The sequence below is a fragment of the Populus euphratica genome, unplaced genomic scaffold (genome assembly GCF_000495115.2).
Source record: "Populus euphratica unplaced genomic scaffold, PopEup_1.0 scaffold347.1, whole genome shotgun sequence".
NCBI lineage: Eukaryota > Viridiplantae > Streptophyta > Magnoliopsida > Malpighiales > Salicaceae > Populus > Populus euphratica.
The window spans coordinates 82,465-204,486 of record NW_011500236.1 but is presented as its reverse complement, the minus strand read 5'-3'; the positions used below and the strand labels follow the sequence as shown (position 1 = coordinate 204,486).

The 122,022-nt window shown below is 32.0% G+C and overlaps 8 protein-coding genes and 2 long non-coding RNA genes across 22 annotated transcripts in view; 2 read left to right on the top strand and 8 right to left on the bottom strand.

Annotated features, from left to right (window-relative positions):
• LOC105112522 (uncharacterized) overlaps positions 1-629 on the bottom strand; it is a 7,279-nt gene extending 6,650 nt beyond the window's left edge. For both annotated transcript variants that reach the window (XR_839772.1, XR_839771.1), the window contains exon 1: positions 525-629. This is a non-coding gene — a long non-coding RNA (uncharacterized LOC105112522). The remainder of the gene's footprint in view (positions 1-524) is intronic.
• A 1,465-nt stretch (positions 630-2,094) lies between these two features.
• LOC105112517 (uncharacterized) lies at positions 2,095-9,746 on the bottom strand. Of its 4 annotated transcripts, none has more exons than XM_011008246.1 (12): positions 9,525-9,746; positions 9,239-9,476; positions 8,087-8,211; positions 6,922-7,366; positions 6,709-6,824; positions 5,786-6,572; positions 5,038-5,496; positions 4,481-4,669; positions 4,175-4,402; positions 3,376-3,715; positions 2,997-3,186; positions 2,095-2,805 (listed from the first exon to the last, which is right to left on the bottom strand). In XM_011008246.1, the coding sequence occupies exons 2-12, from the start codon at positions 9,464-9,466 to the stop codon at positions 2,322-2,324; spliced, it is 3,591 nt and encodes a 1,196-aa protein (XP_011006548.1). In that variant the 5' UTR covers positions 9,467-9,476; positions 9,525-9,746; the 3' UTR covers positions 2,095-2,321. The 4 variants fall into 4 exon arrangements, with proteins under 4 accessions (XP_011006548.1, XP_011006546.1, XP_011006545.1 ...); XM_011008244.1 differs by having other exon boundaries at positions 9,239-9,491; positions 9,534-9,746; XM_011008243.1 differs by having other exon boundaries at positions 9,239-9,490; positions 9,539-9,746.
• Positions 9,747-18,166: 8,420 nt separating this feature from the next.
• Positions 18,167-19,629, bottom strand: LOC105112516 (uncharacterized). Its single transcript, XM_011008242.1, has 2 exons — positions 18,965-19,629; positions 18,167-18,845 (listed from the first exon to the last, which is right to left on the bottom strand). The coding sequence occupies exons 1-2, from the start codon at positions 19,334-19,336 to the stop codon at positions 18,204-18,206; spliced, it is 1,014 nt and encodes a 337-aa protein (XP_011006544.1). The 5' UTR covers positions 19,337-19,629; the 3' UTR covers positions 18,167-18,203.
• Positions 19,630-21,809: 2,180 nt separating this feature from the next.
• On the bottom strand, positions 21,810-28,312 carry KT2/3 (potassium transport 2/3; the record flags this gene model as incomplete). The annotated part of the gene is given in 14 exon segments (NM_001304322.1): positions 21,810-22,113; positions 22,295-22,876; positions 22,975-23,050; positions 23,466-23,654; positions 23,830-24,001; positions 24,003-24,006; positions 24,008-24,027; positions 24,029-24,147; positions 24,792-25,031; positions 25,303-25,620; positions 25,765-25,822; positions 25,914-26,072; positions 27,355-27,573; positions 28,121-28,312. Coding segments are annotated over 14 exon segments (2,494 nt in total), but the record flags the coding sequence as incomplete, so codon positions are not given.
• A 5,234-nt stretch (positions 28,313-33,546) lies between these two features.
• On the bottom strand, positions 33,547-58,465 carry EBS1 (EMS-MUTAGENIZED BRI1 SUPPRESSOR 1). Of its 2 annotated transcripts, none has more exons than XM_011008240.1 (37): positions 58,087-58,465; positions 56,189-56,638; positions 55,927-56,080; positions 55,313-55,484; positions 55,110-55,183; positions 53,859-53,955; positions 53,671-53,783; positions 53,429-53,544; positions 51,194-51,251; positions 49,925-50,077; positions 49,728-49,826; positions 49,480-49,635; positions 49,242-49,310; positions 47,966-48,051; positions 47,642-47,804; positions 47,235-47,369; positions 47,020-47,125; positions 46,835-46,929; positions 46,597-46,709; positions 46,300-46,510; positions 45,945-46,013; positions 45,622-45,767; positions 44,169-44,270; positions 43,297-43,444; positions 40,672-40,728; positions 40,467-40,597; positions 40,199-40,287; positions 39,740-40,086; positions 39,532-39,627; positions 38,564-38,628; positions 36,734-36,836; positions 36,478-36,636; positions 36,227-36,367; positions 36,047-36,090; positions 35,842-35,956; positions 34,229-34,381; positions 33,547-34,096 (listed from the first exon to the last, which is right to left on the bottom strand). In XM_011008240.1, the coding sequence occupies exons 1-37, from the start codon at positions 58,251-58,253 to the stop codon at positions 33,920-33,922; spliced, it is 4,929 nt and encodes a 1,642-aa protein (XP_011006542.1). In that variant the 5' UTR covers positions 58,254-58,465; the 3' UTR covers positions 33,547-33,919. The 2 variants fall into 2 exon arrangements, with proteins under 2 accessions (XP_011006542.1, XP_011006543.1); XM_011008241.1 differs by having other exon boundaries at positions 46,835-46,923.
• Positions 58,466-62,187: 3,722 nt separating this feature from the next.
• Positions 62,188-76,913, bottom strand: LOC105112513 (pentatricopeptide repeat-containing protein At1g10910, chloroplastic-like). Of its 2 annotated transcripts, XM_011008236.1 has the most exons (11): positions 76,543-76,913; positions 74,654-74,738; positions 72,742-73,005; positions 71,884-72,186; positions 71,126-71,230; positions 70,483-70,582; positions 69,522-69,841; positions 67,198-67,374; positions 66,985-67,113; positions 65,687-65,939; positions 62,188-62,490 (listed from the first exon to the last, which is right to left on the bottom strand). In XM_011008236.1, exons 1-10 carry the CDS (start codon positions 76,836-76,838, stop codon positions 65,709-65,711), a joined length of 2,010 nt encoding a protein of 669 aa, XP_011006538.1. In that variant the 5' UTR covers positions 76,839-76,913; the 3' UTR covers positions 62,188-62,490; positions 65,687-65,708. The 2 variants fall into 2 exon arrangements, with proteins under 2 accessions (XP_011006538.1, XP_011006539.1); XM_011008237.1 differs by lacking the exon at positions 72,742-73,005.
• Positions 76,914-80,538: 3,625 nt separating this feature from the next.
• On the top strand, positions 80,539-91,645 carry LOC105112510 (phosphatidylinositol 4-phosphate 5-kinase 7-like). Of its 5 annotated transcripts, none has more exons than XM_011008232.1 (10): positions 80,539-80,625; positions 81,179-81,236; positions 81,403-82,485; positions 83,322-83,489; positions 84,729-84,894; positions 87,527-87,637; positions 87,729-87,916; positions 89,040-89,215; positions 90,185-90,353; positions 91,092-91,645. In XM_011008232.1, exons 2-10 carry the CDS (start codon positions 81,193-81,195, stop codon positions 91,369-91,371), a joined length of 2,385 nt encoding a protein of 794 aa, XP_011006534.1. In that variant the 5' UTR covers positions 80,539-80,625; positions 81,179-81,192; the 3' UTR covers positions 91,372-91,645. The 5 variants fall into 5 exon arrangements, with proteins under 5 accessions (XP_011006534.1, XP_011006535.1, XP_011006533.1 ...); XM_011008233.1 differs by having other exon boundaries at positions 80,551-80,636; positions 89,061-89,215; XM_011008231.1 differs by having other exon boundaries at positions 80,551-80,636.
• Positions 91,646-91,967: 322 nt separating this feature from the next.
• Positions 91,968-92,781, bottom strand: LOC105112509 (uncharacterized). Its single transcript, XR_839766.1, has 2 exons — positions 92,502-92,781; positions 91,968-92,380 (listed from the first exon to the last, which is right to left on the bottom strand). It is a non-coding gene; the product is annotated as an uncharacterized LOC105112509 (long non-coding RNA).
• Positions 92,782-118,555: 25,774 nt separating this feature from the next.
• On the top strand, positions 118,556-121,321 carry LOC105112506 (transmembrane emp24 domain-containing protein p24delta3-like). 2 transcript variants are annotated; one of them, XM_011008227.1, is made up of 5 exons: positions 118,556-118,892; positions 119,788-119,994; positions 120,525-120,601; positions 120,721-120,870; positions 121,150-121,321. In XM_011008227.1, exons 1-4 carry the CDS (start codon positions 118,680-118,682, stop codon positions 120,863-120,865), a joined length of 642 nt encoding a protein of 213 aa, XP_011006529.1. In that variant the 5' UTR covers positions 118,556-118,679; the 3' UTR covers positions 120,866-120,870; positions 121,150-121,321. The 2 variants fall into 2 exon arrangements, with proteins under 2 accessions (XP_011006529.1, XP_011006528.1); XM_011008226.1 differs by lacking the exon at positions 121,150-121,321 and having other exon boundaries at positions 120,721-120,979.
• Positions 121,322-121,673: 352 nt separating this feature from the next.
• Positions 121,674-122,022, bottom strand: part of LOC105112507 (F-box protein At1g10780-like) — a 2,802-nt gene continuing 2,453 nt past the window's right edge. For both annotated transcript variants that reach the window (XM_011008228.1, XM_011008229.1), the window contains exon 5: positions 121,674-122,022. In XM_011008228.1, the coding sequence (XP_011006530.1) occupies positions 121,849-122,022 (174 nt within the window). In that variant the 3' untranslated portion in view covers positions 121,674-121,848.

Here is a 122,022-nt window from a genome sequence, read left to right as displayed (position 1 = left end):
AGTAAGGGACTTGTTGTGCAAGGGAAAGACGCATCACCCCAGTGCACCCTACCTTAAGTAAGCTGCATTATAATTTTGAAATTTAAATTTTATAATTTATATGTGAATTTGAGTTGAAATTAAATTTGTTGAATTATATATATATATATATATATAAACAGTACTCTCTTAAAATAAAAACCATATTATCAAATGCTGTGAAACTAAAACATTTTATTTCAATTGAGAAAACACAACCCTAGCTGCAACGGATTTGTTTAAGCAAAGCAATTGTAACATGAACTCCAGATTCCAACTTCCCCTTTCCTTCCAATTGTATTACGGATTGGTTTTTTGATGTCTCAAGAGGACAGTTTTCTTTTCTTTTTCTTTTGTAAAGAAGTTTGAAGCAAGCAAGCAAGCAACCATCAAGAAACTAGCTCAGTATTGAATTGAAACACGTCTAGTCCTTCAAAATTCACAGAGAGTAATTCAATAAAGAAGCACTGAAACCATATCATACATAACTGAGAAGAGGAACTTACTTCTTTCCTCGTCCTCTTTTGATAAGCCCAGATGGAGGGATTCACAGAAAGCATCAAAATTGGCCCAGACCTCGAGCAAACGCAAAGAAAGTTGATTGTTATACAATAATCGAAAAAAAAATCAATCGTTTAGTCGTGTCAAGCAACATCTAATTAGCTAAGATAAATCATGTGTTATATTCACAAACAGCCTGTTAAAGTACCATTCTCTATCAAAAAGTAAGAGCAAAGAATAAGTGAAATTACGCTGTCGATTTGTGTTTGTCGTGCAAAGGGTGCAACATAGTTCCATTCATTTCAATGATGGTTTGAATTCCAAGCACACAAAATTGTAATTGTAAAGGGAAATGCTTAAGAACTAGTGAAAATGAAGCAAACTCATCAAACAAATCCTAATGGTTTTGAAAAAAGAGTTAAAACCTATAAGATGGTAAGAAGAGAACAACTAAGAATATGGAAACATTTGTACATTAAAGTTTTGCATGAGAATACATTAAGAAGCATAGTGTAAAAGAAAAAAAACATATGTGTATTTTTCTCTTATCAAATTCCCCCACACTTATCTTTTGCACGTCCTTGGACAAAATTTTAATTTTACTTTTTCAATGTAAAAAATAGAGACGACAGTTGTGGTTGTCTTAGCAACAAAGAAGGAAGTGAGGGGCTATAGGCGTCTAAAAGTGAGTCTGGTGGAGGAGATGGTGTGTGGCCTGATCGGCCAGTAGTGGTCTCAAGGCCAGAAGAATAGGGTGGTGGTCGGCAACGATGATGGAGATGATAGGAACGAATGTTCTGAAAGGCTGGAGATTTGATGGTGGGTGTTGCACGTCAAAAAAATCCACGCGGCGTCGGCTGAAGATCTTTTTTTGTTATTATTTTTGTTTTGCTTGGTTTTTTGGAGTCGCCACCTAGTATTATAATTACTAGGAACCTATGGTCTGCGAGAGTCTGAGTAAGGGACTGGTTGTGCAAGGGAAAGACGCATCACCCCAGTGCACCCTACCTTAAGTAAGCTGCATTATAATTTTGAAATTTAAATTTTATAATTTATATGTGAATTTGAGTTGAAATTAAATTTGTTGAATTATATATATATATATATATATAAACAGTACTCTCTTAAAATAAAAACCATATTATCAAATGCTGTGAAACTAAAACATTTTATTTCAATTGAGAAAACACAATCTTGGAACAAGTACAAATAAGTCCTTCTCCTTTATAGTCTGGCTAATCTACCGCCAAGCTTTGTCTTGCCCTGGCCTTTTGCCCTCTCTCACACTGCAGGTATAAATCATGCTCGTACTTATGGAATTCCTGCTAGAGATGGACTTTCTGTCCATGACTGATGGGTTTGAGATGAGCGAAGAGTTTTCACGAACATGTAAAACTGGAAATATAAAACTCAAAATCTAATCAATTTTACAAGCTTGGGAGTTAGTGATGTGTTCTCTTGGACGAGTATGGATAATGGATATGTTGAAGGCGGTGAGCTAGAGCTGGCAAGGATTTCGTTTAATGAGATGCCGGAGAGGAACCATCTTGAAAAATAGTTGCAAATACGACAGCGTTTTCTTACAAGCAAATACATCCACATACGGTGCAGATCTTCGATATCATCTTAAATACAATTTACAGCTTCTTGTTCCATTAAATCAAAGAATTCTCAAATTACAAACCCACGTTTATTCCATCTACAGGCATCTACGACTTCAATTAATCATAAGCTTTTCACGCATTTCTCTGTACACAGTGCATGCATTTATTTATTCTCTTCTTACGGCATGCACAAATATATCACAGGTTATCGGTCAGATTTACATACCATGGCCTGTGAATGCCAGTGGATACGGTGGCTGCCACCACTAATACTTCAGCAGCTGCCACCACTCTTTTAGTCAGCATGACAGCTCCAATCTGCCTGAGTGCCATTTCTACTAATTTTCTTCCCCAGGGTCCACTGCCCCCGAGCACAATTCCTCTTAGAGCCAAATAGACAGCACGGGAAACTTTTTCAAAAATCGGATCCCCAGCCTGCAAGCTCTTCGCTAACATCCTAGACATGACTATCTTTCTTGGCTTAAGCTTCTCCTCATCAACTACCTTGTTATCAACTTGCAACAACCCACTAACTACTTCAACTATTTCTTCAATACCCACATCATCAACACGGTCCAGGACTTCCGACAGTTTATTGCTGCACTCTAACAGGACGCTTTCCATGTCTGCACTGCTGGTTACTGCTTGCTCCATCAGGAGCGTTTGACGGCAAACCAGAATGCTGCAAATTGTGGAGTTTCAGATCAATTAGTAACCCACTTGCATCAAATAAAGATGCAAAGATGACAATGACCCCCAAAAAATGGAAATATGAAAATAATAATGAAGAGAAAGCATCTTTCAAACCAGTCTCCAAAGAGCATTGAGTTATTAGAAAATTAAGAAGTGACATTCCAAAGGTGGATCACATGCCTGGTAGAAATTACAATAATTTTCTGAATTTGAGCCTGCACAGCCCTCAACCGAAACAGGTTTAGCATAAGAGTTTCAGGCAGATCTTCTTTTGTTAGACCAGAAACTCCACTCACTAACTTCAACAATCCTAGCCTCACCAACAAATCAACTCTTTCACCAGTGCATTCCGGTTCTGGTTGTTGGTTATCTGATTGAAACAGGAAACCAAATGAGGTCGTTGGGAAAATGTAGTTACTATATAGAAGATAGCTGAAGCATTTCTTTTTCAAGCAAGCAACTAAACAAGCATACATCATGACAAAACAATTCCTGTCAACCTTGTAAAGAGCTTGATATTGTGTCAAGTTTTAGAGTTTTTACGAAGTAGCTCCCATACCTGTCTCAAAAGTAACTGAAGAAGAACCAATTGCGCTTTCATTTGTTTTGACCAGAAAGCTTCCACCAGTTCTAAGGGTGGTGAGAGGTACAAAAACCCGTGATGAACTGTCGTGGCTCTTCAAAGCAGAGAGAGAATTCTTGTGTTCTTCCCACTCCTGATCTTCACTACTCTTTACAGATGAAAGCCACTGCATTGTCAGTGGTAGAGAGTTACAGGCATCCGAATCAGACCCATAATGGTTGCCAAAAGCTTTTCTAAGATAATCCAATGCAGCAGGACCTGTTAACAAAGGCTCCATCATTCTTATGCGAGCTTTACTAATCTCTTGCTTAAGAGCCTGTCGAATAGGTAGATCATTCAGATAACTCTCAAAAGCTTAGTAAGTTCAGCAAGAAAAGAAAACGATGGCCAAACAAGCACCAAGCAGCGAACAGGAAAAAATAATATAATGAATGTCAAGCAGTTGATTTTTAGCCTTTGAGCTAGTAGTGTACTTAACAAACATAAGCTATAACTTGCATTTGATGAAGTGGGATAGAGAAGCTTATTAATCAACTTAATGAACGGTTTCTGCAGGGAAGTTCTTAAGAAATCACATACAGTACAGAAATAGGCAGTGGAGAGGTGCTCATATTCTTTTATATGGACATTCCAGCAGATATTATCCACAACGTACATAATAAATAGGAAACTTTTCATTGTCTGAAAGGACCAGAAATAAGTTCCATGAAGATGAATCAGAATAGACATACGTGAGAGAAGAGCAAGACAAAAGAGAAGCCATGAATATGCACACCTGTATCTGCTGCAGCACAAAGCGCAGACCTTTGATCAATGTGGCAATATGTGAATACTTCGATTCATCTTGGGTTTGACAAGTCTCAGCCAACTCTTTTAACATTTTCTGATGCAGGGCCTTCATTTCATCCTCATGGGCTAGAGAGGAGAGTTTCTGCAAAGTAACTAATGCGAACTCTAGAATCTTCCCACAGTAACCAACATCCATGTTACCTGACCTCAGAACCTAATAATAAGTGAAGGTAACTTAGTATCACAACAGAAACAAGAACCTATATTAGTAGTAGTTGAAAAAGATACCCACCTGAGCAAGAAGATCTGGATCAATACTTTCAACAATCTCTTGTTTCCAGCTCTCAGGAGCCAGCTCCTGAATTTCATCCCTCACCTCCCCTACAAGCTGAACTACCCACTCATACTTGGGCTCATCCTGTTTCATGGATTCCAGAACACTATCCCAGAAAGCTGACTCCATTGTCTCTCTCACCTTTGCCTGAAAGTAATGAGGTAAGAAGGGAAAATTAGTTTCTAAACTCAATCTCAACTCAAAACCTGGTTGGTGGAAAACTAAGAGACAAAAGTTCTATTATCGACAGCCTACGGGTAGCATTTTCAGTGAAATCTGGACAGGGTACAAAAAACTTTAAATCTTTTTTTAAAAAACTTCCATAAAGCAGCATATTCATATCACCAGGGGCTGTATAAAAGCAACCATTATTCCCTTGGCAAGGCATACTGGAAACAAAATAATTAAATGAAAAAATAAGTAATGAAATCAATGGAGATATATTTATGGCAATTTCATTATGTTCAAATAGATTGATTATTGGTTAATGATCATAGTTGTGTTAATGCACTAACCTTGAGGCTGTTTTCATCTTTGTCAGCACGATTGAACCTATCCTTAAAACTACGGCGTTGCTCATGGAGAAACTCATTTATGATCAATTCATTCTCTGTTATTGATTTCTCAACAGCAGAACGTGACTGGCCATCGAAGTAGCTGCTGCTAGTTGCAGAGGAAGCAGGTTCTTTTGCTGATGAGGTATCTTCTCTGAATAGGGAGCGAACTACACGTCTAGGCCTCTCAATACCATCACTCACATTATTTCTATTAGCCGGGCCAGTAACAGAAGGAGAAGATGGGGGCATGCTAGGAGATAGAAAATGTATGATTGGAGACCCTACTGGACTTCCATTTTCCTTAGCTTGAAAATACCTAGATCGTGTTTCAGATAGTGCAATTTCCATATGCTGAATACCAGCATCTCCACTCAGATGTCGAACCTTTTCCCTTAATAGTTTTTGGTCTTCTGTAACCTGTATTGAAACAATTAAAAGATAATTATCTAATGAAAATACCAATACCAATTACCAATACCAGCAGAAACATTGGGCAGAATGCCTTATCAAAAGGCTTCACGAAATGAATTTAAATTCACATAATGGTTCGTTCAATTATGCAACACCCCTTTTCAATACCAAATCCAAAGGCAGTTAATGGCTTGTTTCAAGACTTGAAAACACAGTGATTAATCAAAAGAATGACAAGACTACAAAACTCCAAAAACTGTGTATCAGTTTATATTTTCATGGATGATGGTAAGACCTGTTTCTGAATGGCTTTCATATCATGAGTAAGAGCATCAGTGCTCCCTTCTGGGGTGAGCTTGCATTTTTGGATCATAGAGAGTTCAAGCTGGCATGCAGCTCTCACTAAGTCCTCCTCCAATGACTGAGCATCCTTAACCTTCCACACCACAAAGCAATTCAAGTAGGAGCACCATTCTTTATCAAAAGCTGCAAGTTGGGACCTGATAGTACAACGTTTTGGTGACATGGACTCAGAATCCTCATCAGAACTGTGCATGGGCCCATCCAGTATAATCCTTATCAACAACTCAAACTCTCGAATGAAATCTTCAGCAGACTTGGCCAGAGCAATCTCGCGCTGCCCTTGACCACTGAAAACAGCATCTGGATGTCCTAAAATCATGTAGGCACAAAGAACGATTCTCACTGGATACCTTGACAATGTAGCAGCACTTCTGGCAGACTCCCTGGTGGTACCCACTCGTTTTGCCTCTCTGCTCCTCATAGAGGACCTTGGAGTTGTCCTCCTTTTCTTAGGGGTGGCAACTCTTTTGAGAAGGTGATCAATGTTTTCCAAGCTGGAGGGATGATCCATAGTAGCAACAGCCATGGAGACTCTAAAACGGTTCTCAACACGATCAAGTAGAGCCTTCACAGTCTGAAGAGTACCAGTTGATTCAATCAGACGAGCAAGCTGTTCAAATGGCATCGACTTCACACAGTTTTCATTGATTTTCAGGGCATCATAGTCTTTTGCCAGGTCTATGGTAGTCCTCCTTGACCTCAGGAACTGCCTCCAGCACCTAAAAAAATGTAAGAAAGTATACATTGCTCAGGTAAAATTTATACTGAAGAGCAAGCCAGATGTTTTTACACAAGGCTAATGATTTGACAGCTTAACCAAATTTTTTAAAGAAATAGCAAGAACAGATTATATACCTTGCTAATTTTCTAGAAAGGAGATCAGCCTGCTTGTGCATCTTATTCCAGTTCACTCGAACAGAGCTATGCTGCCGTCCTCTCTGCCTCAAATATTCTGCTCTTTGTCTCTTTGCCTAGTTATCATAAAATTCAATGAGAAAACAAATTTACAAGTGAATATGAGGAAGATGCTATTCATTATTAATTTCTGGGTTCAGACAATATCTGTACCCTTTGCAGTCGATCTTCCAGCTTGTCCCTCATTCTCCTCCTCTCAATCTCACGTTGGTGAGAGACAGACCTGGCTACTCGCTGAACTTGCAACACCCTAGCACATGCCCTCCTCTTTTCAGCTTCCAGCAATCCCATACGCTTGTTTTCAGCGGCTGCACGTTTTTGGTTAATTGCTGCACGTACACGCTCCTTGTACTTACTTTCCCGAGCCATTCTTCGTGATAATGATTGGGATGTTCTCTCCTTAAGCGTGGCCCTTCTTTGTCTGTATGCCTTGAGCATGAGCATTCTATTTGCTTCAGCCTGCTGAACCCGTAGCTCCACTTTTGTTCCAAGCCTCTCCCTTTCTCTTTCAAAACGCATCTCCACCCCAGTTTTAGCCGCCTGCCGCAACTCATCCAACCTAGCCAGGCGCATCTGAGCTTTTTCCAGAATGCTTAACCTGTAATATCAGAATGTGCGCCCAAACATGCAGCTTTACTAATATTTCTGAATTTCAAAATAGTGTGGTTAGAAAGGAATGTATTTGCAACTTTGTTTCTAATGGACAAACCTAAAACATTGCATCAACAAAAAGGGAAACTGAATCAGAAAAAAAAAAATATCAAAAGAACATATGCAGAGCCATAAGCCAAAAAGAATAAGTCTGGGGTGCGCAGTCAGATGGCAGCATGGAGCCAATCCATTCCAAGATATGGTAGAAAATCAAGAAATGCAAAATCCGTTTTTAATGTTAAATATTTTCAGAAAAAACTGTGAGATACAGTCGAGAAAAAGAATAATCCAGGCCAAATCTTTTTTACAAAATGAAATATCATTTGATGACAAGTGACGAGCAATAAGGATACGTGAAAAACCTGTAAGAAAAATGTGGTGTATAACCCATGTTAAAACCTAAAGGGGATAAGGACGGAGAAATTCACAAGATTGTTAATAAGCAAAAGAAAAACAAATAAAAAATCATAGCTTAAAAAGCAGCATCATGATCCATCATTTAAGTATATGTATGAGGAATCAACACAGTCAGGGTAAAGCTTGAACAGTAATGATAAAGCATGGCGATGCTTAAAGGTCACATGGATAGCATTCAAACCACCAGGCTTTAATACAAAAACTATTCAATTAAACATCAAGAACCCAATCAGTAACTAATAAAGACTACCTTTTTTGCTCCGCGGCATGAAGCTTTGCTTCAAGGCGTTGGGCAAGGTCTTCTTCTTGAGATGAACATTGTGAGGGGCTTCTTGGCTTTGGTCTGGCCTTGCTTGACAACTTCTCATAGAATTCCTGTACTCAAAGGATTAAGCCAAAACAACGTTAAAAATTAAATTCCCATGAAATGTGCTGTGTGATCAAATTTCTAAAAAATAAAACTATTCAAAAAATATTCTAACAATGAATTAATTAACAAAAAAGAAAAGGAAAAACATTTCCAAAAAGAAAAAAAAACGCGTGATGTGATTATTATCCAAAATAATTTAAACATTGTTAGATAAAGCAAGTGAAAGAAAATCCCACATGCTTAAAAACAAAAATCCAACAGGAAAACAAAGCAATCCCCACCACCACCAACCCAACACCAGCAAAAAATAAATAAATATAAAAACCTCTTCAAAGTTCTTTTGATGAGAGAAAAGATATTAATCCCAATAAAAGAAAAGGAAACTATAAATTGTAACAGAAAAGTGATGAGGTTTTCACAAATCAACAAAAAAAAGACCAGAAAAAAGAAATAAAATAAAACATGGTACCTAAAACAAGAAAAGCATAACAATTCTTGGTTACCAAGAAAGAAATCATTTCATTTCATTGCAGAATAAAATAAAAATAATTCCTTGACACCAACCAACAGTCGAAGATGATTGCTTTTTTTATTATTATTATTAAAAAACCTTCTTTAGTTCAGAATTCTAGCACCCAAAAAAGAATATGCATTCAACACCGATTGCTAATATATATATATATATATATATATATATATATAACAATCGGTCCTTCTCTAATTCAGTAGTAAAAAATCTAAATTGAAAATTAAAAAAAAAAAAAAAAACGGTAACCAAGTGCTTCTTCGTGACTTGAATAAATAACCAGAAAGAAACGAAAAATTAATTCCGAAAATAAAAACAAGTAAAAAAACAGTAAAAATTACGGCAATCAATCAAAAGAGGAAAAAATAATAATTATCAATACGATTTTAAGCAAAACAAAAACTTTTAAAATTAGTTTTGGAATTTCAATTAAAAAAATTGATAATTAATCTTCGTTCTCTTTGAAAAGAAACGGAAAGACTTGAGTTATAATAATAATAAAGAACCTGTCGACGGAGATGAGCGTGTCGAAGTTTAGCTTCGATTTCTTCAACACTACTAGTTGTAGGAGTCTTCGCTTCCAATAGTCTTTTTTGAAGGTTCTTCGGTATTCTCCTCGGAGACGAGAACGATACCTTATCAGTCGCCGGAAAATAAATGGCAACTCCACCACCCACTACCCCAGTCTCCGGCGACGGCGACGACGGTGATGACGACTCCGCTCCAATATCCATAATTCACAACCAAAGCAACAGCAGCGACGACTCCGCTCCAATATCCATAATTCACAACCAAAGCAGCAGGAGGAGGAGGAGGAAGACACCAAAACGATACCGTATCTCTCTCACACAAACACTTTCTTACTTTCTTGATGAATCTCTTGTGTTTTTTATATACATGTACAAGAAAATTCAAAGGGAAAGGCTGCGTCGATTCTTTCTTGAATTTGTTTTAAAAGAACTCTGTTGGAGAGAAAGAGAGAAGAAAAAGCGTGTGTGTAAAGTGTTTATGTTGTGCTGTGTAAGATTTGCTTATCTTCGTCATCTGACTCATCTCCTCTCGGTAATTTCTGCCACGTCATCCATCACGACGGCTCTCTCTCTCTCTCTCTCTTCGGTTTTTAGTTTTACATAGATTATGTAAATACCATAATATTATGAACTATAGGTTATCCTCAGATCTTATAATTGTAATTAAATAATATTTATAATATAAAAAAACATACAAGGAAAATAAAGAGTGAGGTGAAGTGGAATTCTTATTATTTTTTAAAGAGAATGGAGAAATAAATTATTAGTGTAGGGTGTTTTTATAAAAATGATTTTTAATTAAAACAATATCTTAAATTTATTTTAAATATCAATATATTAATATCATTAAAAAAATAATAATTTAAATAACATATTTAGAGCCTGTTTGTTTATACATGACTGTATTTTAATTAAAACATAGTTTTTAATAGTTTGATAAATAAAAAAATTGATTTATTATACATGCATCCTACACAGTTAATAAAAAACGAAGAAATGTTGCTTCTCACTACTGTTTGCGTGAATTGCACTGTTCAATTAACATTACATTTAAAATGAACAGTGCAATTCACTGCACTGTTCACAGTGAATTATATGGTTTATGTGAATAGTATAATTCACTTATACTGTTTATACAGGATTTTTTAAAAAAAAAATTATTAATATTTTTTTTAGTGTTAATTTTATTAATATTTTTTAAGTGTTATTTTTTAAAAAAAGCTAGTTTAAAGTGAATTAAATTTTTTTGCACTGTGATGTGAACAATATTTTTTTCTTAAAAAATTAATATAGAATAAATTAAATTCACTCGCGCTGTAATATCAATTTTATACTTAATAATATTTTATCTAATTTTATTATATACTTAAAAAATTATAAAAACTGTAATTCTTATTGAATAAATTTTATAAGTAATATAATTATAAATAGTTTAATAAAATAAAAAAATATTTTATATAAAATATTATTTATTTTATAATATAATAGGAGTAATTAATTCGATAATAATTAAATTTAAAATCAACAATATTAATATATATTTTTAAAAATTATTTTATAACTTTACTTTCAAAAATAATTTTAACCAAAACTGCAACACCAAACACAATCTTAATAAGAAAAAACCTCTCGTAATACAATTAATAATAATATAAGTAATCGATAAGAATATATTCAATAACAATTCGATTATCGATGAACAATGCTTTTAAGAGATTCAACTCCGCAATAAAAGGATATATAGGCTCGTCGTGCTTGGTGCAATGCCATCATAATCATTGCAATCAAAATCAATCATTATAATACTATTTCTTTTCAAAAAGCAAAAGTCTTTTTAAAGATTAATATTTTTTATTAAAATTATATTTTTTTTATTTTAAACACTAAAACTATTTTTGTTCTGAGGTTAAAAGAAAGTTTTTATAAATTTATAAATTTATTTTTATAATCTTAAATTATTTTGATGAGCTAATATTAAAATTAATTTTAAAAAATAAAAAATATTATTTGGATATATTTTTAAATTAAAAATAAATATTACCATAATATTAAACACTAAATCAATATTGTCTTGATTAAACTTGTTTAGATAAAATAAATAGTTAAAAATTTAGTTATATCAAATAAATTTTATTAAATTAATATTTTTTTATTAAATTTTAAACATAGTCTATGACAGGTTTTAAAATAAAAATGATTTTTAATTAAAACAATATCTAAATTTATTTTAAATATCAATATATTAACATTATTAAAAAAATAACAATTTAAAAAACATATTTAGAGCCTATTTATTTACACAGTTATGATTGTATTTTAATTAAAATGTAGTTTTTAATAGTTTGATAAATAAAAAAATTAATTTATTGTACATGCATCCTACACAATTAATAAAAAGCAAAGAAATGCTGCTTCTCACTATTGTTTGAATTAACTGTTTAATGAATATTGCATTTAAAATGAACAGTGTAATTCATTGCATTGTTCGCAATGAATTACACTGTGTATGTGAATAGTATAATTCACTTATTTATATAGGATTTTTAAAAAAAAAAATTATTAATATTTTTTTTAGTGTTAATTTTATTAATATTTTTTAATTTTATTAATGTTTTTTAAGTCTTATTTTTAAAAAAAAACTAGTTTAAAGTGAATTAAATTTTTTGCACGAACAATATTTTTTTCTTAAAAAATTAATATAGAGTAAATTAAATTTACTCGCACTGTAATATCAATTTTATACTTGATAATATTTTATCTAATTTTATTATACGTTTAAAAAATTATGAAAACTGTAATTTTTATTGAATAAATTTTATAAGTAATGTAATTATAAATAGTTTAATAAAATAAAAAAAATATTTTATATAAAATATTATTTATTTCATGATATAATAGGAATAATTAATTTTATAATAGTTAAATTTAAAATCATCAATATTAATATATATTTTTAAAAATTATTTTATAACTTTATTTTCAAAAAAATTTTTAATCAATCACATTAAATTATTTTTTTTAATTTTAATTTTAATCACAGTTTTAACTAAATATTTATTTTTTCAAATCAACTTCAACTAAAAATAATTTTTATAAAATAATTTTTTTCAAATTATAATTAAAACCTGCAACACCAAACACATTCTTAATAAGAAAAAAACCTCTGGTAATACAATTAATAAGAATATATGTAATTGATAAGAATATATTCAATAACAATTCGATTATCCATGAACAATGCTTTTAAGAGATTCAACTCCGCAATAAAAGGATATATAGACTCGTCGTGCTTGGTGCAATGCCATCATAATCATTGCAATCAAAATCAGTCATTATAATACTATTTCTTTTCAAAAAGCAAATGTCTTTTTAAAGATTAATATTTTTTATTAAAAATATATTTTTTTATTTTAAACACTAAAACTATTTTTATTCTGAGCTTGAAAGAACGTTTTTATAAATTTTTAAATTTATTTTTATAATTTTAAATTATTTTAATGAGTTAATATTAAAATTAAATTTAAAAATAAAAAATATTATTTAGATATATTTTTAAATTAAAAATAAATATTACCATAATATTAAACACTAAATTAGTATTGACTTGATTAAACTTGTTTAGATAAAATAAATAGCTAAAAATTTAGTTATATCAATTAAATTTTATTAAAATAATATTTTTTTATTAAATTTTAAACATAATCTACGACAGGTTTTAAACCATGAATTTTTTAAATTAACAAATCACTTAAATCAGTTTAATAAGTTTTTGTGCTCTATAGATTGATTAATGGGATGGTTGAAAATCGGATGGATCGCATCACCCTTCTTATTTTCCACTTACAATTATTAAAAAAAAAGAGTCAAATATGTAACCTTTTCCTTGCCTATACTTTACTTGCTTTCAAAACCTAACTCCCCTATTTATGGCTTTCCAAGCAAGTAACCTCCTTGATTCTTGCTTGCCTTTTCAGTTCTAGATTGGATGGGAACAGAGTAAACTAGGTTTTTTTTCTTACAGGTTATGTTAATTTTTTAATATAAAAAACATATTAACAGGAGTAAAGTTGAATTAACTTAATTAGATTGCTATTTAGGATACCCAAACTCTAAGGCAAGTGCAGAAGAAAAAAAAAAAAAAAAGAAAAAACAAAAAAAAATAAAAAAAATATTTTCTTTGTTATTTTCTTATCAAAATAATAGTATTTTTATTTTTTAACATAATAAAAAATCAATAATAAAAGTTAACTTTTAAACCGGGTTTTAAAAATATAATAAACAAAAATAAACATTAGATATAACATGAAAATTAAATAAAATTAAATAAAAAAATAAAAAAAAAACTCATAATAAAATAAGTTATAATCATATTAATGAACATGAATTTAAAAATAAATAAAATTAAATAATTTGAAATTAAATTAAAAATAAAATAAATAAATAAAATAACCAGATTTTTTTTTTCAACTCAAACGGCCAGTCGGTCCTGGTTTCAAAGCAATAATAATATCCTCCAGTGTAAAATGCAGGCTGTCGCTGTCAGTCTTGATTGCTGATCAGAATGAGCAAATTGTTTGGATGCCTCAGGAAGAGCACGTCGGCCACTTATTTCTGGGTGGAAGATGCGGTGCTGGCCATGGCTGATGGCTGATGGCTGATGGCTGCTCAACAAATAAAATAAAAAATAGTGGTCTAGAACTCTTGTTCAAAATTTGTGGACGCCTTAAAATCAGTGTTGACAGAAAATAATATAAAATTTTTATTTTATAACTTAAATTATTACTGGATAACTTTTTAATAAAGCATAAGGATGTTGATAATTAAATAATTAAAATTTTAAATTTTATTATTTTTATTTATTTGATGAAAATTAAATATAATATAATATGAGTAGGTATAAATTTTAAATTCAAAAACATTTTAATTAAAAAAATATTTAATAATTTAAACTATTAAATTAAAATAATTATTTAACAATTATATCTCTACATATAATATATATATATATATATAAAGTTAGTATAAAATTAAAAAAACAAAATATAAAAAAAAATTAAGCAACAAGATGATCTCTTGTACCTCAAGCTCGTTCAAAAACTTATGATAACATAGAAGTTGAATTGTATATTATTTTCAATTAGATCTTTTTTTTTGTTCACTAAAATTATGAAATAAATTGATACAGTAGTATTTATTTGAACAATAAAAAATAATTAAAATTTATATTTTTAAAATTTTAGTTTTAGAATATAAATTCTCTTAATTCATCTTTGATTGGTGAGAAAACCAAGCATTGATGCCTGCTTGGATTTAAATTTGATATATTGCATGTGCCACGTATGCACGCAAAAGAAGAAAAAAATTAAATCAAGTTCTTAAGAGAGAGGAAATATAGGAATTTTTTTAAACCAAAAGTTTTAAATTTATATTTATTACAGTATGTTTTTTATTTCTTGTATTGGGCTATAACAATTTCAATTGAATAAAATTAAAACAACCAACAAAAAATTATAATCTTTCAAAATTTTCTAAAAAATAAAAATATTTTTTCAATGTGTTTTCAAATTAAAAAAAATACTTAATTTTGGAGTTTCTTTACATTAATTAATATCAGCTTGAATCATTGTTTTAAAATCTTACTTAAAACTGGATCAAATTTAAAAAAATTAAAAAAGATAAAGTTTTAAGTAATTTAGTTAAAACTTAGGTTGACCCTATAAAACATAATAAAAAATTAATTGCAACTCATTAATTATTGTTTTTAATAAAAATAACATTATTTCATTTTATAAAGAATTAAAAGTTGTTTTAAGATGATCTGATAACTTATTTAAAACCTGATAATTTAATCAAAACTCATGATATTAGCCTTATATTGAGTCTAGCACTTTAAAAGATGATCTATATATATATATATATATATATGGATGGTATTGTGGTAATAGTTATTTTTAAAGTATTTTTAATTTAAAATATATTAAAATAATATATTTAAAAAATATATTTTTCATATCATCATATTAAAATAATCCAAAAATTAATAATTAATAATTTAAAATAAAATAAAATAAAAATTATTTTTTTAATAAAAATATTATTTTTTTATAGTTTTTATTAAAAAAAAATTTCCTATTTAACGGGAACCCACCAAAGAAATTTGTATTATTTTTAATAAAAAATGTATAGATTTTTAGTAAATTTTTAATTAACCCACCGAAGTTTTTTTAATAAAAAAATGTATAATTTTTAATCTTTTAAACAGGTTTAAAAACTATAGCGTGAATGCGAATCAGCTGAAAAGGTGGTGGAAGGAGTAGGGAATAATAAATCTTTAGTTAAATAAAATATAGGGAAAGAATAGTCGATTTATTATTTAAAAATTTCGAAAATATTTTAATATTTTCAAAAACTCTGGGAGGCTGGGAAAGCAGAAGATGTGACGCTTGGTCGTGACGGCTACACGTCCTTTCACCGGACTTTGCCACGTCTTTCAATGGAGGCGTCTTCTCTGACACGCGAGCAAAAATAGGAGCATCCTCCCTCACGCTCGCGAGTACGTAAGCCAACCCCCAGTCCCTCAGATAAACACTCACGTGTCTATCAATCGACTCAGCACCGAACTTGTTTCAGATCTCCAAGAATAGTCTCAGCTCTCGTGATGCCCTGTTTCAGAAAATGGTCCCTCAAGCCAGACGTCCATTAAGGGAAGGCACGTGAATTTCATCCGATTTATAGTGCCTGTTTCGCATGGTGGTGTGGTATATTCTTGAATACTAGTTTTTAAATAAAATAATTTTTTTTTTAATTTTCATTTTATTAAAAAATTATTAATTTTTTTTAATAAAAAGCAAATTTAAAAGACAGTTTCCGAAGCAAAATCTATCTTAAAATCAAACAAACATCTTAAAATTATTTAATAGTTTTTATTTTTAGTTAATCACGTAGAAAATATTATTTGGTTATAGTATATTATGGATGTGATAAAAATTATTTTTAAATATTTTTTATCTAGAAATATATTAAAATAATAATTTTTATTTTTTATTTATTTTTTATTTTTAATATCAGTATATCAAAATAATTTAAAAATATCAATAACATTAATTTAAAGCTAAAAAAATAAAAAAATCTTAAACATAGTTGAACCATAACGTCAAATAGAGTCTTAGCCAAATAATTCATGTTTTTTGTACTTAATTACATATACAGAATCCATTTAGTATCATAGTAGTAATTATTTTTTAAAATATTTTTATTTAAAAATATATTAAAATAAATTTTTATTTATTTTTGATATCGACATATGAAAATGATCCGAAAACATAAAAATAATTTGAAGTAAAAAAATATAAATTTTTTATTTTTTAAAAATAAATAAATTTATAATTGAGTATCAAACCTTAATTCTATAGAAGCTAAAAAAATATGTTTTTTATTTACTGTGCAAAAGCATAAATATATTCATAAGAATTTTAATTAAGTTTAAATAATAATTTATAAGTTTAAATAAATTTGAACTTATAATAAGTAAATCATATTAATCAGTTTAAATAAATTGAGTGAGATCTAACAGGATTAATAATCATTGTTTTAAAACAATATTGTTTTAGAATAAATTCAAATAGATATATAGAGTTATAAGATTACCCAATTAATTAATTAATTACTCAGTCCTAAATATAATCGGATATTAGATAAGTGGTGAAATTAAATATTTTAAGAGTGGGAAATATGTACAGAAAAATACGGCTCCAATTTGTTTAGCTGGGCCCCATCCGCCATGAAAACGTGTGCCTAACTGGCCAGGATACGCGGAATGCAGGCACACCGAAAAAAAGTCAAGGTGGGGCCAGTGGGCAGCTGCTTTTGCTGATGGTGGGCCCGTCCCGTTTATGAGTAGTGGGGCGTTTTGTCATTAAAAGATACCTGGCACAATGTGTATCAAGCCTCCACGTGTGAGCAAAAATTTTAATACTAATAAATAATTTTAAATATTTTTTTTTTATATAATTAGGATGTCCAGACTACTTACATGTACTATAACTAATCTCTGAATTTACTAAATATATACTAGATAGGTAAAGCATCACAAGAATTATAAACATGCATACTAAAACTTGAACCCAGGATACATAAATAAAAAAACTTTACTAAAACTGTCGAGCTATAAGTCTTGATATAATAAATAATTATAGTTAATTATCTAGACGATAATTAAATAACTTTTTCTATGTATTTTTATGTTCGAGTTCTTGATTACTTATATAATGATTATTAAAGGTTTATATAATCATTAATTTTATAGTTTATAAAATTAATTATGATGTGTATAAATTGGTTGAAATACCCCTATTAATTTAAAAAACAAATAATTATAGTCACAACTATAATGCTATGAAAATCAATAATTAGAGCTAGGACCAGAATTTGGGGCGTGAAATTTCCGGCTCCGAGTTCTAGTCAAATTTGGGCCACTTGATAATAGAAGTCAAAGCTCCACCACTGGATTGAATAAGGACCGTGTCTGCTGTAGGAGGTTTTTGCTTGACAATATCATGTTTTGGGTTTCTGTTCAGAGAAGAAAGCCCATTAAACACTCAAACAGTTTTAAAAATGTTTTAATTTTTTTTATTTTAAATTAATATTTTTTAAAAATTTTCAGATTACTATAATGTCCTGTATTAAAAATAATCATAATCACACTGTGAAACACTCTTAAAAAGATTTTTTAATTAACCATAATAATTTTTTTTATTAGTGGTAATCTAGTTAAATTTGTACTGGATTCAGTTATATTAATCAGTTTTATTATATATTTAACTAAAAGCACAACTCGAGTTAATAAAGCGAAGGCTTGAAAAGAGAGAATCAAAGAAACGTGGAAGAAGGTTGCCCTAATTAATCCCTTGTACCTAAAAGTTGCTTCACCTACGTAGTTTGCTTACGTGCGCGGCTGACGAGAGCACATGCCCAAGAGCTTCTTTCTCCCTTCAACTATTTCATCAAAGAAATCATCAACCTGTCCAATTATGGTCTCCACCCCGCATCTCAGCAACCCAAAGCAACTCTTCAAGCTGTCAACCTTGTCTTGGATGTCCATGCCTGATCCACACTCCACAGCGCCGCCACTCTCCAGCTCTGCCTTGAGCTCCTCCATTGCAATTCTTGCCTGCCTGAACTCATAAAGCATGATACCAGCTGATGAAGCCGATTGCCCACCAATTTGATCCATTCCGTTTTCCACTCTTCGCTGCAGTCTTGCTATTGAATCCATGAAGGCTGAACCAAACGTCATCTGCTCCCCCTCCCGAAACGCAGCTGCTCCTTGCCAAAAGGGTGGCCAACAATACACTAACCCAGCAAGCAAGATCAATAGAAGCAACGAGTTAACATTCCTCATTGCGTGTAGAGCACCTCGAAATCCATTGAATGCATTGAACCAGCTCGACTCAATCATTAATAGACTATTACATTTTCCTTCGAACTTCAGTGACAACGCTTCTACTTTTGTTTCCATCAAACTCTTGTTCTCCTCTTCTAGCACTATAACTTCCCTTTGACAACCTACGATTGCACGAATAACCTACACCATTATGACCACAACCGTGCATAAATAAGTAAGTAATTAATTAATAAGCTAGCTTGAAACATCTTGTGTATATCGATCCTTTATGAGAGACACACACACACACGGAGACTAACCTGACGTGAAACTTGTGCATTCGAATGGAGACGATAACCATCGAGAGAGGAAGCTATATTGGCACCGGAGGAGTGATGGTTTTCCATAGCTAGAACACCTGATTTGAGTACGAGACAGGCTTCCCAGAGCCTGGAGCTTTCATCCATGTACTCGTCAAGCCACTTTTCTCCCACGGGAAGGTGAAGTTCCTGAACCAGAGTGGTTAGCTGAGAATGGAAAGATTGGAGAGAGGATAGAACTTTGGAAAGGAACTGAACAGAGATGAAGTTGTGAGATAGGAAGCTCTGATCGAGGTCATCAAGTTCTCTTGAAAGCATGCTGTAGAAGCCACTGACAGCAGGAGCAAGGTTGCATGGAGGATCCATAAACATTAATATTCAAGGATATATGGTATATGGTGGCTAGAAGAAAAGATGCTGCGGATTAACTACTTTATATTGCAAGATTTAAGACAACAAAGAATAAAAGTACTGAATTTCAGTAGCTTTTTGTGAGCAGCACAGTACAGGCTTCTTCCTACAAGGAATAGGATCATCGCTGGGTGCAATTATGTGTGTTTCCTTATGGAGTGGAGGGGATGATTAGGAATCTATTGCTATCATTGTGTAATGGGCAGAAAAGGAAAAGAGACAGAGATGAGCGGGGGAGATTCCTAGCTATACAATAATAGATATCAATCCATGGATTAACTTAATAAATTATTAATTTAGAATTTAATTTAAATCAAATTTAATTTAAAATTAATTTGAAAGTTAATACGATCAAAGTGCCTAAATAAAATTCAACATCAACTTAATTTTTTTATTAAAAAATAATATTATTTTAATTTTTTTCTTAAAATCAATATTATTTTATATAAAATATTAAAACATCATGATTTTGAGATTGATTCAGCAAACCTGCAACTTCACCCTTTTGAATCAAATCAAGCTCGAGTGGGTATAAGTTTTATACACACACACACTTGCTTAAGAATAAAAAAAAGATAAATATCATAGAATAACATTTGATCCTATTTCATAAATATTCCATTTCAAAAAAAAAAAATTCAAAACAATTAGGATTTTTTTAAAGATTTGATGCAGTTACTAATTCATGATCCCTCAATGGGCTTTTTAATTTGGGCTTTGAATTGATGCAAAAATAATTTTTTGTGCAGCACTAAAATATTCAAAGACATTTTTTATTCTTTTTAATATTAATGTTTTAATATAAGAGTAAGAGAAAATAAAATATAAAATTAGAAAATATATATTTTCTATTTTTGTATCATTTATTCTATTCCCATAAAATACCAGATAAAAATAAGGATGAAGACAATAAATAATGAAATTCATGAACCTATGTATTTACGAAATATATAATTATAAGAAATATATATATATATATACACACGCTTTATTCAATGACAGGCTAGATTATGTTTCATGGGCTCTGAGTAAGAGTTTGACTACTTTGACTGGGATTCCTTTCCTCATTCTCCCTACTTCGATTTGGTTTCTCTTTTAAGATTGTGGCTGCTCTGTCTTCTGCAGCCTTTCTACTTCAATTCTCTTGTTGCAGACTGTTGTGTTCCCATACATATATAAGATATACGAGCATCGTCTTCTTCTAGGTATAGACTATTCTAACCAGGCAGATCGGCCATGGATGGTGAGCTTAGGATAAATTTATATATGCTGAACTACAGCGTAGATTCTTTTACTTTAGGACTCAACATGCATTCTATCTTTTAAGCATTAAATTTAGCTATCAATGTTCCTCTTGGAATATAATATTTGAATGTCCCTAGACAATCTCCACGACATGAATGGACCATTCCCAAATTGGAATATAATACTTGTAGCTTTTTTGATATCTTTCATAGTAATTATTTTTTATTTATAAATATATTAAATATTTTTTTATTATTTAAAATTTATTTTGATATTGACACGTTAAAACAATTTAAAAATATCAAAAAATAATTTAAATAAAAATAAATTAAAGCATTTTTAAAGTATAAAAACGAAAAAATTCTAGATCATGGAGGTAGAAGAGACAAGCTATGCTATGGTTTTTCATCAAGTGAAAATTAACAATTAACACGTTAGAGGGCATTATGCAAGATTGATATCTTTTGTAACTGGCATGGTTGATTTTGGTATTGTTAAGGAATATTATCATAATTGTTTGTTTTTTAAAATATTTTTTATTTTAAAATATATAAAAATAATATATATTTTTTAAATTATTTTTAATATCAATACGTTAAAATAATTTAAAAATATAAAAAAATAACTTTAAACTATTTTTTTAAATTCACCAAATATGGTTTCAACCATAAAAAACAAATAGTTCTTTGTGAATCAAGGATGGTTCACATTGAAAAATGATAACTTATCAATCGAGTTTGAAAACATATTTTTAGAGATTTTTTAATACAAGTAAAAATACAATCCTTTTTATTTTTTTAAATAAAAAAAACACATGAACAACATAATTTGTTTTTCCTTTATATACAAGCACTTTTTAACAATATTTAATATTAAGATTATATTTTTATATTTAGCTAACGATGTAAATATATTTTTTACTTTAAATTTAATATAAATTTTATTAGTTAACAATATAACTTTTTTCGTGATAATTAGATTATCAAAAACATAAAATATTAAATAATTATGGTTTTGATTTATTTTTTTAATAAAAAACAGTTACAATATCTATTGTATTTCTTATTTTTTATTTAGTTTTTTAAAAAATCACTTGAGTTTTCAACAAATGATTACGTTTTCTAATTTTTGTTATCATTTTATTTTTTAAGAAGAAAAGAGGGCAAACACAACTCACAGAACATGTTGGGCTGAATCTGATATAATATTAAACCCATTAGAGACCTTGGACGAAGCATATAAACATTTGCATGTATATGCTAGTTATTGAGTGAGATCGATCTAAGAACACTAGTCTATAAAATTATGTATATATGCCTGATGAGCTTTGATTGCAACCTTAACTAGCTAGTTTCCATCCAAATGGATTAAGCAAGTAGGATCTTCAACTATGAAAAGCTTGTCCTTGTCTCTAATCACTTCAATGGAGTCAACCTCTGAACCTTCTTCGTCTGTCACCATGGCATTTCTTGCATCGAATCCAAACTTTTCACCTATTCGAGGAAGAACACGATTTTATATTAAAAAGTACTCAAAAAAACGTTGTTTTATTTTTATTTTTTTAAAAAATCATTTTAAATTTGCTCAAATCAACTCATGCAGACAAATACTCTCAAGAGGAAGAGGTTAGCAAAAGGGACTTGATCTTGGGGTGTGTAGAGTAGATCAATATACCTGCAATGCTCTTTAGCTCCTCTAGGGAATTCGGCAACTTGATCAATCTCCCAGCTTCCACAGAGCAAGTTTGTCTCCTAACCATGGGATGTCCTCTGTATATGCTCACCCTAATACAATCTGCTGATGATCCTTTGGATTTACTAGTACATAAGGTGCATTCTTGTTCCCCTTCACACCTCTTTAAAAGCACTTCATTAGCAGTCAAGACATCAGGCACCGTAATTCGGTGACCGATCTCTCTCTTTTGAAGCATTTCATTGAGGCTCGTGGAAGAGAGCTCATGAGTGTTTGCTTCAGCAACTTCCGCGCCGTTCATTACTAGCAAGTTTACCATGTCCCCATGATTCTCTGCCATGGCTACTTGGAGTGCTGTTTTTCCATGTCGATTCTTTGAATCAATATCTAATCCCTGTTTCAGGAGTTCCTTCATCACCATCAGATCGTTTTGTTTTGCAGCGGTGCATAAGAGATCACCCGCGGCGTGAGGATCAGAAACGGAAGCATAGTGAAAGAGAATCCTAAATATGGAAAGATGCTTCGATGATATGGCTTCCCACAAAGCAGTATTACCATTAACATCTGTCATTAATTGATCACGGTGTTATGTTATCTAAGTTAAATCTAGGAAGATCAAGCGATTTCTAGGACCACAAGAAGCTATGAAATTGTGCACTTACCTCTCAGGTGTATATCGCATCCATGCCTAAGGAGCACCACCACACACTCTTCATGTCCTTTTGATGCTGCGATGTGCTGTTGCACCACAAAACATGGAATAGAGAAATTAGCAAAAACCATGCATCTGTTGCATCTTCTACCTTCTTTTCTAAATTAGATTATCATTCAGTACTATCTTTCGAGAGTCGAGGACGAATCAGAAGGTGGGAAATCAGTAGGCCGTCATCTATTTCCTTTGACAAGTGCAATGTTGAAGAATGAAATGGAGATGATTCTCAGATAATGATAAAAAACAAGATCCACCAGGCCAATGGACAGGCCCAGGAATGTCATTTCTTCTTGAAGAAAGATCCAGTTAATGCTTAAGAAAATGTTTGGAAATTCCCATGCACTTTCTGATTATATAATGACATTTGAGTTCAACAAGCACGTAGATTCTGATAAAAAACAATGAAGACATGGGAATTTTCTAGGCTAAATAGGAGCATACCAATGGGGTTCTTCCTTTGGAGTCTCCAATATCAGGATCCAATTTTGCCTTGAGAAGTTCTTCGAGAAAAGCAGCATTGCCTGTGCTTGCTGTAGCTAGCAAGTTGGAAGCCATGTTTGGATCATCATCTTCTTCTCCATTCTCAACAGTTAAATCTCCAATCTTCAAATCCTTAAGCCCTTTGTAATGCTGCGGTGTAACATATTATTTAAGCATCAAGTCCCAAGCCCATCGTGTGATATCATAAGCAGAGATATAAATATGGTATAAAAGGTCTGGCAAAAGATGGAAGAAGCATCAAGCCTTTCAAAGAATCAACATCAGAGTAGAAGATCGATTAACTCCGAAACCATGACAAACAAACCTGAAGAAAGTTCTTTATAATAGCTATGTAATCGTCTTGATTGGTCTGCATTGCTTCTATAAGAGCTGTGGTTTTGATCCTCAGGAGCTGTGAGAGTGTTCTCGTTCGACATATATGGCTCTGAGGTCTGCAACAAAGCGCACCCACTTCTCCAAACATGTCCCCAGAGCGCAAAGTCCCAACAACTCGTTCTTTCTCAAGATAGGATTCGATGATCTCAACCTCTCCTGATACAATTATGTAAACATCATCTGGAGCTTCATTTTGCATGACAACATCTTCTCTTGGTGGGATGTACTCAGCTTTGATCTTCGCAACCTAGTTATTTTAGTTACATTGTTTGGAATTTTAGATCTCTAATCCTGTCCTGATCTCAAAAAACCCACCAATCTAAATATTTATATGACGAAAGTACTACAATCTTGTTAGGCACATAAGATCACATGCAGCTCTGATTAGGAAAACAAGAAATGCCATCAAGGGGTCACAGAATTAAAGATCTAGAAGCTATTGCCAAACAAGAAATGCATGGTTATAAACCTGTGACCCGTCGGTAACCTGGCCCGAGCTGAGTTTGCTTGACCCATTTAAAAAGTTGACTCAATCAAATTCAAGTAATATAACTAAATTAACTCGTGACATGATTAAGTTGGATAAACTCAAGCGATATTTAATAAAATTAACTCCAAGAGTTTTTGAATTTTTAATCAAAATAACATCGTTTTTTTTTTTTTCATTTTCTTTTCTAAACAACATTGTTTCTATTTGTTTTCTAAATAAAAATAATGTTGTTTTTTAGATAGATTCGAGTTCACTCATTGATCATGGATTGACATAGCTGGTCCACAATCCAGCCCTATTCAGACCCGGACAAGATCTGACAACTATGAAGTAATGCAGGCATGGCACTAAGTCATCTAGTGCTACATATTACGTTGGAAAAAAAGATTACAGTTCCTTACCAGGTGCAAGAGTGTTTCCCTTGAGATACCCTGGAAAAGATAGACCTTCTTCACTGTAGGCAGAAACAAATGCTGGCAAATGCTTTTGCAGATGGATTTTGGTAGTTGTTCAATCAATTGATTTTGGTTCAAGTTCTCAGCCTTGAATCTCAAGCACATATATGCCAATATCTGATCCTTTAATCTTGGAGGCAAACGGTTTCTGCTCACAAAATTTGATGCTGCTTCAATGCTGTTCCTCTGCACCAACACGTAGCCACTAATTTCATTAAGCACATCACAACAACAACAACAACAAAATCTGCATGTATTGATATTTTTCTTGAAATCTTGTTTTAGAGGTGGTGAAAAATCGAATTTTTTAGTCGAGAGACTAACTTGGTTTTGAGAAGTAGTTGAAGGATGGGTCATCATGGATTTTAGCAGAAAAATTTACTAGTAAAATGACAATTCTAGAGAACAAATTGAAGAGTAGAAAAACAAAGAATAAGTTGCGAACATGAACACTTACAAATTCCATGGTACGTCGAGTTCCTTCAACGACTAGATTTGTCATGTTACCGATCAAATAAGCAGTTAGACCAAGGTTGAAGAGCATGTAGAAGATGATGAAAATCATTTCCATGGCGTTTTGAGCATGGAGATCACCATAACCAACTGTAGTCATGGTGGTGATTGACCAATACATAGCTGAAATATATCTGATCCAAAGGCTTGTCTCTCTGAAATTTGGTATCACAGCACCTATCCATGTCTTCCCTTTGTGCGGGTATCTGTCAGCAAGCAGGTAGTAGAGGCAACCAGCACAGTGCACAAGAAATAGTGTCACCTAAAAAAAAAAACATAAATAAAACAACAGTTTTTCCCATAAGAGATTTTATATTATTTTATACATGGAAAATTATGATAATATAGCTATTAAATTCGGTTCGATAATCAACCCGATTCAAGATCCGGAATACATAACACTTACGCATAGTAACCTAGCACATCGGACCCAAAAATAGCTAAATCTGATATCCTTCTCAAGTCTGCAAAATCCCCCAATTCAAAGGGTTAGATGCAAAGATAATTTACATGGATTTTCTTCAATAGTTAAAAAAGAAGAGTCCTCCACTATACCTAGTGAAGAGTTGCTTAACTCTTCGAAGTCTCCAAAATCTGAGCAAGCCCAAGAGGGAATAAGAGAGCCCTACTTTTTCATTGCCTGTGATCAAGTAGGCCAGTAGTTCAAATGGGACAGTGGATGCCACATCCATCAAAAACCATGTTGAAAGGTACCTATCATACACGCAATGGCACCACCACCACCACTGGCTTTAGTCTCACATCTATTCCAGAATTCAACAACTTAAAAAAAAAAAATTAAATTCAGAAAAAGAAAGGGTGGAAAATTCTAGCCAGCATTCTTTGGGTGTAAAAGTTTTTAAGCCAGACATGATATCAGTGAGGACAAGTTTCGGTGAGGTGGAATGGCATAAACCTACTCAGATCAATTTAATTTTTTTATTTTATAAAAAAATAAAGATTACATCATGATGAAAAAAGATTTTTTAAAAAAAATCGTGTTATATTTATTTTTTAATATGGTATTGTAATTATAATAAATAAAGGATTATAAGTTGGAGTTTCAATTTTATCATATTTTTTAATAAATTAAAAAAAATCAAACATAAAATAGTGTTATAGCTATGCAAATTTTAACAACCTAAGCCTTGCATGATATCAATGTGCATGTCAATCGCAACCTACACACACAAATCAGGGCTTGGCCTAGCGGTGAAAGGGGTTTGTCTCCTTTCACTGTATCTGGGTTCGAGTCCTGGCGTGCACGCCTGTCATCCCCGCGGTGCCTTACATGCTTACTGGGTTTGCAGGGTATTCAGTGAGCTGTGAGAATTAGTCGTGGTGCGCGTAAACTGGCCCGGACACCCCATGTAAATCAAAAAAAAAAGAAGGAAAAATAAAAAAGTTGGGACGCTTTCCCGAGTCATTCCAGGGGTCTACTAAAAAAGCTAAAGAGGTGTCTGTGATGGTGCAAAAGCATAGAAGAGGCTGCCATTCCTTAAGAAAGGGACTAGCAGCACCTTATGGGCTATGGTGATGGTGCAAAAGCATGGAAGAGTCTGCCATTATTGACTCATCTGCATGCGATTCATTTCCCATCTACCAAAATCAAAATGGATTATGATAAAAAAGAGTCTAGAAGAGACACCAAGGAATCAATATCTCACTCGGCTTGATTTGACGGATTAATTCCATAATTTATCAAGTTAAATTAAATTAAATAGAACTGATTTATAACCTGAATTAGATTTAAAAAAAAACACAATAATATTTAATTATTATTTTTATTTTTATTGACTTGAGCAAACCTTTTCAACTTTGGCTAGTAACCTGGGAGTCAAAGAGGTGTATGATTATAGAAGAAAAGAAAAGGGCCATGTGTTAAACGTAACGTTTTTTGTAGTTTTGCCTTTGATGCATGCAGTATTCTTTCTTTAGGGTTCAAAATACGAAGGGTTAACCTGGCATGCAGCCGGGGTAATTAAGGATTAATTACCTCCGAGCAATCTTCCTTCTGTCACGAACAAGTAGTTGTGTTCTTGAGTCGATGTAAGCAACGAAGAATGTTAGAACGATGTCCACAGCAAAAAAGAGGTCGACAACGTTGTCGGCGATGTATAGTGCTCTATACGGCGAGGAGTTCAGAAATGCAACTTCAAAAGGGTATACCCACAGAGAATAAGCTACCAAGACCGCCATAATTGTCCCCCAGCACCTGCAAATATACACACGATTTCTTGAGATTAATCAAGATTTGCTGCTTTTAGGCAGCCCTAACAAGGCTGGAGGAGTGATCAAGGGATCAGAATCTAGAAAAAAAAAAGATGATTAAAGCATAAACCCAAATTGAATTAACAGAATTTCTCAAAAAAAGTTCCATACCATATCAAAAATCTTAAATAGTTAAAGAATATTATAAAATACATGATTTATACTATTCACTACCACATAATATTAAGTCTTTTATATCACAAGAAGCATATATTATAAAATAAAGCAAATGACATCATGATTCAATCCCAAACTAATTGGAGTTAGCTAAATGATTATTTTTTTGTTTATAGATGTTCATTTCATAAACCTATTTTTAATATCAATCGAGAGATGTTTTTCTAGTCCTGTCACATTGGCTGAGGTCTCCATCTCCACCATACCTTATCATTTCATTTCTATATATAGTATGATCATCATGCAAGATTAAAATAAAAAAACTACAACATCATAGGAGATATATATAAATATATAGTAATTCGTATAATTACCTGTATCTTGAGTCCACAGGAGAGATTATCCACCCCTTGGACTCTATAGGATTCTGATTAAAGCTGGAAACACCCAGAGGAGGAAGAATAATCTTTGACAAGCTCGAGAGAGAAAGAGGAGAGCCATCGTCTTCTTCTACTTCTTGGCGTGGGGTTTCAGAATCATGTTCTTGGTAGTTCTTCCAGCTCCTCCTCATGCTAGAGGTGAGGTGAAGATTGTATGGAGTGAACTTCGTTTCCTCCATTCTCTATCCACAAATGAAGCCCTCTCTAACTTCTAAATGTAAGAGATGGTGTCTAGGTAGAAAACAATAGAGAGCCTATTAATTAGAGAAGCATTGCTGGCTTGAAGCCAAGGGAGGGCAAAGGTAGACCAAAAGGAAGATGAGAGTTGCCTCATTGTTAGTGTCCAATGGTAGGTAGTTGTCATATGCATGGTATTGCTTTTTGAAAATATTCGGTAATGTTTGGAAATGTGGTGTAAATTTTATTTTTTAAATTTTAATTTTAATTTTTTATTTTAAACTATAATAATCACTGTCATAATCCTAAACAGTTCGGCAATTAAGCCTAATGGGATCACCTGCATCCGTTGATTGATTGATTGCATTTTGAGATAAGATCATGGTAGAGATTGTGGGGCGTGCAAACACTTGGCCTCGAGTGTGGGCAAGCATGATTATGGCCTTGCCCTGCAACTTAATGACTCGATGATGCACGCCAACTTCTATTTGTCTAGCAATTTGCAAGTGACATGGAGTTAATGCAAATATGTGTATCCACAGAAGATATGGCCTATCTTCTGCTGCCCATATGTGGCCACAAAGACTTCCCATTGACGTCCGTCCAGCATTAATAATTATTTTAATTATTGGAATTGGAATTTCTTCTTGTTATTTATTAGTTTTAGCCTACGTATAATATACAGGAAAATTAAACTATTTTGTGATGTAATCTTTTCATATTTATTTACATATATTTTATGATTCAATTTTTTTATTTTATTGAGGAGATGAAATTAAAAACAGTAAAAACAACATTATTTAAATAAATATTATTTTGGTAATACGAGTACAATAATTTAGCGATACATAATTTAATGTTTATTTGATAATTGTTTTTACTAGTATAAAATTTCTGCTACTTTGCAAGATCAATTTGTTATTCTTAAAATTCTATTTAAATTAAATTTTCAGGTTAATAAATTTCACAAGGCTATACACATATTTATTTGGGATGTGTGGATTTTTTTATAGTTTTGAATTGATATTAAATCTATTGATTGGGAAGGATAAAAAACCCTAAATGATTTATATATTTTTCATAATTAATAATTTTTATTGCATGAAGATAACTCTTTTGAGTTGAGGACATAGTTTTAAAACCAGGCCCAGCCCGGCGGGTTGACCCGGGACCCGGCCAACCCAGGGTTGGAACCGGGCCGAGTTGATGAAAATATAAGGTAAGTCATGACCCAGCTGACCTGGCAGGTTGACCCGGAAACCCGGACTACCCGGCAAAACCCGGTCAAAAACCCGGTGGTAACCCGTTGACTTTTGTTTTTTTTTTACTAAAACGACGTCGTTTTGAATTTTTTAAAAAATAAAAATTGACCTGGCCGACCCGGTCAAAACCCGGTAACCTGGTCAAAACCCGAAACCCGAGTCTTGAGTCGGGCCGGCCACCAGACCGGGTTTAAAAACTATGGTTGAGGATGCTGTGGTTATCATCCATGCATGCATCCAAACCCTTACTATTGGAAGTAGTTGTCTTGCTTTATGGAATCTATGGTTTAATTCTATAATTATTCTCTTATTTTTTTTTTAAAAAAAACACTAATTAATTTGTTAATTAACAAACAAAGCCGTGTGAATGTCGTGTGGAAACCAGTCAAGGAACAACTCCTTGCAGCAACCCAACAAGGACACATAAGCTATTGTGGTGCTGCCTGCTCCGATGGCCCACAGGAATGGCCCACCTCTTCGTCCTCTTCATCTGGATTCTTCTTCTTCATCAATACACATACCGTATTCCATTCCCCAATTATTCTTGCGGTCATGATTTTGTTTTAAATAAATTATAAATTATATATTTTTATAAAAGAGGTGTTTTACAGGATTTTTATAAAACTATAAATTATATATTTTTATAAAAGAGGTTTTTTACAGGATTTTTATAAAACTATAAATTATGTTGATTAATTGAATATTTTAAACTAGAATAAAATATTATTTTAACCACAATTTTTTTGGAGGCTTTGATTTGGGGGCTTCAGTTTTTCTTCTTCTTTTTCCCTTCTTTATATAAAATAAAAATTAAAATGAAAAAGAAAAAGAAGAGAGAAACTCCCATTTCTTTAATTTCTGATCACCAATGTCGAGAAGATTATTATTAATTAGTATTAAATTTAGACCGAAACATGGATGGATTTTAGATGTTTGAAGGCTTGAATATATTCTAGAATTAAATACTAAAAATTTATGTTTGAAAATCCCTTTTGATGTCTTCCTGTTGTATGAGTAGTTAAAAATAAAAAATTAATATTTTTATTTTTCTTTGCTTGTTTTTCATATTTTAAAAGAAGAGTTAAACAAAATGCTAAATTTTTTTTTTTAAAATATTATTCCTGCATATTTCTCAAAATAGCCAAAATTAACAATGTGGGGCCAACAAAAAAATAAGCAATTAAATCTAGCCATGTAGAAAAAAAAAACATAAAAATCATTAAAAAAATAAAACACTTATTTATTTTATTATAATAGAATTGGCTTTTCAAATGGCTTTTTTCCCTTGAAATATACATAATAAAAAAAGCTATATGTATACTATTTAAAATGCTATTTTAAAATAGCATCTTCCATTGAAAATGCTCTTATAGTTTCAATATAGCTTAATTCAATAGTTTTAGTTTCACTAATTTCATTTCAATCCCTTTTCAAAAAAATTTAAAACATTTCCCACATCACATAATCAAAATAAAACCAAGAAAAATTGTAATTTGGAATGTCAAGGAGTAAAAATAAGTCTTAGGACCTGTTTGTAATGGCAATAAACTCCTATAAAAATTACCCCTATATTTAGTTTAAACTTATATTTGTCATCAAGTTTTGAGAAATTACAATTTGTTTTGAATTTCAAATCAACTACCGTATAAAAATAAAAATAAAAATAAAAATTATTTCTAATATCTTACCTAATATGATATAATTTAGTTGATTTTACACTTAATTACCGTGTTTTAGAAAATTATGATTATTCCTAATATCTTACCTAGTATCATATAGTTTAGTTGATTTTACACCTAATTACCGTCTTTTAGGAAATTATTATACAAACAATAATATAATATCACGAGCGGTAGGTGAAAACCATATTTTTTTTTAATTAAAAAATGAACTATAATATCACGAGTGCATGTACAATTAATTCAAAAAGTGAAAACAAGAATGCATGGAACAACAACATGATATCCACGCCACCAAAGAAATTAACACATAAATAGTGGTTCATGATTGTTTTTAAAATTTTAGAATTAATTTATTTTTATATTATTAGATGGTTTTGATTTATTGATGCTAAAAATAATAAAAAAATATTATTTTAATATATTTTTAAGTAAATAATATTTTAAAAAAATAATTACTACTATATTTTCAAGTACTCTCGTAATTTATACAAGACCGACCAGCAAAGCTTGCTTTTGAATTTAAATCAATGTGGCTTTCCCCTTTCCCCTTTTTTTCTTCAATAAAAAGCACCCACCGACAATCTCTTAGTCTTATGATATAGAATTTGCACTATTTTGAGGACACCTCTAATTATTATTGGCGTCTCAGTTCTTAGTTTGACAAATCACATATTATTTAAATTTAATATTAATATATTCAAATGATATAAAAATATAAAAAAATAATTTAAAATAAAATAAAAATATTTTTTAAAAAATATTTTTAAAATACAAAAACAATATCTGAAACACAAAAACATATATATATATATATACATATACATACACACATCACTGCTAGAAGAAGAACTCGTCTTTTCTTTTTTTAGTTTTACTGTCTTATGTGTTCACGAGGAGTTATTTTTTAAAATATTTTTAATTTAAATATTAAAATAATATTTTTTTAAAATTTGATATTAACATATTAAAATATAAAAAAATTATATATGTATCTGAAATGCATGTAGCGTTGGTATATTTTTTCATTGAATCATCGGCCTCAGGCACATTTTTTGTTCTGTTTTTGTTGCTTTTTGTAGGTGGGAGTATTCCCGTATGTTATTTGATGGAATCTCTGTCGGCCACCCAGAGATTTCTGTCCTGGGAACCATTGTTTTCACTGTGTGCTTTATAATAGAATTTTAAATTAATTTTTAATATATAAAAAGATGTTGATATTATAGGTATACTTTTATTTCAATTGAGAAACTGAAGGATATTGACATAATAAAATAAATCAAAAATATATATAAACTAATTAATTAAAAACAAGTTGTTAAAGTTAATTAAATAATAAGGCAAAAATCCATTTTTTCTAGTAAAAATAAAAGAGAATATTTAATCTCAATTTTTTTATTTCACCTTAAAGGCAAGCTATTTTCATTTTTTTTTATAAAATGAATCATGAAAATATAATTTAATTAAAAAAATGTAAAAGAATACAAATTATATGAAATTAAAAAATTAAAGAATCCAATTTTTTTTTTTAACTTGACTTGCTCAACCTTTTTTTTTTTTTTTAATTTCTGGAGGCCAGAAATGGACGACATATATCTCCAGTCTCTCTCTGTCTCTTAACATTTAGGGACTCAAATGTAAAAAAAAAAAAAAAAATTGAATCAAAATGTAAAATTTAAAACAAGCAGGGACCACACAATAGATAATTGAAACTCCCAAGATCAAATTGAAGTTTTTCATGCCAACATTCAAATGAGGTCTATTTTGTTTTGATGATAAATATGGTACTACTATTTAAGTTTTGCAAAATCAAATATTCAATTCATCATCGGAAGGATAAAATTGCAATTAAAAAAGCTTTAATGACCAAAACGAAAATAGAATGAATTGTTTGTATGGAAGGCATCCGGATGAGGAGGAACATTGCAAGAACACATTGCTCCTCCATAGCTCTTATGCATGGTTAATGATTTATGATGAAAAAGATAGAAACAGAAAATTAAAAACATTTAATTAAAGAAACAGAAAACAAAGACAACATCGATATAAAAATAAATATGCCTCTAGAATAATTAATTAAGTACAACAAACATCAATTTATTTAACTATTAAGAGAGAAGCCTTTAAAGCACCGTGCATGCATGATACCCTGATCAGGACTGCCCGTTTACTTTTCCAGGCAAGAACTGAAGGTTTTGACTACAAGCTGAAATAGTAAAGCGCTAATTCTATGCTAACATGATTCATGGCGAAGAAAATCCAGTGCTTGCTGCCATTAAAAATTGTACACCATCAAAATTCTTGGTTTACAGTGGATTAGCTATGAAACCATTTCCCACATCAAAACAGTAAAACCTAAAGAAAACAACTCCGGCACTTAACTCTTCCTTTGCGTTGAGATTATAGAACCAGGTGCAGATGGTAATGTGCTTATTCAGTTTGGGAGAAGAATAAGTAGTACATCCCTAACATGGTGCCTGTAGTTGTTACTAGAGCTTGGGTCTCATTAAGGCATCAAGCAGACAACACGCTGCCAACAATTTGTCTAGACTTCCATGTATAAAGCATCTGCACCAGCTAGCGCATGAACTGGATTCAAATTGCAAGAATAATGTTCATAATTCAGACTTAGATTCAGCGTCTTCCTCCAGTGAATTATCAGTTAGAGAGTCCTGTGATTGGTTGGGGGACACAAGTTCTTGAGGATTTACTTCATCCCCTAAGATTTTCGCAGTGAATTGTCTTGCCTCAGAGTCAAGATTAACCCATTCCGAAACTATTCTTTTTGCACCCTGAAAAAAAACGAGAAATGAATAGATTCTTGAGAACATAGAAAGTGTTGTGAGCAAATGAATGATGAGACGTGGTGTTGGTTATAGAAACAAGTCATATTTGTAGAATCATGGCTCCAAAGGAAGAATCACCTGAAGCTTGGGTTCCTTTGTCATGGGATTGTTGCAAAGATCAATAGTTTTTGCTCTGGATTTCGTAGCATTACCACACCATGATTCGCACCACAACCATTCTTGAGGCAGTGAAAAGATGGGTACTGTATGCTGAGCATAGTTCGGAAGATCCTGAACAAGGAAAAGGAAGCTACCTTTTAACACAATCTAGTACGTGAAAGAATAACAGAGACACAAAAAAAAAAAAACAGTACCCAACAGGATCCAATACTGTGTGAGGATATCCATTCCAATTGCAAACTCTCATATAATTATGTATACAGCTGAGCCAAACCTTATTATTACACAAGTACTGCCTGTTGTACTACACAGGCAATAAGCAACAACTTGAATGGATATCCAAGTATTTAATGGATCTAATGCCTGTTGTACTACACAGGCAATAAGCAATGAGCAACACATAAACCTGGAAGACTGTCTCCGGTAGTCAACGGTGGATAATTGAATGCTCTTGGTGATAATACAAAAACGTTTTCAAGCAGTCAACAACAATAATTAGAGTTCCAAGTATTTAATGAACATAGATAATGTACCAAGTGACAATACATACAGGCAAAATTTAATAAAGCAAATTTGATGATGATTCCTCCACTAAATGGCAAGATAAAGTTTCCTCCTTGGAAAGTGAAACCAAGTAAATGGACCCATGTCCAGATATAACAGCCTGCTAGTGAATTATAGCAAAAACTGTCCATGCATAATTGCAGCCAGCTAGCTGCATCTCCAGCTACCTCCAACGCAGCATTGCTGCCAGCAAGCAGTCAATTTTCTAAACTTGATTAGAATATATAAAATTGAGCAGCACTCCATCACCTGAAGGGTGGGCATGAACCAATTGCATGAAGTTTTATAGCCATTAGACCCACAAATCTCATGGCTAAAAACCTTCATATGACATTCATGTACCTTATTTTAGGACACCATGAGTACATTGTTTATTCACGAATTCTCTTTTTCCTTTTTTTTCTTGTTTTATGTAGAGCAGGCTCATGTAAATGTAGTGCAGGAGCAATGAAAAAACTTCGAAAAAACAATTGTTTCAGAAAATTACATTTATTTTACGAGAGATATGATTTTATCTTATTTATAAGTTAGGTACTTAGATTTACTGTGACATTAATTAATTAGAATGTTTACTATTTTAGGAGTTTATTCTATTTCCTATTTCGTTCTGGTCTATTTTTCTTATATGCGTGTAACTCATACCTAGGAAGATGAAGATGATGTCATGAATTGCAGAAATATTATGATGAATAACTTTAAAATGATGAATTTGCCAGAAAATCTTCTCTCCATTCTTGTCCTCTCTTGCTCCAGGTGATCTCTTATCACTCTCCCACTCAAAGCAAAATAAGGATAATTTGTGCATGTGAAGTTCGAATTTGTTTACTCTTAACATTTTCTCGTCATATCCAATCAACTAAGCCAAACAAAATCATTCAAATTAAGAGAGAACAGTGAAACTGTAAATTCTATACACAACAACAATTTTGACACATCACTGAAATAGTATGGTATAGGAACTAAGAAGCGAGCACAGTGTTATAAGAAAAATCAGGTTGACTAGTTACCTGATCCAAGTTTGAAAGACTATTTGGATCCTTGCTCAGTGTTTCATAGAAAACCCTTAGATTATCTCCTGCAGCTGTCTCTCGAAATTTAACCAGATCAACAACGTACAAAGCACTGGATAAGGCATAGCACATGTCAAGCTCATGGCTGGGTTTAAGAACTGAACCAACTCTGAACAATAAATTAACAACAAAGATTGCTTACCTGATATGATATGGTCTTCCCCGCAAATGTTCTTTCCAGAATCCCTGTACCACACAAAAGAATGGGAAAAGATAAGGAAACAGTGATTAGATGGCAAGTTGCCTAGGCCTTCCATGGCACAAAATGAATTTATGGCAAACTATCTTTGAAAGGGGGGGAAGACTAATCAGTGAAGTATACTTGTCTCCAAAATCGATATCCATCCATATCCCTGTTGTTATCACAGAATGGTGTATATGCCAGAGGTCTTCCTTTTATATCCATGTCATACAGTTCTCCCATGTCTGCTCGCACAACCTGATCAGCATCAACAAATATAACCTGCATATGAAAACATTGATGCGTTTTTAAGCAAATGTTTAGTAAATATGGAGTCAATAGCAAGAGAATACAACTAAGTTTTGACAAAAAAGAAAGAAAAACTGCAATACCCTCTCCAAAGAAAGTGGAAAGATAACATCAAGGAACAAAATCTTATATGCCCAAATAATTCGCTGCTTTTCTGTCTGCTTATGCAACCATGATGGCCATTTATAAGTGACCAGTTCGTACTCAAAACCATACTCTTGTGCCATATGTGGAATCACATCCTGCGTGATTCATTAACAACCAGAGAATGCACACAAGTCAGACAATAAAATTAGAAAACACTATGCGAGTGACAACTATAGATGAAATAAATACAACCTTAAATTGCGGAGAGAGATAGTTCTTTATAAACCAAAATTTCACGGGACGCTGGGTGTTCTTCCAGACACTTAGAATCATGATTTTAAGGAAACGTTCATATCTGTCATGCCCAAAACACATAATGAAATCATTATGATATTACATTAACCAAGCATTATGAGGTGTACAAGCAGATGAGTGTGATAGTGAGACCCAGAGTGAATAGGTCCAATAAATGGGCTGCTGCAGCTCACACTTTGTTTTTGCTAATACAACAATTGCATTGAACAAACAGCAAATGTGTGTGTGTGTTACCAGGAAGAAAACTGACAGCTATACAGGTTTATCTATGAAGCGCACAAATGAAAGTTCCTCGGTTCCACATACAAGTTCTCATGCAAAACTTTCAGCACATGGCTGTTTGAGCTTTGCTGTTTGCTTTGACCAAACAGCGAAGCGTGTGTGTGTAGGTTTCTTTATGAAGCGCACAAATAAAAGTTCCTCAGTTCCACATAAAACAAGTTCCTCAGTTCCACATAAAACTTCTCATTCAAAACTTTCAGCACACGGTTGTTTGAGCTTGTTGCTTACATTGTGATCACAGAACAGAAAACAATCTCAGAAAAGATTCATAGGGGCTAATTTTATTAAATCCAGAACAGTTAATCCTCTAAAATTTCGCTTAGCTCACTTTGGTTTTTCAAATTTCTAGAAATTAAAAAGATAAAAGTACATAATGCAGAATACATTAAGGTTCTGTTGGGATACCAGGCAGGATTGAGAATCAAGGATTCATAATCTATTCATTTAGCGAAAATGGAATTGAAATGGCTATATGGGAACCCGAAAGAACTTTCAATACAATTCTATATCCAGGCGTTATGCATTTCTACTCATGAATGCTTTATTGGAAAAGGAAGTAGGACCATTTTTATTTATTTTTTTCACATAACACTACAATCAGCTTTTTCATATCAAAGAAATACCCCTTTAAAACTGGGTAGGTCATTCCATCACAATAGGGGGAGTTTTCCTTAAAAAATCACTAACCCTAGGAAACCATTTTGTTCTTGTAGCTTAAGCAATTTCTTCCTTCTAAGTTGCAGTTTTGGCCTTTAACTCTTCTCCCATTTTTCTACTTTATTGACTTCTCTTGCTTAATGTTTTCATGGTCACAAATCCCATTCTTTTGATGACTTTCCCAAGAATCCTGTATGCACACCAAACTTTTCTGGTTCTTGTCATTTGTTGTGCAAATCCCATTCAACAATTTCTAGCTCTTTGTGGTTGCTGATACCTTCTTCTTAGTTCCTTCCTCAGGCCCCCTTCTGGGGGGGTCTGAGCCAGTCTGTTCCTTCATCCAGAGGGTTTAATAAACAAAGAGGACCCAATAAGACCTAATGGGTTTTGTAAAAATAGAAAAAAGAAACTGAATATTTGATTTTCAAATTATTCTCTTCGGTCATGGGTATAAAGTTTGAGCTTTAGTCTTGATTTGGTCTTGTTCAAATCTGTATTCTTGTTCAAATTTGATCTATCACTCTTTCTTCCCATTCATTCTCTCTCTCTGTGTCCTTTTTTTATCTTTGAAAATTCTGAGTTTGTACTTAGAATCATCAAGAAGGATTTCCTAAGGGCAATAAAGTCATTAGAGCTCACTCCCCATTCCTCCATATCCCAAAACACTAAAAAGGTAATGAATGAGTTATTCCCATTCCAATATTTATAATCTCATTCCTGCGTTTTCATGTTGGTAACCAAAAAGCACTAACATCACATCAGACAGCAGAAGACAACAAATAGAATAGAAAACAAGCACAGATACAGAGAGAATAAGAAAAGACTTACAGATGCCCAGAAGCAATAGAGAAGATATTAATAGTTTTTCCATGCCGTCCACGCTTCTCATGCTCCTAAAGGAATAATTTTTAACCAATCACCATCTAAAAGAATAACAAAAGCAGATGTGCACCACTGAATTTGTTTTCCAGTGCTGGTAGATGTAATAGTCAGTTATCCCTTAAACAAAACAACTCAAGAGCTAGTTCTCATAGCCAAAGATAAAATTTTAATAGCACACTAAAACATCAGAAAATGACTTGAGAAAATGATTGACAAAGAAGAGCACTTGGATTTTCATGACAGCAACCACTCCGATACCCTCTGGACTGTAAAAAACAAAATTATCCAGACTTCAAAACAAAATTAGCTAATATTCCATCTGGACAGTAAAAACAGCCACTATTTGATTTTTTTCCCATCCCTAAATGTCAGTCCGTACTATAAAGTTGATGAATGGTTGTTTACTGCCCCATTGTAGGATGCATCAACAATCTAAATATATCATTGAATCAATACGTGCATCTTTAATATTAGGGGCAAATTTGACATTGTGCACCACTTGACTACATTTTGAATAATTGCTGAACACAATGTGCAAAACTCAAAATAAACTATTATTAGAACCAGAGGTAGCAATTCATTAAGAATTGGTTGGAAAAACAATTCATTAAGAACCAAACAATTGTCCAGAAAGATGCCCCTACTTGGTTGGAAAAACAATTCATTAAGAACCAAACAGAAAGTAGCAAAGAATAGCAGGGAAACAAACAATTGTCCACCGGGTACATTAAACAACCGGAAAAAGATGATGAAAGATCATATTTCTAAAATCAGCGCACTATGAATCCACAAACGCTATAGAGAGGACTTTAAGTATAAAATCAGAGCCAGTGCAATCCACCAAGGCACTGTGAAAATCTGAATAATTTAATTATAACAGCAGAAACCAAAAAAGTGAACAAAAATTAACTCACCATTAAAGCACTCTCATTCTTCTTGGAAAGCCCGCCACCGCCAATAAAGCCAGAAGCCCATTTAAACAAATTGGAGTTCCAGCGATCATGAGTTCCCTGTAAAAATTTCCCCAAAACCATTCTAAGGTTGCAAGACTTAACCAAATTATCCAGCTATGGTTGTCCTTGAAATTAGTAATAATTATAAGCCAATATAACAAGAACTGACCTTCCTTTGTGAATTGTTATCATCATCACTTGAAATGAGCAATTTCTCATGCTCCATGCCCTTTTTCTTCACCACTTCTAGATGAACTACCTTGCCTCGCAAATCATTAATAGTGATAAGTTTCGACAGATGCTTTTCCTGACTTCCATCACCACCTTCCCTAAAAGTGTAAAGCTCAGAGCTTCGACCTGGAGCAAGTTGAAGATACCACACCCCAGGAGAGACTTTCATTTGCCAATAACCCAAATTGGCCATCACAAGTGTATCAACCAAGTGAGGATTACTCTTAGTTCCAAGAATTAGCTGAAGTCCTCGGGGGGGTTCATGATCTTTCTCTGAACAATGACCTAAATAAAACAGTGCACAAATAAGTATGAAAGAATTGGTAGTCATATGATGAAACTTACAGAGAAACACCAAACTATAATAAGAAATTACTCAAAAGAAACAGAATCTAACCAGTAAGAACAAGTGCTTCAAGTTCAAAAACTGCTTGCAATGTTCTAGTGTCACCCAGGTTCTCAAGCAAAATATTATCCAAATCATGGCTGAAACATTTAAAACATTCGGCAGCGACAAGAATAATAATAAGAATAAGCCACAGAGACAGTAAGATTATGTTTGCAAAACTAAAATTAATCTCCTACGCTTTAGTAGAATATATACAATAAAGATGGCGACAGTATAAAGATGATTTAAAATGTATTTGACTAGGAAAGGAACATACACAGCAATAACAGGCTCAACAAGCCAGGGCTCAGGAACATCAAGGTTCATGGTAAGAGTCTTCGATAATGGCATATTTGCAAAAAATGCTTTAGGGCCATTTACTGTTAAATCAGTGCTGCTAAAATCATCCTGAAAAGTCATAGCGCAACTAAGATACAATGCAATGGAACCTGAAATTACCATTAATAATCAAACATATATACCATGGTTGGGACCACATATCTATAGTAATTCTTCAGCGGAAGATCAACAAGAGAACTCTGCAAGAAACCAAAAATGTTAGTTCCTCGACATGTAGAAAGAGACAACAAAATGTTGATAAAAAGCTCATAATGAAGAAGTTCAGCTAAAAAGCATATCCCATGAGAGGCAATGTCTCAGCTAGCAGTGCAGATGCAACTAAGGCACTAAGCACCTATGAAAAATGTAAAGTACATAGAAGAAAACAGCATACATGCCTTACAAATCCATCATATGTTTAAGCAGTTTTGCAATTCATGATACAGAATAAAAACTAAGAAAAAAAATAATTAGAAGCAATCTAGGAACATGAATCCAAAAAGAAAACGAGAGAGGGGGGGGGGGTCATTTGCTGGCATTGTTTCTGCCAGATCAAGCCCCATCTAAGCATAATATGGAAAATAAGTCCTAATCTTTCACCAGAAAATAAAGACACAGAGGTCAATGCCTGTAAAGAAGTGGCTGCTCCCAGCCAGATGGCAATCCAAACAAACTTCTCAAGGTGACTGTTTATATGGCAGCATCTTTCTCATAAAAGAGTGTCAGAGAGGCAAAACCCTTACTTTATTGTTTGAGAAAAGAAAACCTACTTGGCCTACTTAGATCACGTTGTCATAGCATCTATAAAGTAGACACCATTGGATTGTGATCAAATAACAGCTTCCAAGTTAGCAGCTACTAATTTCAAAAGATTAAAAATATTCAGGGAATTAATTCAACTTGTCCTTTTTATTCTAGACTCAATCTCCAATTTCCATCAATCTCTCCTTCTGTTAGAAATTCTATCTAAACTAACAGAAACACACATACATGAAAAACTCAAAAGTCCAACCTGATTTACTAAAAGAAATTCAACAGAGAAAAAAGATGAGGAATTTTAACACCATGCAACAATTCATTATTTTTCAAATTAATTTTATAAATAAATCAGGTTAGGTTTGGGTTTCTCATATAGGGGTATTTCCATCAATTTGCATGAGGACATCCACTGAAAATTGAAAGATGACCTAGAATATAAGGACAAATTAGGAGCAATTTGACTTTGAGAACAGATTGGAGACTGGACTTAAAATATAAGGACACTAGACTTAAACTATAAGAATAGATTACGCTAATATCCCAAAATATTCAAATACTTTTCCGCAAATCTCTAATAAGCCACAGTAATCTTTATCTACCTACAGATGTTAACATACCACCATTTAGAGATGCCATCCTTCAGATGTTAACATACCAATATTTATGGCATGCCATACTATTCCTTTTCTTTTCATGGTTCTTTCAGAAATTATATCTTATTGTCTACCCACAAACTGCATGCAAGATCATTCATGTGGACTTTCATAATGTGCTAGAGAGGATTATAAAAAGTTATAATCAAAGCATGACTATAAAAGAGAATTTTATTCAAATTCTACAGCCACCTTATAAACAATACATTCAACAAAAATAGCTTCAATTTTTCAGAATGCAATGCATGTTGTGTGGAATAGAGTTGGATACATAATTTTATTTTTATACATGAAATCCATCATGCATATAATTCAAAAAAAAAAAATACAGTGCTTTTTTATCCTGTAAATTCGTTCACTTCATGCAATTGCAGTAAATCACATATCATCCAACAGGTCGCCAATCAGGCCAAATGAACCATTGTTTGCATGGATTTGAATCTACATGTCAGAAAACAAGCAAAACCTAAATGCTCAATCCCAGTAATAGCACTCTTCAATTTTTACTGCTAAATACAAAAACCACTAGGATTTTTTAAATTTTTTTTCTTATTATGAACTATTACCGGGTTTACATAGATACGATGCAAACTTGCTCTTTCAATTACTTTTCCAAGTCGATTGCCTAGAAAAAACTTGGTCTGCGCTTTTACGAGTGCAATAGAGGTTTAAAGAAATTATGATATTCCTAATTCTCAAGCTTCTACAGGTTTCCTTCATTTTCTTAGTTGAACTATTGTGACGGGAGTTTAATTTTTGTCAAAATCATAAAACTTCTGGCTTTAATAGGATAAAAACAGAATCTAAACTATTCAATTATACTTTGTAGGTATAGAAATCAAAGCCCACGTTTCCAACATCAAAGTCATTGTTTCACCTTTTGGCCCTTCCTACATATACAATAGAACTAAACACCCCCAGAAGTTGATGCAACAAGTTTTTCTAACAACAGAGCACATTCATCAGTTTTCATTCACAACACCAAAACAGATCCATATGCATTGGTGCAGAGGACTGGTCAGACAAGGGGCACACAAAGTCAAACTCTAAAGTGGCAGTGAAAATTCATTTCATTTCATTTAAGTGAGATCAAAATTGCCAATTCGAAGGAAGGGAAAAGGCCATGTCAGGTTGATCTTTGCTTAAAGCAGCAAACCATCATATGGATCCATTGGCCTCCAAATTGTATCATCTTGGTTTAATGGCTTTCAGAAGCCACCAGATATGTTACAAGAAGGTATTCAAGTTAGATGGTTGTAGTGGCCCCAGGCTTTCAAAACTGCAGGTTGCCAAACCAGTGTAACAAAATATGAAATAAGAAAAGTAAAATGTACAATTTGGTAATTTTTAGCTCACCATAGGGTTTAGCACAATTCTCATGCTTGGTTGAACATATTTCCTTAGAACTCTAAGAAGTGAAGAAACCTTCTGACCAGCTGCGCTTAAAGGATCAACAACAGCATCAATATGAACACTGGAATTTTCATTATCTATAATAACAGCACTGCAAACAAGAAAAGATTGTATTAGATTTCAAGAGCAATCAATTGTCGAGAAATCAAAAGATGACAACCTGTAGGAAATTACAGAGTGATATATAAGAATAAACTATTACTATCATGATGGTCTTCCATGAATCCATTACTTTCTTTTTTATTTTATCTTGAACATGCCTTTTGCTTTTGATTAAGAAATCTCAGTAATTACTAATTTTGTCCATAAAATTGGGGATACAAGAAGCAGGTAATAATCATTGCAATGTTGATGAGGCAACTCTACCAGATAGGATTATCAAAGGTAGGTTCACAGTGATAAATTGTCAGAATTAAACAAACATGTTGCAAACATACAATTATCAAATACGAGAACAATGTTGACTGAATTATTTATCAGAAGCAAAAGAAAAAAATAACATGACAAAAAAAAGTGTGAAGTACTACAGTCTGAGGAAAGTGATGAGATAAAATTTGTGATCTAGCATTAAGTGGGATGGTGGCGAATGTACTAAGCAGAGCAATTTCTCTTTCATATTTGTCAGATTCAATAGATATTTGACAAAATTTGTAATTAATGTTGAATATCACCCAATTATATATACATGGATCACCATATATTCACCATAACAGTCATTGTCATTGCTACACGGCTCAAACAGATAACAGCGGAAGTCTTCTCTCAAAAACAGGTGGGAAAAAAAAACAATCTATGGGATGGCAAATAATCCTTACCTATGTTCAGCATTCAAAATCTCAAAGCGTGCACTTTCTGAACTTCTTTCCCGCATTGCCATTGCAGATGACACATACATTATAATATCGCTGACAAATTTGCTGCAAGTCGCGTGAGTAAAATTAACACAAAATCCCCAATGGGAATGGATAGGATATGAAATGTTTTGAGAAGGAATATCATCTATTAAACTTCACAAATTAAAAACTAATCTTTGTTGAACAGAAACTACCAGCAATGGCATAATTGGAAGTACAGGAGAGAGCGAAAAACTTGCAGATAAAAAGATTCAAAACATTAGTCACCAACAGTGAATGCATACCAAAATTGCCAAAGAGCTTCAGCCTAAGATATTTACTATTTTCTTCAATTCTCACCTAAATTTACAGGATCTTTTGTAGGGAGAGTTAGCTAAGTGAGTTTACAACACATTGAGTAGGGTCACACTTATCTGGACCTTATTAAGGGATGATCAACCTGTAGTCAATTGGTCAACAACAAAGCTTTCTACTCGTGGAAGCGACCTCCTTTCACTTTTCAATGAAACTTTATTCCAGTTCTCTAATACTACCTATTAAATCACTAGCTAAACCACTACATTCCTAACCCTCAAACAACAGCTGCATCACATTCTACCCTCATTCACTTGTGCATGCTCCCTATACACTATCTGATATTCTCACCTACAATGATGTTGGGGCTCCTTACGTGTTGTCTACATTTCCTCCCTCAACACTCTGTATACAATTATCGATAATACATCTCCAAATACATTGATTAATTCCATTAAAAGAACCCTACATTATCACCTATTTTAAGATCCATAAACATGGGGGTAAAGTGTATGAAATTAAACCAGTTGGCTAGTCAAGCTGAGAGCCTAGTCACGCCAACCTTCTGCAAATGTCAACACAGCGGAAACACTATCTGAAGAAACTAGAATGATATGTTCATGGAAATGCTTTAACCCAGTGTGCTGGATCAATTGGATAAATAAGATAAAAAGGAAAAAAAATGTATGGAATTTCAAATCAAAGATGTGAATTCAGCTCAACAAAACATAGTGCCACGAACGAACACAATAAAGAAAATGAAACGAGCAAGGAAAAAAAATTCAAAAGTGTGTTCTAAGATACAAAACAATGGTATGTAAACAATTATAGCAACTTTCTAAAATAGCCATGGGCCATGGCAATAACTTCAATATTCCATCTAACCATTCACTAACTTCATTTTAACAAGTTGCCCACCACATGCCCAAGACCTTCATGCCCTAGCCATTAGAAAAAGTTTGTTCCCCTCTTGCCTTATAATGGGGGCAAGGTATCATTAGAAAATATATATAAGAATCTCAGCTACAATTAGAATTCTCTAAAGGGAAAAACTCAGAGACTGTGGTTGTTGGGTATGGAAGTGGGTGAAGAACCAGGAGCATAAAACAAACAAACAAACCTTGTTAGCATGTCAGGGTCTACATCCTGCCACTGCACTTCTTCAATAATTTCCCCAATGTGCTTTACTCTTTGCTTGAACTCCATCGTCTCTAGAAGATGTAAATCATGACTCAAAAAGGTGCCTTCATCACCAGGAAACATCACCTATCCAATGTTGAAGAAAAGTTAAAAACATGAAACTGCACAACATTGACTGAAATTAAACAAATTTTGAAAAACATTGTGTGCAAAAAAATAAAACAGAAAGAAAAAAAGAACAGGATGAGAAATTAAACCCATTAAACAACTTTCTGGTTATGTTTGAGAGTCTAATTAACTCACCCTTCCATTGGTAATGACCGCATTCACTCCAGATTCAAGCCCAAGAAGCAGGTAAAAAAATTGTGACACCTGCATATCGTTGGAAAAATTGATGATATTTTCTCTTGCTCATGGCAACAAATGCAAAATACCAACATCAGGCAAACTCAAACATAAAAAACTAAGAAATGTTAGGGAAAAAAAGATAGCAAGAATTAGTAGAAGCTAGGACTAAATTTATAAAAGATCATATCTAGCAAGACCAAAATCTTCATCTAAAAGATCTATCCATTTTAGACAAACAGAAGATGAAAATTAAGACAATTTCATGCATGCAACAAATACCAATGAGCACAAATAACAGAAATATATATACCTTATTCAATTGCTTTTTCACTTTGTCAGCAGAAAATTCAGAAAGGATGGACTTGTAGGCCTTCTGTGGTAGCTCATTTGCATCAGCCAGATCATACACCTTGTCTATAAACGTTTGAGTGCTTTCAGCTGCTACAGATGATGCCAGGATGTACTTTTGCTCATAAAATGAACATAAATGCTCCAAAAAGTTCAACACATTTTTCTTATGACTGCATAACACCATAAAGAAAACAATTAGGGCTAATATCAAACAAATTTTTATTCATGCTGTCAAAATAATTTTGACTTAACAAACCTGTAAGAGGCAGTGGTGATTTCAAAAACCTTCACAAGAAGGAGACCAGGTAAATCAGAATCTTGACTGGAACTAAAGAGGACACCCACGCGAGCACCCTTAGACCCTTCTATCTGCATCATAATGTGAACATTAAAAGATAACCAATGGTTGTGATGGAGATTTCCAACAAAGATAAAGATAAATGACAATAAAGAAAATGAATAAATAGAAATACGATTGTAAGAAAAAGCGCAACCAGATAGCGTATTCCTTCATGAAGCAAGTTTATCCCCTTCTTTGATGTGATGTCAACAGCAAGGAGATGAGTTACAGGTTTCACATCATCTACAGCTAGAATATTAGGGTTAAAAAGAAGTCAGATTACAATAACCATTAGTGATTCAGTAAAATTTCACTGTTCTCAGCATAGATTCTGCTTACTTCCAGGAGAATGCAAGAAGTTAATATCATTCACCACAGATTTCCCTCCAAGAACTCCCGAAGTCAGAGAAATAAACCTTGGTTTGGCCTTGCCTTCAGCAATGATCTACACAGAAACATCAGTAACAAAGTATAGAAATATGATGTATGCATAACATCATCAACAACCAAAGCAAAACAGATGAATATGCAATAGCAGTGTTTGAATGATTTACCTGTGGATTGTAGCGGCTAATACCACTTTCTGACAGGAATTTGTCCAGCACATCAGTGCGCGAATTTATTTGCCCATAATAAACTTGCTCTTGTATTCTGGGAAGCTCATCATTCATGGCGTTCATAAGAACCTCCTAATGAAAATAAAACCAGAGTTTCTTAGCAGGGAAAATAATTTCCATTCCCAGAGGTCAACATTACCACAACAACCATCTTTAACTAAACAAAAGGAGGTCAAAGAAAAATTTGCTTCAGTATTACAGATTTGCTTCTCCTCAAATAATTTTTTTTCATTCAAGCACATTTCACAATAAGATTTGGCCATAAAAACTGTAAAGCAGCATCTCATGATAATGTATTAAAAGCTTCCCAAGTGCGAGCATGCAACAGAAAATATTAGAATTACCTCACTAGAATCAAAGACAAGACCGTTCATTAAGAGGCAACACTGCAACTTGTTCAAACCCAGCTTAAACACGAACATGGAGCTTTCTTGTGACAATTCCTTATAGGTTTGCTCCTTTGCCAGTTTTAGCAATATATCTTGAGGAGGGGTTTTAACCTTTGGTCTACACACATGGAATAATAACATGTAGTAAGGAGGTCATTGATTGAAGGAAAAGGAAGCCCAGGTCTTCTAAAAGAATTTGTAAAGCACGTGGAGAGACGGCATGATAGTGCAAAAAAGTTGAAATTGCTCTGTTAACCAGAAAAACCCATTAAAACTCACAATATGGTATCCACAAATGCTCCGTCCACATGGTGTGTTTCAGGAACATCATCTGCAGAATCTGACTCCATGCTTAATCTTTTTACCTGCCACACATATATGAAATTGCTTGTTAACAAAAATCAATATGTACTGAATAAAGGCAACGCACATACAACAACATGAAATATGTTTACCATCCAACAAAGACCATATGCTGCTACACTTACAAGAATGGCAGTGAGGAAGGAAACCGTTCCGGTTTAAGCTAGCAAGAAAGGAGGGTCTATTGAAACCTAAATGAAATTAAGTAATAAGGTGGCTTGATTATTTGACTTCATCAATCAAAGTGTCTTTTGGGTCAAGCATAAGCATCCACAGTAGATTTCTTTGTTTATAGTTTAATGTATTAACTTAAGGGTAATTTTGTAAGAAGGGGCGGAATTGCAACTTCTGCAAGTTCCTGGAAAGCAGAAAGTTTTGGTCATTTTCAGGTTTAGTATAAGATTTGATGTTCTCAGAATGTGGTTTCTTAGCCTTCAATAATTTATTCCAATTCAGTTGTTTTCCTAGTCATGTTAGGATTAGCCAAGCCAATTCTGTTTAGAAGTATTAGTGTGATAAGCCATCCTAATTGTCGGGCCATTCTGTCGCACCCAACACTAATCGCTATAAATAGAGATGCAATGTCTTAGTTTTACTAGAGCAGAGTTATAAAATAAATTGAGTTATGCTATTTTGGAGACTTGATGCCTTGGGTTTTCCGTTTTCATTCTTTCTTCTTCTTATTCCTGCAGTACTTCGGGTACTTAGCCATGATTTGACCCCAAAAATCTTCTAAAACACACCAGCCATTAATCTCAAATCCGCATGTGTCAAACCCTAACCTTAACACTGATCAAAAACACTAAAACTTCAACATATCCAGGGCTGGACCCTGTCCAAAACCCTATCATTTTTTAGGGATGCATGTGCACTCAAACTAAGTCACTGCATTTGGCTCAAGAGTTTACTCATTACATAAACTAATAGACCCTCCCATCACATCTTCATTTGGACAAAATTATCCCTCACATTCTCTCCTTTGATTGATATTTTATCAAACTACTCCTCGTTAGGCAAAATTGCAAGCCTTTCCAACTAAAACAAACCAAGTGCGCACTTCAAAAAACTAGGAAAAATAAAAACCTAGTACTTAGCAACCATATGAGCAGAAGGCATGTTTCTATTGCAGGAAGTTACGGTCCAGAGAAGTGCTAAAAATTGATAATATGCCAAAGTACAGAGCAAGTCTTACATTGCTCAGAAACTGGAAAGCTGTTGGTGTCCCGTAGCTTTCCTTAATATATATGAAAAGTCGTATGATCTGCAAAACATGTCAACAAAATTCATATGCTTATTCCATGAATCACCAATCCAAAAGTTGGAATGAAATCAGCATGGCAAGCAGACAGCACACCATTTGTAAGGCTAGTAATAAGAGTTAATGGGAAAAGAAAAGAGAAGAAGAAATGGAAACTAAAGAAAGAAAATACCAAACTGGATATATCCTCAGTTTCACCATCATTCTCCTCAGCAGATAAATGTAGGCCACAACTAGTTGCTTTTTTGATAAACTTTGAAGAATATAGAATCAATCCAAATCTCATTGGGAAGTTGTTCTCATACAAAGACAAAATCATGTCGACAGACTGCAAGTATACAAAACTCAACATATGAACAATTCAACAGGGCAGGACAGCGATGGGCACTGTTAATCATAGACATCAGAATTAAAACTTGCCTCAAGGCCGCAACTAGTGGCTGGATCAAGAACATAAACAGCATGAAAAAGGTTCTTGCGGATATAACGTAGCTGTCCAGGGAAGACAGGCATCAAAATCTGCACAAAAAAAAAACAAAAAATTCAAGGAGATTTGAGTTTACAAAACCATCACTCTTAAAAGAAACATAGAAAAATGTTGAAAATAATATATCCACCTCATTTATATTGTTCCTCCACCGCTTATACATGGCATCCTCCTCTAAGTTATTAAGATAATGAACATGACTTGAACGAAAATCAACACGGATCATACTGGATTCAGGAGGAGACGCTGTTGAAAGAAGTTTCCTTATTGTGCTGTGAGGAACCTGCAAAAATTAGCACTATTAACTTGCTAATACAATTCGTGCTATTTTTGAAATTCACTTCATGAAATCACAGTCCAATTTGACATATTAACCTGAATTGCATGGAATGACATATATTTGCATCTACATATATGAATGTACATCCGTGCAAGTGTGTGAAGCAAATTAGATAGAACATGTTATTAAAGCAAAGACAAAATTATTATCAATGTTATTGCTAATAAGAGCACAACATGGTGGAAGTAAATTAGAGTAAAAGAGCTTCATTAACAGATGCAAATCTAAATCAATAAAGCAGAAATAATATATTGTTCCCTATACCATATTGTAGACTTTTAATTCATCTAGAGTTATAGAAAGAAGCAACTCCTCTCCCTCATAGCCATGTTCTCTCATTACTGAAACAAAAAAGAGTTGAAGGGCCTAAGAAGAGGTTGTCTGTTGTCTCAAAAGTGGAAGGGTAGCTTTCAAAAAGAAACTACAGCAAATTGATTAAGATGTGGAGAAAAGTTCCTTAATTATCTGGAGTATTTCTACAACTTTGCAATAAAGGGTCCTGTAGAATTCAACTGTTAGTAAATGCCAATCCATTTAGTTTTCAACTTAAATGGCTAATACAAAACCCTTTCCTGAGGACTTTGAAATTCACTTATGCTTTTGCAACAAGCACCAAAAAGCTAAGTTGGCGAATAATCCTCCCGTGTGCTCCAGCAACATATACAGCCTTGGATTGTGTTATTTCCTGGCTATTTGGGAGCAATTACAAATGATGTTTCCAAAACACTATGGCTGTGAGAAATTTGTTCAACAGATTGAGCCCTGTTTCACATAGCTAATGTCAGAAACTAGGAAGTAACCAGGTGTACTTCTTACAATTTTGTCACCTCTATGCCGGTGTACTTCTCATCCAGCCATGTAACCTCGCCTTTTTCTTCTTCTTTCTTCTCCAACAAAAAATGCTCAAAACGAAATTCAAATATTTCCTTCTCTTCCTCTCAGACAAAATGCTCAAAAAGCAACCGATTATTTAACCATGCTTATCGGGGGGGTTGCTCATCACCTATAGTCCTTGCTATGCAAACAGAATAAAGCAAGAGAGAATTTAGCAACATTCACCTTCAATTTAGAAAATTGATCGGCCAATGATAATGCCTGCTGGACCATGTCTACCAACCTATAAAAGAATAAGAGGAAAGAAGTATTAAAAGTACAATAAACTCAGTCACAAAGAACTGAAATGCTTCACTGAAGAGATCCAAATTATATTAATGTCAGGTGCACTGTGTGTGTGTGTGTGTGTGTGTAGTGGTATTTAGAAATGAAAAAAAGTGAAATGAAGACCGTCTGCTTGTTGAAAGGTCTAAAAAGAAATATCCCTTTGAATTACATGTGTATATTTGGCTGTAACAATAAGTCTCGTGTTTACATCGGCAGAATGCTTGGCCCGCAAAGTACAAATATTGGGTACTCTTAAGATAAAAAGTCAACTCACTAAAGCTGTTTTAAATCACAAACATATCTTCTTTTTTTTACAATAGGTTGCAGAGCAGCAACCAACCTTGCCCTCCTTCCTCAAGGGGACATTTAGGATACTACACTCTAAAAGTACATATGAAATTTAGTTTGATTCTAAAAACCAGACAGCACAGTTTGCCCAGTTATCTGAAATATTTAATTTAATGGCAGAGCCTATCAGCAAATGAAAAGTCTTAACCCAAAGCTGTGTTACCCTAGAAGTTCCCCAACTAAATAAATGCTGGAATGCACTAGTAACTAGCATTAGTTTGGAGCAATTATACATCTAATTTCAGATTCTCCATTTCCAAAAAAAATATAGGAATAAATAATCACATGAAAAGAAAAAAAGAAAACATTGCACCACATCAAAAATAGCACATGTATGTCAAAGTAACAATTCCAAAATGGTTGTTACAATCTTACTATTCAACACAAATCTTATAATCTGTCTTGATCACATACAAAACAATGCAAATCATGGAGTGAATAGCTGACTTAAATAAATCGTGCAATTCAGTCACAATTCAAGTCGATTCATTGAATCATACAAGTCAACTCAAATAGAAATTAGAAGTAAAATGCATAATTTTAAAAGAGATAAGAATGCAAATGTGATGTCTTAAAGGTAATGGATGGAAACAGCATATAAACAATTTTCTGTGGTAAATCTTTCTATTTGAAACTTAAATAGGTTATTATTAATTCAAGTTTCACAAAAAAAGAGAAGAGTGCAAGAAAGCAAGAGTGCCAAAGACAACAAGAATGACAATGGTGATACTGATATCAATATTGAGAAAATTATTACTGTTTGTTAAAAGAGTAATTATATACAAACAAATTTCTCATATAAATAAGTGCCGGTGACATTTTTCATGGAAGGCCAATCATTTAAAATTTATGAGACATGCACTTTACCAATTATCAGTCGACAAATCTGTTTGCAAGGAAATTTAGTATGAAGGGTTTGTTTGTAAATCATTTTCCTTATTAAAACCAGGACATTCAGTAATTTAACTAGCTAGAAGATGGCTTTTAGATACATCATAAGTTATTGAGTCATTAGAATGATCAAAGTACCAAAATAATATGTTGAATTTTGTGACTTTGGGTTCAACTACCAACTTAGAACTAGAAAATTAAAATGATTTGCAGCGCATTTGTTTAGTAAATAATCATGTATCCTTTATTTAGAAATATGTAGTATGTTATTTATATTTTATAATGTTGCTTTCATTTGTGACTGAATGTTGCAATTCTCGAACTCAAAAAGGGATGTTACAATTTTTGAACCCAAAAAGGGCTTTCTGATTCCCAATTCAAATCTCAGTTTGACAATAATCTTCAGATAAGTAAACATGCACCCCGGACCAATGTTTAATGAAGACAAGCAGATGCCAGAAGCACAACCCTCCATTTTTTTCAACAATTAATGAAGCCAAAGTAAAATATGTAATATTCACCATAAATCAATATTACTATGCTTGTTGGAAACAGACATACTACTTATGGATTTTAATATGGAGAAGCCAATCCTCAAAAATTAACATGAATAAGTCCAGTCCTTTAAGTTTGCAAGTTGCAGAAGTCTACAAGCATCGAAGCTAACAATAAACCATACAACTGCCAAAATTTTGCATTGGATGGAATAAAGATATTGAATTCAAATGATTGTGTCAGGAAAGCTTTCAGAAAATAACTTCATGAACAATCACCCTAACTAGTTGTATTAAAGCTTGATTGAGGTGAGCTAAATATGAGATTCAAGAACTCGAAACAGGGAGACAAAATCATCAGCAAGAGAGGGAAAAAGTTCACTGAGAGCAGAAGCATTACAGATAAAGGTCAATATCCTCAATATTGATTAAAGCACCATTCAGAGCCATTAAGGACTTGCCGGGAGGGATCATTCGCTGGTTTGCAGTTATCTCATCTTTAACAGAATCCTTGAGCTGTACGAGGCAACATTCATGCAATTACATCAGAACAACCAACATCACAAATTTCCTTTGTAAAGATATTAATTATGAATATTTATTTCAAAATTTGTCAAATCCAAACATCATATGACAAGTTACCTTCATGCGAGACAAAGAAGAAACTACACTAGGAAAATTTTGGTTGATTTCCTGCATTGATTGTAGAGGGTCAGAGGCATGAACTATTCTTTGTGCTGTTTGATGTCCTAGATCTGTTGAAAGGAAAAGAGATCAGAAAACTGCAGTTTATCTAAGCAATCATGAAGAAAGGCTTAAATTATAGATACCCTTTAGTTCCCAAACATCAAGTGTATCAGATATTGTTGATGACAATAAATAGTCTCGGAAAGCCATAATCTCTGATGTAAGCTCAGGTTTCCGTTCCTGCAAGTGAAAAACATAGCAATCATGATCCCTACAGTGAGCGGATAGGTGTCTTGTACTTCAAAGTATAGTCTAAAGATCATCCCAATTTTAAACATTTTTGGCTTCAACAATTAGCCTTTACAGCTCATGTTTACATCTTCCATCATACAGGAAAAATGATTCATGTTATAGCATTTTACAGCTCATGTTCAGATTTAAAGATGATAAACCACTCAACAATTTATATTTAAAAATAAGAAAAAGATCATGAATTTAGAAATTTCCAAAAGAAAAAACAGAAGATGAGCATTATGGGAGGAGACAGAAACTAAACAGACACCAAAGTAGGAAGCAACAGATCATGTGGTAATTTTGAGCAATAGGCCACACCAAACTATTGAAGAACAAAAGCCAGGGAAAGAATTTATCTAATTAACTCTTACTTCTGGCCTCTTCCAAAGTGTTTACCACTTTACTTTCTGGTCAGTAAGATCTTAACTTAAGCCTGTCCCTCCCTACATTGCACCTGATCTTCTACTTCTTTCTTTACTTGTAAATTCTTGTTTATACTTCAAACAATATTTACAAATCAAGAACAGTATGAGATTTTAGCTACACTTACAAGTTCAGAAGTTGTACGTGGTCTATAAACATTAGTGCTAATCATTGTTAAGCTTGGGGATATTATTACAGAGATCTCAGCACCCTTATCCTGATCTTGATGAGCAGAGTTTTTCAATTGAATGGGAGTTTCTATACACCTTCCAATTACTCACTTCCATTTTAATCAACCAGCTGGAATTGTGTCAGGACTCTATTTGCATTAAGCAGTTCCTAATCAATGGAAGACAGACCCAAACAGCTAGCACTAGAAAAATTAAAAATTTGTGCATGCGTGCGTGCGGGAGTGTGTGTGGACGCACGAGCACACTGCATGTGTGAGGGAGGGAGGGAGATGAATGGTTGGCAGCACTCAAGGCGGTTTCTTGTCAAGCCAAAATGAAGACAACATGCAATGTCCAACCCCACCAGATTTCATTGTTATAGTAAGACAAAGTGCAGGCACATGCGTGAACACGCACAGAAAGAGAAATAGTCTAAGACTTGTCTAAAATAAGACAAATAAGTGAAAAGAAAACGGAGTACAGGGGCAAGTTTCAAGTATAACAAACCAGTATTTTGGAAAAAATGAACCCTCTAACTTCTTGGCTAAGATCTTCAGTCCGAGGATCCTCCAAAGTGACACCTGAAACTTGCATCGTCAGTTGAAAAGAGTGCGACAAAAAAGGTAGTTTGGCTCATTCAGAATAACACTGCTCTTATAGAATTTCATCTTGGCTTTAAATTATGTACATAGAATGATTATCATTCTAACCTTTCTTTATTGCACTATCATCCATAGCCTTATATTCCATATTCTTCATAGCAAGTTCTACACCATAACCACCTAAATTTAAGGAGTCACTTGCCCCAACAGCAACACACCGCCCAACTTTTGATTCACAGCCAGAAGGCAAAACAGGTCTAACTACATATTTTACCTTCCCCTGAAAATTTTAGCCAACTCGTCAGCAACAAAAAGTGAAAATAAATATTGAATATACATGTCATACTCATAGTATGAGAGAAAAATAGTACCATAAATGTACACAAGTGAAACAGTAATCCCTCGAACAGCAAAACTATGGTTTGTTTTTTTCTCCAACTAAACTAAAATATTTTTCATTCAGCTTTTAATAAAAGAAGACATTTATACTGTTGTAGTTCTGGCAAACAGAGTATTTATGTCTGTAAGTGTGTTTCATATACTTTATTATAGTTAATATACAAACAAAGAATCCATATCTTCTGGCCAATCTAAGGAAAAGGAGAATATATGGTTTGTTTTGGAGGGGTTTGATTTCATTAGATTTAACTGTTTGAAGTGAATGGCAAAGACCCCTAGATTCAACGGCATAATAAGATCCCCTATAACACCAAGTAACATACCTGTTTGGCAGCTTCCATCAAGGCAGAATGAAACTCCTTAAAGCAATCAGTTCCCAGAGCTCCATACAGAATAGTAACTGGACTTCCAGAAAGTGATTCAAAATGAACATGATCGAAATCAAATAGTTCAGGTTGCTGAAACGAGTCCCCTTCCCTGGCAACCATGAAAAAATACAACCAAGGTAAACCATGCAGTGTATTGGTGATACCAGAGTTAGATGTACGTACCGATTTATCAACCAAGAAACTAGGAAACACTCACATTCCAGAAGGGCTATGAAGCCACAATAGCAAATCCGCAACATCATAGAACAATGCCGCACCAGTATCCACCCAACAGCATTTCCCACCGGGAATTTCAGGATTTCTTCCCACAAGCAAGGGATCTGACCTTTTGATTTCATTGGTATCATTGGTTTTGGCAAGGCCCCCACTAGCACTGTTTGAGAAACTATCATCCAAAAGCGGAAAAGAAGAAAGAGACTCCTCTGCTAGCTGCCTGTAAAGCACCAATCTTGGGGATGCAGATCTTAGAATAAGAGAAAAATCAAATAGTGAGGCCAATGTGTCACTTAAAAGACCATGTCCATGTTTCATAATTTTTTTGAGGCAATCTTTAGCGGTATAAGAATCATTGTCTTCCTTCTTTGAATGAAGCCAGCTATCAATGAACTCCCAATAAATGTCTTTCCTTTCCTTAGATAGCAATTCCCTGCGCCCAGAAGCGAAACAAAAGAAGAAAAAAGTTTCACAGATTCAACAATAATGACTTAATGTACAAGAACTCGACAGGAAAAAAAAATACCATAAAAACTCATTCTTATATTAAGGAGAGAAACTTTCATTTTTCAGGAAGGAATGCTAATGTCTATGGAACTGCTAAATGAGTAAGGCCAATGACTCGTGAATGGGCAGCCCAATTTGTCAAGGGGCATTCAACACCGTTACTTACTAGTTAAAGAATCTAGATTGTCAGGGAAATAGCTGGAAAAAAAAACATGAGTTTCCACAAGAAATTGCCTCAACACAGAATTTTCACACAGATTCTTGAATTTAGGTTCATTCAAGCACACAAACGACCAAACAGAGTTAGATAATAGGCACCTAAACATTATCTTACAATTCTATCGCTTCTTCAAACCCACTCAACAATATATCAATGAGAAATCCTCCAGCCTACGAGAGGCCACAAATTAACATTTGGAAAGGACCTCGCAACAACATCCTGACGTTCAACAAGTTATTGGTGTTTCAAGACCACCATCCACTTCCTTTCTTAGATGAGGCCTTGATGTCATTTCAAATTTCTCACTAAAGGAAAACAACAAGAGATGGTATTTAACCTAGAGACCATAGAAGGTCAATATAAATTCATCATCAAGCAATGAACTTCCCACACAAACTTAAGACACTGTTTATATTCTCCACAAGACACTCCAACATAATTAAACGATTGTTGGTTCTTTTATTCCCATTTTCTTCCAAGAAAGAACCCCTATGAAGAAGCATCCTCTTTCAGCCATCCCTGATCACACCATTCGCCCATATGTTCTAACTATATCAATGACATTCTCGCATCATTAACCTGCTACGTATCTAGGACCGAATTCTGCCTACAGAAGCGGTTCCTTAGCATAAAGCCTCAGTTATGCACTTCCAATCAAGAAAATTCAAGAAACCAATCAAGAAAACATGAAAACAACAAACAAAAGAAAAGAAATTTTGTACTGATAAAAGAAACACAAGATCAACATATGAAAACCCACATAAAAAAATCCTTGAATACAAACAACGGCATCCTTGCATTTATGTATGTACGACGAACTTCTGCCTACAAAACCTCAATTATGCACTTCCATACAAACAAGAAAAATCAAGAAACTAATCAAAAAAACAAAGAAAAGAAAGGAAATTTTGTACCAACAAAAGAAACACGTGATCAAAATACAAAAACCCACTTCAAAAAACCTCAAAGAAACATATGATCAACTTCTGCCTTGTTCCTTTAAACATGAAAAAAAAACAAAGAAAAGAACTTTCGTTCAAATAAAAGAAACACGAGATCAACAGACAAAAACCCAATTCAAAAAACCTCAAAAAAGCATTAACTCCAAATTCCCAAGACAAAACAATAGTTCAAGAAAGAAAGAGCAAATATACCCAGCTTCCAATAAAATTGGAGTGCCCTCCCATTTAGCCCGAACAGCAACCTGAACGTTTTTGGGCCTTCGATTCTCCCCACAAGAAACCGAACCAAACCCACAAAATCCTACAACACAAAATAGAATGACAAGAACACAAGAACCGGATCTAAAACGGGTCTCCATTGATAGATCTTCTAAACATATACGGGTTCAACAAGATCCAACATTACTAGTACAGAGCTCTCTCTGTGTCTCTGTGTTGTGCTGATAAATAAATGATAGTTATAATTGTTGGGTTTTCAAGGCAGGCGAGGCAAGGAAAGAGGGAGAGTGAGACCGAAAGAATCAACAAGGAGGAGGAGACACTGAGACAGACGACTTCGGCAGGAAACAGTGGACTGGACTTACTTATGGCTCTTTTGGTCTTTGAGTTTAGTTATACTTTAGTCCCTCTAGTTTATCAAATCGTATTAATTAAGGATTATAGTGTGAAAAAAGAAAGTAAACAATTTATTGACGGGTGTTATTCATGATTATCAATAATATTTTTAATTTAAAAATATTATTTGTTTTATAGCCAATATTTTCATCTTAGATATATATTTAGTATAATAAATTGGGAAATAAAGGACTAAGTTATATGTGATTTAAAATTATAGGATTGCATATATAGTTTCTGAAATCATAAATACCAGTTAAGTAATATACAATGGCTGAATTTAGGACTAATTAATTTATTATACTATAAATTAAAACGCATGGGATTTTTACTATGCAAGATTTGTTTTTCAATTTAATTTTTCAGCTTTATTTTTAGATAATTTAGTCTTATTTAATGAATAATTGATTTTAAATTTTTATAAAAGGATAGGATTGGAAGATGGAGGATCGATATAAAAAATACAACAAAAATAGATAACGTACCATAAGTTTGGAAAACAATCAATTTAGATATCTAACTTAAATAATTATGTAAATTGTATAATTTTGATTTTTTAAAAATTATTTCAATTTTATTTTGATATATAAGTTTGTTTTTGTTATTATTTAATTTCTAGTTGAGAAAGAAAATAGAAAAACAGATCATCGAATTTTAATAATGAAGATAGAAACTTATTGCTAACACCAATTGAGAACATTAAAATTGAAGATTTTTGTATCAGAATATTTCTTTCAACTAGAAAAGTTCATATTAAATTTTTTTGTACCTTAAAAATTTATTAAAAATATATATGAGTTCAGGTTAATTTTTCAAAAGATTTTTTAAGATCATTAATAGATTTGTTATAGTTTCTAAAATGTTTTATAAATATTTTATATCAAAAATAATTTTTTTATCAAAAAAATATTAACCCTAATTTTTTATATAAAAAAGGGTAAACAATATACCCCAAACACAAATTACAAAAAAAAAAAATACTAATTCACGCTGGTCTATCTTGATGGTCCGCATGTTGGTCCTTGTTAAATGGATTAGATACGTTAGCTTATCTTCCTAAATCTAGCAATGTCTTACTTTTTTTTTCTCATATTTTTATTTATCTCAATTCACATTTTTTTTAAAAAAAGAACAAAAATTAATTATATTTATATTAATACATCTTCTATCTTTTGTTTTATTTAGAGATCTTTTCTGAATAATATTAATTTTTAGGCCATGCATTTAATTTTATCAAAGGTTTTTCTTGATTCATTTATTGTTTTGTTTTTATCTTTTTGTATAGATAAGTTATGTTTTTGAAAATAGCAAATAATTATTTTTAAATGATATTTTCAATATGTGTAGCTTTTCATGTTATTCATTTTTTTTAGTCAATTAATTTAATATGTTTATCTATTTCTATTATTATTTGATTAATTAATAAATATGACTAGGTAAATGTCATATTTTTCAAAATTAAATATCTTATTTTATATTTATCTATTGGTTTTTCAAGTTTTGTTTTTAGGTATCATTATTTATTTATATTATTAGTTCATGTAATTATTAGTTTATTTAATTGCAAGAATACATAAACTTTTTAATTTGTTAAATTTTTTAATTACAAAATTACATTGAAAAAATTTGTATATATATTTTTTCATGAAAAATAATAATATTTAACCCAGAGTATAATAATACAGGTCACTTAGCTAGCTAGTATTATAAGATTATGATAACGATGTCCTAATATTTCAATTTTATTTATTCTTTATTGTATATATCATGGTGATTTGCTGCTGGATCGATATGGTGACTTACTATTAGATTATTTTTCCACCAAATACACTAGTATTAGATCTTTAATGGGTGTTTTTTAATATATTATAACATTTTTTTAGATAACTTTTTTAAGGTCTGTTACATGAAATATTTTACAAATAAAAATAAATTTATTACACATACACATGTTATCATCAAATTATCTCAATTAATTCATTGTATACAATATCTATTTATTTAAATTACTTTTTTATATAAAAATCTTTTTATTCAACCTTTTTATTTCAAATATTAATTAATTTAACTTTTTTATCCAAGTATTTTATGATGATATTTTATTTTGATTAACAAATTTTGGTTTGATGAAAAGGTGTCACTTGATAAATCATAACAAATTAGCTCAAATTTTTTTTTTAAGAGATGGCAAAACAATCTTATATGTTAACAAACTTTACAATACGTTATTGATATTCTATTCATTATCCTTTTGCGCTAGAATTGGCAACGACCCTCCTTTGCCACCGTGGTACGATCTTGGCCATTGGAAGCCAGGGGGGGGGGGGTTTCAACGTTTTAAAAATATTTATTTATTTTTTTAAATTAATATTTTTTTTAATATTTTCAAATTATTTTCATATACTAATATGAAAAATTATTTTAAAAAATTAAAAAATTATTTTAATATATTAAAAAAACACTTTAAAAAACATTTACTTCCCTTCCTATTTTGTATTTTCATCCTTACCTCGAACCAAGCAGCGTGTCTCTTTAATATTTATGAATACATTTAGAAATGTAATTTTTTTTATTATTTTTTTAGATATTTTTATATTAGTATGCTATCTCAAAATTAATTTTTTTAAAATAAAAAATATTTTAATATATTAAAAAAATATTTTAAATCACAACTACTGTCATAATCCCAGAAATCCCTTCACCAATCAAACACAACCTTAGAAATATTCCTATTTATAATCTGTAGCACGAATCTAGATACATTTTCCATGAGCGTAGACTTACGTTAGCTCTGAACTCGATTGGAACATATACTGAAGCAAGGACAGCCCATGAGAAACCAGCCTCCATTTATCCATTGTTCTTTCTTATTTATGACCGGAGAAGATAATGTAATTTAGTCATGAATCCTAATTTTTATGGAGGCCTTCCATTTCTTCTCTTCGATGGATTCTAATTTCCTTCATTTCATCAGCAATCTATGACTAAAGCTTCGTTTGGCCCCTTGAGCTGACAAGTTAAGCGTTTTTGTCCAACTTTTTGAGACACAAGTGTTCTGTAAGGACCTTACAGTTGGAGAAAAGCAGATGCTCTATCACAGAAAAAGGGGTGAAAACGATTGTAAGAGAAGCACATCTTTTCCTGCTACTCTTATAATTAGCTAAAAAGGATGCTTGATTTATAGGCACATCAGGGCCAAACAGACTCTAAAGTATGTACATCTCACCAAATTACTCTAAACTAAGAGAATACAGAACATTACATCCTTGAAAACAAAAGGAACAGCAAATGCATGTAACAATACTCTCGATTTTATAGAGGCCCAGTACAGCAAAAATACCTAGTAGCAACATACCTAGGACGGTCCTGCCATTTTATTGAAGGTGTATCTGTACCAGCTGAAGCAAAGCATTTTCTTTGGCTTTTGATAGATTACAAACCCTTTCGCCTAGGGGCATTAGCTGGAAACATCTTCAATTCTTTTTTGATGATTTTATCAAACCAGCTCCTTTGTATTCCCAAAGAATCAGAAGATGCCCCTGGAAACATCTTCAATTCTTTTTTGATGATTTTATCAAACCAGCTCCTTTGTATTCCCAAAGAATCAGAAGATGCCCCTGGAAACATCTTCAATTCTTTTTTGATGATTTTATCAAACCAGCTCCTTTGTATTCCCAAAGAATCAGAAGATGCCCCTGGAAACATCTTCAATTCTTTTTTGATGATTTTATCAAACCAGCTCCTTTGTATTCCCAAAGAATCAGAAGCAACGAGACCGTGTGAAGTACAATAACTTAATTGTGTTCCTTATGATGGTTGTGTTCCTTCTGATGGTATTGCTTCAATTCCAGCAAGTGAAAAGATCATGTATCCTGTTCTCCTCAGCCATTTCCTCCAAAGTTCTCCAAGATAGTTAGAATGGGAATCGAATCAATCAAAGAGGGAAAAGTGCCCAGTCCAAGTTCTTTGTCTAACAGTTTCCTATGAAGAGAAAGAGGTAGAAATCAATATAATGTAAAAATCAACAGTGGGACAACATGTTAGACAAAATTCAAGATAACAGAGCATACATTGGAGTATACAAAGAAACTCATGAAAAATAAACTTAAAATAAAATAAAAATACAGCGGGTCTAGAACTCAACAACATTTGACCTGTCAAGAATACACGTAAACCCATAAACTTACAGAATCTACCTAAAAGCATTAATATGCAAGACTCCTTAAGGAGATCTAACTTTGCTGACAGCTGATGTTTCTGGACCAAGCCAAGTTCCTAAATAACGAGCCTTTATTTGATACCTTAGACGCACATTTTTTTATGCAAATCCATGAATAGCAACATCACTAAGGAGGGGGACAAAGATGGAATACTGGGTTCCACCAATATGCTCTAGCTAGCGAAAATGCCGCCTTCTAAACAAAAGTACCTCTATCCAAGCATTAACAACAGAGAGCATAGCATGACTGATATGGAAGGAATCAGGAACTAATGCAAAGGAGTTTTTTAAGTTGGTATTCTATCAGACTGATTGATAAAATCAGAATAGAAAGCACTTAGGCATTTAGTTAATCCAACATCATGACTTCATGCATTTTTAGATGTAAATTCAACCCATGACTTCATGCCTCCTCACAACAAAAAGGGTCATAGGGCAACATTTATCAAAACACACGTCCACAAAGTCATAAGACTATGATGCAAGGTTGACATCTGAATATGCAAAAACGTCTGGCAAGTTGGTGACATGATGACAAGGGAGCCATTGATTTTAGATGATAAGCTCATACCATGTCCCATTCCTATTTTCGGTGGAAAAAATACACTAATTCTTTGATTTTTGTGAGTAAGAGGGATCTTGAACTAAAGAAAGTGATTCTATAAACTAGAAGAAAGGTACATTGAGCTTCAACTCATTGATAGTTTTGGTATATTTGATGCTATTGCACATACAATCATACTTAATTTGATGGAATTTTTTAACTTAAAGGGACCTTGAGATGATCATATCAAGACCAATGTGAATGAATCAAATTAGGTGTTCCATTTCTTAATCTTAATAAATAGAAACATGGTTCTAAATAGATCGTATTCCTCACCAATCTAGGTTCTGCAAACGATAGCAATACATACTATTAAAGATATCTATGATACAGCCACATGCATGAGCACAATTGGAGGGGATACAAATGAGTTTTCCATAAGAATGGGATTACAATGATGGTTTACTTTGAGATGTTACTTGTTCACCTAAGTTATGAATGAGCAAACTTGCCAAATACAAGATCACATAACTTGATTCATACTATTTGTTGATGATATTCTGTTAGTTGATGAAACAAGTGGCTGGAGTTTTGGAAGAGTAATCCTACGAATAAGGATTTTAAACTAAGTAAGGCATAGTATATCCACCACGAATTTACCTCTCACAAAGAGAATCTAGGAGAGGTACATGGATAGGAGTGTGGTGTCAAAATACAACCAAATTAGGTATGTGGGCTCTATCCTTCAAAAGAAATTAGAAATCAGTAATGATGAAATTCTTACAATCAAAGCAAGGTGGCTAAAGTGGAGAAGTACCATAAAGCATGTTATGCAACCATAAAATCCATGATAAAGTGAAAGTAACTTCTTATAAGTCAAAAGACCATGTTTGTTGAATTGGATTGACTAGCTACCTTAAAGCCAAGCTTTAAGTCATTCTAGAAAGAAAGTGGTGATAGGGCAAACCATGTTCGATGGGAGTGAATGCTGGCAATTAAATCACTACCAAAACCATAAAATAGATGTTGTAGAGATGTGTAAGGTAATGGATGTGCGGTAACATAAGAATGGATAAGATTAGAAGTAAATTGTGATCATATCACAAGGGTTTATGATGGATAAGATCATATTTATACTGTGATCCTCCATATCACAATACGGTGGGATTATGAGGAGTTTTTAAAAAAATATAAGGAATGGCTTGGTGACCTATGTGGGATAATGAACCTTTTAGACAATGAAGATAAGAAGCTCAACTCAATGTTGCAGTTGTAGGCAACTAATCCCCCAAGCCTAGGGTGTGATACAATGGTATCTAAGCCAATCCCAGCAAAGCGTGGAAACTAAATGCTATGTGGGCAAAATGCTACATCCTTAGAGAGGGTGAGGACCATCTCTAGAATCCCCCACTCTTGTTGGTTGATCCTAAATTTGAGACCTAAATATTCCACATGGGTGGATTATAAAGAAATTGAATAAGATATAAAAATGACTCAAGGACCTATGTGTTATAAGGAGTTGCTTTTAGACACTGTGGACAACAAATCCAAATCAGTGTTGTGCTTTTTGTGCAACTCTTCAGGTCTCACAACAAACCCTACCCTTAGACTTAGGGCATGGCATAAACATATCTGCCAAAAGGTGGTTTGACCATGCCCGACAAAGGACATTAAAGGCCTTGGCATCCAAGAAGTTGCTAGTAGAATGATATAGGCGACAGAAAAAGGAAGACCAGAGATAACGTTGAAGGAAGTGGCATTGAAAAATCTGAAGTCTCTTGATATTGTGATGGATTTGATTTAGGATTAAACTAAATGCCGCATAAGGATCCATATAGTTGACCCAGCTAGTTCGAATTAACGTTGAAGGAAGTGATATTGAAAAATCTGAAGTCTCTTGATATTGTGATGGATTTGATTTAGGATTAAACTAAATGTCGCATAAGGATCCATATAGTTGACCCAGCTAGTTCGAATTAAGGCTTCATTGTTATTCTTGTGCATGTACTTTAATTGCAAGATCGAGAGGTGTTCCCATCATTTAAGATACTAGAGAACATATCAATTGTTCACGTATAGGCAGCTTGTGTTTAAAGTTAAAAAAATCTATAGCCAGCAGAAACAACCATGGTGATAACAATGGATTGTTAGGCAACTTCAATGCTTTAATAAAGTGTTGTCATCAAATATTATGAACACTAATTAACTCCTTTTTTTTATTTGATGGTGATGATTACTTGTCACATTAAAACAGAAAAAAATTAATCTGGTCCCATCCATGTATAGTCAGAACCAAGTGTTCAATCTAAAAGATATTCATGAAGTAAGAACAGTTCTAAACAAAAATTGGAGAGACAAATAAAATCCAATGGGTTAAACTACTAGAAAAGGATAAACTCCAAAAGTTGTATTACCTTCATCTCCTTTAGCTCTAGACTAGCCATTTGTCATCCAATGAGATTTCAAGGCTTTTGACCTCATGTGCTTCTTGGACAAGATCTCAGCAATGAGTTGCTGACCAAATAAGTGTCCATTCTTAAGGATCAGGTTCCTTGTTGATGAATCAACAACGTAACCTTGGCCTCGCATCCATAGTAGCAATTGTAGAAGCAAGTCCTTCTTTTCAGGTTGAGCAATGTAACGTGACACAGCCATCTGAAATAGTCGCTGGGAAACAGAAGACAACTGATTATGCTGAAAAGTGACTTGTATCATAGGATAAGGGATGGAAAAGGAGCAAGGGAATTTGGATTCTGAATTGGCATGCACGTATCAACTACTCTAGTTGTATTCCTGAATAATTAATGCAATTGCTGACTTTGGGAAATTGCAAAAACTAATGTGTGCATGCCCAACTTTTGTAGTGATTCATTCTTTTACAAGTCCTTTTCTTGTAATAAGTGGGATACTTAGGATATTATTGTTGTTTATTAGGATATATTTCCTATTTAGAAAATTTGTACATTCTATTAGGAAGGCAGTTTTAGGCTTTGATGGTCACTTTGTGAGGACCTCATCATGTTTTTCTTCATTTTTTTCTGTGGATCTTAGAAACTTGTTTCTTGTGGATTCATAAAACACCCACTTGAGGAATTAAGCGTTTCCTAATGCATTGAAAACCTCATTGAATTCTCTCCATCTTGTTCTACAGCACTTGGTATAGGAGCCTTTAATTTCATTGCTATAAAACTTGAGAAAACCCAATTTCTTAGCTGTTTTCAGAAAGCCTTCTTTACCACTTTCTACATCATCTAGTGGAATTGATAAAAGTTCTGACCTACTCAATTACCCAAATTAATGCCTGCCTTTTGCTTACAGAACTACTTGGACTGTATTTGAAGCATGCATGGATTTACATATTTATTCATGGCATGGATTTTGTTACACACATGATTGGACTTTTGTGTGCGAGTTGTTCAAAAAAACAATCTGGTTATCCTAGACATATTATGTTCCGTTGGAAAAATAAAATTCAGGGAGGGAAGGGAAAAACAGATGAATTGGAATTTTGATCATGTTGAAAAGCCAACTAGCATTTACAATTCCCAAGATGCATTCATCTGTATCATAGATTCCCCACAGCCTAACATGCATCATGAGTTCAACATAGTAATATGAATTAGAAGTAAGGAACAAAACTGCAAGCTTCACCTCAAACAAAAACAAACAAAATATTTACTGATATAATTTCGTACAAGTCCATCATAGTTACCTGATCTATCTTGTATCCAGAACCATGAATAACCTTCAGAACATCATTTATCAAATTGATGTTACCGAGCTTCACAAATGATTTTGCAAACTTCTTAATTGCAGCTGAAGAGATAAATTTTGCATTATCCTGAGAAGAAGGTTTTAAGAAAACAATCAACACAAGGACAGATGATGCATGTATCCAATTTATTTCCAAGACAGTATAGCATACCTTAACTACTACATAAGCGTCTTTGAGAAGCTTTCCAGCAATAAGAATGTGTAAAATTTTCTCATGAAAGGCTTTACACATTGTTCTTTTGCTATACTTCAACATACTATAAACTGAAAAGGCTTCTGAATGGGCTTTAATCTTGCCAAGATGGAAAAGCAACGAAGAACAAAGCTCCTGGAAATGAATAGATGTTAAAACTTAAAAGTTTCCGAGTCGCAATCCTTCACTTAAATTTATTGATTCTAAATTACAATTTGCAGCCCATTTCTGGAGGTCACTAGGAAGTATGGAATCAATTTCAAGCTCATTATAGCAATCTCTTATGTATATGTATGTATGTATGAATATGAAAGAAGAATAAGTATAAGAAGATACATATACATTAAGTTCAGATCAATTAAGATTGGAATGGCTGTATCATATGAAAAGAAAAACTCACCTCTCTGTAAACTCAAGGCGTGCTTAATTGTTGTTTGGTCAAGGAACATGTCTTGGATGGTTTGGTAAGCATGGGCAGGACAGTAATTTCTGGCATGCTGCTGCAAACAGCAGTATTTTGGAAATTTTATGGTTTTGTAGAAGGCCAAGGTTTTATTTGGAAATTCACTTCTTAGTCATCAATGCATTATTATTCCCATTTAACTGTTTTTCTGATCAAGGAAATGTACCACATTCCTCTTCAGAAGTCCTAGAGTTACATTCTCTATAAATAGAAATGCAATGTCTTATTTTTCATTATTCATAAAATAAAATTGAGTTTTTATAGTTAAGGCTTAATGATGCAGATGAAAAAAAGATGCTGAATTTGTGTTTTCTATTGTGATTTCCATAAACAAGGGTGTTTCTATTATTTCTAGATTTTCTGGAAAATCCGGAAAGTTCTCTAGTTCTAGCTTCTATTTTCTATATAGTATTTTATTAGTGCTGAAGCAATTCACTTTATCAAGTTTAATAGATGATTAGTATTTTCTTATATAGGAATAAGAATCCTTGTTGGACTTGAGCTATTAGTAACTTTATATTAAGGTTATGCAATGTCAACAGAGAATCGATATATGAGTAAATTCCAACAATTTGTTGAGATTGTGTGACTCATAAGAACTCTAGGTGTGAAGCTTAGGTTTTCCACCCTCTAGGTGTGACTTCTAGAAAGACTTCTAGTGTGGCTCTATTAGTTTATACAATTTTCAGAAAACAAAGTAAAAAACCCCATCAATCTAACCTTAAAACACCCATCAATATTAGTCCTAACCAACCTCTGAAAGTTTGATCTAGAACAGCCCCCAAAAGCTGTCTTGTATCACTTAGTGCCCAGAGTTTTTCTTCCTCCTCTTATTATCTAATTAGGAGTTAAATAGAGATGCAATGTCCTGCTTTTCATATCGATGAGTTACGGAATAAAATTGAGATTTTAAAGATATTTTGAAGGCTCAATGCCTAGAGTTGTTCTTCATCGCTCACTCTTCTATTTTACTCTTCTTCCTTCTTGCTTAAAAATCACCAGATACAATACCCCTAGTTAACATGATAACAGCCTTATTCCAAACCAATTTCTTCCAAAACAAGTCATATTCGACCCTAATTCCACATATAACAAACCCCAACTCACCATGAATCTTTTGTGGGACCCAATGCCAAAGCTATCCTACATCAAATACGTAAGAACTAAAGCAACCCCTTCCCTCCCCACCCCACTCATGTAATTTTCTTTCTAGCATGCACTATTTTTCCAAGTTATCATCATGGTTCCCAATGCTTAGATTTTCTCAAAATTTAAGAAATTTCAAAAAAAAATAAAATGGAATCCTAAAAGCAAGGTTGCATCACTGGAATAAAAGATGGATGGGATAAAAACAAAATTGGCAATGACAGATAATACAAAAACATTGGATAATCTATCTGGTCCAATTTTTGGTAAAAGAAACCTGTGGAAACTGACTCTGTTCAACAGCTAGTTCTCCCTCACATATGCAAATAACATTGTTTTACCTCATCCACAGCAGCTGCAGATTGATTTTCATATTGCTGTCCCAAGAGATAACTTTCAGCCTTATAATTCTTTGCAACAACAATGTTTTAATCGAGAGAATGGAAGCATGATCACTGATTCAATAGTCAATAATATCAAAGACTTTTTTCAGTGCTGCATCTTTATCATTTCTATCTTGCAAGACAGGAAAGGGTAATTAATGAACTACACTTATGCTTTTGCATGATTATGTTTAATTCGATATCACTAACATTAAAGCCTTCCATTGTATTAGAAAGAGAACAAATAGATAAATAGATGAAAGTTGGTTAAAAATAAAAAACAAACATACCTCTGCAGGTTGATGGCCTTTCCTATACATGTCTTCCATGGTCTGGTAAGCAAGCATATATAACTTCTCCTTACAGAAATATTTGATCAGAATATGAAAAGTATTATAGTCAGGACTGATTGCCAATTCATCCATTTTCCTCATTGTTCGCATCACGCTCTCCATTTCACCTGCTCTACAGTAGGCACATAGAATTGCATTTGATATAGCTACATCATATTTATCATACTTGGCTTCAAACTCCTCTGCCAACTCCTTTGCCTCTTCAAAAAGCCCACCCCGGCAAAATGATGAAATCATTATACTGTAGGAATAGCCACCTGAAGGTAGGGAAAAGGATTAATGTTCACAAAGTGTAATAAAACAGCAGAATGTATAGCTTGTAGAAGCATGCACAAAATGTTCTAGCAATCTTAGAATGTAACAAAATGTAGTCATGAACAAACACAGTTCAGACAGCTTATAAAACAAACCAAATGGTCAAACAAAGTCACACTTGAACAGTGGTGCAGGTTAATATAAACCATGCACCAAGCATCATATTGTAGTGAACTGCTTGTAGTAACCTTAGCTACAAATCTCTGAACAGCTCAGAACTTTAGACGCTAGGGTAAAACATAAAATCAAATCCTAAAAGAATAAACCAAAAAAAAGAAGAAGTAAAGTCTTTCCTGAATCCATTGCCAAATAATCTCAATGCCAACATGATGAAACAGAATTAACCAGGATTGTCAAGATGAAAACAACACACTCAACAAAGACCATATATATTAAGCTAAATATGCTACCACTTAGTTTAAGCCAAAACACTTACAGATTAACCCTATGGGTAAATAAATGACATTTAAGCTTTTTATTCAAACTAACATAACCAGCATACCGAATTCATAATCAAAGATGTTTTGGGTAAGTAACTGATAAGAATTGTAAAATGCCCAACAATATCACATAGATTATATACCAGGTTTAACACATTTTTCCTTCATTTCATTGAAAACTGATCTTGCTTCATCTATACACCCAGTCTTGGCAAGGCCATCCATCAATAAACAGTAGGGCATCTGCAAATATATTTTCATGTATTGAGATAAAGAAGCATGGTAAAAAGAAATATAAAAAAAGGATGGCTGTAGCTAAAGAAGCATATTTTACAGCAGCTTGTAATTGAGGCAATTTTAACAAGTATAGAGCATATAAAAATCATCCGGAACAAATTTCTGATAGTAAATCTTGAATTCAATATCCTCTTAAGAACATTAAATAGTAGCACCAGCGACGAGCATTCTTTGAAATGCAACATGTGTATCTTTCTCCTGGAAATAAACCTAAAGAAAAACTTTCCCCATAGATAATTAATGATTTCAGTGATGAATGCTTGGGATTTAAAATGAAAAAAATATTAACAATTTCATCAAGCAAAAATTTAAAAATTACATAAGAGATGTGCAGAAGAAAAAACTAATCAAAAGCATAGAATCTGGAAATTATTGAACCTGAACACAACTTGTTGATACAATTTCTTCACTCTAAATTTCCATCTAAAAAAGAAGAGAGAAAATACAGCTTTGATGAGACATGAACATGTCAGGTTGAGCTTTATTTACCTCATCTTTCGCAAAGCCCAAAGTGTCCAGTTCTACCAGAAGGTCTCTAGATTTTTCAAACAAGCGTCCTCTTACATATACCTTTAGCTGAGTTGTCAACATTACCTGCAAGCATTTTCAGAATGAAATTAAGAAACATGGATGCCAAAAGTTTAGTGAGTAATTTATTTTTTGAAAAAAAAGAAAACTATATAAGAAAAATAGTCCAAGGAAAAAAAGGGCAGAAAACAAGATCAAGATAAGGTTCTTGATGTTCATCTTTTATTTGAAAAATAAAGAAAATATATCAAATCAAAAGTTATAAGCAACACAATATACCAAATAAATATTAAAAAAAAAAATTGAATCTGCAACAAGAAGAAAATGAAAGAAGCTATGAAGTATTGTTCAACGACAAGAATACCATTGACCTTAGTTAGATATTTTATGGTCAAATTTCCTCTTAATTACAACAAAGGCATCATGATAAGGAAAAAAGTGTTTGTCCATTACTACTTCCACAAGTCTAACCATTGAAATCTAGCATTAGAATTAAATATAGAAAATGGTGTTTGATAAATGTAATTTTTTTTTATGATCTATTTAGGAAAGGCTATATATGATTTTTTTTTTCTATAATTATTGTTATTATTTGAAACAACATCATTTCAGAACAACTGGAACCAATGAGTATATGATTCTATTATATTTATTGCAATGGAAACAAGCACGGATATGCCACCACTACAAACTCATGGCAAGAAAAAAATGAAACAAACCTTATTTGGTACTAACCCTGAAGATTTCATGTCCTGCACCAACTCCTCAGCCTTCTTGTAGTTTCCACCAGAAGCGTAAGCATTGAGTAACGAGCTATAATGATATATATTAGGTGAATGACCCTCATCCTTCATCTGGTTAAAATAGCTTTGTGCTTCTTCACACCGATTATTTGAAGCACAAACCGCCAAAAGTGTCCCATACATTACGCTGTCCATCTGCAGTCCATTGTAATTCAGTTCCTGAACCAGCTCCAATGCTTTAGAATACCCATCCTTGACTTTCATGCCCCCTGCTAGCAGCTAAGATACAAAAAAAAAAAAAAAAAAGTGGTGGTGGTGAAAGAAAGATATCAGAAAAATTAGAATGCAAGAAAATCTTAAATTGCCCAATAGATTAAAAGCTGCCATCTAGCTGAGCCTATATAGAGTAAATATTTAACCATATCAATTATCAGTCAGCACGTTATCTCTTTCTGCAGTGGGATTGGGTCATGGCTCAACCAACTTAAAAAAAATGAAAACGAAATTTTGACAGATGCAGTTTTAGTCTAAATCATACATCCGCACATGCATATATAAAGTTGCATATCACTGATCACATTCCCATGAAAACATACAGGCACATTATTATGCATGGATTTGTTATGTGGTACCAGATAAACCATTAAATAATGTTTTTCTTAAAGATATGAAGATTATGTGTCTAACTCTAGCTCTAAATCAGGAGCAATGTTTTGCTACCCATACTTGTATAATTAGAGTGATAGTGTCCACCATAACAAGGAATTCTATCTTCATTTATTTGGCTGTAGTTGCAAACTTAAATGACAAATGGTGTTTTTAAATTGTACATACCGTACTATATGTAATAGCATCTGGTATTAGACCATTGTGCTTCATCTTTCGAAACAATTTCATACTGCTATCAAACTTGCCATTCCTGACCAGGCATCTAAGAACTGAATTACATATGAAGACATTATTTTTTGTCAATTCATCAGGAATGCTGTTGTATATTTCTAATGCCTTTGCAGGGTTTAGACTTGTCCCTGTGAACTTTATATAACTGCTATAAGATGAAGCACTGATTTTGCTGTGCTGTTGCATCCAATCAAAGAGCTGCAATTGTCACAAAAGTAGAACAAAACAAGAATAATTTCAACTAGAGGGAGAGAGAAATGACTGAAGTTATTGATTATATTAAAAAACAATATAAAAACTCAATTTGGGAAACACGTGCACGTACATAGAGAGAGAGAGAGAGAGAGTTACAGTAACAAACGAGTCCTTTAGGCAAATGAAATAAATTCTCAGCACAAAATTAGTAGAAATTAGATTGAAGAGCTGTAAAAACAATCAACCAATAATTCTAGCTAAAATCCTTTTGTGGTGAAGACAAAAATGACTGATCAATTTTTTTTATTTTTTTTTGGGGGTGGGGGTGGCATGTTTCTAATGATGGTTAAAGTACGATGCTATTTGTGAATACTGGTATCATGACATAGAAGAAAAACGGTTTGACACCTGAGAACTAAAGCATTCTGCTGCATTCAAATGCAAGAGGGACCCATTAATTATATGATTCCATGCATTCTTAATAGATAACTTTAGCTTATTTTATACAAAACCATAAAATTGGTTGATGTAGTTACATGAACTTATTAATGATTTACTCTTACCAAGTACCTAAGCATGTCTCTTCTTGGGTTACTGATTCAACCCACACCCAAAAGTATAAATAAATAAATAAATAAATAAAAATAGGTAGAATCAATAGTGCAAAATTTTGAATCGTTTACAACTGGATTGACTGGATCCCTTTCTCAGTTTCAACAAATTGGAGATGTGCACCTATTAGTTACTGTGTTTTTACCTTCAATTGTTTCTTTTGGACATTTACCTTTAAGTATTCAATTAAATTATATGCAATTGAAAGATATAAAGTTGGATACACTATAATTCCCCACTATGGCGCAACTCATCTCATTTCCACTTTCTTAAAGTTATTTTTAATTGGCAGACCTTTAGAAAGTTTGAGCACTGGTGGCGGTCATCCTCCTATACCAACTGGCTATGATTCAAAATAATGGGAAACTGCAATAAAAACTTTGAGCAAATTGAGTTGTTGATGATTATTATGCCCTGAATAGTCTGATTCCATGTAAGCCTTAACTCTGCCCTTACATGCAGCTCTCAACGCAACATGTTGAATGAAAATTACCCATTTATTTTTAAAAAAAGAAGGTAAAACAGGAAGTGAAATGATAAAGATTATGCATGGTGTCAATTATTGTTCTTGTTATTGGACACCATAATTTCATCACTTTTTCTGTGTTTCTAGAATATTTAACAAGTCTATAATAGGTGCTGATACCATTGGAGGGGGGAAAATGTACCCAAAGAGTTCTGGGGTTAGGACAATAAATCTACATAAAATTTTCTTCTAATCCAGGACTGGTAGTCCAAGGGGACTCAACTTATTATTGAAATCACATCATGGAAGAATCAAATATAAGAATATAACAAAAACGATAAAATATGTATTTCACCTTGAGAGGAGCTGCACCAGTGAAAAGTTATGATTTAAGAAAAGACTAAACCAAGAAACAAATAGATGACATGTTAATCATTGAAACATGAGAAAGATCCTGTTGAAATATGAGAATCAGAATAATTGAAACAGAAGAAATTTCGAAGTATAAACCAATGCAGAGCAGCAATAGTTAGCATACTAAAACCAAGTGTTGCAGTGTTCAGGTAGCATTACCTGAGAAAGATCCTGCCATCTTCTTTGCTGCCCAAAATTCCTCAAAATGACATTCAAGTCTTGCACCTTCAACACCCCTCCTAATCTGTACAATGAGTAATATACAGACTGTTTCATTTACATCAAACAACTCTAGTAACAACTCAAAGAAATACAAGGAATAATTTAAGATGGAGCTAATCAGAAATAAATTCAAGTGAAAAACAACCAGATTTCTTTGGGTCCTCATTTTGATGTTTTGGCAGCTCAAATCCCCCACTAATGTAATGGAGGCCCTTCTTCCACGGGCCCCCCCCTCCCAACTCAAGCAAAAAAAGAGAGATCAGTTTATCAATAACAACGAGATTAGTGTCCCCTATGTGAACCATGGTATATTATGGAAGTACAAGCTCACTGACTGTGACTAGCGTGGATAAAGGGTCTTTTAATGTTACAAGGGTGAGGTAGTGTTGTGGTATAGTTATGCAGTAATGGAGAATAGAAGTCGTAGAGAGTAAAAGATGGAATTAGAGAGAAAACTTCTCGGGTGAATCTGCCAAATGAGGAAATCGATATGGTATTTATAGATATTCATTGGAACTTTAGCAATGCAAGGGACGAGATGAATTCTGATCATCATAAGGATGGGTAAACAAGCCGAACAGTGATGATTTTTTTGTGCATTACAAGATCCATCATACAATAGGAGGGAATGTTGATGAAGAAGATAGTACTCATAGAATCAGTGAAATATAGTTATAATAAAGAAGAGTAACGGGATTGTTATGCTAACCCCAAATGAGATGCAGATGCTGAGATGAATTTGTGGTGACACAACAAAAGAGTGGATAAGAAATGACTGCAGCTACAGAATGATGAAAGATGCACAATTTGAGGGTCATTCAGGGGCGGAATATTTCATCCATATCCAATGGGATATTGGAGAGGAAGAGGGAGCATGTTGAAGTACCGATTGTGAGACGAGTATATGAAGAAGGGTGGAAACAGAACACGTTGAGGAGGGCTGTCCACAATAGTTTTAAGTTAAAATAAGGACTGTCTAAGATAGTTTGATCATGTCCAGTGAATGCATTAGGAGAGCAATAATGAGCATATTGAAGAGATGAGTGAAAAAAAGGGGAAAGCAGACCAAAACTAATGTGTGTTGAAGTGATAAGGAATGATTTACCATCACAGCAGGTTGCAAGAAGTTTAGCTGAAAACAGAAATGAATGAGGGAAATGGATTCATATTAGAAGCTTAATTTAGTTACATTGATTTTATGATCCATGTATCACCAATATAACAGATGCATAACACCAATTCACAGAAGTTTCCTTTTGTAATTAGAATCATTTAAAATTATGATTTCACGGGAAATTAAGAAACAATTCCCATTATCATAGTTTCATCAAAATCTGTCTGCACCGAGACAGCCTCCAGCACATACCTTCTCTAAGAATCTTTGCTAAGTTTCAAATAATTGGACGAAAAACTGTTCATATTCATAAGTTCTAGCTCTCAATCTTGATCTCCACGGGAAATATCACCCCAAGCCCAATACCTACCACTAAAAAAGAAACTGTTCAACCCTTGCCTAATTTAACCTTACGGAACAATTCCCACAAAAGGGTTAATTTCTTAGAATTATAAGTTCCATGTATCATTCAGAGAATCCTTTTTTATGTAATATCAAACAAGTAAAAAGAAAGAAAGAAAAGGCATCACAGCAAAATTCCAGAACCCACAAAACCTGGCAAGTAGAAAAAAAATTGCATTCAAAAGTTACATTGGAAGGGTAAAAAACGATTAAAACCTAGTTCACATTTTCACTGAAAAGTAAAATCTTGGCACTCGCACTGCATTTTTACAGCATATTATCATTCAAGACTAAAAAACAAAGGAAGGACCTTTGGAGGGCAGAATCCAAATGGGGTGATTGTTGAACTTGAAGAATGGCATTTTTTCTAGCCAAGTATGCCTTTGAGTGACGCCTTTGAGCGTCAACTGCACAGCCGTTTTGTGGGTCATTACAAGAGATATCCACAAGTGTTGGTGTTGCTGCTGCTGCAGAACTGCGTCGGCTGCCTCTGCCTCTGCTGCTGCTGGTGGTGGATATACGAGGAGTTAGTGGGAAAGATAAGGGTGTTGCGCGGGGGTGGATATGGTGAAACCCTGTGCAAGTGCTTATAGGTGATACCTCCATTCTTCTGGGCTGGCACCAGCGAAGGAAGATTTTTTGTTTTTATTTCTTCTGTGAAGGTAATTATAAAATATTCGTCCTTTAAAGAAGGGAAAATTGCAACTTTGGCAGACTTCCACCTTTTCAGTTGCGCCGAGAACTTCATTTTCATTTTTTTCTTTGGCTATTTTTTCCTACTAGCACGGTATTTTCAAAAAATTAATAAAATAAAATAATTTTAAAAAATCAGTGAAATAATATAGTTTATACACGATGGATAAGGCAATATTTAACTTTATTGATATTTAAAATCATGGTACTTTGAATAAATTATAATGAAAAGAGATGATATAAAAAAATAAAAATTTCATATGCATATTGAAATTTCAATTTCAACTTTACTAATACAACCATAAATATATTAATAATATAAATTTAAAAATATCAAAAAAATTAAAAAAAATTATTAATTATAATGAGAGTAAACCCGCATTTATCATTAAACAAAAATAAACTCTTATAAGATATAATACATTTAAATTATCATTAATAATTTATTTTAATATTATTAAATTTATCTTATTAAATACTATCTAATTATATTAATAATATCGTAATCAAAACCTCAATATTCATCTAGAACTTCTTTTTTTTTTTAATCTCATTCACCTTTTTCTTATCATGATTTGTGTGGTTGATTTTACAATTCCTTGGAAATGTTCCGTTTCTAATAACGACAAGATTACATGTTGTATATGTTCATGATAACATGTACAAATTATACTGTTTTGATAGCTTGAAAAAGAAGTGCCTAATAATCTCCTTCTAATTGTATTTGTTTATATGGTAAATCATATAAACAGATAAATATACAAAATTTTAATTGTTTATAAAGCTTTTAATTACTTTTTAATCTTGAAATTTCAACTTTTTACCAAACATTTTTAAATTCTAGAACATAAATCCTACAATGTTTGGTTTCTAATTTGTTATCGAGAAATCATTAGCCATTAAACTTTTTATTTGGTGTTTTTTCCATCCTTAAGTGATGATTGGAAAATGAATATTTTTTTCTTTTTCTTTGATTATTATTTGTGTTTAAATTTCTTATTATATTCTCTTTCTATTTTTTTTTTAATTTAATAGATGTTAGTTTTCACACATGAGGATTGTTATTTAACTTTATTGGTATTTAAAATCATCGTACTTAGAATAAATTACAATGAAAAGAAATAAAAATAAAAATAAAAATTTCATATGCATATTGAAATTTCAATTATGACTTTATTAATACAATCATAAACATATTAATAGTATAAATTTTAAAATATTAAAAAATATTAATTATGATGGGAATACATCCGCATTTATCATAAAAAAATAAACTCCCATGAAATATGATACACTTAAATTATAATTGATAATTTTTTTAATATCATTAAATCTATCTTATTAAATGCTTTTTATTAATGGTATCATAGTCAAACTCCAATATTCATCTATAACGTTTTTTAGTTTTTTTCAATCTCGTTTATTTTTTTCTTATCATGATTTGTGTAGTTGATTTTACAATTCCTTGAAAATATTGCGTTTCTAATACCAACAAAATTGCATACTGTGTTTTTCAATCACAACATGTACAAATTATACTGTTTTGATAGCTTGAAAAAGAAGTGCTTAATATATCTTCTTCTAATTGTATTTTTTTATATGGTAAATCATATAAACAAACAAATATACAGACTTTTAATTGCTTATAAAGCTTTCAATTACCTTTTAATCTTAAAATTTCAACTTTTTACCAAACATTTTTAAATCCCAGCACATAAATCCTACAATGTTTGGTTTCTAATTTGTTATTAAAAAATTACTAGCCATTAAACTTTTCATTCGGTGATTTTTCCACCCTTAAGTGATGATTGGAAGACGAATATCCTTTTCCTTTTCTTTGATTATCACTTGTGTTTAAATTTCTTATTATATTCCTCTTCTCTGTTTTTTTTTTTTAATTTAATAGATGTTAATTTTCACACATGAGAATTGTTGTTGGCATGCTTTATCAACAAAACTTTTCCCAAAAAAAGAAAGGAAAAACCACGGTTATAGATTTAAGAAGCCAAGTAAATTAACCCGGGCTTAAGCAACCCAACTTAAAATTAATATAAATTAAAAAATTAATTTAAACAATGTTTGAGAATGTAATATTAATTATTTTTTAAAATACTTTTCACTTTAAAATATATTAAAATAATATATTTTTTTATTTTATTAAATTTATTTTTAATATTCACTATCAAATCAATCAAAAAATATAAAAAATATTAATTTTGTAAGAAGTGTCATGTCAAATATTTAAAAGGTGGTTATAATTGTTTTTTAAAGTTTTTTTTTTTATAAATATATTTAAATAATATTTTTTATTTTTAAAAAATTATTTTTAATATGAACATATTAAAATATTAAAAAAAAATTTAAAAAATAAAAAAAATTATTTTTTTTTAAATTTTTTTAAAACATGAAAAAACCTAAAAACCTAAAGTGAGTTCTAGAACAGGGGACCAAACTCACGATCATAAAAGATAAAGACAGAAGAATCTCACATGTAGAGTTGTGAGCTTTGCGATTTATGCCTTCCTTTTTCAGCACTTCTTTAAATAATTTTAAAACACACTTATTTATTATTTATATAAATAAATTAATAACACATACTTATAAAAAAAAGAAAGACAATCAGGTACAGCTCATGCACACCCTATTTCCACCTGCTCCACCATCCATTCACCACCACCGTAGCCGACGGGGACCCATGAAATCTGTAAGGGGGACCCAAGACCACATAGGTCCCACTAATGGTGTCTGACACGTGGCAATATTCTTGCGATTGGATGGATGGATGCTTATGCTCCCAACCCCCCTCTTTCTCCTTTGTCTTTTCAGAAGGGAGGTGGGGGGGTGAACGTATAAGGGCAAAACTAACAAAAGTCCCCAACTCTTAAGGAAAATATCAATTAAGTTTCTAATTTATGTTTTATCTCAATTAGGTCCTCAATGAATTCCCAATCACCCCCATCCTTAATTTTTCTCCATACAAAATCAAAGAATTCTGCAAGATCCTCGTGTTTAATAACATGGAGCTTATACAGCAGACCTAATTATACAAGGAAACACAAAGCTCTTATGCTCTTATGTTTTAACATAACATGGCGTGAAAGATTTCAGCAAATTTATAATTTTTTTGGGGCTAAATTTAACGATTCCAATTTCAATTGAGAATTTGTTTACCATTAAGGGTTTAATCAAGATAAAAAAAGTTGAAAACAGAGAGTGTGCTTGTTCATGCAGCCACCAGCGTGGTTGGGCACACGAACAGGCCCTTAATTGATATTAACTTCATAAACGGGGACTTGTTTTCAGGTTTGTCCAAAAAAAGAATGAAAGAGAAAGTGAAAGTGTAAGGAGGCGCAAGGAAAAGGAGGGAACTTGATGCATGGGCAATTGACAGACAACTGACAACACAACACAACGGAACAATTGAAAAGGAAAGGAAAGCAAGAAAGACACATTTTTTAATAGTTGAAGAAAGAAGCGAACAAAGAAAGAAGCTGATGTTTTTAGAGAGATAAAAAGAGGTGAAGTGTCCATTGTAGCAGCAGCAGAGGATCTGGAGGATCGACAGGACAAGATACAACCTTTTTTTGTATGTTTTGCTCCTTCGAGATAAAAAGTTCTGGGTTTTGTTTTTTAGAGAGAAAGAGGGAGATTCATCATCGTGTTGCTTAAATGCTTGGACGATGCTTGGATTGATTTTCTTGTATGTTTCAGGTGACTTTATGATTTCTTTTAGTGCCTGTTTCTCTCTCTGTGCGCTTGTGTAATTTGGTTATTTCCATTTTCTTTTGATTTTTCTCGCTCTTTTTTCTTTTGATGCTCTGAAAGATTACGGCTTTTTCTTTTTTGCTGGCCTTTTATGTTCAATTACCTCGATGATGATATTGGAATTGAGTAGGTTCATTAACCTTTTGTGGGATAGCCAGAATTTTTTTTTCCATGTAATAATTCATGTTTAGTTTCAATTCATTTTGGTAAACCTAATGCATGATGTTTTGAAAGATTATGGCTTTTTATTTTTTTCCTGGCATTTTGTGTCCATTTACCTTAATGATGATGGGGTCGTGAACCTTTTCTGGGATAGCAAAAATGTTTTTTTCTATTTGATAATTTTATGTTTAGTTTCAATTCATTGTGGTAAACCAATGGATGAATTTAGATTATTAATTTTAATTTTGAGATGCTATGAAATGCTTGAAGTGGAGGAATCTTGTGGTTCTATCGTTTAAATATGATAAACTGCATCTTATTTTCAGAACCAGAATAGCAAATGGTGCTCCTTCGTCACTTATTAGATATTGAAGACAGTGAAAGGTACTAATCTTGTTACCAAATCCTCCTTTTGTTGAACCCATAACCTTCTTCTTCCTCCTTGTTTTTACACTTCAGAATATCCTTTTGCACATACAAAAAATCATAATTTGTCCTCCATAATTATGATGATGATGAAAATTTCCTGACTTTTACTATCATACCCCAGTATTGACAAGAAGGCCTTATCAAATGGAGAAGTCTACATTGGTATTTTCAAGGGAACACTTCCTCATGGTAAGGGTAAATATATATGGTGTGATGGAACAGTCTACAAGGGTGACTGGGAAGAAGGTAAAATGACTGGGAAAGGACAGATACTTTGGTCTTCAGGAGCAAAATATGAAGGTGATTTCTCTGGCGGTTACCTTCATGGAATTGGCACCTTGATAGGACATGATGGGTCCGAATACAGAGGGGCCTGGAGAATGAATGCACGGCATGGGCTTGGAAGGAAACAATATTCTAATTTAGATGTTTATGAGGGTTCTTGGAAGGAAGGGATGCGTGAAGGCTGTGGTAAGTACTCTTGGAATAATGGAAATACATACATGGGGAATTGGAAAGGTGGAAAAATATGTGGCAGGGGGGTTATGAAATGGGAAAACGGTGATCTTTTTGATGGCTTTTGGATAAATGGTCTTAGACATGGATCTGGAGTTTATAGGTTTGCAGACGGGGGATACTACTTTGGAATGTGGAGTATGGGACTTAAGGATGGAAAAGGGACATTTTACTCAGCTGGAACCAAGCATCCATCTCTAAGGAGGTGGTGCAGCTCCTTAGGCTGTTATGAAAGTGGAAGAAATTTGTTGTCTCATAGTTCATCTTTAAATTCAGAGAAAACCAGGGTTCTTATACCAAATGACATGCGCAGTCTATCTGAGAGAATGTCAATCAATGGAATCTTTAAAGATTCTGGCCGATTCTCACTAGGAACTGTCTCACTAGATGAAAATTCAAGCCGTTGTAGCCTTGGCAGTGAATTTATATGCCGTGAACCATCATGTATGCTGTCCCAAACCTCTGATGAGGGTCAAAGAGGTGTGCAGGATAACTGTACAGTAGTTTATGAGAGGGAATACATGCAGGGAGTTTTGAAAAATGAGAAAGTTAAAAATACCGAACCATCCCGCAAAACTAAACAGAGAAACAAATTTGATGTGAAAGTAACAAAAAGGAAGTCATATGTGGACATTTTCCAAGGCCATTGGAGTTATTATCTAATGCTTAGTTTGCAACTTGGTATAAGGTAAATGGATAGACATTGAAGTCTACCTTCCTGCTTTTCCTGCTTTATCCGTTTTTCCCCTTATTCTTGTTTGATTCTGGTGTAGGTTTTCTGCTTTCAAATTGTTCATCTTTTCTTACCCAAATAGTAGTTCTTATGAAAGTGTTATTGGTGTTCACAATTCCATCTTGTTTGGTTACAATACCAATCTTTAAGCCCTTTTGTCAAACATGTTATGATAATGCTTATTGTATTTGTACCTTATCTTTATTCTCATATGTGCTACTGAAAACTAGCAAAATCTGATGGGCTATTGGGATTTGGAATATCTGAGCATTTGATCCCAACTGATCACCCTACCCAAGCAAGGTTACAACCATTTGGGGTTTCTACCATAGAAAACTCTTATTATTAGTTAAAAAATCCTTGTACTTGTTAGCTTGTAGAAAATGTTGATTTGGCTGCCACTATCATAACATGTTTGACAACATGTGAAGTTTTCTTTCTCTCTCTCTGTTTTGTTTTGTTATATGTGTGTGTGTTTTTTTCTTTCTTGAGATGGACCATATGTGAAGTTATTTTTGGTATGATCTCTTTGAGAGCATCTTCAACTATTAAAATCTAAGTTACTGAGGAATCAGACATTTATTGTTTTTTTATTTTATTCCATCTTATGCTATAAGTTTGCACCTGTAGGAAGTTGATCATCCTAGTTTAAGTGGACCAAATTGGTATTTTAATGGTTCGGTTTTTCACCAGGTTAATAGCTCTTTCAGGCATGTGCAAGTTTATTTTATTTCATTAACATATTCTTGGACATTAGCACACTTGCAAAATATCTGATCTTAAGTTCACAGGTACACTGTTGGCAAGATTACACCAGTGCCTATGCGTGGAGCTCGAGATTCTGATTTTGGAGATCGAGCTAGAATAAGGATGTATTTCCCCAGAAAGGGTTCCCAGTTTACACCTCCACACTATTCTATTGATTTCTATTGGAAAGACTACTGCCCTATGGTCTTCAGGTATTTATTGTCAGATGTTTGCTTAACTCACGAAAAGAGACATTACAAGCAGCACACATTTTAAATATTTGAAAAATGAGAATAGTGCTGTAGATTTTTAATCTATCCCAAGTGACTTCCAGCTGTAAACTGGGGATATTTTGTGCTCTGTTTTTTCCCAGCTGAAATGATATCATATAACTGTCATTAACAACAGAAGTAGCTCTTAATAGAGCAGAAAGCTATGGCTGAGTTCAAATAGGCTGCTTCTCTGATTATTAGAAAGAAGTGGATGCTGTGATTTTTTTCTCATGATCTTCTGTTTGCATTTTCAAGCAGATATATTATGTCAATGCCTGTAGGAACATAAAACCTAGATCTTGTAAGGCCTCCTTGAATTTTGCTGGAAGTCACCTGCCATTAGGCCTTTGAGGCTATTGATCATATTTGATGAGTGTTGTGTTTTGAATGAGAAGTGTGTAAATTTGGAGAGATCTTATAACTTTCAGCACTGTTCTATTCTCATAGGCAGCTGAATGCCCTTTTCAATGAAGTACAAGGCTTGAACAGGTTTCATCTTGGATGTGTTGGTATTCACTGGTTGAGGATTCTTTGTTTTCCTTTTCTTTTTTTACTCTGATCTCCTTGTTAAACTAAACAAATGTTGACTTTGCCACGGGTTGGCAAGATATTTATGACTATTTGTTGCTTATGGTGGATTGCTGGTCTCCAGGCATTCTAAAACCTAAAACAAGGACTTTTTCCTATGTGACATTTATTTTAAGGGAGACTATAAGAATTTAGGACTTCTAGCATGAAATTAACAATCCTATGTATCAGAAACTGTTATGCAAGGGAGTGGCATGGAATGCAATAATTTCCTTGTTATTTCACTTTCCCGCTTGCTTTACTCTCAAATGCAGACATCAGCATTTGATCTTCTCTCAGTATGAGTCTGTCTGCTACTTATTGAAGCCTTTATGTCGAGAAGGTTTCTCTTCTTTTTGCTAATTGCAGTTTTTCCAATCATATTTTCTCTATGATGGTTATTGTAGTGCATTTTTAAACTTGTATGAGTAGGTCTGTTAAGGTAAATTAAAATAACCGCCCAGAGGATTTCCATTTTAGACTTTTTATCAAACATGAAATTATAATCTTCACATATATATTAATTTAAGCTTGAATTTGAAGAAGAGAGCTTGATATTCAATACTTTTACTTATGTTAGACATCTCAATTTTTGTGGGATTGTTATTTCAGGAATTTAAGGGAGATGTTTAAGCTCGATGCAGCTGAGTACATGATGTCCATCTGTGGTGATGATGGTCTAACGGAGCTTCCTTCCTCTGGAAAAAGCGGCAGTATCTTCTTTCTTTCACATGATGATAGATTTGTGATTAAGACATTAAAAAAGTTCGAACTGAAGGTTTGAATCCAGATAAACATTCATTCTGACTATAATCTGATTCTTAGCATACTCAAAATTCCTAGTCTTTCTTTGGCAACTTGTCTATTTAAATCTAAAATCCATGAAACTATACTGTTTCATGACATGGCCTTAGGTATCTTATTGCTATTATTTTAGTAGGATTGAATATTTGTATGCTTCTCTTTTTGTTTTGTTTTTTGTTTCCTTTTAAATTTTTTGTTTCATAATGGATCTGTAGATCCTTTATAGTTGAGGTTTTAAATTGATTGTTCACATTGAAACCCACCTGGGAAATGGAGATTCCAAACAAATCCTATTTGATTCTGCGGGAACTTTCAAGCAATTGTCACTGGTATTTGTCGTGCCTTTGAAGGAAAATCCTTCTGCTAGATAAGTGTCATAAATCATGCTTTAAAAGGGTTTAAAATATGGAATAAAGCATGAAATATCCAGTTAGATTTTGAGATTTTATTCACAATCATGCTTAAAGATTTTTCTTGTGTAGATGCCACTCATTTCAGCACGATTCTTAAACTTTTTTTTTTTTAATCTCTTTCTTGGGGTTGGAAGTTGAAATGTGGAGGTTGGCTATCAACTTTGTTTGATATTTACTTTAATGAAGTTTGGTTCTCAAGGTTTTTCCCTTTGTAGTCTTTCTAAATTGGAATGAGAGGTCTTTGTGCAGATGGTGAAGATAATGTTATGACCATCTTAGTTAGAAGTCCATTTGTCAAAGAAACCCAACTGCATGGAGTGGCTTGTAGTTATTGAGGGCCTGAAGAGGGTATCTTCTCTTTGTGGCAGCATAATAGAAATAGAGAGGAAAATGAATGATGGAGCTGAAGATGCTTTCATGGTGTTGATTCATATACTGGATAATTCATATGGCTTTGATCCAATTAGATGTGAGGTTTTTCAGAGGATTAGGTGCACATGACTGTTGTTGCTTCTCACCACGTGCTTTCTTCTATTGGAGAGTAGAGTCCAGTATCCTATTGAAGCTAAGAGTTTTTCACATGGATAAGCAACAAGTTCAAAATGGACTCCACTAGTAAATAAATGCATTTGTGCAAATAACAGCGATGTAAGCTAGAAAAGAAGATAGGAAAGCTTAGTATGTTTATGTTTTACTATCAATAGTTTCACCATTAGAGAGTTATATATGGTTTTGTTTTCAGATGTTATGATATAAGGGGAGAACAAAAGGGATACTGCATGAAAAATCTTGAAAAATAATTATCCGAATAATTAATGACAAAGGGTCCTTGTCTAGTCAAGTTCATCATTGCAAGTGTTGCATTTGCATTGGCCTAAAGTTTCATATTGTGCATTTATCACTGGGTTAGGTTTATGTGCGTGTTCTTTGATATTTTATTGAGTTATTTGCTATGGGCTAGTCTAGTGTGTGTTTCCAATGAGTTAAATTTATTAAAGGCAAAAGGTAGCAGATAATAAAAGCCTTGAGTCGTGTCTCTGATGGACAGTAATTTCCGCCTATCTGGATTGGAAGAACTTCCTCTTGCCCATAGGTGTCATAATATTAGGAGGCTTAGGTTGCCATGTGCTAGCAATATTAATTTTGCCTTAAAAATTTCGTGCAAACCCATATTCTTCTAAACAGAATTAAAGAAAAGAGAGCAAGATTTGTGAGGAAGAGAAGATAGTAAAAAAATAAAAAATAAAAATTCAAAGCACAATTAATATTGTCAACACATGGAAGAGTAATATCAACACACCAATGGACATGAGAAAATTTCCTCCGACCTGAATATGAGGAAACTATTGTTTGTCTATAATTACTTGTGAGGGAGAAATCGTTGGGTAGACTTGCCAACTTTCCTGTAGACCAGGCTTGGAAAGGCATAGGACGTGGATGGATTCATACATCATCATGTAGGGTCTATTCACTTTCTATACATGTACAGGTCACTATTGCATTGTTTATAGGTAGTTGATTGATTGCGCAACAACTTCTTCTTCTTAGGACTTCTATTTTGAAAACGATTTAGTGTGCACCCTAAGCTATTATTTTAGTCACATAAGGTTCTTGGTGGTAAACAATGCTAATCAAAATTTTTATCTTCATCATAAACTGCTTGTTTATTATCCTCAATATCGAGCTTGAAGAGGTCAGTTGTGTATATTTCATAAACATATCTTTGTCTATAGATAAATACTTTGACAAAACATTGGAACTTGCTTGATGACAAAACATTGCATATAAAAATGGGATACGTTTCGCAGATATATCTCAACAAAACTAAAGGCTCATGTAGAAAGTATGATTCTATTCTCTTTAAAAAATGGTCCACATAGCAATAGTTGCAATGTAAATATCTTGGAGAAAAAAAAATGCTTAATTGACACAGGGAGTTGCACTTTAACCATTTCATCCAAAGTACTTCACTAGGCTAATTTAATAATGTTGAAAGTTTTGCTTACAAAGTCAGGTTTGGTTCTAAAGGATCTCAGAATCGTAAACTATAAAATACTAGGACACTGGCGGTTATGAAAATAGAGGTCCTAACTGAATGTACTCTCTAGGTGTTTTTCTGAAATGGCAAATTGTAATTTTCTCTTAATCAACATAGCATTGCAAATAAGTGTATGTTCTTCTTTGTCTGTGCAGACCCTTCTAAAGATGCTTCCAGAATATTACGATCATGTAGGGAAGCATGAAAATACTCTCATCACAAAAATTTTTGGGGTCCACCGAATAACATTGAGAGGTGGGAAAAAGGTATCTGCAGCTTTCATACGCCTGTATATTACTTTCTTCCATTCATGTCACTTGTGTTTAGTGAGGGTTTTGGGTTTCCTATTCTTTATAGGTACGCTTTGTAGTCATGGGAAATATGTTTTGCACAGAATTAAGAATTCATGATCGCTATGACCTGAAGGGGTCAACTCAAGGGAGATACACAGATAAAGACAAGGTTGGAGAAAATACCACATTAAAAGATCTTGATCTAGCATATGAGTTTCATATGGATAAGTTGTTGCGTGAATCTCTTTTCAAGTAAGTTCTTTTGATTTTCTATTATCCATATGCAACCTGTAACGGTCTAATGGTATCACACCCAATGGTAGATATCAAAGGATCTAGTTTATGCTCTGTTGTATGCATAGAATAAGATAACAATATCCTGTAGTGGCTGAGGTTTAGTAACTACTCAATTGATGAGGTTGTTTTGTTAATTAATCAGTGGCTTTTTGTTTACTAACACAACTGTTCATGACATCATTTGTATTCTTATCTCTACCTTTGGATTAAGATGTTGCACTATGTGAACTCTTCGTTGTTAAATTTGCTTTCCTTTTCCATTGATTGTTCAATACAGTGCAATCATTTGCTTTTGCTTTGTTTTTTGTCCTTTCACCTGCAGAACTAATTTTTTTCTTTAAAATATTTTCATAAAAAGGACAAAAACAAGTTACTGGAAAAATAAGATTGGTTAATGTAAAGAATGTTTGCGGGAAAAAAACCCCCTTAAAATCTACATTATTCTCCTCATCTTTCATGTGTAGATTTTGAAATATTTGAGCTGCATAATTGAATGTCAGAAAGTGTTGTCGAATCTACACTATTTGGACATTAAACTCCATTACATTATGGCACACTTTTTTTATCAGACACAAAGATGTCCTTGTGTCTCCTAGTTAATGACATAATTGCTACAAATATCACTGGAAGTCATTGAAAAGCATTTCTTGCCTTGAAAGATAGATGTTCAGAGTCAAGCATCCACAACACTGCTTTTTGTTCTTGCCTTTCTCGACATTGATTTGTTTACTGTAGGATTTTGTAGTGTACCCAGACAAAGCACCAAATATGGGGAACAGCATGATCCCAACTGCAACCTAAGTGGAAGGATATTCCCCAACACAATCTTTCTTTTTCACCGAGTCAATCGCTATATTTAGATTGAGATAAAAATGGAAGAAGTATGCTTCTTCATGTATTCATTTTTTGTGGCATTCTTATCATGAAGTTCGGTGATTTTGTGTGAATATTAGTTCTCTTCAGAAAATGTTTGTTTGTACTACAGGTTGTATCTCTTTCAGAATGAATCCATAAGAATATCATTCTTGAGTAGTTATTGATTGTCTGATCAAGTCTCCTACCTTCTAATTGTTTGTAGAAATACTTTCCTCCTGTGCAGGCAACTCTCTTTGGACTGCAGTTTTTTAGAATCTCAACAGATAATTGATTATAGTCTTCTATTGGGAATACATTTTAGAGCGCCTGAACAGTTGAGAGCCATCTTAGAACCACCTGCTACAATGCTGAATCATGCTACTTTGGCTACTTCTGATGGTGGGTATCCTCCCAACACAAACATCTTTTTTTAGTTAGGTACCTAACTGAATTTTAAGTTCTAATCACCTCTTGATTTTTTCAGTAGTTTCTAATGGTTCATTTAAGAGTTAAATTGTGCAGTGAGTATCAGATGTCCTTTGCTAGATGTATTTCTGAATTCATGATAACTTTAACTGTACAGTTTCACCATAATAAAGTAAAAAACGGAGTCATCTGCAGCATATGTTGGGGAAAGTATTGGGAAGGCTCCAACAAAGTTTATGCAAGATGGTTTAGGGATCTGTAATATCTAGAAAGTGAGGATGAGAAAAACGATCTTGACATGAATTCTTAAGTTTATGCTTTGATTCTTACACTGAAACTCGTTCAGAGAGGAGTTGATATTGCTAAAGTTTTGAGGTTATACTTTTTGAAGGGTGACATGGCTCAAAACTTGCTGGGTTATATTTTGTAGTTAAGCTGCTTTGATTAGTGGTGGCAAAAATGCTTCCAGTAAACCAAGCTGATGGCAATTAGTTTGGAAAAGCAAGCATGAGTGTTCAGACTGGGATAATAGGTCCGTCTGTAAGTGAGAAATTTCACAAGGGTTACCGTGGTTAGCCAGACCTTCATACTCTTGTTGACTCCCTCTACATGGATTGGAAAGTGAACTTTTAGTGGTGTCTTTAGGGATGGTGAATTTAGGTATGCCTTCTAAAAATGCTCTATCAGATAAATATATCAGTTCCAGTTAAACAATTCATGTAGTCTTGGTGTGTATCCTTTATATCATTTTAAATTAGATTAGGGCTATCTGGTAGTTTCAAGATTTGAAATCGAGTAACAACAATTTCATGCCAACATCACTGTGGCAACAAACTATGCATATCCTAGTTAGGTGGAATGTCACCTATCTTCTTTCTTACAGTATCTGTGCATGTGGTCATGTTTATTCAGTATATGGCACCTCATTTTTGCATCCACCAGGTATAAACTCACAAGGGCCACTCGTGATTCCTCCGAAAGGTCTTCTCCTAGTAACCCATGAACCTAGCTCAGTAAGCACTACACCAGGACCTCACAGCAGAGGAGATACATTGAAAGCAAATTCTCTTGGTGAGAAGGAGGTGGATCTCTTGCTGCCTGGCACTGGAAGGTACCTTTTATTATTACAACTTTTTAATGCCACTAGAAGGAGGTTTTCTGATGCTAAGGGTGACAATTGCTAATACCAACTGGCCGAATGTGCCTGGTATCATGAAGGGGATCCTATAAGTCAATATCCATATAGAATCTAATATAACCAGGACCAACATGCAAAAATCCTGTGAGAATTTGCCAAACATATTTGGCTGGGAAATCCCAGTGTTAGATATTATCACACCATATATAAATAATTAACTTGAAAGTTAAGCTGAAATTTGAAGTCATTTTCAGCAAAAGAATGAGGTTGGACTGCTGATTTATGCTCATAAAACATATTTTTGTTGAGCAGCCCCCCTTTTTATTTCTATCAGTTCATGCCAAACAGTATTTGAACTACTCTGATTCTGAAGTTGGACTGCTGATATTTGGTTTCACCATTTAACTCTGCATATGGTTCCTCCTTCCTCCCTTTCTCAAACCCACATTCTTAAACCTTGACCAGTTTGGCTTGTCTTTCAAATCACCAGTGTCAACTTTCTTTGATATGGTCCCCAACCCCTAGGAACGAATCCAAGGAAGCCCTTGTAGATCTATTTAAACTCCTGTAAATTTATATTCTAGGGATCTCAGCATGAAAATTTCAGCCTTGCTTCGAATATTACGTTTCCAGATGCTGTGAGTTGCTACATTCACTTACATATCAAACAGTAGTTAAGGTAACTGTTGATCAACTGCCATATATGATTAGGTTGCGGGTGCAGCTTGGAGTGAACATGCCAGCACAGGCTAGCCACAAGCTTATGCAGGACGAGGTTGATTCTGCAGAGATTGAACTTTTCGAGGTTTATGATGTTGTTCTCTACATGGGCATAATTGATATACTACAGGAATACAAAGTGAAAAAGAAAGTTGAGCATGCATGCAAATCATTAAAATTTGACCCTCAGTCGATTTCTATTGTTGAGCCCAAATTTTACGCAAAACGTTTTATCAATTTCTTGCACAAAGTTTTCCCTCAGCAACCATGAAATTGCCAAGAGCTTGGTCTCGCATTCCTCCTGTTTATTAATTACCATATATCTTCTGGCAAAGGTTTCCCTTTCCTATTTTATTTATTTACTCTTTTTTATGCACTTATTTCGGTGAATGCTTGCTTCATTGAAGAAATCATTTATTTGTTAAGTTATGCTGGTAGGAGCGCACAAAATTAAGCTAGAATTTCTTTTTCCTTTTGTTCACTGCTTCTACCACTGGCAGCATATTTGTTTCTTTGTTTTTCACAAATAAATTGTTCGTTTGGCATCTGTGCACTCATTATTTTTTATCTGTGAAGAAAAAATTAATATCTATTTCTTTATCACACAATAAAGGAAAATCCAAAGAATTTCATGTTGGTAATTTGTTTTCATTTCTTTCCTGTAACACAGACAATCGGACTAATGCAATTGAAGATTTAAAATTTCGTGTTTCATGCAGACCACTGGTTAAGTTATCTCCCGGTCATTTTCTTTGACTTCCATGGACCAGGCTGCACAGAGCTGCAATCTTTCAATTAAATGGCATTAAGTTACAATTTGGCCTCGTGGATACGGTACAGCTTCTCTGATTCATTAAGCAACACATATATGCCTAATAGACTAACATTTTCTATCCCAAGATCAAATCTAACAACGTATATGCAATCAATAAAGCAATCGTGAAAAAGCTTGCATGAATGTCTAAAGTTCAAATGATAAGTTTAGAGTGCTGAAATTTAGGAATGGCAATAGAAACTTGATGATAGACAGAACCAAGATGCATGATAGTCGATACACCTCTTCTTCTTCTCCCCCTCCTCTTCTTTTCTCATTTTTTCACGAGGAATGTTGCACTCCACCAACTCAAGACTTGGACTAGAAGGTTTACGAGTAGGAGACACTGAGGAACTCCTAATTCTTTGCCTCTTATAACACCTTAGAGTGGAAGAGAATGACTTTTACGACGTCTTGGAGTAAGAGAACGGCTCGTGTGCCAGCGAGGAGAAATGGAGCTACATCTCTAATGATACAGAAACATGATTAGTGAGCAAAAATCGCAGAATGCATGTCACTAATGTGCAAAGCTGTCATGGGTCCCTTCCTCCATCTAAGACAACAAACATAGAAGCATATACAGTTACCTCTTACTCCATCTTTTATCACATGAAGAAGCTACTATCACGACCGAGCAATGAGAAAGGACACCCATCAGCACTCATCACCTGCTCGCTTCCCACCCAATACAACGGGAAGAAACCAAGTTTTTGGAAAGATCACGTGAATCCTATGGCGCGCCCTAACAGCAATCCATATGATTTTACTCAAATGATTATATTTGATCTCTCTCTCCTGGAAGAAGGATGAGTGTGGTAGAATATTAAAAACAGTAATGTAAAGTTAAAAATTTAAAAACAAGAAGATTAAGAGAAAGTTATAATTTTTTTAAGTGTTTTTCTCCAAGTTTTTTGAGCTATTCTCTTTCTTTTGTGTTGTTTTATAATGTTGAATTACAAGTTTTATTTTATAGGCATGAAGTCTTAGATAATTAAGGAGTTAAACTAATCCAAGTAAATCCTAATTTGAATATGAATTATATTATCCTAATTTGAATATGAATTACATTCTGTTGACTAAACCGGTCGGTCAATTCAACTTATTCCAGCAGATTATCCAGTTTTTAATCGGTAGACCAACTACTCTGTTTTTTAGAATTAAAATCTGATATACTTTCAACACCCCTCTTTAAACTTGCTTTATTCATAACCCCTAACATATTTTCCGTCTTGATAAAAATATTATATTTATATGGCTTTGTGAATATATTGACAACTTGGTCTTGTGTCTTCACATCTTGATTTTAACTTTTTTGTTTGCAATGCAATCTCGTAAGTAGTGAAATCTCTTATCAATATGCTTACTTCTATTATGAAATACTGGATTCTTTGCTAATACAATGATTGATGATTTGTCCATATAAATTTCAACAAGCTTCACTTGTGACATTCATAATTCCTTTAATAATCTTTTTAGTCATATAGAATGACAAACATATGATGTATTAACTACATATTTAACTTCATATGTTGAGAAAGTGATTATAGATTGCTTCTTTGAACTCCATGTGAATGTTGTCTTCTATATAGAAAACAAAACTCGTAGTGTTATTTCTATCATTCATTTCTCTAGCTCAATAACTATCACTATAGCCCATAAGTTCAAAGCTATTAGAATATCCATAGAATAAGCCAAAATGAATAGTACTTATGATATATCAAAGAATTCGCTTCAATGTTTTGAAGTGTGTCATGATTGGTGTCCCCATAAATTTATTTATAAGTTCTACTCCAAAAAGAATATTTAGACAAGTGCATGTAAAATATCTTAAACTCTCAATTAAGCTCTTAAATGTTATATAGTTTATTTTCTCTTCTTCATCATTCTTTGACATCTTTACTCCACACTCAACCGAAGTATTTACTCTTGCACAATCCTTTATCATGAACTTTTTGAAAGCATCTCTTACAAACTTTTCTTGATTCATAAAGATTCTATCTTCTTCTTGTTTGATCTCAATTCCTAACTAGTAGGACACAAGATCAATATTCATCATCTCAAACTCCTTGATTATTTCATACTTGAATTCTCCAAACATCTTTAGATTATTTTTTAGAGAGATCAAATCATCCATATACAAATATAAAATAAGAGTACTACAACGACTTTTTTTTAATCTTTACATAGATAACATATTTATGAGGGCATTTAACATATCTATTCTTTAATATATAGTCATCAATATGACTATACCAAGCCCTTGGTGCTTGCTTCAATCCATTCAAGGCTTTGTTCAACTTGAATACCTTGTTTTCATGTCCTTTCACTTTATATTCCACATATTGCTTAATGTAAACCTTTTTTTTTCCAAGAAAACCATTAAGAATGACTTATTTGATATCCATTTGATAGATTCTCCATCTATGTTAGACAACGGTGATAATTATTAATCGAATTGTCTCCAATCTAGCAAATGGAGCAAATACTTCATCATAATTAATCCCATGCTTTTGATTATAGTCTTTTGCCACTAACTTTGCCTTGTATCTCTCCATCTCTCCATTGATATTCTTCTTTTCTTTGTAGATCTATTTGACACCAATTAGTTTTTTTCTATTTGGTCTAAGATCCAATCTCCATAAGTCATTCTTCTCAATTGATGTAATCTCATTTATAACAACTCTTCATTTTGCATCATTTATTGCTTCTTCAAATATTATAGGATACCATGTAGCAAGGTGACAATATAGTGTTGCATCATTATCAATATGATTAATTATCTTAAATAAGTCATTAAAGCTTCTCATCTTTCTTGAAGGATTTGACAGAGTGTCACTATTTAAGCTTCAATTAGAAGAAAAAAAAGGAGAAGTTGAGCTTATTGATGTTTGTGGAGGTGTAACTTAAGTTCTTAATGATCTTCATATTTTTTCATCCTCTTTATTAAAAATCGATAGAAAGTCATATTTTTTACCATCATTTACTTTCCAATCTCATTGTCATTCTTCATTGAACTCAACAATTCTGCTAATCATCATCTTTTATTGATTAGGATTGTAAAGCTTGTATCATTTGAAATTTTAATCATAACCTATAAAGATAATTTTTTTTCTCTTTTCATTTAGCTTTGTCTTTACTTGATCATCTACATGCTTTAACAAAATTTCAAGTGAGAGACTTGGCTTTTTTCCACTCAATGTTTTTTATGGAGTTATGCCATTCATGCTTTTAGTAGGACAATTATTTGATAAGTAAATAGCACAATCTATAGCTTCAACCTAAAATGTTTTAGGCATCTTCTTGGTTTTAAGCATGCTTTTTGCCATGTTGAGGAAACTTTTATTCTCTCTCTCTACCATATCATTTTGTTGTGGGGATCTAGAATGATTTTATAGAATAACCACTTTCTTTTTCAACTAATACCTTAAACTTAAAATAACTACACGCTTTAGACTTTCATTTTAAGAAATATACTTAAGTTTTTCTAGTATAATCATTAATAAAAAGTAGAAAATATAGATTTTTACCAAACAAATATGGTTTCATTGACATGTTTTTCTAGTATGGGTTGACTCACTCTTGATGTAGACTCATTTGGAAAGCTCTTGTGAAATTAATTGCTCACTAAACATCCTTTACACAACTGATTTATAAGTATAATAGATGGTAGACCCTTTAATATTTTTTTTTTTTGTTATCATCTTTAAACCATCAAAGTTTACATGTCCAAGTCTCATAAACCAAAGCCAAGTCTCATCCTTCATACATGCATTTAAGCATTGAGACTCATCTGTCTCCATGTTTAGCGATAACATTCTATTCTTTGTCATGTCTACTTTTGCAATCATAGCTTCTTTAATGTCAAGTAATGTCAAAATATGACCTTTCATTTTAATCTCATATCCTTTCTTCAATAATTATCCTAAGCTTAATATCTTACTTTTCACGATTGATATATAAGAGACATCACCAATAAATTAATGACTTCTATCTTTCAATTTAATTAAAATCATATATTTTTCTTTGATTGAAACTTTTAAATGATATGCAAAGGTGACATTACCTCTAATTATTTCATCAAGCTCTATGGACATGTCTTTATCACCACGTATGTGGTTATTGGCTGTATTATCTAGATACCATATGTTATTTTTATCTTACATTCTCTTATCATAAACTAATAATAAGGTAGCTTCCTTCTCTTATTCTATCACTAGATTTGCATTTTACTCAACCCTTTTGATTGGACTTTAATAATCCTTAACATAATGACTTACCTTTTAAAAATTATAACATTTAACTTTTGATTTGTCAAACTTGGATTTTAGATTGCCAATATTAGTGTAACCGATCAATTGGTTGGCTTTATGTTGTTGAATGGATGACCTTTTGAGGCTGCCACAAACTTCTCTTCCAAATCTGCCTCTTTCTTTGCTTTGTCCATGTCCTTTACCCCTTGAAAATATCTAGAACCATCCTGCTTTGAAAAAAGGTGCTTGTACACTCACATTATCTTAAATCTTATTAATTCTTTTCTCATGGACTTGTAATTTTCCTAAGAGATCTTTGATTGAAAGAACATTTATATTTTACAACACCTCTATCGTGACCACCACATAATGAAATTTCTTTCGAAGTGAGTGACATGACAAAAAGATTGATGTCTTTTTCCAAGTGTAGGAGTGTCGAAGTAATAAATAATCCGGAAAGATTGGGGTCGAATCATATGGAGGTTAATTGTACAAATTATAAACAACAATTATAAATAGCAACAATAGTAACAATAACAGCAACAATAATAATAGTAGCAATACTACTACTACTACTACTAGTAACAACAACAACAACAACAATAACAACAACAACAATAATAATAATAACAACAACAACAATAATAAAGAAGAAAAAGAAGAAGAAAAATTGATAAGAACAAGTATAGTATAAACTCTTATTATTCAATTGGAAACCACACACAAAGGAGGTTCCAATCAAATTATAGATTGTTAACATGATTACATTAGTCATCTTATTCAATTAATGCTAATACTTGTAAATTTTGTCAAGCATTTATGATTATAACTTATGTTAATAATAAATCAAGTTCCTTTCATAGTTCAGGTGTTGGTTATACCATACAGTATAGGCTATGAAAGTGCTAAGCATTTGTTGTACCAATTGTTATACAACATAAATCAAGATTAATCATTTAACAAGCAAAGTATTAAAGAGTGAACAAGATAATAAATATAAAACATGTTAGTATCAAACATTAAAGTCCATATTAAGTTTATACTGTACTTATTCTTACACCATTAGTGTAACCTTTTACCTTGACATAATAAACTTAGCTAGACATAATAAAATAAAGAAAAATAGATAAAAAAATAAGAACATAAATAAGATAAAAGTTAACTAAGTAAAGGAAAGGAAATGAAAGGCATAAACTTGATATTAATGAAAATAAAGCATAAACATTATAAAAAATATAAAGAGAGAAAGCAAGAGCATGATCTTGATCTAGAAACCAAGATGCCTAAATGCATGACAAATGTCTCTTTTTATAGGCCAAAATTGGGAACTATTGATTTGATGACTAATTAATGAGTGGGTGACCAACTCTTGACTTGGTGAGAATCCTTATCTTCTCTTGTCTGCCCAAAATATCATTGATAACGTAAAAAATTGTCTCATCTTTCTTGTGTAAAAAATTCAGCTCATTTTGACTTTTAGAACTCCAGATATAGCCAAAATACTGAATAATGCTTGGGCTAGAGGACAGATTCGGGCTTTTTTGTTGTTGTAACAATTTGGACTTGAAAATGGTCTTTTTAGATCTTGGGCTCCATATGAAAGTTATAGGCCTATGTCTTACCTTTCCATTCATATAAAGTAGACCTAAGTTTGAGATCTATAACTCCATATATGACCCAATTACCGAACATTGTTCTGGTTTGAATTGCACCGACATCTCTTTTCTAAGTTTGGTCATCTTTTTATCCTTTCAATTTCAATTCTTAAATTCATCAATCAATCCTTTCATTTAAGTGATAGGCCTGCATTTAAAATGAACATTTACCATAAATTAAAGGTATCTTATATTATTAGATATATTATTATAAAACATGCTTTAGTTAAAGAGTTATTGATACTTCAAGTGCAAAATAATGATATAAAACCTTGATAAAAATACACTTTTAAGTATCAATCAATGAGCGTAAGATCTTCTATACCATATGTATCTTTCCATCTTTTCCCAATATCTCTTTATTTTATTGTATATAACCAATACTCATGCAAAGTATTCTAAATTATCCTCTAATTTAAGCACATGTAACTTTTCAAAATCACCATATAGCTTTTGTAGATGTACCTTTCTCATATTGTTAGCTTATTGGTTTGATTTTTAGAAAACTTCATGTGCTTCCTTGACAATGGTTATGCTAGCCACTATCTCAAAAGTGGCATCATTCAGACATCGGTGAATAATTATAAGTTCTTGTTAATCATTTTTTCATGCTTTTTGCACGACCTTTTTATAGGATGAAGTCAATGTTGCTCTATCTATAGGCTTATCAAACTTTTTTCAACTGTCTCTCATATATCTTGAAAATTTAGCTAAGCTTTTACTCGAATGCATCAAGTTTTATAGTTGTAATTTATCAACCTAGGACATTAAAGTGGGAAGTTTGGATTGGTTATGTCAAATAATCAAACCTAAGCTTTGATATCACCTGTTAGAAGAATGATAGGTGTGGTAAAAGAGCAAAAACAGTAATGCAAAGTAAAAAAAAAAACTTAAAAATAAGAAAAAGATTAAGGAAGATATACTTTCATTTTAATTTAATAGAGAAAATCAACACAAAAGAGCCACAACATCCTATCCTAAGAAAGAAAAGAAGAAATTTACATCATTTTAATTTTAAAAAATAAATTAATAAAATTTTAATTTAATGGAGGTATATACAAGTTCACCAACCATCCGCGATAAAATAAAACATAAAAAAGAAGCATTTTGTTGTATCTCGTAAGAAAAATAATAAATTACATATATAACAAGGCGAATGCTTCCTTTGATACCGCAATGGTGATCACTGATCAACACTGGCGTTATATTACTTTTTAATCCATGGAAATCACGAGAATATTTTTGAGACTGACATATATATTAAATCCTATAAATGATGACAATTAATTAGATTAGGTTGTCGATACTTGACGCTTAAATTGTTAAGATACAAGTGATATTAGAATTACTAGGTTTGATTTTGGTAGCCGGATCTATTGTTGAAATTAGAAATATTATTATTTATATTATAAATATTATTATTGTTATTTTATTGGTTCCTGTATGCATCAGGATATAAGGGTATTGAATCATGAGTCAGGATTCACTTTTTATAAATTTGGTAGAAGGACCCAATGCTAATGGATACTATGCTAGGACTTGTGCTATGATATAGATAAATTATTTTTTTAAAATAATTATGAATATTTTTTCAATGTATTTTAATAGCTTAAAAAGTATAATAAATTAAAAAATAAAAATAAAATGAAAAGTATGTTAATGATTACCATACACTGTCATGACAATTACCGAACCGAATACTTATTTCTTATAGAAAAGTATGGCCTTTGGTTCTTTAAGGATACAAAAGGGCTACTGCTACTATGTCTTGGCGACAACAGGACCCAACTTTAGTGGGTCCTGCTTGTTGTTCTGGGTCTACCGCTGTTGGGTTTTGCTAAAATCAATACCTGGCAGTTGTGGCTTCTACAGGTAGTTAGATCACTGCTAGGTCCTAGTAGCAGCAGAGTCCAATTTTCATGGGTTTTGCATATAGACCTGGACTCATCGCAAATAGGTCCCGTTGACTGCAATACCTAGTAGTTGCTGGTAGTTAGGCCCATCACTACTAGGGTTTGTTGGGGCCTAAATCCATTATGATGAGGTTTGATGGCAGAGCCAGGCTTTATAAACCTGGGTCTTGGTAGAACGACCTGACAATTAGGCATTTATGGTCTAATTTTTTTTTAATTTTTAATCCCATCAAATAAATTTTGTTATTTTTTAATCAAATCTATAGTTGTTAGTCAAATAGTTTTAAACTAATGTGATTTATCGCATATGATGCGTGTTGATTTTTTTCTTAAAATTTTTTAATGTGATGCAAATAATTTCTCTATTCATTTCATTTAGAGTTTTCAAATATTTTAAATCAATGCAATTTATTCCACTTAATGTATGTAAATTTCTTTTCAAATAAATTCTTGCTCACTTGTGTATTATCTATAACATTCCAAACTTTTAAAATAAAATTCACACAATTATAAAGTTAAAAGTGAGAAAAATTTCTAGGAAGTTTTTTTCCCCCCTTTAATTAACAAATAATTATGAATTAACCATCATAATTGTATTTATACATTAACATAATGTACATTTTAAATTTTAATTTACTACATAAAGTTTTAACAAAATAATACTATATAACTTTATACATACGAATTAGAAGTATTATTAGATACAACCCAAAAGAAAAAGAAAAATCTTTTATTTTTCTATTAACTTAAGTAGTTACATAGGGAACACCCATGGATCAACTAAGGGTTACGTTGCTGAGATGAACCTGCATATTAATTTTTATAAATATAAATAAATTATTTATGATAATCTAATACATTTTTCATTACACTAACAATTTACTTTTAATTCATCTATTATCAATTTCTATAATTTTTCACTTGTCAACGCGCCAATCTCGTCAAAAAATAACTGGTTTTATTGGTCACCCATTTCCAAGGCACCAGTTTCAAATTTAATTCTTTCTTTGCATCCATTGTATTATATTTTATTTTACTAAATTAAGATGAGATTATTTTATCCGAGGGTTTACATTATGCCCCACTCATTCCTTATTTGTTCCAAGAAGCAGTTGTTGCATGGTAGTGGCTTTCGACCCTCATGAATTACATCAATACAAGGCTTTTAGGGCCCTCCTCGTCACGAAAAACTCATCGTTCGTCAGGGTTTTTTGGGGGGAATCCAGCTAGGGAACTCAATCTTACAACCAATGACAATGTCAATCTTGTTATTCATTGTATCACAAGAGAATCACCAAGAGGAATTGCAACATTTTCCTTTCATTTTTATTCATTTAATCCCAATAGCGGCCACAACACAAACAGTTGGGGATTATAATCTGAATTTTACAATATCTATCCACAACACAGACTAATGGTGGGCCTTAATTTGTGTGTAAAACCTATGAAAGTTGGGCTATGCTACCATTAGGACCCAGCAATGACGAATCCAACTACCAGTAGGACCCATATTTGTTGGGGATTGATGTCAGCAAGACCTAATGTCGGTGGGCCCAAAGTAGCAAGCAAGATTCATTAAAGTTGAGCCTTACTGTTACTAGGACCCAATAGCGTAAGCCAACTATAAAGGGCTAGCATTATGTTTGGTAATTATCATAGTAGGGTGTTCCTTCTCCTTAACGTACTTTCCATCCTAACTTTATTTTTTTGATTTGTTATATTTTTTAACTTTCAAAATGCATTGAATTTTTTTCATAAAAAAACAAATATTTGACCCCCAACGTAATGCAAATCACATAGCTAGTTGTATCTAAATGTTAAGATATAATTTTTTTTCTTCACTTTCACTTGAATTAGTTTATTTAAGTTTCCATTAAGAATAAGTTTTTATCAAGATAAATTTACCTTTCTCCATACAATGAACTAAATATTTACCTCCTGTGGTATCAAATGGAAGTTTCGAAAAAAAAATATCTAAATATTTTTACATGTGCTTGAAAGAAAAAAAAACAAATATGCTCAAATCATGTAAAAAGGCATCAAAATATTTTGGGATAATTACAAAAAATTTCCTAATTCTTGATCATGTTTTCATTTTTTTTTCATACTTACATCTTGGGTTAAACAAATTTAAAAAAAAAATCAAAAGATAAAATTATCTTCATAAATAACATATAAAAAGAGATAGAGCGCACCTACACTCTTATTTGTCTTTTTCTAAAATTCAATATCTCTCCCCTTAACCCTATAAATCTAAACTATAAACTTAATTGAATCTCATATAAATCTCCTAAAGTTCTCGCCATGAATGCGAGAACCCTCAAGTTCTTACCCCTTAAGCCCTCAACAAAAAGGTATGGTAATGGAAGAACTATTAGGTCCATATAATAATGTTAAGAAAATAGTGAAAATTATTGAGGAACAACAAATTTAACAACTTCAAATATAAAGGTGGATTTCAATGGTAAAAGCTATTATAGCTATAGTTAACAAACTGCTATGAGATGGTTTTTAAAAAATTAAAAAAAATTGTCTTGAAGGTTATTGTCATGAATTACAAGTCAAGCAAGCTCGTTATCACTACTAAAAATCAATACCTATTATTATGCATATTGGATAGAAAGCAAATATAAAAGAAAAATACAAACAAGCAGATTCACATGGTTCCTCAAATTAGGTACATCCATGAAAGCGTCATATTGTATGTTATTAGAGAAATAATATAAACACTTAACTTAAACTTGATACAATCCTAAAAACTAATGTTTTATTCTTACACTTAGTGTTTTTCTCAAGTATGCGTTTTCTCTCACTCTCAACTCACTTGCACTCACTGCACATGTTTTATACACTTTATATGCTTTTTTCTATTTTCATATTTACACACTTCCATAGCATTCCTTTTGGTGCCTTTTTATAGTTGAATAATAAGAGGCAAACTTTCTTATTTTTTAGCCTTGAATCAAGGGAGAAAATTAAGTTGTAAATTAAGAAGTGAAAGCTATCATGATTTGAAGAGGGTAGTTGGATTTGTTACAAATATCCACATTGATGAGATTTTTTCATCAATTATAGCAATCAATTAATACTTCCTATGATTTTCCATAAAGTGTTACACCTCAAAGGTGTTTAACACCGTACAATGCCAATCTTCTATAGAAGTTTTAAGTTAGTTTAACAACTTTTATCAAATAGTGTACTAACCACTTTCTTGTTGATATTATAGCATACCTAAAACAAGAAAAAAATAGATGGAAACTTCAAATAAGAAAAAGGTATTCTTTAAATACTTAACCAATACAATGTTCAACTAATTTAAACATGAAAAATCTAATCCTTATAATGTGAGAATTTTTAACAAGTTAAAACTATATGAGGCAATCATCATGTTCTAGTTTTGCAAAGCTAAGTAGAACACTAAGAAGGATTGAGGGACAATGTTCCATGTTCTCAATTCTACTTAAAAAGAGAGGTGGAGTATAGTTATGCTTTTTGAGGTTAAATTTTGCATGCTAAAAAGCTGGAGAAAGAAGTAATCCACCATCAAAACTTCATTACTGAACTCATTGTTTTCAGGACCGCATGATTCTTAATAGATAACTAGGTCAGAAAAGGAATAAAACTCAATAGTTTGATGCCTAAAAAACCATATAAGATATTTGCTTGTGACAAGTGAAATGGAGAATGAAAGTAACATTAGCTTGTAGTTTGAGCCTAAAAAATCCTCAATTAAAAAAGGGTTCAAAGATAAAAGAAAATAATTAAAATATCAATTACCAAAAGCAATTAAACAATAAGATTTTTCTTTAATTTCTTTCCTGTAACACATAGATAATCAGACTAATACAATTGAAGATGTAGAATTTCATGTTTCATGCAAATAAAAAAATGTGTTTAAAATAAGGAGCAACAGGTGTGCTTACGGGCTCAGCCTTGCTATGTACCTCAAATCTACATAAACTTTTCTTCAAGTATTCAGTTTGTGTCAAATAGATTGTGTCTTTCATTTTGTCTCTCTAATTCTTTATGCCAATAATATTGTTAGCTTTTTCAAGGTCTTTAATTTCAAACTTCTTTTCAATTAAGCTTTTAGTTTATCCATCTCCATTGTGCTCTTTGATGAAATCAAAATATCATCCATATATAAGAGTAAATAGATAAAAGAATCATCAAGAAGCTTGTAAAAATATACACAATGGTTAAATTGACTCTATGTGTATTCATATTCTGCTATGAATTTAAGAAATCGCTTGTATAACTAATAAGGAGACTATTTCAATCCGTACAATAACTTATTTAGTTTATAAGTCCTATTATGTTACCCAATAACTTTAAAACCATATAAATGGGATATATAATTTTTTTCTTCCAAATCTCCATGTAAGAAGGTAGTTTTCACAACAATTTAAGCTAACTATAAATTAAACTATACAACCAAGGCTAATAAAATACAAATTGATGAATGCTTAATAACTAGAGAGAATACCTCATTATAATATATCCCTTCCTTTTTATCATAGCCTTTAGCTACTAATCCTGCCTTGAATAAGATTTTGTTTTTTCTGTAATTGCCTTCCTTCTTAGTATAAACTTATTTTTAATCACTTATCTTTTTTATTTTTGGGAAGTTGTACTGAATCCCAAGTTTTATTCTTATAGAGAAATTTCATCTCTTCATCCATTGCCTTATTCTATTTTTCATTATATGCACCTTGAACTACTTCTTTATAGGTGTAAGGAATTTCATCATCAATCACATAAAGTGTATAAGCTACCACGTTACAATACTAAGTAGGTTTTTTGAGAACCCTTTTTGATTTACTTATTGCAATAAATTCATGTTATTGTATGGTTGTTAAAGTTATAAGATACTTTTCATCTAAACAATCATTTGAATCTTCTTTAAGAGAGATTGTTTGAATAGTTTTTACAAGAATGGATGAAGTCTTAAACTCTATGTGTTATGCATCACCCAACTTTTTCTTCTTCTCCTATAATTTTTTTTTGTAGTAGTATGTAAGACTTGTCAAAAGTGACATATCTACTGAAAATTATTTCTTTGATTTAGAACACTAGAGTTTGTAGCCTTTAATCCTTTACTAAAGCCTAAATAAATAATTGCATTGGCTCTAAAATCTAGCTTGGATTCAAGAATATTATAATATGCTGAGTATATAAATACACAGATAGAATCATAATCATTTACAAGAGAGCTTAACCATACCTCTAAGAAGGTTCTTCATTTAATAATGTTGAAGGCAAACGATTAAAAATATGACAAGCATAGCTTAATACCTCACCCATAATGTTTTATTTAGTCTCAAATGTGATAATATACATTGTACTTTCTCTACCAATATACAGCTTATATATTTTGTCATTCTATTTTGTTGTGATGTTTTTTAAATAGTAAAAAGTCATTTGATCCTTTTATTCTTGCAAACTTTAAAGAAAGGATCTAAAGTATACTTATCACTATTATCTAACCAAATAGACTTAATTATTCTTCTAATTGAAGTTTCCACCATTTTCATCCATTTCAAAAAGATATCAAAGACCTTATTTTTTATGTTTCATCATTTACACTCATACTCATATTGAGAAATCATCAATAAAAGTAATAATCCAATGATTACCTCTAATAAACTCATTATTTGAAGGTCATTATGTATCTTTATAAATGTAATCTAAAATCCCTTTTGTGTTGTGTAATGTGATGTCAAACTTTACCTTTGTCTATTTTTTAAGAACACAATGCTTATAAAACCCATGTTTCTCAATATTGACGTCTTTTAAAAGACCTTGCTTAACCAATCCTTGTAAAACCTTTTCACCAGCATGTTTTAAACGTATTTTTCAAAGTCTGGAATTATATGCTTTATCATTTTCTACGCTCGTGGAGATAAAATATTATATTAGTAACTATAGACCCATCTAAAAAATATAAGTTTCCTTTTCTTTTGCCTTTTAAAACAACTAATGCACCTGGATTGCTCTTGGGATTATATAATACATGATAATCTTGTAACCATTTGACTATAGAACTCTAAGTCAGAAGATATTTTTTTTTCAAATCAGGTATATACCGTATCTCCATGAGTGTCTTGACTATCCTATTATGCATATTTAGATGCATGGTCTCAATCCCTTTGATCTCATAAACATCATCATTACCAATCATCACAACTTATCTATCAAACTTTTCAGGTCTTGATAACAAATGCTTATTGGGGCACATCTGATAGGAACATCCAAAATTAAGAACTCATTCATCATAATGGCTTCCTAATGATGAGACTATAAATGCAAAGTCTTTACATCTTCATCTTATGCAACATTCATAGTTGATTTATCCTTATTTTAGTTGCTTTTATTTAAACAATCTTTCCTCTAATATCTTTTTTATGATAAAAGGCATACTCATCTTTCATAAGATATAGTGTGTTTGATAATTATCCCTTTGATTTTTAGTGAGATCTCCATTACCTTTTAAATCTTTTAGTGTTTGTTCTGCTTCTAACTATTAATGCTTCTGATGTTGACTTATTATGAACAACTTGGTTTTTCTTCTGATACTTGTTGTTCACCAAAGTAGTATACACATCAATGAATTTAATATTTTCTTTACTATACGATAAAATAGTGATAAGATGTTTATATATACCACGTAGTGAATTTGATAATAAGAAGGCTTTATCTTTATCATCAACTTTCACATCTAAATTTCTTAAATCAATTATCATTTTGATGAAATAATTTAGATACTTATTCATAGAAGTACCTTTCTTATGTTAAAAATAAAAGATCTTATTTTTTAAATAGAGACGATTCTCTATAATCTTCTTCATAAATTTGTCCTTTAGTGCCATAATTTTTTTATAGCATTTTTTTTTAAAGAAATATTTCTAATCCTTTACAACATGAAGTCAAATGGAACTACAAGCTAACCTATTTATCATTTCCTAGTTTTTCATCTATTAGGATGTTTTTAGATTACAAATGATCTACTAAAATTGTTAAAACACAATTGTATGCTAAAAAAGCCCAAAACAATAACTTTGGTATGTTATTCACAAAACATATACCATTATTATGTCCAAAATAGTTAAAAATTCTAGGAACGAGCTTGACTCGACCAAAAACAAGTTCAAAAATCATTGAGTTGGCCAAAATCCCAATCTAACCAAGTTTAATTGGGAAAGGAATATTTTATCTCTGTTAACAAATATTTTATCATTGTTAAGGGAATATTCTATTAACTTTTGAAGGAATATTCCATAAAATTAGATGATATGGTTGCTTATATAGCATTTTAGGACCTCTTTATTGATGATGTGGCTGATAACTCAATGTTGACGTGTCTGTTTACATGACAATGTCTTCTTAAACTGGAATTCTACCATTAATTATTTTTTTAAAACATTTCTAGCGAGACTTTGATGAGCTCTATATAACTCGTTTTAATTTCAATTTTAATAAATTTTATATTGTCAAATCATATTAATGAGAAAGATCTTCTGGTGTGATCAAAATCTAGTTTTGAGGACTTTGAAAATTTTACAAATTTGAACCGAGCTAAAAATAATTTTTTTCCAGTATTATAGCTTTCCTAATGCTTTGATACCAATTTATTGTGCATGTTGGATCGAGATCAAACACAAAACACACATAAATAAGCAGATTTACATGGTTTTCTAAATCAAGTATATCCATGAAGGCAACATATTTGATATTATTAGAGGAATGTTATTGACATTTAATGTACCCCTAATACAATCCCAAAACACTACCGTTTCACTTTTACATTTAGTGTTTCTCTTAAATCTACTTTTTCTCTCACCTTCAACTCATTTGTTGTCATTGCACAGGTTGTATACATTATATGTGCTCCTTTCCTTTTTTTTTTTATATTCACACTTTTATAGTACTCTTATTGGTGCCTTTTTATAGCTGAATGATGGGGGGATTCCTTATTTTCAGCCTTGAGAAAATCAAACCACAAATTAATAAGTAAAAGTTATCATGATTTAAGAAGGGTGTCCGGAAAAATATTGACATTTATCTATTACACCTATTATAGTAATTGTAAACTCTAGTAAAAAGTATGAATAAGTTTAAATACTTGCTAAATAAATTCCAGAAAAGTGATTAATAATAAGAGAATTTAATAGGATTGTAAGAGTGAAGTATGACCTAAAAAACATGAAAGTAATATATTATAAACCCCGAAAAAGATTTAGAAATTTTGCTAGTAAATAAATGCTTATTTAGAAATTTGAATAAGCTTAATTAGAAAGTGGTTTGATAATAAGAGGAACAAATAGGCTTGAGACTTAAAATAACATGGAAGTGGTATGTACATATGGAAATATGAGAGAGATAAAAAAAAAGGCCATGTAAGATAAAGGACTAAGAGGACAAATAACAAAAATAACATAAAAGTCATTCCATCTTTTCTTTCCAGAGGTCAACAACTTGGAGAGGAGAAAAACTTGTCCTCCTTCATCTTCTCTTCAAGTTTCTTACTAAAAACCCTTTGCATGCATCTCCATTGAGCTTAGAAAAAAGAGAGTTAAACTTGTAGGTTTAAGCTAAAGAAAGAAAATTTTCTCTATATATATATATAGAGAGAGGGGGGGAACCATGAGGGAGGAAGAAATTGGAGCTGAAAATTAAAGAATAAAAGGGTCCTAACAATACATAAGTCAATTTTAAGATATTATTGAAGAAACACTATAGACTAGATCATTTGTTGGAGGAGGTCACACCGTAGGAAGAGTAGGTAGGTTTTTTACACCCCTAAGCTTTTATTTAAGGTGATAAAATCATTTAAATTAAATTATGAGTAATAAAAATCATTGTATGGTTGTCTTTATTTTTTTAATGAAGACCATTATATTGTTGTTTATATAATGAAAGGAAATCATTGAGTTTGTCTTTATCATAAGATGAAGACGGTTGTAAAGTTGTATCCCTTTTCAAATGCAAGTCTTGGGAGTCATCTCTAATATGGATGGAAATCCTTTTAAGGGATAAATTTAGAGTCAAATTTTCATGATGAGCAAATTGATAGATAACTTAATGGAAGTTCAAGAAAATTTGAAACAAGTTTACATATCATGTCATGTTATGTTGGTCAACACAAAATATGTCTAAATATTTTATAAAATATAAGGTCATATAAAAATTAGATTCATGTTTAGTTGTAAGTGATGTTAATTTTTTAATATCTTGATTTAAAATAGATTTTAAAATCCTATAACTAGTTTAGAAGATTAATAATTGTAAATATTTTATAGACCCATCTCATGCAACAGGACCAAGTTAAGTAAAAATTATATATAGTCTAGCTATAAGAAATATTTGAAATATGTATCTTATTTTGTAATAGGATGGTGGTATATTAAGCATATCTTATATTTTGTAACTAATATATTCTCAAAATATCTATATATATATTGATTTACGTGGGGTGTCCGGGCCAGCTTGCTCGCACCACGACTAATCCCCACGGCCCACTGAACACCCTGCAAACCCAGTAGACATATAAGGCACTGCGGGGGTGACAGACGTGCACACCAGGGCTCGAACCCATGTGCGATGGAAGGAGCTTGGCTCTTACCACCGCTAGGCCAAGCCCCTCGGTGCTCAAAATATCTATATTGGATGGCTAAGTAGTGGATGGTAATCACATTTAATTATATTATTTACTTTAAGCTTTATGTTATATTTTAGACTTAAGTTTATGGTTAAAGTAACTCAAAGAAAATTATATTTTATTCATTTCTCATGATATTTTCATGTATATTAATCATTGAAATATATATTATTTGAATGGCTATAAGGAAAAATATTTATAAAAAAAATAAAGGCTAGGAGAAATTATGGATATCTCAAATCATGTTGTGCAATGAAATGGAAAATGATTCAAAATGGATGGACCTTATGGTTGTTGTGAATTATTTGGCATCAACATAATAGATTTTAAAAAAGAAATAGAGGAAACTCTGCTGAATTTTCTATAAATTATTAAATTTAATAAAATAGAGAATATAATACAAAAGAAAATTGGCATAAATTGAATGCAATGTATTAAATCATAGAAGAAAATGGTATAGGGTATTATATTAATATTACAAAGAAAGAAAGCCATTGACATTATATATTAGGTAGTTGACCTTGGCAATAAGGGTAGTTCCTTTTCTTTTCTCCTTTTGTTTTGTTTATACATTACACATGCAAGCTTGTTAATTGGTTGTATTGAGGAAAAACAATAATAAAAAAAAACACCATGGGTATTATATGCTCTTATTAGCGATCATTTTAGTACTACACTATCATTCAATTAACACATTCATTTACTTTTTTCTCTTCTTTCTCCTCCTTTCTACTATTCTAGAATTTGCAAAAAATATATAGCTAGAGAATATAGTGATTTTTCCCTTGCACTTATTACTATTAGTAAAATATAGTTAATTTGGATTATTCAAATGAAGTGTTTGATAAAAAGACTAAAAATAACTAAATACTAATTACTAAATTTTAGTTTTTTTAATGCAAAGTTATAATATTTATTTAATGGCAAAGTTGTAATATTAGTATTTTAAGGCTTTTTAGTCAATAAATGAAAAATAATAGCAATCATTTAATTAATCAAATTTTTGTGTTGACTTTTTTTTTTCAGAATGTTAAATGTTATATCATGTATAAAGTTCAAGAAGTAAATGTAATTTCTCAATTTTCATCAAGAAAGTGAAAATACAATCAAATCTTATGAGTTTTTTTGTAATTATTCCAAAAAATTTATTTTTATTGAATATCCATGAGAAATTTTTTATTTTTTATTTTTGCATATCAGGTGCATAATAATTAAAAAGGAAGTTCTTGAAATTTTTTTCATAATCTATAATATTATTTAAGAACCAAGGGAAATTGAATAATAATTTAAATATTATATCCAACATTTTTTTATATTGCATTCCAATAAAATAAAAACTTAAAAAATAAAAGAAGTCCAAAGAGATAAGGCTTATATGTCTGGCCAATAAAAAAAATGCAAACACATGCAATCTTTTATTTCTTACACGTCTTTGATCTTTTTGATTTTTATATATATAAAAAAAGAGAAAGAACATATAATGTATACTTTGCTTCTTCAAAATCTTACCATCATAAAAATAGTTGAAAAATTGAACAATAATTTTATTTATTTATTTATTAGTTCAAAAAACTTCTATATCAATTAAAAAAATACAAAATTAAATTAAAATAAACCTTTCTTAACCTTATTCTATTTTTTCAATAACATAGAAATTTAAAAATACCTTAACATTACTCTTCTCATTCAGAGAAATACATTGATATAAAGTTTGGTTTTTTTGTTAATAAAAACTTGACAATTAACCATTTTCTTTTTTATTTCTCAAAATCAAAGACTGGAATGTGAAAAAAATTAAGTTTTGGATTAAAATATATAATTATAAAACTAAATGACTAAAAAATTACATTGCAAAAAATCTAAAGTCAAATTTTTTAAAAAGATGTTGAATGAATAGTATAACAAAAAAAACTTGAATTTTTGCCTTAATGTCACTTTTGGTGCCCTCCTTTTAATTCTTTCACAAACAATAAAACTAATTAATTAATTTAAAAAACATTAAGTATCAAACCAATACTAAAAAAAATTTGGACACCACAATAACCTTTTAAAATCAATTTAAAATAAATTATTAAGGTTAATCTCCAACTAATACAATTTAAAAAGATAAAATAAAAATAAAAAAATTCAAAATAAGATGAGATGAGAGAAAAAAAATAAAATAAAAAATTATTAAATTCACAGTAATGGTGAGATGAGACATGGTAAAATCACCACCTATTTCATGTTTTTTATTTTTTTGTAATTAAGGATTAAAATTATTTATATCTTATGTAAAATATAACTCACTAACCACATTAACCTCCCATAATAAATATTAATCTTGGTTCTTTCTTTATTTTACTAGAAATTCCAACATCATTATTTTCTTTATTATTATCTTACCATCATCATTATATTATTCTTATTATATCTATCATATTATTACTTCACTATTATTGTTGTGGTAATCTCATCACCACCCTAACTTTTATAATTAATGACCGTCATTATCTTCTATCATAATGGCTTCGATGAGACTATAAATGCAAAGTCTTGTTCATTTTCATCTTATGTAGCATTCATAGTTGATTTATCCTTATTTTAGTTGCCGTTATTTGAACAATCTTTCTTCTAATATCTTTTTTATGATAAAAGGCATAATCATCTTTCATAAGATATAATGTGTTTGATGATTCTCCCCTTGATTTTTAGTGAGATCTCCACTACCTTTTAAATCTTTTAGTGTTTGTTCTACTTCTAACTATTAATGCTTCTGATGTTGACTTATTATGAACAACTTGGTTTTTCTTTTAATACTTGTTGTTCACCATAGTAGTATACACATCAATGAATTTAATATTTTGTTTACTATATGATAAAATAGTGATGAGATGTTTATATATACCACATAGTGAATACAACAAGGCTTTATCTTTATCATCAACTTCCACATCTAAATTTTTGAAATCAATTATCATTTTGTGAAAATCATTTAGATACTCATTCATAAAAGTACCTTTCTTGTGTTAAAAATAAAAGATCTTATTTTTTAAGTAGAGACGAGTCTTTATAGTCTTCTTTATAAACTTGTCCTTTAGTGCCATAATTTTTTTACAGCATTTTATTCTAAAGAAATATTTCTGATCCTTTACAAAATGAAGTCAAATGGAACTACAAGCTAACCTATTTATCATTTCCTATTTTTTTCATTCAAATCACTCGGTTTATCTTCCAGAGTGAAATCCAAATTCATTTAAACAATCATATCTATAATTTTACATTTCCATATGCTAAAATTGTTTTTCATATCAAACTTCTCCACTTGAAATTTGGTATTCGATACTGGGATATATCATATAGGGAACTAGCACCTCTTATTGTTTTTTCTTTTAGAACATCATCTATTAAGATGTTTTTAGATTACAAATGATCTACTAAAATTGTTAAAACATAATTGTATGCTAAAAAAGCCCAAAACAATAGCTTTGGTATGCTGTTTCACAAAACATACATCACTATTATGTCCAAAATAGTTGAAAATTCTAGGAACGAGCTTGACTAGACCAAAAACAAGCTAAAAAATCACTGAGTTGGCCAAAAACACAATCTAACCAAGTTTACTTGGGAAAGGAATATTTTGTCTCTGCTAAAGAATATTTTATCAATGTTAACGGGATATTCCATAAAATTAGATGATATGGTTGCTTATATGGCATTTGGGACCTTTTTATTGATGATGTGGCTGATAACTCAACGTTGTTGTGTTTGTTTACATGACAATGTCTTCTCAAGCTAGAATTCTACCACTAGCTGTTTTTTAAAAAAACAAATTAGCAAGACTTCGATGAGCTCTATATAGCTCGTTTTAACTTCAATTTTAATGAATTTTATATTGTCAAATCATATTAATGAGAAGGATCTTCTGGTGTGATCAAAATCTAGTTTTGAGGACTTTGAAATTTTTGCAAATTTGAACCGAGTTAAAAATAATTTTTTTTCCCAGTATTATAGCTTTCCTGATGCTTTGATATCAATTTATTATGCATGTTGGATCGAGATCAAACACAAAACATACACAAATAAGTAGATTTACATGGTTCTCTAAATCAAGTGCGTCCATGAAGGCAACATATTTAATATTATTAGAGAAATGTTATTGACATTTAACGTACCCCTAATACAATCCCAAAACACTACCGTTTCACTTTTATATTTAGTGCTTCTCTTAAATCTACCTTTTCTCTCACCTTCAATTCATTTACTATCATTGCACAATTTTTATACATTATATATACTCCTTTCCTCTGTATTTTTTATATTCACACTTTCATAGTACTCTTATTGGTGCCTTACTCTTATTGGTGCCTTTTTCTAGCTGAATGATTGGGGGGAATTTTTTATTTTTAGCCTTAAATAAAGGGAGAAAATTAAACCACAAATTAATAAGTAAAACTCTGGTAATTGTAAACCTTAAACAAGTGTTTGGAAAAATATTGACATTTATCTATTACACTTATCATAGTAATTGTAAACTCTGGTAAAAAGTATGAATAAGTTTAAATATTTGCTAAATAAATTCTAGAAAAGTGATTAATAATAAGAGAATTTAATAGGATTGTATGAGTGAAATATGACCTAAAAAACATGAAAGTAATATATTATAAACCCCAAAAAAGATTTAGAAATTTTGCTAGTAAATAAATGCTTAATTAGAAATTTGAATAAGCTTAATTAGGAAGTGGTTTGATAATAAAAGGAACAAATAGGCTTATATGTATGAAATGAGACTTAAAATAACATGGAAGTGGTATGTACATATGGAAATATGAGAGAGACAAAGAAAAGACCATGTAAGATAAAGAACCAAAAGGACAAATAACAAAAATAACATAAAAGTCATCCCGTCTTTTCTTTCCAGAGGTCGACAACTTGGAGAGGAGAAAAACTTGTCCTCCTTCATCTTCTCTTCAAGTTTTCTTACTAAAAACCCTTTGCATGCATCTTCATTGAGCTTAGAAAAAAAGAGAGATAAACAAATAAACATAAGAGTTAAACTTATAGGTTTAAGCTAAAGAAAGAAAATTTTCTCTATATATATAGAGAGAGGGGGGGAACCATAAGGGAGGAAGAAATTGGAGCCGAAAATTAAAGAATAAAAGGGTCCTAATAGTACATAAGTCAATTTTAAGATATTATTTAAGTCAATTTTAAGATATTATTGAAGAAACACCGTGGACTAGATCATCTGTTGGAGGAGGTCACGTCGTAGGAAGAGTAGGTAGGTTTTTTACACCCCTAAGCTTTTATTTAAGATGATAAAATCATTTAAATTAAATTATGAGCAATAAAAATCATTGTATGGTTGTCTTTATTTTTTAATGAAAACTATTGTATTTTTGTTTTAATAACGAATGAAAACCATTATGGTTATCTTTATTTTTAATGAAGACCATTATATTGTTGTTTATATAATGAAAGGAAATCATTGTGTTTATCTTCATCATAAGATGAAGACTACTGTAAAGTTGTGTCCCTTTTCAAATGCAAGTCTTGGGAGTCATCTCCAATATAGATGGAAATCCTTTAAACGGATAAATTTAGAGTCAAATTTTCATGACGAGTAAATTGATAGATAAGTTAATGAAAGTCCAAGAAAATTTGAAACAAGTTTAAATATCATGTCATGTTATGTTGGTCAACACGAAATATATCTAAATATTATATAAAATATAAGGTCATACAAGAATTAGATTCATGTTTAATTGTTTAGTTGTAAGTGATGTTAATTTTTTAATTTCTTGATTTACAATAGATTTTAAAATCCTATAACTAATTTAAAAGATTAATAGTTATAAATATTTTATAGGCCCATCTCATGCAACAACACCAAGTTGAGTAGAAATTTTATATAATCTAGTTGTAAGAAATATTTCATATATGTATCTCATTTTGTAATATGATGGTGATATATTAAGCATATCTTATATTTTATATCTAATATCTTCTCAAAACATCTAAATTGGATGGCTAAGTAGTGGATGGTAATCAAATTTAATTATATTATTTACTTTAAGCTTTATATTATATTTTAGACTTAAGTTTACAATTAAAGTAACTCAAAGAAAATTATATTTTATTCATTTCTCATGATATTTTTATGTATATTAATCATTGAAATGCATATTATTTGAATGGCTACAAAGAAAAATATTTATAAAAAAAAAATAAAGGCTAGGAGAAATTGTTCATATCTCAAATCATGTTGTGCAATGAAATGAAAAATGATTCAAAATGGATAGACCCCGACGATTGTTGTGAATTGTTTGGCATCGACATAATAGATTTTTAAAAAAATTTAAAGGAAACTCTGCTAATCTTTTATAGATTATCAAATTCAATAGAATAGAGAATATAATACAAAAGAAAATTGACATAAATTGAATGCAATGTATTAAATCATTTTCTATAGGGTATTACATTAATATTACAGAGAAACAAAGCCATTGACATTATATATTAGGTAGTTGAGAAAGAAAGCCATTGACATTATATATTAGGTAGTTGACCTTGGCAGCAAGGATAGTTCCTTTTCTTTTCTCCTTTCGTTTTGTTTATACATTACACAAGCAAAATTGTTAATTGATTGTATTGAGAAAAGACAATAATAATAATAATAATAATAATAAAACACCATGGGTATTATATACTCTTATTAGCAATCATTCTAGTACTACACCACCATTTGGTTAACACATTCATTTAACTTCTCATCATCTCTACTATTCTAGGATTTGCAAATACTATCTAGCTAGAGAATATAGTGACTTTTCCCTTGCACTTATTACTATTAGTAAAATATGGTTAATTTAGATTATTCAAATGAAGTGTTTGATAAAAAGCATAAAAAGAATTAAATACTAATTACTAAATTTTAGTTTTTTTAATGTAAAGTTATAATACTTATTTAATGGCAAAGTTGTAATATTAGTATTTTAAGGCTTTTTAGTCAATAAATGAAAAATAATAGCAATGATTTAATTAATCAAATGTTTTTGTTAATTTTTTTTTTAGAATGTCAAGTGTTATCTCATGTATAAAGTTCAAGAAGTAAATGTAATTTCTCAATTTACATCAAGAAAGTGAAAACACAATCAGATCTTATGAGTTTTTTTTTGTAATTATTCCAAAAAATTTATTTTTATTGAATCTCCATGAGAAATTTCTTATTTCTTATTTTTGCATATTAGATGCATAATAATTAAAAAGGAAGTTCTTGAAATTTTTATCATAATCTATAATATTATTTAAGAACCAAGGGAAGTTGAATAATAATTTAAATATTATATCCAACATTTTTTATATTGTATTCCAATAAAATGAAAACTTTAAAAATAAAAGAAGTCCCAGGAGAGAGAGAATGCAAACAAAAAGAATGCTTTGTTTCTTACACATCTTTGATCTTTTTATTCTTATATATAAAAAAGAGAGAGAGAAAGAGCTAATAATATATATTTTGCTTCTTCATAATCTTACCATCATAAAGATAGTTGAAAAATTCAATAATAATTTTTTTATTTTTTTATTAGTTCAAAATACTTCTAAATCAATTAAAAAAATACAAAGTTAAATTAAAAAAAAAAAGCTTTCTTGACCTTATTTTATTTTTTCAATAACATAGAAATTTAAAAATACCTTAACATCACTCTTCTCAATCAGAGAAATACATTGACATAAAGTTTGGTTTTTTTGTTAATAAAAACTTGACAATTGACCATTTTCTTTTTTATTTCTCAAAATTAAAGACCGGAATGTGAAAACAATTAAGTTTTGGATTAAAATATATAATTATCAAACTAAATGAATGAAAAATTACATCGTAAAAAATCTAAAGGCAAATTTTTTAAAAAGATGTTGAATGAATAGTATAACAAAAAAAACTTGAATTTTTGCCTTAATATCACTTTTGGTGCTCTCCTTTTAATTTTTTCACAAACAATAAACTAATTAATTAATTTTAAAAAAAACTAAGCATTAAACCAATACTAAAAAAGTTTTGGACACCACTTAACCTTTTGAAATCAATTTAAAACAAATTATCAAGGTTAATCTCCAATTAATATAATTTAAAAGGATAAAATTAAAAAAAAAATTAAAATGAGATGAGATGAGAGAAAAAAAATAAAAAAAATATTAAATTCAGTGTTGGTGAGATGAGACATGGTAAAATCACCATCTATTTCATGTTTTTTATTTTTTTTGTAATTAAGAATTAAAATTATTTATATCTTATGTAAAATATAACTCACTAACCACGATAACCTCCCATAATAAATATTAATCTTGGTTCTTTCTTTATTTTACTGGAAATTCCAATATCATTATTTTCTTTATTGTTATCTTACCATCATCATTATATTATTTTTATTATATCTATCATATTATTACTTCACTATTATTGTTGTGGTAATCTCATCACCACCCTAGCTTTTATAATTAATGACCGTCATTATCCTTATAATTATCATTATTGTCATCACAAAACATTAAAATTATTATCTTATCAATATAATATATTATTATCATTTCACCGTTACTATGTTTTTTTATTATCCCTTGTCAAATATTATAAAAACAATTATATAAAAAAATTCATATGATATATTTTATTTGTAAATTTTTACATAAATTAAACATACTTAATGATAGGTAATTTTATCCTAAAACAAGAAAAATGTTAATAAATACTAAAACTAAATAAAAACATATATTTTATAATTAAATGTCAACCATAAATATTAAACCTGATCTAATTAATCAATTTAGTAACCCACCAGTTATAAACAAGTTTGCTTTTGAATCATTTAAAAAATTCACATGGTTAATAGTCCATTTGGGTTAATTTATAACCTAAGTACTCGGCCAAAGACTTGATCAACAAATATTTTTAAAAAAATAATTCAAAAATGATGTAATTTTAATTTTTTTCAAAATCATACATATATATATATATAAATTGATTAATTCTCAGCTATACTATATTGACATTTCGGTTCACTTAAAAGGAGAGCATTTTGGGCTTCGAAAACTTATTAAGCCACGTGCTTGCTATCTATCTCTTTCTAGAGATTGGAAACTGACTAGTCATTTTGTGTGTATCGGTATGAACGGATATATATATATATATATATAAAATACAAAATCAAAGAACTGGGCGTCGTTTACCTTACCGGAGAAAAAGAGAGAGATCCCCTCCCCTTCCTTGGACAGACAGTAACGTAAAATCTGAGAGAGGCAGAGAGAGAGAGAGATGGCGGCGCGGAGGAAGATGGTGCTGGGTTGCATTTTAGGAGTATTGATTTGTAGTAGCAATCTTTTCACGGTTAGCCAAGGGGTGTGGTTGAATCTGCCTCCTACCGGTACCAAGTGCGTGTCTGAGGAGATCCACAATAACGTCGTCGTTTTGTCTGATTACGTTGTCGTTTCCGATGACCATTCCCATATCCCCACCATCTCTGTTAAGGTAACCCAATTTTTCTTTTTTCTTTTTAATTGATACACTGTGATCTGAATCTCTTACGATGAGTCTTAAATTTTATTAGAATCAATTTTTCCCCTTGTTTTTGTTCCCTATGTGCAAGATGTGTTATACTTAGAAATTCGTAGGTATTACTGGAGTAGAACCTCTTACAAAAGTGGTGCCCATCACAATGGCAAACTCCTTCGCTCGCCCATTGTAATGAACATGCATTAGGCTCGATGAGGTTGATCATAATCATACAGCATATCCTCGATAAGCTAATAAATTTGATTAAATAATATTTTTGTTCGTCCCCACTTAAATTTAAATTTTAAATAATATATTGATGAACTAATATCTCTATTAATTAATAATTTTTCATGACCCCGATGCTATTAATTTATAGAGGTTTAACTGTATATGGATCATGCTTTCTCTACGTGAGGGAGAGAGGAGTGATGTTAGATATTAAGAAAGTATGGTAAAAAAATTTAATAATATACTTGAGTTGTTGGATTATGATTTTACAGTAGGATTCATTAGTAGGGCTGTTGTGTTAGTGGGACTATGTGTGTTTTTGAAGTATTTTCTTGTTATATTTTTCATAACATTTAGCATTACTTGGGAGTTAGTATTTAATAATTCTTGTTTTATAACTTAAACTTGCACTTGTGCTTACTTTTTCTTTTTTTTAAAAACAAAAAAAATAGGTCCGTGAATAATTTAACAGTAGGTGCTGCATTTATGTGACATATGAGAGTATTACTTAACTCTTGGTATATATAATAATTTCTCTTTCATGGAAGTCTTAATTGTTCGAACTTGTATGGCTAAATATCCATTATTCCCTTGTTAAGTTTGCTTGAGCATTGTCCTCAATTGTTTGTTTCTTCTTTAGGTGACATCACCATATGGGAACACCCTTCACCAAACAGAGAATGTGACTCATGGTCAATTTGCATTCACGACTCATGAGGCTGGCAATTACTTGGCATGTTTTTGGGTGGATGGTCATGTTCAAGGAGACGTGAGTGTTAACATTGATTGGAAAACTGGAATTGCTGCTAAGGATTGGGATTCAGTTGCTAGAAAAGAGAAGATAGAGGTAAGAGCATGTTAAAGATAATACCGCTGGTAGTCTAGTGATGAGTTTCACTGTGAGTCAAAAGCTTCCACGGCTTTTATTCACTTGTGAATACCATATATCCAAAGTTTTGCAGTGTTGACAAAGTGGAGAGCGGGTGCTGGGTTTGGTTTGTGCTAGAGTTCTTCTAACTCAGATCATCATGCACATGGTATTAATAAGAGAGAACAGAAAGGTGTTTTTATGATTCTCTACCTTTCCTTGAACTAGCTGGAAAACATAAGACATTGGTGAAGTTCATAGTTGCAGAGCCTAGGACGAGAACTTATCTTATATATAATCTTGGAAGTGCTTCTGATGTTAGATTGTCGTTTAATGGACATTGATTATTGACTATGGAATAAGCTTATAGTGCTTTCACCTAGGCAATTAAAAAGCGCCCCCCTCCCCCCACAAAGATGCACTTGTAATTCATCCGTGGCCATGTAGTTTTGTTTCTGATTTTCTTAATATTCGTATGCATGAATATATTTTAATTTGTCCACCCATAGGGTGTTGAACTTGAGCTGAGGAAACTTGAAGGAGCGGTGGAGGCCATCCATGAGAATCTACTCTATCTCAAAACGAGGTATATTCTTCTCTACTTTGCAATCTGTTCTTTTCTTTCTATCTAGCAATTTCTCTTTTATTCAACTAAACAGTTTTTTTTTAATTATTATTATTGTTTTTATTGGATAATACTGACAGGGAAGCAGAGATGAGGTCTGTGAGCGAAACAACAAATACCAGAGTAGCATTATTTAGTGTGATGTCGTTGGGTGTCTGCATTGCTGTTTCAGCACTGCAAGTGTGGCACTTGAAACACTACTTGCAAAAGAAGAAGCTCATTTAGTATTGGTAATCAAGTTTATGTATCTTGGTGAAAGAAAGTTTGCTACTCGTTCTTTTCCTTGCATGTTGTAGAAGAAAATTTTAATACATGAATATAGCAATGTATACCGTCTCATCTCACCACTGATTTTTTGTTTTTATTTTTTATTTTTTGAACATTTAAGTTGAATGTTTGTTTTAATTTTAGTTTCAAGTGATATAGACTAACACTTCCTGGTTCCTTTATTGACATTTGCCTTTTACATCTGACTGAGGATGGTTTTTTATGGTCGGTCCTGTGATTAGGAAGAAGAGACTCGCATTTTTCTTGATTGACCGTACAACTAGTTTTATGGTTCAAAGCTAAAAGCAACAGGGAGGAGCAAGCTAGAGGTCATGAAGGCTTTGAGGTTTGTTACTATTCAATGTCTCAAGCGACTGAGAAATTGTGGCATCGTTAAAACTAGCTGTTCTTCTTGATTAATGGTGTCAGAGCCTGTTTATCTATGTTTTAAAAGTAATTTTTTATTATTTTTTTTGTATTTATAGATTGTTTTGATGTGATAATGATGAAAATAAATTTTAAAAAATAAAAAAAAATATTATTTTAATACATTTCCAAACAAAAATACATTTTAAAAAACAATTACCATCACAATATCAAACACTATTAAAGCCTTTAAATTTGTGTCATATCTTGAGGAGCTCCTAACAACCCAGCTGTTCCATGCAAGCATGCCCAATGCCTAGTTTTCTAGTTGGGAGGCATTCAGCAGGGCTCAAATTTAACCATGAAATGCAAAATTAATGTGATTAATTCAAAAAGATGATGAAATACAACAATTTGTCAACATTCAAGTTAAAAGTTGGAGAATGTGTGAAACTAACAGTTGAAGAATGATTAAAGTTTCAAACGTGTCAGCAGTTAAGACTGTTGACTAGTGAACCGAAGGATCAATGTGAACCTAATCAGTGTAAACAAGGGAGTGACTCGACGACGGGTATTTATTCTATTCGAACAGTTTTGTGATTCATGCGTTGAAACCTGCAAATCTCATCAAAGAAATCGTCTGCACTGCTATGGCTGCTCCGCATCTGAAGAATCCTTATTGCCATTGACTTTATAACCTTCCCGTACTTCAAGAGCGACTCAAGGGTGCATATCTTCTGCTCGGCATT

Coding starts and splice junctions, on each gene's coding strand:
- LOC105112517 (XM_011008246.1), bottom strand. CDS start 9,466: ATGGATATTGGAGCGGAGTCGTCATCACCGTCGTCGCCGTCGCCGGAG. Junction 5,497..5,785: donor TGAAAGCCATTCAGAAACAG/GTCTTACCATCA, acceptor GTTTCAATACAG/GTTACAGAAGACCAAAAACT. Junction 4,670..5,037: donor AAGATGAAAACAGCCTCAAG/GTTAGTGCATTA, acceptor CATTACTTTCAG/GCAAAGGTGAGAGAGACAAT.
- LOC105112516 (XM_011008242.1), bottom strand. CDS start 19,336: ATGTTTATGGATCCTCCATGCAACCTTGCTCCTGCTGTCAGTGGCTTC. Junction 18,846..18,964: donor ATGCACAAGTTTCACGTCAG/GTTAGTCTCCGT, acceptor ATAATGGTGTAG/GTTATTCGTGCAATCGTAGG.
- EBS1 (XM_011008240.1), bottom strand. CDS start 58,253: ATGGAGACCCGTTTTAGATCCGGTTCTTGTGTTCTTGTCATTCTATTT. Junction 46,930..47,019: donor CTTCTTGCATTCTCCTGGAA/GTAAGCAGAATC, acceptor CTAATATTCTAG/CTGTAGATGATGTGAAACCT. Junction 36,368..36,477: donor TTCCACTTTCTTTGGAGAGG/GTATTGCAGTTT, acceptor TTTCATATGCAG/GTTATATTTGTTGATGCTGA.
- LOC105112513 (XM_011008236.1), bottom strand. CDS start 76,838: ATGGAGGTATCACCTATAAGCACTTGCACAGGGTTTCACCATATCCAC. Junction 73,006..74,653: donor GATGGCAGGATCTTTCTCAG/GTAATGCTACCT, acceptor TGACAATTGCAG/CTCTTTGATTGGATGCAACA. Junction 67,114..67,197: donor ACGCTTATGTAGTAGTTAAG/GTATGCTATACT, acceptor CCTTCTTCTCAG/GATAATGCAAAATTTATCTC.
- LOC105112510 (XM_011008232.1), top strand. CDS start 81,193: ATGGTGCTCCTTCGTCACTTATTAGATATTGAAGACAGTGAAAG. Junction 81,237..81,402: donor GATATTGAAGACAGTGAAAG/GTACTAATCTTG, acceptor ATCATACCCCAG/TATTGACAAGAAGGCCTTAT. Junction 87,638..87,728: donor CATTGAGAGGTGGGAAAAAG/GTATCTGCAGCT, acceptor TATTCTTTATAG/GTACGCTTTGTAGTCATGGG.
- LOC105112506 (XM_011008227.1), top strand. CDS start 118,680: ATGGCGGCGCGGAGGAAGATGGTGCTGGGTTGCATTTTAGGAGTATTG. Junction 118,893..119,787: donor TCCCCACCATCTCTGTTAAG/GTAACCCAATTT, acceptor TTTCTTCTTTAG/GTGACATCACCATATGGGAA. Junction 119,995..120,524: donor CTAGAAAAGAGAAGATAGAG/GTAAGAGCATGT, acceptor GTCCACCCATAG/GGTGTTGAACTTGAGCTGAG.